The sequence below is a fragment of the Artibeus jamaicensis genome, unplaced genomic scaffold (assembly GCF_021234435.1).
Source record: "Artibeus jamaicensis isolate MK-2021 breed Jamaican fruit bat unplaced genomic scaffold, CSHL_Jam_final contig_1016, whole genome shotgun sequence".
Taxonomy (NCBI): Eukaryota; Metazoa; Chordata; class Mammalia; order Chiroptera; family Phyllostomidae; genus Artibeus; species Artibeus jamaicensis.
This window is the reverse complement of record NW_026521195.1, coordinates 1015341-1137236: the sequence shown is the minus strand read 5'-3', so window position 1 is coordinate 1137236 and position 121896 is coordinate 1015341. Positions and strand designations below refer to the sequence as shown.

The window sequence follows — 121896 nt, the reverse complement described above, 5'->3', positions numbered from 1 at the left end:
TCTCAGCCTCCTCCCCATTTCGTCCGCCTTTGGAGGCCTCTTCATGGCCTCTGGGTGTCTCGTGAAAGCATAATGTCATTTGGGTTGTATGTTGTACCATGAAGACATACCTCCCCTCATTTACCAGATTTGAGCCCCCGTGATGCCTGGCTATTTTTCTAAAAGGGATGGAGGACGTTGTACCCACAGGATGTTGGCAGTCACACACTTGTGTGGTAGAACAGAGACCAGCCCCCTGCACCCCTGGCCCTGCCCGAAGTGTGTGCTTGAATGTGAGGACCCCAGGGTAGGGGGCAGGTGCTGCGTCAGTCCCCATCCTCCCTGCCGCTGGCCGAGGGGGCACTGAGCCGGCACCGCACGGCAGGCTGTGCAGAGCCGGGCGTTTGCTTGCTGTCGCCACCCACGCCCACCCTCCAGTGCACACCTGGAGGCCCCACGCCTAGCACTGAGGGCCCAGGCACCCGCTGTGCTAGAGGCTTTGCACAAGCACAACTGCACGGCTGGCCCCCACCGGTGATGGAGTCCACAGGGGCCACGGCTCTACAGCACCTTCTCTTAGACCAGACTCACGGGAGGGGGAATGGGACCACACGCATGGCTCCCTGCCTACCGCTGCAAAAGCCAGAACTGGGGAGGCAGGTGCTGATGGAAAGGAAAGTGGTTTATTTGCAGGTGCCAGCCACCTGGAAGATGGGGGACTCGTGTCACAAAGCCCGTCTCCCCCTCTTACTGCGGTCGACGTTTTCATAAGGAGGGGGCGGGGAACAGAACAGAGAGATCAGGGGAGGGGATTAAAAAGTTCTCTGTGTGCAGATGAGCACAGTCCATTCCGGTAAGGCAAGTGACGGTGAGGTGCGCATCATCCTGGTTCAGTCACCTGGCTTCACGTCATCCGGCCCCACGGTCAAAGGTCAGCAACTCTCCCGGAGCCGGGAGGCCTGAAGGACCGGGTCTGTCTCTTTTGAAGTTGGTTCCTGGGATTCTTGCACAGACATGGTGCTCGTGCACCAACCACGCACATGTTAGTCAGAGTCAGCGCTCACAGAAACAGCATCAAAAGAATGGTGGAGTGGGTTCCAACCCCCACGGTTCCAATCTTCCTCTGTTATAGGAAGACAGACTATTTTTGCATGTATTTGTTCTATGACTGCAGAAGAAGCATCTCAAAAAGTGTACAGAGAGGGATGGCATTCCTCCAAGTGTTCCTTCTGCTTTACAGCGAACTAGAAATAACTTAACATCATCCTAGAAGCAGGTCAGAAACACCATGGCATTTCCTCATTGACACACCTGTCTGTGTGTCTGGCAGGGCCAGGTGGAGACTTGCGGCTGTGTCAGATACAGGCACATGTGGCCCTGACTGGCAGAGCACACTGACTGCGAAAGGTGTATTAGACCCTGACCATCGAGACACACGGCTGAGAGAGTGGGCGTGGGCGGGGAAACATCTGTCGGTGGCCTCCTGGACGCTCACCAACCAGGGATCGAACCTGCAACCTTTTGGTCTTTGGGGAGATGCTCCAAACTAGTCGCCACAGCCAGGGATGATTTGGGTTCTTTTTAAGGTAAAAAACAAAACAAAAAACACAGACACACACTGAGGTACATGAAAGCGATACAAATTTTAAGGAGAGATGGTGCTTCCGTGTTGCTGGAACCGAAGACGTCACGTGAAGGATAGAGGGTGGCCTTGGCTTCCTGGCTGGTCCGCATCCGTCCACTTTGTCTTGCTTTGGTTTCAGCAAGCGGCTGAGACCGTCAGAGCCACCATGTGATTGAAACAAAACCAGAAAAATGCATGGACAGAGGGAAACAAAACCGACAGCACAAACGACAGGCGCAGGCAGATGGGCAGATGCTTGTCGTCACTGGCGGGTCGGCCTTCTACCTGCAAACACCGCCTCACTCCGACATTTATCTTAAACACAGTGCAGGCGTGGGAGACGCAGGCGCGGCTCCGTCCTCAGTGCGTCAGCCCTGAGCACATGCACCGTTCCACAACAGGACACACCCGAGGACCAAAGGGGAGACGTCACGCCAGGTCCTGCTTTTACCTCTAGAAGAAAATGGGAACAGCTTTTGGCACAGAGAGTGTATGACCTGTCAAACATAACTTAATTACCTGGGGCCCTTAAGGCACCCTCACTTAAATACAACGTTTCAAGGAAAAGCAGCGTGACAATATAAATCTCCAACAGAAGAGACATAAATACAAATGGCCCTGGCTGTGAGAGGCGACGAGAAGAAGGGGGAAGCGGCTGAACAGAGCGCGGAAGCCCTATGTACACAGTCTGTGTTCAGCTCCATCCTGAAGTCTCGAGCACAAGGAAGCTCCGTGAACGGAGTGGCTTTGAGGGCTGGAGGGGAAGAGAGGTGGGGGGAGGGGTGGGCAGGCCAGCAGGTGGGACTCGGAGAGCTCTTGGCAGTGTGTTTGTTTGGCTTGGCATGTCTCTCTCTGTCACTGGACATTGAATTGAAGCTGTCAAGAGTCCAGCTCCTCTCTGTCCCATTGTTCAGGGTCCCTGACCCCTGGTTTCTTTCCAGTTTCAAAATGCCACAGTGTTCTGTAAGCAAAGAAACCCCTGGCTCAAGGGCACTATCTGTGTGGGCTCCTTCCCTTCAACATGACTCAAATGCACTGGAGAAGGTGTGATTATGAAGGGGAGTAATTCCTCTGTGGCGTTTACAGTGACTGCGGAGGGGAACAAGTTGGCCTCCAGACCACTGACCAGCACACACCTCCCGGGCTGCTATCCTGGGAGGGCGTTGCAGATCCTTGGTGGGTCTAGAATCATCTGGAGCAGAAGTCCTTCACTAGGGTATGCTGGACGACGTCTGGAGGGATGCTTTGCTGTTGGTGGGCAGTGTGCTACCGTCATCCTCCGGGAAGCAACTGTAGATGCCGGGGAACGCCCCACAGTGCACGGGAGAACCCGCAGCACAGGCCCTGCTGGATTGGGGGCACCTCCAGGTGCGCTCACCTGCAGCAGCTCACCTGCCCAGCCACACCTCGAAGGCGCAGTTCACTGCTTCTGGGGTCTGGGAAAGTACACCTGGTGTGTGCTTCTGGGGCTTCCCACTGGGACCAGCTCTTTCTGTCCAGGTTTTGGCCTCTTTTCTTTCTTTCCTTTCTCTCTGTCTCTCTCTCTCTCTTTTTTAACAAGATGCTCTGTGAAAATGACCCATTGTTTGAAGGAGGACATTCTAGAAACCACAGGGAAGGGGGCTCCAGTACAGCCGTCTGGGGTGAGTGGCATCGTAACCTTGCATCTAACAATACAAATCTTGTGTTCAAAAGGAAATCAAATTTGCAGCTAATCCACTTTAAAAAACAAAAACAGAAACAGAACAGAAAAGCACACGGTCCCTGTTCTGTGCACATGGTGGGCATTGGAGGCAGCGGAGCCAGTGCTGCTCCTCGAGCCCCCACCACGGCGGGGGCTTAGCTCATGTGGAAACGGTGCTCCCCCCGCGTGATGTGGGACGAGAACTCGTACCTGTCCTGGCTGTGGTAGCCGCACATGTTGCACTCAAAGGGGTCGCGGAAGCCGTGGCAGCCCATGTGGATGGTGTACATGACGTGGTCCAGGAAGAGCACCCTGCAGTGTTCGCACTTGTACACCTTCATGGGCTCCCCGCCTGTGCCGACCACCCGCAGGGCGTCCTGGGAGCCATCGGAGGCGGCCCGCAGCACCTCGTAGGCCGGCAGCCCCTCCTCCTTGATGGGCAGGCCGTTGCGGGCGTGCGTGATGTGGTTGGTCAGGTAGATGAGGCCGCCCCGGTGCTCCTCGGTGTTGCTCTCCGTGTCCGTGGAGTCTTGGCAGCTGTTGCTGGGGGACGCCTCCCTCTCCGAGGACAGGGACTTGGCCTTGGACAGCAGCAGCAGGTTCTCCACGGCGCTGTCCTGGGCGGAGTGATTGGGCCGCGCGGGGCCCTCCCCGTGGGGCTTGTGCAGCTGGTACAGTGGGCTGAGGACTGGGACCACCTCGGAACCCCCCGGGGGTGTCTGCACCAGCGGGCGCAGGGACTCGGCCCCCAGGTAGCTGATGGCGTTGTTGATGGCCTGGTCCATCACGTGGGTCTGCATCATCTCGTTCTCCTTCTCGTAGCCGGCGCCGCCGTCGTAGGGCACTTCCGACAGGCACTTGTCCCCTGTGGGAGGCAGGGGACGTCAGCGAGGCCTGGTTACCTTGGTAGGTGGCAGCAACAGCTAAAATCTGCGCCAAGGGGGGGCCCCAACCTTGGGTGTCTGAACACTCCCAACCTAGGCAGGTGAGGTACTCCTGTCGGCGGCACCTGGCCCTGCAGGTGGCCTGCAGCTGGCATGTAACAAAACTCGGGTGGACAAGTGAGTGTAGGAACCAGCGACAGGGCCGGTGCCTCTCTGTTTAAAAGCACAGACTCAAACGGGCTAAACCGAGGGTTGTGTCCTTTCTCCACATAAGTTCATATATAATTAAACAGGACTATAGTTAACCTTTGCATTTAAATGATGTATGTTCAGTATGGTGTTCTAATTTATAATTTACTATATTTAGTTAATTGAATAAATAATTATGTGATTATTCATAATAATGTACAATGCATTTATTTAAAATAATATTATGTAATGCATTCTAAATTCGGAGCGTTCATATTCTGGAATAAAATTGAATCAAAATATATGACAACTGATAGCATTTTTAGCCAGAGCACAGAGCTGGAGGGACTCCAACTTGGGTTCGAGAGGATGTTCAGACTTGACAGCTGCCCCCACCCCCGACACCCCTCTGCCTGCCCTTCTCAGTAGCACCCAGGCCCTGCCCACAGACACAGGGGGTGGAAAGCTGAGCAAACCGAGCCACAGGGAAGAGGGTGCGTCCTTCATGTGTTCTTTCAAACCATGACCAAGCAGGAGCGAGGTTCACAGTGCCACTGCCCAGCACTGGCCACACACGGCCTGGCCTCACAGTCTGCAGGAGAGCTTGCCTCCCCGTGAAAGCTGAAATCTGAGTCTAGCTCTGGCTTCTTGTTTAGCTCCTGAGTGCACATTTTCCTAAAGAAATTAAATGCATTGCTTTGAAGCCGTGCCTTTCCCTCACTGGCCTGAAGCTCAGCGTGAAAGCCGCCACTCTAAGGGCTGCGGGTTTGTTCCTTTTCTGGGAGGCTCGTCCTGAGCTGAAGCACGGGCTGGGGCGGGGGCGACCATGGAAGTGGGGGACACATTTTCACTTTATCCCTCACTCGGTTTTCCTCCTCCCTCCAACACACACTCCTGAAACACATCTGCTGTGGACCGGACAGTGGGGACAGAGAGGGGGCAGGTGAAAACAGCCCCCGGCCTCAGCGGCACAGAGCGAACAGCAGGACGGACCCTAAAGCCCTAAAGCTCGGTCCCGCAGCCCACCCCATGTCCCGTGAGGACAGAGAAGCCTTGCTGGGACAGTGTCACTGTCTGTAGATGGAGGATAGTCAGCTGGGGGAGGGGCTTCTGTGTCCCACAGTGGCTGCGGCAGGAGGGACCGGGTCCCTGGGATCCTGGAGCTCTGCAGGGTGTGGTGAGGGTGGTGGGGTCAGGGCCAAGGCACAGGGCGGGCGAGGGGGGCAGCGTGGGGGTCAGTGGGCTGCACCCAGCAGGGGCTTTGTCCAGAGGAAATGGGAAGAAGCCCCCGAAGGGTTTGAGGGAAGGGGCCTGGCTTGGGGAGAGACAAAGGAAAGGGGAGCGCTTGCAGGCCGTCTCAAGAGCCCAGGTTGTCACTGGTGGCGGCTGGTGGGGGCAGTGGCAGAGGAGGACACACCTCACGGTGACACTGATGTCAAGGTCCCCTGCTTGGCCTTGGCCACAGAAGGACAGTCTCCTCCGCAGTGTGCAGGCTCGTTAACGATTCTTTTTAAAAAAAATCTGCGACCACTGGTGATGGGCAGGGGCACATCCCGCCACTCTGCCAAGTAGTTTTCCATCTCCCCTCTCGCCTCCTGCTGTACATCCATCGCCTGATGGCCTGGCTGCCCCTGGTTTCAACCTCCCGGTGCTCAGAGGGGCACAGGCCCTGCTCTGATGTTCCATGGGGTCCTCGGGCAACCAGCAGAGCACCTGTCAGTGGCCTGTCCCACTCTCTGCAGGCCCCGACCTGCAGGGACCTTCAGTGCCAGGTGGGCAGCCGGGCCCCCGGGAGGGCTGGTCTCTCCGTCGGGGTCAGAGGAGCAGCCAGACAGCAGGACGGAAACTACAACTTTCTTTTTTGTTTTTGTGTCGAGGGGTTTCCTGACAGCCTGTCACACTAACTCCAGAACAGGATTCAGTGGCTCTGGTCGTGCCCCAGCCTGTCCCTCCAGCAAACCCTGGCTCAGAGAGAAGGCAGAGGGACTCTGTGGACAGTTCTGGTAAACACGAGAGAGCCTCGGCCCCACCGGAAGCCATGCTTTTCCCGCTGACCACCCTGCTCCTCCCCGAAGCCATGCACTGTGGGTTCCCGAGCAACCAATGAAAAGCCGTGGTTTTGAAGCTTCAGTAGCAGCAACACGTGGACACAGGGCAGAAACAGCCTACGGCGCTCCCCGCCCCAGCACTCCTCAAAGTCAGAAAAGAAAACCCCCAAACCCACTTGGCAGTCAGGTGAGGAAAGATGCATGTTCCGACAACATGCACATGTTAAGAAGTCAACGACCAAGGAGAGACAACTTCGGCACAAAGCACATGGCAAAGCTTGGTGGCTACCGATCTCACTCCCCCAATTCTGAAGTCTGAGTCAGGGCAATCCTCGGTGCTTTCCCTGATGCCTGCGTTTCTGTGCAGCCTTAATGAGGGAGATGGTTTTCCATATCTGACCAAACACACAGTGGAAATCCCTGCCGTCAGAACCAGGCGACACTGGACCAAAGAGCTTGAGGTTGGCCCTGTGATGGGAATGACGTCCTTCATGCAGGGCCACAGCCATAAATGTCAGGGTGTCCCCTCGGGGGGTGGAAAATGCTCTGCCACCTGGTACCGCCACAGTGAGTTGAGGACACCAAACCCCATCACAGCCGCAGGGAGACAGAGCTGCCTCTTCACAAAGGTGACGCCCATCTCGCCTCCCTCCCCCACTGCTCCTTGGTCTTCTCTCAAGGTTTAGAAAAGTCGATAGCTCTCACGGGAAAAAAAAAAGTCTCAGATACAGTGGGAAGGATGTTGAGACATCAATCAATCTATGTCGGCCCGAGGAGAATAAGAAGATGAAAAGCAACGTGTTGGTTACGGTGAAAATATTTTCTCACAGCGCAGAGGGAGAAAGGAAGTGACAAACCACTGAGCCATCCTAGGAGAAGAGCTCAATTCAAAGAAGAGAGGAAATGGCTCATCATTGCTTTGTGACATGAGCCCAGTAAAAAAAAAAAAAATACCGAGAGATGGAGCGTGAAAACAACAGGGCGAGAAGGAAAAGCGGACTGCGGGTCTCGGGACCGAGAAGGCCCACGTGGCGCGTCCCACAGAACCGGCGCCGGTTGAGAAGCGGCCCGTAGGAGAGTGAAAATGGCTAGAACTGGAATCACTGACACACAGGAAAAACAACACGGTGACAGGACTACATCTGAAAAAGAAAAAAAACCCCACAAAATGTTAACGGATATGGAAGACAAATTGTTATCCAGTGTAGGGCCACTGGTGTCCCTGAATAGAGAACACCAAAGATGGGACCAAAAAAATGCATTTCTGTAAGAGAGAATTTCCCAGAAGTAAAGAAAAAAAATAGGGAATTCCCATTTTTAAATGGCAGGACATTTTTATTTAGAAAGTAAAACGCCAAGTCACATCCAAATGAGCATAGCTAACTTTAAGGTTAAAAAAAGGACTCTTCAGGCATTGAGGGGGACAGTGAGAATTTCACCGTCATCGTGAATCATGGGGAGATCTGAGGAGTTCTCAGGGGCACGAATGGGGTGACCAACACCACATATCCAGCCAACAGGTCCCCCAAGTATTGACAGAAAGGCAGCCGGCAGCCACCCTCAGACACAAAACAAGTGTGGACGTAGAACATCCCTGGAACCTTCTGGAAGAAGGTTGCATGACTGTGGAGTCCAACCAAGGAAGAGGTTACTGAAACAGACAGAAATGGGGACCCCTGAAACTAAGGGGACAGTGAACGGCAACTGTTACTGAACAACGACAACAAACACTGAAAACAAAACGGCAGGAAGAGGGACCGGGACGGAGCCTTCCTCTAACTCAGAGTCACCGATAACAGCTCGTCCAAGGGAACTCTGATCGCGGAGCGGAGCGGGAAAGAACCAGGTGAGTGACCACGTGGCTGTGCCCGGAAGCGGGACCGCGATGACTGCGCCGATGCAAGTAGATGAAACCTGATGCGAAGGCTCGAAAGTTTTTCCAAATGTGTCTTCTTAGAGAAAAGCTTTAGGCTTATCTTTTGTGTGTGTGTTGGGGGGGGCGGGTAGCTATTTGAGGGCAAACTGGTTTGGCTCTCGCTCACCTCCTGAAGTTGAGACACGTATAAGAAGGACACTTTCATTTGAAATAGCATCTGCCATCTGACAGAATCTTTGCAGTGTGCATTTTATCGGTTCACTGACTCATCGTCCTCTCTGCTCACAGATTTATTTTATTTATCAAAATAAAAAGATATTTAGAATTGATCTCAGCTACTCTTAGTGGTAGTCATTTCTGAATGTTGGGTGTTGTGGCAATTTAAAACTATTCATCTTCACATTACAATTCTTTATATTGACCATATGTCATCTTAAAATACAATAGGACATTTTTATTTAAAAATAATGTAAACTTCAGTTTACTAAGACACTTTCGATGGGGAAGAGGGATATCAATCACTGTTCTTTTCTCCTTCTATTTCGTCTTCTATATTTTAAACGTTCTCTCACCACAGCCACCAAACCAACTAAGAGCAGTGACCGGCACTGCCACGCAACCGTGCCTCATCACCCCTTAGTGGTGAGTGAGGCTCGTCCGCCCCGCCACCCAGTGTCTGACTGTCTCAAAGGATGGGGTCTTCCGTGGCACCAAGCAGTGGGCAGTGTGGCCAGCAAAGTAAAATCTTACACTCACACCAGAGTTTAATTTAAAAATTTAAATCACAGGTCACATATCTACTAGGCAACAACATACGCCATTCGGAGCAACATTCAACACAAAAATGGTGTCAGCTCCTGTGTCTCAGGCGCCTGCTAATGTCAGGGGTGCTGCCGGCCCTGGCTGCTGTACCCTGGGGTCCTCAGAACAGCTGGAGGAGGGGGGCAGGGGGTAGGGGCCTCGGGCCTGTTTCACAGATCGGGGGGAGGGACTCTGAGCCCAGGGATATGCTCAAGGTTAAGCTGGGGAGCTCTGACTACCCCTCCCTGAACCCCCCCCCCCGGGGATAGCTTGTTCCTACACACTCTTTCTGAGTTCACACGGAGGATGCACTTGGCATCCAGAAGTTAATGGGGAACTTAGAGACCTGTCTCCTCCTCAGTTGTACAGAAGATGCTGTGACAGATCAGCAGTGGTCACTGAGCTCCCATCGCTTCAACCTAGCCCTTTGGGGGTTGGGACAGCCCTTGTTTTAGACATAAGTTGCTAGTCACCAGCCTCTGGTGGGGGGGACACCAGGCAGGGTGCACAGTTGCCTGAGAGCTGGCCACCTGCGCAGCTTTGATTGATGTAGGGTCAAGGCTTTTCTTTCTAAACACGGAAGCTTCTGACTCTCAAGACAACATCCAGGGGCGGGCCCACTGGGGTGGCTGCTGCAGAGTCTCACAGTCTCATTGGGGGAGAAGATTCCAAAAGCCCACACTGACAGCCCATGTTCACCAACAAAGCCCTGGGCAGCATCTTGTGTGCCCCCCAGCTCCCCGCGGTCACCTCACTGCCTCTCCCTGGTCGCCACCAGCCATTGTCCCTACTGTACAGGGAGTGAGCCCTGCATCCCCCTCGGCCCCGGGAGACGTGAAGCCCCACTACAGCAGCCTCCTTTGTACTGCAACTTCACCCCCGCTCTGCTTAGGAAGTTCAAGGTCTCCCCCACAGCAGTCTGAAAGCTCACGTGCGTGGGCACCTCCCTCACGGTGTCTCCAGCCAGCGGTTTTCAAAAGTGTCTCTAACTTCCTTCCCCACGCCCCCAGCCCCCAACCTGCGGCAAACCTCTCTTTAAAGCCTGATCAAAGGAAGCCTATTTTCGGTGCAACGGGAAGGCTAGAACCTCTGCCCTGGGCCCCCTTCCTGTTGTCCTGTCTGTCCCGAGGGACAGCAGCATCCTCTGGGGCCACGCGCCCCTCCCTCTCCCCTGCCAACCGTGCAGTCCCCGTCTGCCAGGACAGACCACTGTCCTGTGGGAGCATGTCCGTGCTCTGCCCCGCCTGGTGCGTGAATAAAATCTGTGTCACCCCGGCACTCCAGGCCACAGTCCCCTGGCCGGCACGCACTGTGACTTTATTTTCTTTGCTCCCCTGAGAGACCTAAGTTCCCCAGATCACGCCTGCACCCCGCTCTCCCCCACACCGGCACCAGCTCCTCTCTGTATTTTAGTCTGTCTGAGAATCCCCTTTTCCCACTACCAGCCCTGAGCCCAGCCCTGCCCTTCCATTCAGCTCACTGTCAGCCTCAGCAGCTTCTACTGACCCCCTTTCCTGGGCACGGCCCTCCCCTGTGGCCCTCTGTTTATATCACTCCAGGGATGATAGTTGACCTTAACATTGACAGCTGCTAGATGTTCTCATATTCTCGCTGCTACTTTGTCATAAAACCCTGTGAGAGAACTCAAGAGTGAGACCCAGACTGGGAGAGGTCCCACAGCTTCACCAAGGTGACAGTGTTAGTGTGTGGCTGTGACGGACACCTAGGTGGCTCCAACCAGGGCCACCTGCACTCTCATGCCTGCCTCGGCCCTCCCTTTTGCCCTTCAGGGACCGGCCCAGGTGATGACCCTGGGTGTCCCTGTCACCTACACTGGACAGCGAGTTCCCAGAGACTAGCTGTCTCGCTCCACCGTGTACTTCTCCAAGCACCTGCCCAGGTAGAGAGTTATCTGTGACAGTAGCAGACCTGGCAGTGTCCCTTTTCCCTGGGCACCACTCCGGGGCCAGGTGCTGGGCGATTCTGCCCATTAACCCTTCAAGATTGTCCACATGGGTGGCAGTGTGAGGTTCAAGTGGAAAATGACCATGTCCAGCTCAGGCAGGGGGTGCCTGGGCTGTGCGGGGAGCCCCTGGCCGAGCAGGGCTCACATGCGTGACACTGGACACACTGACTTTTCCCCACCAGTGCCCACCAAGTGTCCGGCCACTGCAACATCACGTCTAGGACAAGCTATTGGCAGAAAATTTGGCATGTTTATGAGGCCTTTGGAAGGAATTTCAAGGTATTCGAGAAATGTTCAGCTTGCCTGATTTTGCTTTTTCTAAAAAAACAGGGTGCTTTTTCTTTCTCCTGCCCTCATGTAATCACCGCCTGAGCCTGGACCCCACCCCCCACCTGGGTGTTTTTAAGAGACAGCAAACGTTGAACTCTTACCAACAAATTTCTGAGGCATAGAGCTCTTACGTTTGGCGACGTTACTCGCGAGTCTGTCCAGCACGAGGGACCGCTCGGCTGCCGTCTTGCACAGGTCTTCTGCCATGTCGCTGTGATTGGCTTCTTCTTTAATGACTAAAGTCAAAGACATTCGGAGAGGCCAGTTTAGAGATGCTGACAGGGAGACAACCCAGCGGCGTCCAGCGTTAATCTGACATTTCTGATGTGCCTACAAAAGCCTGGCTCTCCGCAGCGATTATGTCTAATCTTCCTGGCGACGCTACCAGGCAGATAGAGCCGCGGACGCCCACCTGCTGCCGGCTGCACATCAGCCCCAGGACCTGCGGCCCGAGCCTCCTCACTGTCACTGGAGAGTGGGCTGTGATTAATCGTGTCTGATGAGTGGCCTTAACTACTCACAGACCCCCAAATCCACTCGCTCGGTCAGTCCGCTGAGCACCAAAGAACTGTCAGAGCCAGAGCTGATCTGAGGGTCCGACTCCCACCCTGGGCTCAGCGAACCGTGAAGCAGAAGTTAAACACTGGGGACGCTCCGGCAAACACCAGCCCTGCGGAGAGAGAGCCCAGAGCTCCAGCCCGATGCACGTGCACCCTGGGCACAGCCAAAGGTGCCTGCAGGCTTTGGGGAAGGAGGGCCGGGGGCAGCTGTGGGTGGAGGGAGGCATCCCAGCCCACCTTTGGTTTTCTAGGGCTGTCTCTTTCCTTCTGCAACCGAGGACCCAGCTTTGGATCCCGCACGGCCTTACCTAGTTTTACGGCTGGAGTTTTGGAAATGGAACTAACTCTTCCACCTCCCTGAGATTTGTCCCCATGTATACGGACGGAGCTGAACATGTGGATTGACTGCCCTCTAAATAGACCACGGGTCCCCCCAGCACAGCGCCCGCACAGTCCTCATGAATCCCGCCGCAGATGTGTCTACCTCTGGGGCTTTGCGAAGTGCTTCCATTTCTACCACAGACCAGTCTGTTCCACAGGAGGCCCCTGTGGCAGCTACACTTGAACACAGCACCAGGCAGTACTCTCCCTTCGAACAACTGCCAAGCCCCCTCGACTTTTCCGGACACACTTCACGATATGCGGTTCCCAGATTCCGCTAAGACGCCCAAAGCCATTTGATGTGAAGCCACTGCACACGCGGGCAGTGTCCAGCCCTCTGTCCCCACCTGTCTGCCAGGGTGTCTCCCTGCCTCATCTGCTGTGGTAGCATTCTTCCTCATGTCCTGTGCATCACCCGCTAAGGTGATTTCTAATTATTTTCTGTCTCCAGGGCGTCCTTAATGAATGCCATTGTGAATAAAATATATTTCAAATTGGCCAATATCACCAGTATGTCATTTTGAGCATCAAAAGTAGGTTCCTTACTACATGGGCAAACCCAACACCCTGATTTCTATGAGGAGTGCACATGAAACCTGTGAGGTTCGATGTCACCAGCCACACTTGGACCTGTGGAGGAAAAAGGCTTCTCTTGGTGTCTGCCCTTCCCTGACAGCAGGGTGCTGTGGCCCCGGCGGGGCGCCCTCTCTGCCAGGCTGCGGGCTCCTGTGAGCCTGACCCTCAGAGTTCCCAGTGAGGACAAGTGACCCCCCAGCCCCTGGCCACTCCGTCCTTCACTGGATTTTCTGCTAAGGACTTGTGACACCATATGCTCACCTAAGGCTCAAGTAAAGCTCATATGTTTTGTAGAGACATTAAGAAATTATTATAGATGACCGAAATGCTTTTTACTTAGCGACACTATAGTTAGGAGAGTTAATCTCTTGTATATCCTGTAAGCTAGGTTCTGATTGTACCTAATCCAAAATTTTGAATGGCCCCCAGCTAAGGGGGACGGGGGTCCACCTGAGCACTGGGGTGGGGGGCTGGCGCCTGGGCTTGGGAGGAACAGGAGGGGGCACAGCAAAGCCAAGCGACCAGGAGCCCCCACCGCAGCCCCCCACCTGCTCTCCTGTCCCAGGTGTCCTTCGGGCAGACTTGCATTCCTGTGCCTCTGTGGCTTCCAGTCCCCACAACCTGCACCGACCAGCTGAGAAGCCCCACTGGGAGATCCCAGGCAATGTGAGTGCTGAAGGTCACAATAAACATGTTAGGGCTGAACTGACTCGGGGCCCGGGGGGACCGTGAGCGTATGTGTGGCTGACACAGGAGCTCCATGACATCGCCGAGAGACGGGAGCTGAGTGTTGGGGGCGGCGCTCTGGTGACCGGACCTCGGGTGCCCAGGTGAGTGTGTGGTGCACACCCCTCGCTTACACCCCTTCCTCCTCTCATGCTCTTCCTGGCAGGTGGCCAGGCAGGAATCATCACCCCCACTGAAGGGGGAGCTTGGGGGCACACTGGAGAAAAGGTTCCGAGTGGGAAGCTGTTACCTTCCTTCAGTCACGGGGATGGTGGGGGAAACCAGTGGACTCTGCGCGTGCCTCGTCTGCTCTGTTGACCCCGTGTGCGGAGTGTTTCGGGGAAACATGTGTTGTTGTATTTGATGGGGTTGGTGTTGCAGCTCCTAAGTCCCTGGTAAGTGTTTGTAAGGCTGTTTAAAGGCGAATCAGCAGTACTTATGTCTGAGACCCATTAACTTACTTTTTACAGCAAATACAAAATTTGAGTGTTTATATTTTATTGGAAAGGAGCCTAAACTGTCTTCTCATCCCTTTGTCTCCCACCTTGGGGTCTGGCCACAAATCAGTAACTGTTATGTGATCATTACTGCTTTTAATATCTGGTTTGCTTCCTCCACGGCCCCACGATGGCTTTCCATCCGGGAGATCCACCTTGGACCCTGACGGGAGCTACGTGGTCATTTCACGGAACCTCCCCATTTTACAGGTGAGAAGAGAAAGGCACAGAGGCAGCAGCCACCACATCCCAGCCGGCCATCCAGGTCACCTCTGGTGTCCTGTCACGTGAGGCCTGTCCAGGCCAGGAAGTGTGACTCTCCCCGTCATCTGACACCTTCCCTTCCCTCCTGCTTTCCTCTGCCCCCAGCGACCTGCGTGTCCCCGAGCATTGCTAGTGCTGCTGAGCTGCACACGGAAAGATGGCCAGATTCGAGTTTCACATTTGTTTTAGCACCACAAAAAAAGATACAATAATCAAATAAAATTTAAGTTTAAAAAATATCTGTCCCCTAGTGGGTTTCCTTGACAAGATAGCCACTGACGTCAGAGAGCTGCGCGAGGCTTCCTCAATTCTCAGCCATTAATTTAGCGGCTCCCCCTTGGTCTGGGGATTGTTCTTCCAACGGTCGTGCTAAATCAGTTGTGTTTGGGAAGCAGCACCTACAGGTGATCTACACAATAATTTCTTCTGCCTTAACAAGACGGGAAGGTGCCTTTGTTAGCACCCCCCCCCCCCGGTAGACACAGCTCCTGGGCCGATGTCTCCCCCATCTTTTACTTCAGACCGTCCAAGACGGGAGCCAAGTGTGCTCTCGAGATGCTGCCCAGGGCAAAGCATCGAGCTCACGAGGAAGGGGCACCAGGCCTTGAGTCCAGGGACAGTGGTCCTGCTGTCGACTGTCAGGGTTTGCTCTCTCCCTTCAGGCTGGTGCCACCAGCCAGCACTGAAAATAGCCTGGAAGCTCTTATCAGAAAAACTTCATGAAGATAGTGTTTTCAAACAAGATTTCACATCTTGTCTTGGTTACTGGGCACAAAGAAGCAATCAGTACTCTGGATTGAAAGAAATTACCAAAAACCAAACCAAACAAACAAAGGTCCTTAGCATCTCAGAAGAGGGAGGGGTTTAAGGTCAAGCTCCCTCCGGTGGATGAGGCATTGCTCCAAGTGGGCGTGCGTGTGCGGGGTCACTGGGTCCCGGCAGGTGGGCGGGCGGATGGGCAAGCCTGGGGTGGGGTCTGGCCCCCCTCAAGCTGCTGCGGCGCTTACCTGGGTACAGCGTGCCTGGGAGGCCCATGGTTTGCAAGTAGTTGTGGCAACGCTCTTTATGTTCCTCTAAAGAGCTTCGCTGTTTATAGCTTCGGCCACAATATCCACATTTGTGAGGTTTACCAACTGCAGAAAACAGAATGGAGTTCAAGTCCCCAGTTAGACGCCGGCCTTACGGGTAGGGGGGTTGCAACACAGACATCACCGAAAAGCCAAATGACACTCTGCTCTGGAGAGCTCAAAGCACCGTGCACTTGGTTGAAATCACTAACTGTAAAAAGGGTCACCTAGGCAGAGGCAGGAGGAAGGGTGGTGTCAGCTTGATAACAGTCAGATTCACCTGCGAGGTTAGACTCTTGCCCGTTCTCTGCCGGGGCCAGAGCCTCCTACAACCAAAGTCAGTTCCCCTCCAGGGTGCATACTGGGTAATCTGAGTCTCTAAGACACCCATAAAGATAAATATCTTCCATGAAACAAGCCTTCGTTTTCCCAAATTCATGCTTTTTCTAGAACAGCCCAGTCCAGCGGGGCTTCCTGTGGGCCAACGGACCTACGGCAGCCACCGGCCGCCTGGGGCTGCAGAGCATTCACCGAGTGATCACTTTGTTTCATCAATTCAGATTCAGATCCAAACGCAGGCGTGGCTAGCAGCTGCTGTGTGTAGCAGCTCACTTCTGCACGGCGACCTTGGTTCTTCCTGCAGGTCAGTGTCACGGCACGGGAAGAATGGCACCCCTCCACGGGGTGGCTCGGTCCCCGGACTTCCACGTGTAGCATGGTAATAAGGGGTGAGGTGGGTAAGGAGCTTCAGCTGGTTACGTAAAGAATACAAATTTCCATTCTAAGACCAGAATCATCCTCCTTCTCAGAATGTTGGGTTTTATATACTTGAAATTATTATATAAAAATCAATACCATCCAAATAGGAATGTTGGGTAAAACGGTTTAACCAAAGCTTATATTGGGTAGATTTCCTGCTTAGGTGAATAGAAGCTATTATTTAAGAAGACTAAGATAAAAAATAAAACCCCCAAAATTTAAGTTCTGGAACATTTACCGTAATGAAGGAATAAAAGGATCTTTATCTGTAGAGGGGGCTGCATCCCTGATATCAGGGAGACAACATCAACACATACGATGTTGCTTAAAATGGTGTGTTCTCTTGAGCACTGCCTTGAAAAATTAAAAGAACGTAGACAACCTCTCAATGTCCTTCCTGGAAAAAGCTGGAATGTTGGCAGCTTCCTGTGTGCACGGCCTGGTGTCTGAGTGTCCCTGTCTCTGAGCCTGTGGTCGGTGTTAACTCTGGGACCCGAGAAATACGTCTGTGGGATGAGAGAAGTGCAGCTTGTCTCAGGGCATCACCCCACGTTCTTCAGGGTGAAGGTCTCTGGCTCAGTGCGCTGCGCCCAGAGAAAGCAGTGAAGACCGGAGGCGTCCCTTCCCCGCCTGCCACATGTCCCCCACCTTGCCTCTCTTGTTATCAGCACGGGATGATTCCAGTTACGTCACCACTGACAGCCGGGCCTTTGCAGCTTCCTCGGTCCACCCCAGTTATCGGGAAAGCTGTGAGCCACACTGTGATTTGGGGGGGGACAGGGGCACGGCCCTGCCACAGTGGAATGGCAAGTGGCCACGTTTGAGTTGGCACAGGCTGCAGCCTTCCTCTCATTGTACTGCGGTCTTACAGTAATGCCTGAGTGGTTTCTGCTGAGAGCTGCGCCCATGGCATCTCCAGGCGTCAGAACCACGGGCAGCCCTGGGCCCGAGGCGGCTTCTCCCCAGCAGGATGACCAGCTCGCTCAGCAGTGGGCCCTCGGAGAGGAACACACTGTCCAGGGCCTGCCAGTGCGACAGAGAACTCCCCAGGTCCGAGCGGGACAGCGCCAGGTCCCCCTCGGAGCCAGCAGGCATGCGGCAGCAGTGACCTGACACGCTGAGGCAGACAGTTCTGATGTCACAGTGGGGAAGCAGAGAGAGTGGCTTTGCTGTAAACTCTCAGGTGGACTGGCAGGAGCGGTTTCTGGAGCAAGTCCCTGAGCCCTGGGCATACAGGGGACCATGTGGCTGGTGCTCAGTTGAGGGCCAGCCCACGTGGGCAGCTGTGCTTTCTGCCAGCCCTGCCACCGTCACAGGCGCTGACGTCCACTTGGCACCTTAGAAGTGACATCTGCCAAGTATCTCTGCCGGCAGCCCCTGCTGGGCACGGCACACAGACCGAGTAATCGTCACCCCTGAAGCCTGTGTCCAGTTCCTCACGCACCTTCACCTCTGCATGGGACCATGCGTGCCCCTCATTATTGACACATGGAAATGTTTAAAAATGCTGTCACGTTGTCACTGTCCCGCTCTGGGTGGACACCCCCCTGCTCTCCCTGCCACCTGTAGCAATGGCCTCCCCAGGCTTCAGCGTGTGCCCTGTCCCAGATGGGGGGTGCTGGCCTTGGCCTCCCTGTCACCCCCGCTGGCCTGGCCTGCTCTGCAGGAAGGAGTGACTCCTCAGCTCTGCATGGCCCCTTCCTCAGGTCTGAAGACCCCGACCCCAATCATCATGGCTCACAAAGACCCTGACCCTCATGTCATGGCTCAGCATGGCTTTGGGAGCCCCCTCCACATTGACCACCAGGCAGGGGTCAGGGCAGAGCTGCGATGGCCCAGCCGGACACTGGAGCTCCACCCCCGGCCACTCCCATGCCCTGGCTCCTACAGGAGAATGGCGGTTCCCACACTTGCTAAAATGGGCCCAGTGCCCCTTTCTGGGGTCCCTCACAGAACTGTGCATTCAGCTTGGGTGTCTTACAGGGAGACCTCAGAAATGGCACCTGTCAGCCTGGACCCAACCCCTTTTCTGCAGGAGTCTCTCCTGACGCCTCTCATCCTGAAGACAGACTGTCCCCTCTTAGAGTTCCTGTCACCCCCTCGGATACTGTGTCACAGCCCTGGGGAGACACTGGTGCTTTGCCACTTTGCACTTGTCTCCTCTGCTGGAGAATGAGGTCCCTGAGGGGCTCAGGACACAGGTGACCAAGAAATGAACATAGCAAGTGACCTCTGACACTGGACCCTTGTTATACTCATTGCGCTTGGGAAGGACATCGCCGGAGCCCAGAAAACCCCCATGCACACACGGCGCCCTTGCAAGGGGGAAGCTGGTCCGAAGCCCCTTCCTGTCCCCAGCGCTCTGACTGAGCAGAGTCCCCAACACTGAATGGTTTGGACGGGCAGCTCCATGGGGGCAGGACTGCCACCTCCCACCCAGGGCCCCCGCATGGCCGTGGCCCTCCTGGTCTGGCCCGTGAGGTCGTGGGGCTGCTGGGTAATGAAACACTCCTTTGGGGGCAGACGGTCTGACGCAGTCAGGGGTGGGAGAGGGAGAGCTTAGATTGTTTGGGGTGCGTCTTGCCAAATCTGCCAACTGGCCTCCCGAGGAGGCAAGCCTGGTTCCAGGGGGTAAAGAATTGCACCAGGGCTCAGTTGGGAAGGCAGCGGGCCCTCGGTGACAGTGTCCATCCACTCAGGACAGGGACCCTGGTCACCTCTGCAATGATGGCTCCTGAAATCCTCTGTATAACCCAGTCGTGTGTGTGGCTCCCCTCGCAGCCTAAAGGTGAGGATCTGGGAGCTCTCTTCGAGTTTCCGAGAGCCCGGCAACGGCACCGCAGGGGAGTCCTTTCTGCAGACCACTTACCTGAACAGACGGGATCGGGCCTCTTTTGAAAGCTCTGGCTAAGGTGGGGCTTGGTGCGTGAGGTTCCCGCCCCCCTACCCCAGCCCCTGCCTCTCCAGCCAGTCAGGGACCCTGCTGCTGCCACCGTCCTTGGGGAGGCCAGTGACCGACACAGGGCTGCCCCAGGGACTGGGCCACCCAGTGGGGAGGACTCTTGCACCACACGGGCGACCTCCTGGCCCCCACGCGCCCGCCCACCTGCGCCCCAGGGACCTACCGGAGTGTGTCCGCAGGTGCCCGGTGAGGGCGTCCCGGCGGCGGCAGGCGTAGTTGCAGAGGTGGCACTTGAAGGGCTTCTCCCCCGAGTGCAGCTTGATGTGCCTCAGCAGGTTGCCCTTCTGCGTGAAGGAGGCCCCGCACTGGTTGCACTGGAAGGGCCGCTCTCCTGCGGGGAAACGGGGGGTCGTGAGTGTGGACAGCGGCTGGGGACCCCAGGGGCGCGCGGGCCGCACGGCGCTCTCCCACGAGGCCGGCGACTCCCACCGGCAGCAGCTTTGATCAAACATGAGGCTTTCAGACGAAACCTGCCAGCTTCTTAACGCTTCACTGCCTGGGTCAATTTGATCTGAAAATCTAATTTTTTCCCCTAAATCAGAGCGGCACATCACAATGCAAATTCAAACTCATTTAAATAAAGTGACTGCAACATTTTGTGATGAAGAGCCACTCTTCCTGATCAGCAGTTTTGGAATAAACCAATATCCAATTCTGCGTGTTGTGGCATTTGGTGGAGTTTTTAATGTGGCTTTTTTCAAAGGGTCTTTAAAATATGCCACTGAAGCAGCAAAATAAAAAGGAAACTCATTAAAAATGCATTTCAGGATCACAAGTTCATTTCAGCGTTACATTCTTATATTTAAATGAAAGGCAGTTCATTATAACAGTTATAATAACTTCTTTTCATTTACATCTCCCTGTATTTCCTTTTCAATTTCTTCTCCATTACCTGTCTGCCCCTACACAGGCGAATCTGGAGGGAGACAGACCGAGAGAGTGCGAGGGGAGCGAGAAGAAGAGCGGCCAGTGCAACGAGAAGTGAGGAAGCCGGAGGAAACTCCACGCCGGCCCGAGAGCCCCCGACCTCCCCTCCTCCCTCACAGCTCCTGGGACCTTAGGAGCCTGTCCACGGGACACAAGCAACAGTCTCCCTACAGAGGGTCTAAAACGCGATTTGGCTGTCCCTAGGAGTCCTCTCTCGGGTGGTGCTGGGGGAGCGGCCGCCCAGCCGGTGACCCTCTCGACCGAGGACCACACGGGCCACGTGTGTGAGCAAGGTGCTCCGGAGCAGCCCCGTTTGTGACGGCTCTCACAAACGTCTTATTTTTTGCAGAATTGCTCTATGGGACCACAGCCAACTGCTGCTGAGACACCGTAAGAATACGCTTCCTAGAAACATTTTTTTTCCTTAGGAAACTGGAACATGCGAAAATGCCTATTTCACAGTCTCCCCAGTGGCTTCCCACGACTTTGGCAAATAGAGACGTCACTATCGGGAATGACTCAGTGGCAACCCCTCAGGTCCTCTAAGATCTGCGCCTGCGTGGCATCGTCCTCATCCCCTTTGTTGTTAAGTGGGCAAGAGAGAGACGCACTCTGGACACGGGAGCTGACTGACCACAGCCCTCAGCTGCAGACCCGTCGGAGGGACCCGGCACGAGCGGGGCTGCCCTGCCTGCCTGCCCAGGTCTCCACCCAGCCTGGCCGAGTCCAGGCCAAGGAAGGGTGAGCGTCCTGCCAGTGGGAGCTGATGGTCGTCTGACTGTAGCTGAACCTCAACTCCCGAGTCCTGCACCGGCCATGCCCTGGGGAGCAACCAACAGAGGGGTCGTTTCATCTTCTACCAGAAGCTGCTGGCAGAAGCCCTGCCCACATGCCCGTGCAGGAAGGTGTGCGTCAGACCCTAAGGAGGGGAAAGGGCTCTGTGTGCGGGGACACCGGGCTGGGGGTGTGGAAAGACAGCCAGTTGGGAGGCCTCATGCCACACAGTGCTGTGACGGGGACGTGGGACCTGCCTGTGACGTTTGTGTGTGTGTGTGGGGGACCCAAAGCTAGAGCCCCTCCCCGTGGAGCAGGTGGGGGGGGCTCTGGGGTCTGCAGGCAGGACCCTGCGGGTGAGCTGGGGTCTCAAAGGGACAGCAAGGGCAGGCCCGGGAGCTGTGCCCCACTTCTGCAGAACAGGACAGGAAGGAGAGAAGGAAAGGCAGCCGTTTCATCAAGAGTGAAATCTGGCTTCCAGTTTGAGTCACCGGTTCCAGGAACCCCGCTGTGCCTGGGGCCTCCCTCCCCCCCGAAGCTTTCCTGGGAGTCTCCACGTCCTGGCGGCCTGGGTGGGCGTGAACACCAATGCAGGCATGGGCCTCAGGCAGAGCCATCCCTGAAGGGATGACTCAGGGAGCTGGACTCATGTCCCACCCCTCCCCAGGGGTCAGCAGGGAAGGGGCCAGGCCCTGGAGCCAGCACAGGGCACAGACCATGCATTCACGAGCCCCTCTGTTGGCCAATGTCCGGCACTTGCCCTCCCAAGGGTCTTGCTCATGGTGGCTAAGTAAATTCAGGTTTCTCCGAGGTTGTAGTTCCTTTCATTTAACTGGGATGAGGACTCAATATCCTTCATTCCTAATCTAGTTTTCAGTCCCAGCAACTCTGTGAGAATGTTTGAGCTTTTTGTCATTTAACTGGGGAAGAAAGAAAGTCCCCTTGACTGACCCCTGTTTGGTTGTACCTATGCTCACAGAGGAAGGGCCCCTGAAATGTCACATTCGCTGTCCAGTCCTCAGCTGCTATCTGCAGATGCTCAGGGTCCCTGCCCAGCATGCAGGCACTCTCTGGGGCAAGCCAGACTCTGTCTTTTCACGGGACCCCCTGTGGCTCTCCCACGGTCTTTAAGCTGGAGAAGCGCTATTCTAGCAAGGTTTAAACTTGCAGGATTCAGGGCAGGACTGGTGATGCCTTTTCTAGCACATTCTACTCAGGTCCCAGGAACGCGGACACTCTTTAGCACATCTACGTGGTCACACCAGCTCTGCCCAGGCAACCCCACAGCCACCTGCAGCCCTCTCTGTCCATCACACAAGCAGCAGTGCATTCTGGGCACAGTTGTAAGTTCACTGTTTCAGCCTTAAAAAACCCCAAAAACCCAAGAGGGCAAGGCAGAAACACTAACACTGCTGGCCAGTAACCCCTACTCCTGGGATTTCGGCAGCAGTTTTCCCTACTCCAGAAAACAAGTTTTCACAGAAAAGAAATGCTTATTGAAAGAAAACACACTCCGTTTTTCCCCAGAGGTACGACAAATGGGAGTCCTCCTGTCAGAAACCGCCCCGATCAAGTAGAAACATCGCAATGCCAGAGCAATCTGCCTTTCCCAACAGCCTGGCTTTGCCGCCTCACAACTTTTCCGAATTTCAGCTTCGTTCCTGGTGTCCCTGAGTTTGCTGGACTTGCAGGAGGCTCCCTCCCTCCCAGGAATCCCGTGGGAATCTGCTGCGTCTCTGGTTTGGTTTCCACCTGTGTGACTGTCCCTCCTCCCGCAGATGGTGCTGGCAGATGCTGGCCTCAGGGTGACCACTGATGCCACTCCTCGGCCACAGGGACTCAGGGCTTCTACATGTTACGTCCCAAGGTCCAGTGGCCGCTGCAGTGGGTGAATGCACTGTCTCGCTTGCCTCTGTGGCAGGAGAGCAGTGCCTCTGTTCGGAACACGGGTGTGCACACAGGTGCATGTAGATGCAGCCCTTTAACACCTCTCAGGGCCGTGAGAGTTGACCGGGCAGTTCTTGTGGGAAATCTGTACCTGGCCGATCCCTGGACCTTGTGCTGGGCACACGGGGGGGGGGCGCAGAGTGGGGCCTCTCCTGCCCCTGCCCCCATGTGAGTGTGGGCACAGCGACTGGGCACTGGACTCTCCTCATCCCTCCAGTTTTGGACACGGGGCACCGTACTCTATCCTTCTAACGCCCCTGACAGACGGGGCTCAAGATATTAAAGTCATCACTGGTTCTGGATTTCCAAACCCGTGACTCTGACCTTGCCCGCAGTGCCTGACCCGGACCCGGACTCTCTGAAAGACGCCTTTGGCTGGTGTGTCACCATTCGCTAGTGTTTCCGAGGGCCCGGCCCTTCTCATCTGAATATGAAACAGATTCACAGACTCCAGGTTTCTCAGTGGACAACGTGAGGCATGGGTTTTGCTGTGTTCATTTTTTTTGTTTGGTTTTGAACCATGTGCCCCATGTACCCTGACTGTGCCCATCGCCCCGGCTTAGAGGGAGCGACCCCTTCCACCCCCTCCCCAGCACTGGCATCTGAGGCTGTTAAGTGTTCTGCTTATTGCTCCGATGTCCAGGGTCGAACCGGTCCCATTGGAAGCCCCAGGAGAAGGACGCTCGCCCCACATGCCCCGGAACCCCCGTGGCTCCGCCCGCCTGTCTGTCGCGCCCTTGGGACGGCCGCTCGCCGCATCCGCCTGCCCCTCCGCCAGGCCTTACCCGTGTGGCTCCTCTTGTGGACCATGAGCACATTGGGGCCGATGCACACGATCCCACAGACATCACACTTCAGTTTGCCGTTAGGCAGTCGGATGCCTCCAGCTCCTGACACGGCTCTGCCGCCGGGGCCACCGTGGGAGCCAGCCAGGTCCTCGCCCGCCGCACCGAGCACGCGCAAGTCCTGGGCACAAGCTTCCCCATTCACCTCACAGGCACGCCCATTCTCTTCGTCACTCTGAGTCTCTACTTTAACATTACTGGCTGAAAGACACAATACAGCGGCCACTCAGTGTCAGCACAGAAACAGCACAGCAGCACACAACCCGCGGGAGCCCGGGGCTCCTCAAAAGAGGTTCTCCGTGGGGACAGCAGCCCTGGCCCCTGAGGGACTGTGGCAGGAGACCGCCTGCCTGCCTGCCCCTCTGCAGGTCCGAACGGCAGGGTCCCCAACGTCTCCTGTGCAGTGGGGCCCACTATCTGGGCATGATAGGGTCCCCGACTCCACAGGGACAGCCTGGGGCACCCAGCAGTCACAGGAGGCAGATCCTGCACGCCCTCCCCCAGGTGAGCCCCTCACATGGGGAGGTGAGGATGGACCACAGTGTCAGCTCCTCCGGGGCTGTGACCTTGTCTGGCAGAGTCCCTCGTGAGTGGTTATAGAGCGTGAGAAACTGCTGTCCTTCCCTGTATCACAGGGTGATGAACGTGGGGACCAAGCCTGGCAAACATGGGCATAAACTTCTAACCACAGATTGCTGGAAGACTTTGTTTCTTTGGTACAAGGTTACTCCAACCCCCTTTCATCTCACGAGGGTCATGGAAGCTGAGCCACAGCCACGAGCTCGGCTTTGCTCCTCGGGCTCCGTGGGGGTGGTTGTGAATTTGGGAGACCGAGACTAGTTTTTCAAAGGCAAAGCCATGCACATGGGGTGAGGGGCTGGTGCTGACAAACACAGTGACCACTGTTTGCCCCGCACGCTCCTTCCCTTCACATCATGTTCAGGGTCAAGGTCTACGTCATTCATGTATTTTTCTCGGCAAAGGAAACAAGAGGCATTTTGTTTGCACTCTTCTGAGACAGGGTCTGGTGGTGCGTGAATGAGCCCAGCCCTCTCCTGACGTCACTGTGGAAACCATCACCTGCCTCAGTGGCTACACAGTGGAGCAGGCTAGTAAACCACGGTGGTGACGTGTACCCAGGCTCTGATGGGTGTTTTGAGTCGGTGGGTCTCCAGGTTCGATCCCTGGACTAGCTGCACCCATATCACCTGAGCACTGGTTAGAACAGCAAGGTCTGGGGTCCACCCCAGATGCCCCGAGCCAGCGTCTCCGGGTGGGGCTCAGTGCTCCATGTTGTCACGAGCCCCACAGAGCACTCAGGTGTACGCTCACCCGCTGTCTTAATCAACTTAGTTAACGGTGTTATCCCACTCAGGTTTCCCCACCAGCTCTTTGAAGAGGATACTTAGACGGATGGCTTACAAGAAGAGGGCTTGTAGTGCCCACTTATCCTGGGTCCTTAAGAATGACAAATGTGTCTGTGACCCCTTGGTGTGCCCGGGGCTGTGTTGTCAGTGACATTGTGAGGCCTAGAAGAGCAGAGGGTGACGCTTGGGTTTCTGATGCCAGGAACATGCATTCCCAGAGGGAGGCTGCTGAGGAGCAGGTGACACTGTGTTGGGGGGTGGGGTGGGGACAAGGACAGCATGAAGGAAAGCAAGCCTGCATGTCATCTTCTGACCAAAGAAGTCCTCCAGCCGGGAGGCTAGAGGCTCATAAAGGAGGGACTTTCTGGTGACGATACCATGGGGCGCGGTGTCTGAGAGCTGAGACAGGGTGCGGGTAAACAGCAGGGCTAGCAGGCGTGAGGGCTTGCGGCCAACCGTCCCAAGAGCATCGGGGCCTGCCAGGCACCGTTTCAGGGAGGCCTGTTCTGAGCCACAGGAGGCAAAGCCCGAGGAACAGCATTCAGGATCCTGTCCTGTTCTAGGTCCCTGGAAAAACGCAGGAAACCCCTGATTGTCGTGGTGAAGACAAGGGGCTGCAGATGAGGGACCTGGATGGATGTGGAAAACCCCACACGCATGTCACAGCAGGAGGCTGAGCGTGTGACAGCCGCCAGCTGCTTGCATTCTGGGGACCAATGCTGGGCCTTTTTATGTCAGGAAAGGGCTGGGGGGGCCCAGAGAAGGAGAGGCTGGCTGCTGAGATGAGGGGTGTTGGTGACAGCAAAGTGGGCCACACCGTCCACCGAGGGCGTCACATTCAAGAGCAGGCGAACGCTCCCTGAAATGGGGAAGGCCTCCTCTCATGTGGACGCATGTGGACTGCCGCTGGCCACCAGAGAACAGGACGCTTTCTGTCCACTGAGGGGTCAGCTGTGGAACTGCCTCCCACCCGGCTGGGAGGGGAGCACAGGTGGCATGCCTGTTACTTTTGCAGATGACAGAAACCAGGGCCTGAAGCTACCCGGGTAAGTGGCCACCGTGGGCCAGATCTCTACTAGACAGACATGCGAGGCCCACTTCAGTTCAAATACACCTTTTCAGCACAAGTTCGGGATGGGGGCACCTCAGCTTCCCTTGTGTAAGTCTGAGAAAGGGTTTTGGGGTTCTGGCTGATGGCGAGCTCGATTAGCAGTGTGGCCGGGAGCAAAGAAAACCCAATCCTGGGGCCCCACACTGGGCAGGCCGTCGGCCTCCTTCTGAAGGGCAAGTGCAGCCTGCAGTGGGCACAGGGAGGTTGGTGGGGGTGGGAGCCAATTCCTACGGGGTGCTGCACTTCGGCCCACCCCACGATGCTGTCAGTTTGGAAGGCTGACCAGGGCTCCCACTGACCGGCCAGGCTTCGCTCCAAATCCCCTGACCAGCGCCTCTTCGCCATTTCCCTGGACCCAAAATGCCTGGCTCTGCTGTCAGCTGTGTGAAATGTTAGCCTCCCCCTGAGTACGGGGGTCATACTTCATGGATGTTTGTAACTCCGTTCCCCACCTGGTAGACACAAGTCGGCCTCCGTGAGGTGCTGCGCTGGGCTAATTAACACAGACCACCAGCCGGGACCTGTTTAGTCTCCACCCCGACCCTGGCCCAGCCTGGCCCAGCCTGGGGCCTGATTCCATCACTAAGCAAGCCTGGCTCCCCTGGAGAGAAGAGGTCTTCGCCCCTGAGTCAGTGCCTGCTCTGCTTCCCAGAGGCTATGTGAATTTAGGAAAAGCTGAAATCCTTTCCTTACTATTTGTTTATGTTACTAGCAACACAGCAGTGCCAAGAGCGACCCCGGTCCCCTGAGTGGGAAGGGGACTTCAGAAGTCACGGTCCCGGGTCTGGAGAATCCGCAGGACTCGGGGTCAGCAGGGCCAAGGCCAGACTGGTCTGCTGCCCAGCATCGTAAACCGTCCCAAATGGTCCAAGAATCTTCATGCAGTGACCCCCACCCCGCCCCCCCAAAATGGGTTATGCTCCCTCTTCTCTGTGAGCACATGTCTTTGTATTCACTGGCCAGGTGCATGGTTGGCATTCAGACCACATTTTTCTATCAAGACACTGTTTCAAAATTGTCACTATAATGGGAGTTTAGGCCACAGGAGCTTGAAATGCCCACTATTTTAAATGAGAAAATGGAAGACAGAAATATTCCTGCAACTGCTGTGACTGGGCAGTTAAAATCAAATGGAACGAAAATATTTATGGTTGATCTGGAAGGAGGGCCATTACGTGAAATTTCAGGGTGAGGCGAGAGGTAGGTGTTTTCACGCTGCCTCTGAAAGAGGTTTATCAAATTTTTAAAACATTGTGAAGGTTAATAAAACCAAGTATGAGAACCAACACCATTTTAAATGTAGTTTCCCCCCCTTTTTCTTGTCAAGATGACTGATTAGAAATATTTTAATTCTTATGTAATGTTTTAGGCCTTTAAATGGGATGAAGGGAGAGAGAAAAGAGGAAGTATGTGAGAAGAGAACAAGTCACAAGCATGTTTACATCTCCCCAGGGAACTAGGGACGCACACTGGGACCGAGGAGGGACACAGGGACAAACAGGTCGTATTTTTAATTTTGAAGAAGAAGAAAAAAAAAAAAAAAAAAAAAAAAAGAGGTGGTGAGGGCAATTCTCCACTATGACCATTAGGTGGCGATGTTGGCCTAGAACAGTTTGGTTGCTGTTTGCTGGGAGCCAACAGTCACCAGCCACTGTGCCTGTGACCTTCACAATTTGGGTTCATGGGGGAGGAGAGGAAGAGAGAGAACCACAGACACCTGTGACCCCACTTGTTTGAGTCTACGGACAGTCCGTGCGTGGACACATACAGAATCCACCTTCCAGAAGCTCCCGGGTCACACCTTCTATTTCGGGGCAGGCATTTCTTATGCACTGATGTCCCCACCATAGCACCTGCTCCAACACGGCACCGTGTTGAGCCTCCCTGTGCCAAGGTGTGATGAGACACGTCTGAGGCAGGATCGCCTTACCCCGAAGTGCCTCCACTCCCTGCCGTGTCCAAGGTGGGACGGTTCATCTCCCAAGTAACACCAGTCCTCTGTCCTAGGGCCTTAGTGCTTCATGTAATTGTGCAAGCACATGCACACATGCGTACACATACATGAACACTTACACACATTTCTCATGGCATGAAGGGCAAGCTAGTGTTTAAAGGTTGAAACAAAGGAACCTTGGCAAGGGAAGGGTCTCTCTGTGGGTCTTGTCAACAGGAGAGGAGCTGACGTAGGCTGTGAGCCAAGGTGCCTCACTGGGGCTGATGCAGACAAAGCCTGCAGACACCGAAAAGCCATGGATGGTCAGGGTGTCAGAACCTGTGCCTGGCAGCTTCTCAATCAAAGAAGCCTTTTTTATACTCGTTACGATATTAACAGGCACGCCCTAATTCCTGATGTTGCAAATCGAGGGGACTTACTGACGCAGGTTCTGAAGACCTAAGTCCTCAGAGGGCAACCAACTTGTATCATTTTGAGTATTCAGCTATCTGCACATTTTTTTAAAAAGCACCCTTTCATTCCTTAAAATACACCTTCAAGGATGTGGCTCAAAGCTATGTACCATCTACCACCTCTCCACGCCTAAAAAAGAAAGATGAAATGAACACCTGCTTCGGGTTTCACAGCGCAGCTCGGGAGTGGTGCCCAGCACCGAGCGCCCTGAGCGCCCGCCAGGCCCCGCGCCTTCTCTCAGTTCTGAAATTAACAGCGGCTTTCTCCCACCCTGCGGGGTTGGGAGCGCGGTCTGCAGAACATGCTGGGTTGTCTCATGGTGACGGCAAGTCTGGTCGTTTTGCCCTCTTCTCAATAAAAAGGAGAAAACCACAGGCTCATAACAAAACTGTTCGGGGCACGAGTGCAGCAACGACTCCCTCAGTCCGGTAACTTCTGCTCTGTCACTGCACCGCCAGCACAGAGGGGTGTTCCCTCATGCATTTCTGACATCAAAAAGGGCACATGTGGACTTTATGGTGTGAGCCATGCTCTTGGTGGTGGTTGTTTAATAATCAGAAGGGTCAGAACGGATGCTCCTCATTTTGTCTGGCATGTGGGGCGGGGGTGGTAGTGGGAAGCATGCACGGTGCTCACACAGAGGACACTGAGTATGAAATGAACACACACATTTCCATTCTTTAGAAGCGAAGCATATACTTACGAGAGAAAGAATTGGGAATTATTGCATGAAAATCCCTAAAGCCGTCAGCCCCATATGAAACTGCAATAAAGAAGCACAGAGAAAGCTGGATTGTGATACCGTGTGAAGAATGCAGGAGGCAGCACTTTAAAAGGAGCAAGCACTGTTGCTCAAAGCCACTGTTTAGCCCTCAGACTGGGAAAAGGCACCGGCGGTCCCCCAGAGACCAGACCGCTGTTCCTGGAGGTCGGAGCTCACGGCATGACGTCACAGGGCCTTTGAGAGCAGCCTCTGGTGTGTGACGTCCTGGGGTTTCTGCCCCACACCATCCGGGTTGAGGGGAATGCTGACCTGCACAGACAGGCAGTAAGTACACACCCCTCCGCTGGTGCCCTCGGGAGACCCTGTACCTCCACCGAGGCCGGCTGTTCCCTAGTGGGCTGCCCCCAGGGTGCATGTTTTCCCCTCCCCTTTTTCTTAGAAAAAATTCACAGAAAAAGTAGAAAGTGTTCGCGCAACACACTAAGTGGGGAAAAGTTGGTGTAATGCCTTGTTCATGAAGAGCCACCCCACTAAGTGTTATCACCGCTCACATCTGCAGGTTCCTGTTCTGTTTTATGGGTCAGAGCTTCCCGGGAGAAGGCTGTGTCTTAAGACTGAGTAGCTGTCCGTGTGCACATGCATGCACACACATGTTCTCTTCAGAGTGCCCCCCAGTGGCTGCGGGGCACAAGCAGAGTGGCTGCAGAGTGAGTCTCTCAGGTGGGCTCCCGAGTCAGCAGACCCAGGGCCTCGGTGTGTAGCAGGAAGCAGACCAGCACACGCTGCTAATGCCCACATTTCCCAAGTGCATCTGGCCCTAGGCCCTCCCCTTTCTCCCCATGAAAAACGAGTTAAAATATCGGGATCCTGGGCAAAAACAGTTTGGGAGTCACGTGCAAAGCTGCTGCTTGATCCGACCAGCTGGCGCATTTCCTAACGAATGCTGGCCTCCCTCTCTTGACCCTGCTCCTACTCGTCCAGACCCAGCAAAGGGAGTTGCCGTCACTTGTCGGTCAAGCAGCCGTGGGCAGCTGGTCTGCCCGGACACAGGCAGGCTTGACAGCCCACTGGTGGTCACGGTGTGAGGCTGACCGCCAGTGGCCTCTGCCACCGGCCATCTTCACTGAGCTCTGACCCATTATATCAAGTTTCTGAGTCTACGGTGCTCTGCGGCCTGGAGCTGTGGCCGCCTCAAATCATCTGGGAAAGGCAAGGATATCTCTGGGTAAGTATCACCTTGTAAAATGGGAGCATTCGGACCGATACATGATTGATGTGACAGAAAACTCCCTGCTGGGGTAGCCGCACAGTTCCCTGAGGCACAGCCAAGAAGGGGCTGGACTGCGCCAGGGCGTGGAAGCCAGCTTCTGACACAGGCCGCCCACTCCGAGGCCTGTGCTGGTGTGTGACATGGAGCACAGCGGTCAGGAGTTCACATTCACTGAGAGCAAGCAGGGCTGAGACCTGATACAATGCATCCCACCCCTTCCCGCCGTCAGACGCTGTAGCCGTCCCAGGGTGAGCCTGCAAACATGCTATTCCACGGAACCTTCCAGGCCACCCACGACCATTTAACATGACTGAGGCCAAGCACTTCACTCACCATCACACGCTTAACTGTTTCAAGAGGCCTATTCATTTTCTAGTATAATTCCAACTAACTTTGAAAGTTTTGCCCTTAGTATTTAATTCCCCGAAAATTACAAAAATCTAGGAAACCAAACACAGCTGTCGCTCCGGAGCCCATCCGCTCCCCCAGAAAGCCGGGCCCCCGGGAAGCCACCCTCGCTGCACACAGCACGCACACTCTGGCACGGCAACTCCTGGGTTCCCAGGGATGAGCAGGTACTGTCTCGGCAGGATCACGAGACAGCTGGTCTGGTCCTCTCCTGTCTGACCGTCCAGTCCCTTGGTCTATCTAGCGCCTGTGGAAGGCAGTCCCTGAGAGCTTTATAAATGCTGAGTATGTATGAAGCCCTTTTCATAAGCTGCCTGTCACCTTCGCAGGGGTCCCAGGAGACAGTGACTGTCACCTCTTATCAGGGAGGAGCCTGGGCTCCACTGCAGCTTTGGGATTGGTCCACTTGGTGGTTGGCGCGTCTATATGCAAATCTGAATCTGTATCTACGGAAATCTGTATCTATGGAACACGCGTTCTCCTGTGCAGGGAGGGCGTCCAGAAACTGCCTTTTCTCTCGCTCCACACCAGGAAGTGTGCAAGTTCCTGTAGCAGCACACACGTGGGTGCACACACACGCATACGGGCATCAAGATGCATTCACCCTCAGAGCCCCCCGCACTGCAGACCTCATGCAGCCCCCACCATCGGTCCTGGCAACCGCCCTGTGGCGATGGCGAAGGGCCGGCTCTCAGCCTTGCCTTCCGGTCTCCTGTAGACCCCACCCCGAGTCTCAGGCGGGCGTTTGTAAAAGGCGCAGGGAATGAAAGGCTCAACCTCTCACTCACTAGACTTTGTGCTCCTTTTATGAAGAGTGAACCGAGTCCGCTCGGGGGGAATTTCCACTCCCTAAATGGTCCCTGATGTTTTTATACGGAATGTGCTGCTGACGCCTCGGATTCCGAGTCCTGCTCTGGCTGCCCAACTGAAGAACATTCTGGAGGAAGGACTGCCCATGGCCCACCCCTGCGAGTCTGCCTTTAGTTGCACATGTAAATGCCTGCAGTTGCCGCCTCAGGGAAGTGTGGAAACTGACCTGAGACTTTCAGGTGATTGAAAACCACACAGCCATTTTCTGGCAGTACATGTTTCCCTGTGCATTCGGGAGAATTTGAAAACGTGCCCGCGCCTGCCTTCAGTACATACTCCTTAAATCGCTTCAGCCTTCTGGGGCCTCAGACCACTTGTGTCTCATTAACTTGTGTGAAGTGACCTTTGCATGTCACAGCCGTCTGCCACTGCTCGGGAGGGAGCAAGGGTGCCTCGCTGTAGCAGGGGAGGAAGGCAGAGGGAAGGGCCAGGGCCCTGCATGGAGCCGGACACCAGGCCAGGCCCCCAGCTGTGTCCTGGGGCCCTTCCGCCCTGGCGTTTCTGCTGCAGCTGCGTGTTCTCACAGCATGTCCTCAGTGAGGGCCCAGGGTCTGACCCAGGGACGGGATGGCCAGCAGGTCCTGACCACTCGCTCCAGGGGCTCCGTGCTTCTGGACAGATGTCAGAGGAAGCTGCAGCACAGGCAAGGGGACGGTCACACACAGCACCGGGCTGTCCTGTGAGCGTCGCCCCCAAACAGAGCCGCTGCTGAGATGCTCCAGAGTGCCTTGGCCAGCTACAGTCCAGCCTGGCCCGACAGAATGCCACATGCCAGGCATTTATGGAAGGCAGGGAGCGACTCGCCAGGGCGTCCTGGCTGGGATGTCCTTTGCCTGGCCTCGGTGTCGCTGAGCTGTCCATCCCCCTGCCCACCACACAGACAAGCACCCCAAATCCAAATGGGGTCCCTCCTCCCCTCCCACGCGTGCCGGCGGCACTGCCCACAGGTCCCATGTGTCCTGACCCATGTGGGCTCAGCTCTGCGGTAGCCTCCATGGCCAACTTCTCTCACAGCAGCTCCATGACTGTTGCCTGCTCACAGGGCACCCCAGCAAGTCCCCTCCCACAGTGCTGCTGCCCAGTGCCCAGCATGGGGTAGGTGGGCAGCACTGGGGCCCCAGGCTGTGCCCACCGTCCTTCAATCATCGCCCTCAAGACGGTCCTCATGGGGCCGCACGTGCTTCCAAAGTCCCCGTGGGCCGAACTGTGGCAAGGAGACTCAGCTCCAAGTCCTTCCCAGGCCCTCTGGGCCAGTCCCAGTGACCACAACTCTCTCAGCAGGCACTGCCACTCAGGAATCAAAGGGACTGGCCCTAGGAAGAGAACCTAAGAACCCAGACAGCCCCACACGTGGCACCTGTGAGCACCCCGCAGCTTCCACTCAGGGCGCGCCCCATCATTCCGTCACACGGCCTCCACCACAGGACGATGTGTGCTTCAGGTCCCTTCCCAGGGAGTCCCCTCCTACAGCCGGGTCTCCGCCTGCTCAGCTAGCCATGCCCACCCCCCTCCACAGGGCTGTGCACTGTCAGATTGGGTGGTCTTTGTCCCGTGAAGCCCACTCTCCCAGCGGTGACGGCCCTTGCCATCTCCTTCCCAGGATCCTTGGGCACAGGCCACGTTCTAGACTTGATGTGGCCACGAGCCCACTGTGGGCTCAGATAAAGGGGCTCCCGGGGCCTGTCTCCCTTCCCCTGCCCAGCGGGGGCAGGCGGGGCACACACCACGGGGCCTCCCTCAGCAGCGCCTGGCAAACGGGGTTTCTCTGTGGGAAGCAGCAGCCCCGTGACGCCGACCCTGTGTAGGGGTGACCGTCCATTGGCCACCATTTTCCGCTCACCCACCCTCTGCGATGCAGGTTGCCCCAGTTCTGGGGTGGACGGTTCAAAGTTTAAAGAACAGGCTTAGAAATTCTTTTGGAATATTATGTTCTTCTTACTTTTTCTATTTTTTTGGAAGAAAAATGACCTTTTTTTTTTGATAAAAATAATAGTTGCCCATTCTACAGGCAGCAAGTGCACCAGAAGAATCAAGATGAAATTTGTAAAACTTGCCTCTAGCCCCTAAAATCTAAAAAAGATCATGAAGAGGAGAAAATGGGAAAATGATGATAAAAACAGTGAGGGGGCTTAACTCAAGCTTTGAAGAGCAGGAAGGAGAACGACGCTCCGCTCCGGGAGGTGAGTCAGGGCTGGAGAGCCCAGGACGGGAGGGCGAGGTCCGGTCCCCGGCCCGACTCGGGAGCGGGGAGCTGGTGCCGGGGTGGGAGACCCTGCCGTACAGACAACTAAATCTCATTTGGTTTTCTGCTCCCAATCCAACTCCAACCAGGGGAAGCTACACTGGTCACAGAGGGAAGAGGGGACACCAGCCAACAAGCTGGGGCCCGGGTGTGTGGACGCCACCTGCCCTGGGTGCGCCCTGTGGGCTCAGGGGGCACCGGGTGTGGCCCTGTGACGGCGCCCTGTTCACCTGCAGCACCGGAGGGAGGGCGAGAAGGGCTGTGAAGGGACGCCGGCGACTCTCCGCCCGTCCTCTGGGTGTCAGCCGCATGGGCCCCCGAGTGGGCGAGGGTCGCCTGTGGGGCGTGTGCCCGGCTGCCGAGCCTGCACCTGGGATCAGGTGTGGTTTTCCTGGTGGCACGTTCTCCCCGGAGCAGCAGGGCAGCTGCCAGTGCCCCCGAGAAGGGAGTTGGGCAAAGGAGGCGCTGAAGATGAAAGAAAGCCCCTGACTGGGAACTTGCCCCGGCCCTACCCCCTAGTGGGGCTGCACAGAGGGGCTGGACCCCCACCCTGTCCCCTCCCTGGGGATGCCAGTGCTCTAGGCCTTCTCCAGGCTCTGCTGACGCGCCGGCCTTTCCCTCCGGTCCCTGCAGCTGGCACTGGATCAAGGCCCGGAGATTCCAGGAGCCCAAGCGCTGCTTCAGGGAGGCCGGAGATAAAGTAATCTTCCCCAGGACACGCGGAGGGTGGGTCCCCGCTGTCCCTCCCTTCCAGAGACTCGTGGGGGTGTCCCTGCCAGAATTCCAAGCAAATGGTGACTCAGCAAAGGAAGAGACATAGTCTATGTCCCCAGCCCCGAGTCCCCTGCTCATTCTGTCACATCCCTGAGCCCACACAGCCCCTGTCCCTGGCCCCTGCCTTCAGCCAGCCTTTAAGGGACATGTTCATGGGACCCTCATGCTGGAGTCTCGGGGATGGTCAGCAGCCCCGGTGATACTGCCGTGGTCTGTGGAGGTGAAGCCTTCATCCCCGTCATTCCCATTTCTTCCTCTTTTCCTCCCCAAAAGCACATTTCTCAGGTGGCCAGCTGGGGGTCAGGGGTAGGAAGGAGCAGAGTGTCCAAGAAGACACTGGGTCTGTCTGCAGCGAGTAGGCTGTGCCCTGGGGCACACACTTATGCACAGGTGTGTGCATGTGTAAAGGGCACACAGAGGTCACTCTTCCCGCTCATGTATTTACAAAGGCAGCTCAGTACTGGACTTGAAGGCTGGGAGCCTGGCACTGGTGGGGACTGGAGCACTCAGAGGACAGCAGTGCAGACGGACGGACGGACGGACAGCAGCCCCCGGGGCCCTGAGCAGTCACCCGCAACCTCATCCCCACCTTTCTCCTCTGCGAGCGCTCTCGCAGAGGCTCCTGGGAAAGGATCCTGCCAGAACATTCCATCTTGATAATGAGGCACCCAGTGACAGGGTCAGCGTGCTGCTAACCTGGGGTCAGACTTGAAGCGCTTTGCACTTTCCAGGTCCACCGTTACTGAGCTCCTTCAGGCTCCTCGTCCCGTCCCGTCTCGCCTCCCACCCCCATCTCATTATTTCCCCACTTATCTCATGGGCAGCTGGAGGTGGGGCACCCCGTTCTGAGCACCTCACAGGGGCTCTGGGCTGTCATGCTGGGCGCCAGTTCTGGGGTAGGGCTCCGACCGCCAGCAGGTGGACGTGGGAGAGGAAAGTACCCCCAACGCTGTGCCTCGCCAGGGCCCCCTCTCCTCAGGGGGAGCCCAGGAGGCTGTCTGGTCTGGCTCATGCCTCCTTATGCCTGGGAGAGGAAGGGGGCAGTCCTGGAGTGAGGTCACCGGGCCACTCCCACTGCCTCCCCAGGGTCGCCCACTGCTCAGACCCCGCAGTCCCCACACTCGTCAACAGCTCATGCTTGTTGGGGAGAACCTCTGCATCTCAGAGTGCTTTGCCTGTGGCTGCCGTCTGCCCCTCCGTCTGTGCTTTCGGAGAGTCGGAACATCTCAAAAGTCCCACCCTTTGCTGGAGCCACTTTTCTTTGAAATCAGGGTGGGGCCTGCTCCTCTTCCCAACCCCCCTGGAGTTTTATGATTCAACACCATTTCCTGGGAACACATGTGAAAAGAACCATTTTAGGGCATGGCGGGTCCCCTTTCAAATCCCATCAAGGTCAGCTGTCCCTGCATCTGTGCACTGGGGCCGGGTGTGATCTGCTTCTGTGCACCAGCTCCCTTCACTCTGGAAGCGGCCCTGGAGGCGCAGGTGACCCCGCTTTACTTGGGAGGCCCCGAGCCTGCCCAAGGTCACTGGCTTATGCCAAGTGTAGGTGTGAGGCCCGAGCTTGTCGACAGGACACGGTACCAGGGAAATCCTATCTCTGAGTGCAAGAATTCTGAGCAGACGCTGGGGAAAAGGCCTGGCCAACCCCGCCCCTCCGAGGCGAGGCCTGCGTCCTAGGGGGTCCTTGTCCTTGGGAGACAGGAATCCGGGGCGGGGGACCTTGGCAGGAGAAGTGACCCCAGAGCCTGCGCTCCTCGAAGGGCAACAGCCAAATGGGAAGCGGGAGGAGGGGGGGCGGGTGGTTGGGGAGGGGACTCAGGGAGGAAACTGAGATGGTGGCCCTGCCCTGGAGGCCTCGTGGGCGGGGGCAGGGCCAGGTGTCAGGATGGCGAGGGCCGGAGGAGGGAGGAAATGGAGGAGGCGACCCTGAACCCCACAGACAGAAAGAGGGAAGCTGGGGCCCGCCTGGGTCTGGGACGGGCTGAGGTGCTGGGCTCCCCAGGCACAAACCACCCACCACCTCCCGGCTGGAGTGGCCGCTCCCGAAAAGGCTGGGCTTCAGAGGGGTGCCGTCCCAGCTCGCACCAGGCCTGGCTTCCAGAAGCCCCAACTTCTGCATTCTGTCCTCTTCCCTCTCCAGCCATTCACCCCCACCCCCGCCGAGCCCCTCCAGAGGCCTCCCGGAGGCAGGCCCACGAGCGAGATTGTGACACGGCAGCCCCCTGTCATATTGTAACCCGGTTTCCACATCCTCCTGGCCCAGAAGAGGAACAAGGCGAGCAGTGAAATGCAGGGATGCAGGGAAAGGGGAAGCTGCCCGGCCCAACCGAAAGGCGAGAGCCATGGAGAAGTGGCAGAAAGGGAAGCAGGAGCAAGGAATGGCTTCAGGTGGCCCGGCCAGCGCGAGGAGGGTCCCTCCCAACACCGGGCTCCTATGGACACACCCACACTTACAGGCACACCCGCTCTCAAGCGTACAGACTCACACTCACACTGACACACACACTCCCACAGCCCTTCTTACATCTGAATCCATCACCTCCCGGGCCCGAGGCCCAGCTCTGTGCCACTGAGAAACAGCGGCCGGGGCTTTGCCATCAGCTGGTGCAGGGCCCGTGGCCCGGTGTCCCAGGCCTGTCTGCCCCCTGCAGCACGAGACGCAAAAACTCCCGACAATGCCAGGAGGCCGCTTCGTCATTTTCCTCTCGTGTTGGAAAAGTCAGAGTGAAAACAGGCCACATTTTGTTGCACCATCATCGAGGACTTCACTTTGGGGCCAAGACCAAAAAGTGGAAGAACGAACGGGGCAGAAAGCTGATGCAGGCAGACCGCTCTGAGGCCGCTGCACACTGAGTTTTACAAGGAGACCAGGCAAAGCGGGACAGGCCTGGGGTCCCCTGGAGGGGACCGGGAGACAGGCCCTGGGGGTCACCCCACCTGCCCCGTTTCTGCTTGTGGAGATAGCCCGAGAGGGACGCGGAGCCGGGCATTCCCTTCGGAGCAGTTGGGAGGCTGGTAGAGAAGCCCTTATCTTGCATCTCCACAGGCCGGGCAGGAGGGGGCCCACCCAGGAGGCCCTCCCCACAGCCTCCAAGGCCTCCCGATTCAGAGGGCAAGTTGCCCCAGGTGCACCTGTTTCTCTCTTCCTTACATCCCAAGAGACACCTTGCCCACCCCAGGGGTGCTACTGATTGTCCCCTGAAATGACACCACAAAGGCCCCTTCACAGAGTCCTTTCTTTCCATTGTTCTCTGCAAGCTGACATTTTTGAACCCTCTTGGGAGGGGCTGGGGGCCTGCCGAGCACTGTCCTACCCTCTGCCCGTTCATCCTGCTGTCTGGCCTCCCCGGTGGCAGTGACACGGTGCTCTGACCCCTCCCGGCACCTCCAGCCCTTTGCCCGGTGACGGTGCAGATGCCAGCGCGTGTCTGTCTCTGGGGAGGGGCAGCCCTCCGTGTCCCCACTGCCCTGAGAGCTCCCAGGGTGGCCAGGTGTCTCTGGATGGAGGCCCACCCTTCTCCAGACCCCGGCAGCCTCCTCCACCCTGGCGAGCCCCCCTGCCAGCTTCCTGAGACGGCGTTCCGGATGGGACAGTGGGATGGCCGCGTCCCTCCTGCTCCCGCCTCACTGGGCCATGTGGGGCGCCGCAGGGTCACCCTCAGCTGTCTGAACCAGGATTCTTGACGGTTCCTCTACAGACAAACTTCGGGCTACTGGACACGCTTGCATCAAGCCTCTGGGTGGTGGCAGGGGTGAGGGAAACCACTGTGTTGCTCAGAATGTCACATCCACCCTGTGGCCACAGGCCCGGAACCGAGGGTGCCAGGGCTTTACTTCTGAAATGCTCTCCCATCTGAGGAAAAGAGCAGAAACTCGGGAGGGGCGGCAGGCCTGTGACTCCCAAACCTCCGAGTGCTTTTCATCCCTTTGGTTTTGGCACTTTGGTTTCTCATCTCTGAGCCTTGTTCTCCCCTGGTTGTTGTTTTTCTTTCTCAGCGTCTAAAAAGAGCATGTGGCAGCAAAGCCCTCCTCCCCGCCCCCAGTGCCTAGTGCCCTGTGGCTGCCTGGGTCCTCTCAGTGCGCCTCTGGAACTGCCCCCACACCCCCACGGGTGGGGGAACCCAGAACCCCTCCCTGCTCTCCACGTGTTTTCCGTCCTCAGTCCTGGGCGCTCGGGCTGCAGGAGAGGCTGTGCTCACTCGAGGTGAGTACCCTTGGCACCCTCGCTGGGACAGCTGCGGCCGAAGGGGGGCCCTGTTCAGGCCCCTCCAGCAGCCTGGCAGGCAGGCAGCTCAGCTGTGAGATGGAAGCCCAGGCCCCACCTCCGTCTGAGTTCTGGCCCCCCAGGGTCACCGTTTAGGGAAATGATGGACCACACCCCTCCCAGGCTGCTGTGCAGGCGGCAGAACCATTGGCTTCTGAGTGAGGGGACCAAGTAACAGACAACTCGGGGTGCGTCGGGGTGAGGTGGGGGATTCTGCGTTCCCCGGATCCTTTGCCACTGTTAATTTTTTTAAATTAAATTTATTGGGCGACACTGGTTAATATGACTGCTGTGATTTCAAGTGGACATTTCTGAGACACATCATCTGTATATCACACTGTGCACCCACCACCCAAAGTCAAATCTTCTTCTGTCCCCATGTATTTGACCCCCTTACCCAAAAGGCCACCAACCGAATGGGAGAAGATATTTGCAAACAGCAGCACCAACAAGGAGTTAATATCCACAATATTTAAAGAACTCATGCAACTCAATACCAAACAAACAATCCAACTGAAAAAATGGGCGGTGCTCCTGAACATCTCTCCCAAGGAAACATACGCGGGCCACTGAGTTTTAATACAATCCCCGCACCCTGGCCCCCAGCCCCAGGCCCCAGGCCATCTCCCACCTTGAAACAGAGGTACCAGGAGAAATTCGGAAAAGGGTTGTTGTGCTTTTCAATAAATGAAGGATTTAGTAACTTGCTGGTAGATGGAGACATTCCCTAACAAGTTGAAGACCCCCAGGGACCCTGGCCATCTGGCTTCCCACAGCCTTGGGGGCCAGAAGGCCTGGCCTCACGTCAAAGCTCCCACTTCATTGTCCCCACGGGAGGACTGTCCCACAGCTGGGCGCTCCACTCGGTGACGTCAGAGAAGCTCTGGCCTTGTGGCTGGGAGTGAGAAGAAAGGGAGGGGGCTACCTTCTATCCCATTCCCCTCACAAGCATCAGCACAGACACCATAGATGTTAGGTCTCAAGTTCAAATGCAAGGGGAGTGGAAAGGCCAGTGGACGTACGCTGGTGGATGGCCAGACACCAGGCTCATCCTGGTGGAGTGGTGGGACTCAGAGAGGGTGCAGAGGCCACCCCTCTGTCTTACTCTGAACCGCTACGCTTAAACATGCAAACTTGGGGAAAAAAAGGTTCTCCCAAGTTGCATGACACAGACTCTGAAGTGACGAAGTGACGCTCCCTCTGCAGCCAGTGGTGGCAATAGGTCAAGAATGAGAAAGTAAAACTGACCTCTGAGGCCTCCAAGTAAAAGAGAAGTAAAAAGTCTCTGAACTACAGCATATTTACTCATGGGCGAGTCCCTCCTCTCCCTTGGAGCTCCAGGCCCTCATCTTCCCGCGGCTGCAAAGATGATTCAAGGGCTCTTTCTTGTCTAAGACCCAGCAGACTCGAAGCAGCAAAGGAGAAAGGAGAGAAGGAGAGAAGGAGAGAGAGACTGAAAACACTATCCCAACAGACAGGCAACTTCAAACCCAGGGCCCTTCAGAGACAGGGAGGTGCTCTCCCTGTGTAGTGACTTTTTCTGAAGGGAAGTGACATGTCTCCATCTGGTCAGACAAGTGCACGTGGTAGTTTCTAGCTGCACGGTTCCACTCTACGCTGTTATGGAAAATCTGGAACCAAAACCCAGCCCCCCCGGCCCCCAAGGGGCACGACACATCTCTGCAAAGGAGTGAGTGGATGAGCAAGGGAAGGAAGCAATGACGAGGCCCCTGCCCGCGGGGTTTACGGCCTGTCAGATGTGTGGTCTCTTCTTAAGGCCAGAGGCGTGTTCCCAAGAGTGCACTTGAGTTTAGAAGAAAAGGTTAAGGTCTTTTCAAGCTGTTCTTCAAAGAATCCCAGGGGGTCCAGGAGGTGCTAAAAAGATTCCTTCCCCAGAAGGGTTAAAATACACCCCAGACAGAACGAGGTAGGCTTGAGCAGTTTAGAAAGTGCCACTGTGAGGAAATATGGCCCTCAGACCCCATGCCCGTGAGGAGTGGCTGAGTGGGCGGTGACTGTGACCAAGAGCTTTAGACCCGGTGCTGGGCCCACACAGCATGGGGCGCGCTGACCAGCCAGCTGAATGATTCTGCACCCAGCGGGGACGACAGGCATGTCCCCCACACGCCCATTTCTGCGCAGAGACCCTGCCGGTTTGATCGCGACTACATGCAAAGCGCACAAGCCTCGGGTCGAGTCTACAGTGCTGGGTGTCGGCGGCTTCCCGGGTCCTGCTGCCGGGAACGTGAACATGGAGGAAACGCAGAACATTCTGAGATTAAAAACAGGAAATGGGTGGATTCGGTGCCCCTTCTGGGAAATGATGAAATGAAATGTGTTTCAACCCGAAGGTGTAATCATGCAAAGCCGAGTTTATCAAGCTTCTTGAGACATATGATTTCTCCTCACGATAAATGACTTTTTAAAGTGAAAAAAAACCAAACCCCCAGCAACTAGTAAAATGGTTGAATCCACTCCCCTCCTGTGCCACAAAACTGCAAGGCGCTGGATGTTGGGGAATTTTCCATGGACAGGCAGTAAAACAAGGAGGAAGCACCCTGTGGATACTGGTAAGGTGGCGAGCGTTTCAGGGGTCTCACATCAGAACTTCCAAGGTTTGTCATTATTGGCTGGTTTTGTCCGGAGAGCTAACGCATGCAGGAATCGCACAGCTAGAACCATGTGTGTTACATACCAGCCCCCCAGGCTGGAAAGTGAGTGCCTGTAGAGCAGGTTTCACCCCTAAGTGTGCAAACCAGGGGCCCACGCTGTTCTCTGTTCACTGATGCTCAGCGGCTCAGCCAGGGATCTGAGTGGCACCCCCGCGGAGGTTACGGCTGACCCCCAGCACACAAGGACAGAGCTATAGTGGTAGCTCCGCCTGACTGCAGATTTCTGTTCACAGACGGACACACTCAGCGGTGTGCAAATCACACCCAAACCTGCACCACTTATCAACCGATGCAAACAGAGGGGAGAAGGCACAGAACATGAGGGAACCGTCCCTGCACTGGTATTTCCCCACGACAGCCACTCATGTCTAATGGTTCGGGAGGAGGCGGTTTCAGCGTGTGAGGTGAGCAAGGCACCTGGCCTGCTGCTGCCACACACTGTCGCAGCCCGGTGTGTCTCCCACCCACCCGCCCACCGGCCTCCAAACCTGGCCCAGGAGCTCCGGCCCGCTGCAGAGGTGCCGGCCGGCCCACACGCTCACTGTTGGGGGAAAAGGTGCTGATGGACTCAGAAACTTTACCTGTCTCACGTGTTCAGCACGCTCACTTTCCAGAAGGGCCTGAAACTCACACTTGGCACACACACTGTTAGCACCAACGCAGCTAGCGATAACACAAGGGAGGAGGGGGTTTGGTGCTCCCCGCTTGAGAAGCAGGCCCCGGCGTGGATCCCAGCCTTCCCCGACCTGCTCCTGGGGGTTTGGGGACATCAGCACAGCATGTGGCTGCTTGGGAGGAAGGACAGTTGGCTCCCAGCGTGCAGTCACCCATGGTGACCCAAACCTAGGCCTGCTGAGCGCCACCCCCCACATCTCTGCTCAGACATGCCAGCTGACTTGGGGAGCATTTCCTTCATTTCTCACATGGCTCCTGGGTGCTCAGACCCGAGAGAACACACACGAAACGAGCTCTCTTCTTCCTGGAGCTTTCACTCAGACCTTGCTGGGAGGGGTCCTCTGCCCCGGACTTACTTCTCATAGGTCCTATAACATTACTTAAAATGCAGGAATTACCCCTGTGTTTTCGAGGTTTCGGTTCAGGTCACACACCTACCAAACCTCCTGGTAGAAGTCAACAGAACAAATGGTTCCAAAGAGCAGTCGCTCTGGGGGCTGGACCCTGTGATGGCTCCCGGCAGGGGCCCCTCACGCCCACATGTGGCTGCCTGGGGGACCCGCTTACAGGAGGGCTTCTCCGAGGTCAGGCGGGCCTTCCCCACAGCCCACGCAGAAACCAGAGCTGCCACGGGGCTCCCTGAGCCCACGATCTTGTCCCCGAAACCTGACCCTTTCCCCCGTCAATTCTTGACGTCCTACTCATTCTTGAGGGGACGGAATATATGTCACATCTGCTGACCAACCTACACTGTCTTCATCAGCCCCTCCTCTGCTCTGGGGGCTCCACACTCCACCTTCGGGGAGGGGCATCTGCGTGTCCCGTCCCCTTCGGGTGGCCTGCGTGCAGCTTGCTTGCCCTCTCGGCTCACTTTGTGCCCAATGACACGGCCCGAGGGGGGCCAGAGTGCACAGCAGAGGCCTCCAGCCAGGTCCCAGTAGCTCCCAGCGCCACCCAGCAGTCACTGAGCCCTGCCTGCTCTCTGGGTGGTGCCAGGGAGCATAGGCCAGGCCTCACACAGAACAAGGGAACAGCGAAGAGCCCAAAGAACCGAAGATTTAGAATCGGAAAAGTTGGGTTCACCGGTGGGGGCATGATTTGAAGACCAGTTCGTTAACCTCATTTATGCTGTCACCAACCACAGAGCCCAGTAGGAGGCCTGGACACCCTGAGTCCCAGCTGCTGTCTCTTTGAAGTGGGATGCTGTGGATCTGGGCCGGGGCATCCTCCTCCCTGACAGGGACAGAGAGCATCGCTCTGGTGATGATAATGTCACCCACAAATACTGGACCGGCACCCACTGTCCCCTGCCCATCAGTGGTGGTCCCTGCAGGGTGGAGTCTCAGCGCACTGGCCCCCCAGGCCAGTGCACCTTACCGAGTGGGCGGGCCCCCGCTGCCTGCAGCACAACCCACGTATGGCGCTCGGGCCTGCTGACCTTTCTCCAGGCTGGGCTCCAGAAACCGCACCTGCCTGCTCCCTCCCGACTCCAAACGAGCCTGGGCCCCAGGGGCAGAGCCTCCAAAGGAGCAATGGTGAGGTCCATCGTTTCGGAGCCTCCGAGCTCCGGTTCTGCTCCTGGTGCCATCGTCACCAGGAAGTGGCGCCCGACAGAGGTGCTTTACCTCAGAGAACCTGCCAAAAATAGCTGCTTCTCAAGGTGCAGACCCTCCGCTTTTCTCTTGTGCTGGGGAGGGGACTGTGCTCACAGCCACCGCAGGAGATCACATCCTGGTGATGTTTTTCTCTCTGGCTGGGACGCACGGGCCCTTCCCACGGCTTCTGAAAGCCCAGGCATGTCATTGGTGGCAGCTGGAGGACTGACTTCTCGGACAGACTCGGAATAAATTTCCTTCCCGGGTTCTGAATTAACAACTCGGAAAGCACAGCCCGTGGAGGGGGTCAGCAGATCCGTCTCTCTGAAGCCGGAATTCTCTGGGAGGTGCCCCTCGCACAGCTGAGGAGGGGTCTTGTGATTTTCTTTCTTCGTCCGAAGTAATGGGAGGAACATGCTTCACATGTCAGTTAAGAGTAAAACACCTCTCCCTCCACGCCAGGCACGCCCGTCACTCTGTGCCTCCTGGCAGGGGTGGGGACGAAGGACTTGGGAACATTGCAGATGCAGCCCCTGTGGTCCAAACGGCCACCTGTGTGACCGTGTGTGCAGACAGTTGCACGGGGGCCACCACACACCTCTGGCTGGGTGGCACACTGTCTCCCGAGACTCTGTCCCCCTAAAGTTTCTTGGGTGTGCCACCGGGCCTTGAAGGAGCCATGACATGAGGTGACACAACACTGAGCATTCGAAGTGAGCTCCAGACACTCTGGATCTAAGGAAGGACCCGTTTGTTCAGGGGAGACATTGTCACTCATGGAAGGAAACAGCAAGCTCTGCTGAGAGTGGAGAACGTGGCAGATGCAGCTGCCTGCCCGCCCGGCGCCCCTTGGAACTCGGTGGCCAGAAGAAATGCTGCCATAGGAGCATGAACAATGGCACCGTTTTTGGGCTTTTGCTTTGATGCGTGGGGTGAGCTTCGCTAGGTTGAAGGAACTTGCAGAACAGTTTTCAAGGGTTTCCAAAGCCTGGCTTTGACCTCAAGCCCGGTTTGCTGGCACACTTGGGTCAGACCAGCAACTTGTGGAGGTGCTGCTGGGACAGCACCTCCAGCGGGGGAAGGTCTCTCCTTTGCCTGCGAGCCTGCGCCTGGCTGCACGGTTGTCCCAAACATGTCTTAAACAAGCTACCAGGAAACTCAGCCCCCAGCAAGTGTAACAGACCGGGCTCCTCTGAGACCCAGACAGCAGGTGCTGACACAAGATGAGGGGACCCACCCCCAGGGCCGTGTCTGACCCACTGACCCTTGTGTTCTCCAGGACAGTGGGCACCATCCCAGCTGCACAGGCCTCGGGGCGTGTTAGGGAGGCTGTGCTTCCAAGCCCTTGCAGCTCGGGGCCCAAGAGGCTCTCTGCCCTTCAGAACTGGAATTGCACGTTAAGTTCAAAAGCACAAAACATGCATTTGATGACCATGCCCTGTGAGTGACAGGTGAGTCGGGCGGGATTACAGAATGGAAGGCCCCCAGCACCCTGAACGCAGCCCAGGGAGAGTGAGCACGGAGAGGAGGAGCAAGCCAACATAGGGCCGTGTTTATTCCACTGTGCTGGGGCAGGGGGTGGTGGGGTGGGTGGTGGGCACTGGCCCAGAGAAGGGCTGTCCCGAGGACCTGGCGCAGCCGAGTCCATGACAGGAAGAGCCCTCACTCTCGGGAGAAAGCGCCAATGCGCAGGCGGCTGCAGGGCTGGCTCTAGAAAGAGCACACTTTGTCCAAGGCTTTCCTAATGATCCGTGTCTCTTGCAAACTGGCACAGGCTGTCTCCTGAGGGGTCCGCACAGGCTGCCCACCCCCTGACCCGGAGGCTCAAGGGCAAATGCCCAGCTTGCCTCTGGAATGTTTTACAGGAGCAGGAATTCTCTGCCTGGTAACCCAGCGTTGAGTGAATAAGCCTTGCACACAGCTGCCTCCGAGGGCACTGGGGGTGGAAGGAGTATGGGCACTAGACGCTCGCTTGCGCACACACACATTCACTGCTTCATTCCCCTGCAGACACAAGCTGCGCTTCACCTTTCCACCAGTGGGGTGGTCATGCTGCCGTCCACATTCAGGAAAAGCAGCCGTGAACGTCAATGCACCAAGTTACAAATTCAGTTAAAACCAACCAGCAGAAGTTCAGAACCAGGCAGAACTGTCGGTGGTATACAGGAAGAGGGTTTGTTCTGTAGTTTACTTCTGTTTTCTCTCTTTTCCCAGTTTTTATCTCTCTGCTCAGCTCCCACACCAGAAGGTACAGTCTTGGAGCCCCTGAATCTTATCGTTCTTGGTCACCCTGGGCCTGTCCTTCACTAGCATCTGCCTCATTGACTGACCCTCCAGAGTCACCTCAGGGCCCCTGCGAGGTGCTCCCTGCCTTCTGGGCCACAGACACCCCTCAGACCCACCCAGAGAGTCGGAGAGGCCCCCTGTCCAGAACTGCAGCTCATTTAACTCCTGGAGGGAAGCAGCTCTGTCAGCTGTGACCCCCAGGACACCTGGTCCAGCACCTGGCCACGGACTCAGCGATCACACTTAAAAAACAACATGGTTTGAATTCCACGTCCATAAGCATTCACATTTTTCTTATTTTCCAGGCCAAATGGGATAAAACAAATTAAAAGTGCACGCCTGTGAACATTTTAATACAAAGGTCATTTGATGGAAGGCACAAGAATCATTTCTGAGGCCCCCGGCAGTGGTTCATCCAGATCCATTGCCCCCTTAAGGGCTGAGGGAAGACCAGAGGGGGCGACCCTCACGGGCTTAAGACTGCAAAGCCGATTCTACTCCTGGGACAAGACTGAAAATGCTGGTTTCCCTTCTCTCCCATCTGCATCTGGTTTAATGTTTAGATGACACATTTTGTTCTCCCTCAGTTGGGTCTGGGTGGCTCCCCACGCTCCTGCTTTAGTTACTTTCTTCTGATGGGTGAAGCGCTGCTTCTGGGCTCTCACTCCCTCTGGGGGCCGCTAGCCCCATGTTAAGACACAGGAAAGAGAAGGGGCCCCGCCTGCTGGGACACCGCCATCCGGCTGCAGGGACAGGTGCGAGATGCCGGCACAGCCCAGCAGAGGCTGCATCCAAAAGCTGGCCTGTGCATCCCAGTGGAAACTGGCTGGTTCCACTCGGTCACTGCTGGCTCCCAGGAGGGACAGCAGGCCAGGTGTGTGCAGGTGCACTCAGGTAAATAGTTTGGAAGTTGTACAATACCTTTCCTAGGTCACCAAGAGTGCCCAGGTGACGTGCGGACGACTGGCCCTCATGGGCTGCCAATGAGAAGAGAGGAAAAACTCATGAACAGTCCGAATGACTTCACCCAGGGTTAACGGGATAAAGGAAAGGACACAGAAGTCAGCAAGGGACGTGGCCTGCCATCCATCCATCCCTCCGTCCGTCCCGACAGAAGGAAGTGTGTGCAGTGAACACGGGATAAGGTACTCCTCTTTCCAGTGGACTCGAGCGAATGAGTGAACTTTGGTAATAAAAGAGCACTTCACTGGTGTGCGTTCCTGAAAAATGCAGGGTCCCTGCACAGTGCACGCTGGTCAGGCAGCAGGGCTCTGAGGCGTCCCCACCCCTCTGGTCTGATGAGGCCCGGAGCCAGGCTGCACACCCAGGACAGCTTCTACCCTTCCCACCAGCTGCCTGCCTCTGCAGGGGTGGTTTTCCAGGGTGCATTTGTAAGTTGGCCCAGAAGATAATTCTCACTACCTTACAATTAAAACTCCTTTGTGAACAAAAGGACAGCATTTCCCGGGTTAATTCAATAATGTGTTCAAAGGTCTGGGTTCCCAATGGACTTTTCTGAAAGAAAAAGAAAACCTAGCGTCGGCGTTCTAGAGCTTGTGCTTGGGGCTCTGCAGGGAACAGCACGGGGTGAGTGCAGAGATAGGCGGGTGACCGGACCAGTCTGCACCCGTGGGACAGTCCAGCACAGGTGCTCAGGTGCACGGACCCTGCGGCCAGGCCCTGCAGACATTGTCACCTGCCATGGACAATCGCCGGAGGGACCTGTGTGTTGCTCGGCCACAGGGGGTTTTTCCTGGTACCGCCTTTCCTGCAAAGAAGTAGCTTCAGTCCACAACTCTTGCCCCAGGCCATCCCTGCCTGATTTTGTCACCTCTTTTCATCATGGCCTCCTGTCCTGCCCCTTTGGTTACCTGTCACAAGGTGTGCAGGACCTCAGGGGGCTGGGCAGCTCCTCTGTTAGCCTTCTGGCTGGGTTCATTCTTGGGCTATGTAATAGTAATAGAGTCTTGATGAAGCTGTATCTGAGATCAGTTGTAAAAGAAAGGAAGGAAGAAACACAGGCACAGAGGGGAGGAGGGAAGGAAGGAAGGTGAAAGGAAGGAAGGAAGGAAGGAAGGAAAGGAGAGAGGGAGGAGGAAGGAAGGGAGAAAGAGAGAAAGGAAACAAAAAAGGAAAGTAGGAAGGAAATAAAGTAAAGGAAGAAGAGGGGGACAGGGAGGGAGGGAGAGAGAGAAGGGAGACAGGAAGAAGAGAGAAGACTGTAAGGCAGCAACAGAACCATCAAAGCCACAGGGCAGCCTGTGTGACGGGATCACAGTGTGCTCAGGAAACCCAGCCACCACACGGGTGAGCACGTGCTGTCTCCTAAGACGCCAGGGCACAGTCAGTGGGTGAGGCATCTCGCCCAGGAAGCCTGGGGTGCGGCTGCACACGGCTCAGCCTGGTGGGGCCAGGGGGCCCTGCCAGACTGGGCTCTGCTCCCTGGCTCGCTTCCTTTTCCCCCTAAAAGATGAAAACAGCCCGTCCTGGCCACCTGCTGCGTGGCTCCAGCAGCCTGCCGCAGGGCTCGCGGGAAGGATCAAGAAGCTCCTTTCTCCACATTGTGCAAATAACTTCACACAGGTAGTGGGCTCACTGAGGACCTGTCCCCAATGCATCCTGCTGCAATGAGTCTAGAAAACAATCGCCTTGTTCCTAGGAACTCCCCACCCCCCAACATCACCCCGGGTAGTGCGTGGGCATCCAGTGAGTGGCTGAAAACAGACGCACAATATCTTTCTGCATTTACTTCGGCTGCTGCAGTTTGGAAAACTGGTTTGTGGTGTTTATGTCTTGCTTGTTCTCACTGCTTTGTACTTAATCAAATGCCTACCAGACCTACTGTTAAGACAGCTGCCGAAAACAAACCCCAAGGATGTACAAGTGGGGCCGGGCCTAGACTTTCTCTAAATCAAGTGTGACCCCCAAAATGGAAGAACTAAAAGCAAATTTTCACATTCATTTGTGGTGACAACAGAGAAAATGTTTTGAAGGGGAAACCGTTTAAAAACTACTTGAGGGAGTTGGTAAATGACTAGCCCTGGGCTACATTTCAACTAGGGTGAAGGTAGAGCGCTTCCTGTATCATAATGACACACTCTTCTACACAAGCCCCGTGCGCCCCTGCCCCAGGTGGCTCTGGGCATGGGGAGAGCAGCCAGTCCCAGCTGGGGTGTTCTGTGAGCATCAAGTACCTGCTGGGTCTCAAAGCTCAGGGCAGAAAAAGACTAAAATACTCAATGACTGTTGACTGTGAATGCATACTAAAATGAGTTAAACAAAATCTATTAAAATTCACCCCTCTTGTGCCATTTTTTAAATGTGGCTCCTTGAAGACTGAGACTTACCTAGGCGGGGTGGGGGAGCATTCGATTGTCACAGGACTGAGCCACCCTGGAACATTTGGTTCCAGTATTTCACAAATACGTCCCAGGAATGCTGGCCGTCATTCATCTGTGAAGCCTCTGTCCCACACAAGGACTGGCTGTGGTGGCGTGTCTCTCGAAGGCTGCCTGCCGGGGGCTGTGGGGCCAGCCCCCCACCCCACCCCGAGCCAGCACTGGGAAGGCACGCATGTGCCCCGCTGAGCAGGGGGTCTGTTAGCTAAGTTTCAGAGTCGCCCCGTCAGTAAGAAAAAGTAGTTGTTAAAGGGGGAAAATCCGACCAATGAACAAGCACACTCCAAACACAGAATCTGTGACACCCTCAGCTACCAAGTCAAATCGATGTCAGCACTGAGGCCGTATTAGTAGTGGCAGCCCTCCTTTAAAGTCGGGGGTCTATGCAACGTTTAGAATGACAAAGGAACCCCTGGGACTAAACCATTTCCGCACTGAGCAGAACTCCCGATGAAGACTGCTGGGGCTGCAAGGCCAAGGTGCAGTAAGCAGTAGCTACACTAGATAATAACTAATTGTCATTACGCACCATTTGGGATGGGGAGGGGGGCTCATATAGTGCTCTGGGGTGCTGCCAGAGCCCCATTTTATTGCTCTCCTGTGCAATAGGAGAGTGTGGAGATATTGCAAAAGCAAAAAATTCTGCCAGGTTCCAGGAATGATAATAAAAATAATCACATAGGTGCCTGCAGGGCTCTAATAAAAGTCCTTTTCTCATTTTAGCAGGGTTTCACTCTTAATGTGACAGTCCTTCATTCTGAAAAAGAGAACAGTGGCCTCTGCCAGCCCCCAAAACTGCAGCCTGGACTGGGTTTGAGGCCCCTCCTGCACTGCACCCAGTGGGGAAAGCCATTGGATGGTCAAGGCCACATGGAGCTCACACCCTGGTGACTCTGGGGGACATCGGCAGCTGCAGCCACGGCCCCTGTGGGGGACGGCGTCTCCTCAAAGCAGGCCACCTTGCACAGACACACCGAGAGGGGCCCCCTGAAGGTCCCTGCAGCTGAGCTGGGTCCTGAAAGTAGGGCAGAAACGGCAGTTGGGTTACTCCAGTTGCCCCAAGTGTCAGGTGCCTGCAGCAGGCCGGGGAGAGGAACGCCGCCTTTCAGCTGTCACTAGCTGTGACAGTGCCCTGGCCGCGTGCAGGTGGCTCAGCCCCTGCAGATACTGTGCCCTCACGAAGCCACCGCAGGCATGGGGGCGACTGAAGAGGCCGCCCCCAGATCTAAACATGCATCCCCGGGCTTTGTGTAGTCTGAGGGTCCCAAACTGGCCTGAGGACACTCAGTGCAACCCCAAGTTTGGCAGGAGACCCTGAGCCTAATGCTTTTCCGGGGAAGTTGTCCTAATTCAGTCACATGTGAGTAGAACATGGACAAGTCTAGATTTGCATCTGCAAGTTCTTCAAACCCGAGGAACAGCGGTGGTCACGTCAGGACACAGACCCTGCGGCTGCCACTGTCTCCCAGCGGTGAGACTAGCTCACTGCAGAAGCGCTTCTGCACACACACACAGGCTGGCTGGTCTCTGTGACGTTGGCAGCCCAGGGGCATTAGTTATCCGCTCTGGCTGGACAGAATGCATTCCGCCCTTACTTCCCACAGGTGTCCCACCAGGCTCCCTCCCCCAGGACAGTGTCCCCACCCCCCCAGTCACCCCTGCTCTCCACACCAGGTGTCCAGACACCGCGACCCCCAGGAAGCCAGCACTGGTCAGGGAAACCAGTATTCACGAAGCAAAAGGAAAAGCCCTAATTTGTAGCATTTGCTGATTTGTGTGGTGTGAATTCTTCGAGCCACAGGTGCCCTGAAGCTGCTGACAGCTGAACCAGAGCCTCACGGCCTTCCTGGATCAGTCGTGAGCCCCGTGCTGCCCTGGCTCCTGCACGCCACCATGGATGTCCTCATGGAGCCCACTGCAAGCTCCCGTTATCCCCCAAATCCTACAGTTTGGGTCAGAGCTGTGGTAACATGTGAGCAGCAGTTCCTGCAGGGCTTATCTGGAGGACACAGTCCCAGCCCCAGGCACTCGGGGCGCAGGGTGCGGGGCCAGCAGGCTGCTCCCTGGGTGGGGGGTGGCTCCCTGGGACCACAGCCCCACCCCACAGAGCTGGGTCGGTAGGAGCTGCAGGCCCTGCTGGGGTTCTGCCCGGCCTCCACCTTTCTGCTTTTGCATAAAAGGAGGGGAAGCTTTTTTTTTCTGGGTTATATTTACACTTCCCAAATCAGAAAATGTCCTAACCAGATAGGACAGGTGGCAACTGGCAACCACAGCTCAGAACTTTTTTTTTCCATTCCTTTCTGAAACCCCATGTAGAAGGAAAGTTAACGAAATGTCGGTTGGTTGTTCTATACATGCAGCCGCGGGACAGTCTTTCAACACCAAGGCAACAAAGAGAATCGGGGCCAGACCACCTCTCTGCCTCCTCCGGGGGGTGGGAATCTGGGCTTCCCTTTGTAAATCAGTGGGGGGCAAGGTGGGCCTGCGTGGAAGTCGTCAGCACAGAATGCGGATAGGATGAACATTGGTTTCTGTTTGTAAAAATAAACAGCTTTTCAGTTAACAGCAGAGACAGGAAGTTAAGACTGGAAGTACGGTTAGAAATGCCAGGACTCAAGTTTTCACAAACTTGGTCCATTGTTTCTACAGAACCTCTCGTTTTTGGAAAATTCATAGGCCAGGTGTTAGAACGCATTGTCTGTGCTAAGACATCTTGCACGGGCAGCTCCAGGTTTCCCTCGCATGTGCAGAGTGCTCATGCGTGAGGCCCGTGTGACCGACGGCACTGCTGGGGTTGAATGGTGGGGCCTTCGTCCGGTGTTCACTGCGAAACATGGGGGCACTTGGGGTGCAGGATGACCAGGGCAAGGTGGGATGTGGTGGCTAGATATCTTGCCAAAGGAGGGCTAGGCACTGCCCCAAACCCACCTGTGCCCTCTGAGAAGCAGTGACCTGAAGTATCTGCATGTTGGGCCCTAAGTCCCTGTCCCTGAACTTGAGGTTGTCCCCACTGTCCTACAGCTCTCCACCCAAGAAAGGAGGCTGCCCCTGCCTTCGCTGGTGACTCACTCATTCATCCATTCACTCCTTCACACATTCATTCACTCATTGACTCAGTAATGCACTCATTCACTCTCTTACTCATTCTCATTCACTCATTCATTTACTCACTCATTGTCTCATCATTCATTCACTTATTCATTATTCACTCATTCACTGACATTCCATCACTCATGCACTCCTTCATTTGTGCACTCACTCACTCATTTGCTCATTCATTCACTCACTCATTCATTTGCTCATTCACTCATTTACTCACTCGCACATTCACTCACTTACTCATGAACTCACTCACGTGGCCTGCACACCTTGGGCATCTCTGGATGCTGGGACGCCACCCCAGAGGAGTGCTCCCCAGGTTCATGGTGACAGGCGCTGCAGTGAGGAGAGACACGGGGTGAGGAACCAGGCCACAGGGCTCAAGGACCACTGCTGCCTGTGGGACTTCTCAGTGGACACTGAGTGCAGGGAGGGACAGGGCCATGAGGACACCAGAGGGACATGTTCTGGGGCAGGACGTGGCCAGGCAGAGCCCCAGCCTGGCTCCTGGAGGACAGGTCCTGCCTCCCCTGGGACTCCACTTGGGATGTTATATTTGAACCCGCTGTCTGTGCCAGCAGCCTTCTGTTGGCTTTCAGACACACTTAAACAACGTCCTCTTACGAAGATAAACTGGGCGTTCTCCCTGACAACAGCCCCTGCTGCTTCCTTGTCCCCTTCCTCCACCCGACGTCCCCAGCAAGCCCCAGCGCTCGCTGCCGCCTTCTGCGATCCGTGCCATCACCTCGACCTCCGACCTGGGCCTCCGCCCCAGGGAGCTGCTTCAGGGAACCCCCGCTGAGCTCCGAGGGCCAGTCTCCAGCACCAGCCAGCTCATCATCCGCACTTGCCTCCCCCTCGTACCCAGTGGCTTCCCTGCCGGGTCCCTCTCCAGACGTCCCCCCGAGTCTGACACCTCCTCCCTTACTTTCTCTTCTGCAGCATTCCTACACTCATCCTGCAAGGTCCCTGACGTACACACAACCACCTGTGTGATGTTAGCAGGCCAACAAGTCACCACGTTCTGTGAAGGTCGTGACTTCCGAATGTCCTGCACGGACCGACAAAGGAGAGGCAACAAAAAACTCAGTGCGTCCTACTGCATGGAAGCGATGACCCCGTTACACCACAGCCTCTGTTTTCAAGCACTGAATGCCATGTCTCCGGTGTTTAGAAACTCAGAAAAATGAGTCTCTCCAGCCCACGTGAGCTGGTTTGACGGCGTCTGCTGTCCTCACCAGGCTCTCCTGGGACAGACTGCTCACTGCAAGGGGACGAGCGAAGACTTTTTAGGTCGTGCCCAACCTCAGCCATCACAGCATCCGTCCGCCACAGGGAGGATGGGGCTGCAGCAGAGAGGCGGGCAAGCCAGTGGCCACTCCTCCCAGGGAAGCAAGGTGGCGGGACTCTCGCCCCAGGGTCCAGCAGACCGCTCTGTGCCCAGGCGCCTTTCGGCTGTCCCATCTGCACGCCTAGCTGGCTGCAGCTCCAGCTCAGATGTTGCTAGATAATGTGCTCCCGAGCTCGCAGGGTTATCGTTCAGAAGTGATGCACGGCACAGATAAAAGCAACTTCCTCTAACTGCTGATGAGATAAGCAGGTTACTGCCCCGTCTCCCAGCCGACCAGAGCCCGGTAGTTTCTCCTTCCACCAGGAAACGTGTGCCCCCGCCCCTCCCAGCCCGGGGAGGGGCCCACAGCCCTGCCTCCACCCGCTGCTGTGAGGTGAACGTATCCTGTCGGAAACTTTACAACCAAGGTGAGATTTGACACCGAAAAGAAAAAACCACAGAGCAATTAAAGGTACAAGAATCCTCTTAAAATTCCCATGTCAGTCCTTGAACTCAGACTGAGTGAAGGAATGTTTACTTCTAGGGAATGGACCAAAAAGAAAATTTGTTTTTCCACACTTAATCATTTTTCTGAATTCCAAGGAGGGGGAAAACGTTTTTGGTTTTTTTCTCTTCCTTTTTCCATCTATGCCACTCAAACCCTGGTCAAACTACTCAAAGGGGAGGACCCCGGAGAGCTAATTCAGCTGTGGGCTGCAGCTGCGGTGACACAGTCCTCACAGGAACTGCAGCGACCAACCCTGGAAGGAGGCCGCCTGAGCGAGCAGAGGCTGAGAAGCATATTCTAGAATGACCGGGTGTGTACAAATACGTCATCGCCCCCATCTACACCCACACCCACTTGCACACTGGCCTGTGCATAAGAACAAGCACCGCGCCGTGTCCTGGCCGCCTGCTCAGGTAACCACGCCGTTCGGTGAGCCTCGGTCAAGCCCGCCTGGGTCTCAGGTCTTTGCTCAGGTGCATCCTCCCAGTTCAATCCTGAAGCCTCACTGGGCTTCAGCCCTGGGTCCTCCCTTCGAGTCTACTCTAAGTGCCCATGGTTCGCTCACTGTTCTCAGGGCGGCCAGCTTGGCGTCCTGCTTCTCTTCCTCCTTGTCTCTGCTGTACCTGCGCCCTCCTCAGCTCCAGCCCTCGGGACCCACGGGCAGGGGCCACCTCCAGCTACAGCCGTAGCCCCTCCTCTCGGAGTGGGACACGCTCCCCCAGGCCTGGGTGCCCCCCATAGTATTCAGGAGCTCCAGGGTCCTCACTCAGTGTCAGGACTCGGAACCCTCACAGCCAAGGGCTGGCAAGGCAGGGACCGGCAAACTTCACATTACCCAGAAGGAGAGTGCATGGCTTAGTGAATAAAGGCAGAACATCACGCTCATCAGTTCTTTATACCCCCATCCCGACATCATCCCTCCACAGGCCGCTGGTCACTGCCCAAGAGTGGCCTGGACAGATCCTGGCTGCGTCCCCTCCGCGCACACGTGGGCAGGGCTGCGTCGGCGCGGGGTTGCCTGTCTGAGAGGTCACCGAGTACACCCCCGGCTCCAGGCAGTTTCGTACACAACCACTTCTGAGAGGTGAGATTCTCTCATTTTTAAAGAGACCACTTCAGAAGAGCAAGCTTCCATCTCCAACCCAGACCGGCCCAAAGGCTGGCCCCGGGGGCGGCGCCGGGAATGGCTGCCCTGCAGGGCTTCGCTTCCTCCCGTTCAGACCTGGGAGGAAAGGGAGACAGAGAAGGGCTGCAGGTGGGACTGGGCCCTATGTCCCTGACACCAGTGTCCCCATGTGGTTTTCTTTTTGTCCCCTTAATACAGGTGACCCTAGTTTGCAGTCCTATTGGTGGGCCTTCAACACTGGTTGAAGCGAGGCAGCGAGAAACCAGCATTTCCCCCTCCTGCGGGTAGGTGGCCCACCCTCCAGTGTGACTGCCACCTTCCCCTTCTTAGTGGGCTGATTTCCACCCTTTCCCACCGATTTGTTCCTAACCACAGGCTGTTCTGGTGCAGATTAGCTTCGTCTCTAGCCTGGAGCCTTCCAAAAGCACCCCGGTCTCTCTCTCAAACAGATGCCCGGTGGTCGATTCTATCCTTTCCCCACCTGCTGGCCCCGCGCCATTTCTCCTGGTGTTTCAGCAGAACAGGGGGGCGCCCTGGACTTCCACTTGGGTCTGTGGGGCCAGCTCCTCGGCTTTCTCTCAGTCTGGCCTTCTTCTAAGGAACTCCTTCCTTGTGTTTTCAGTTTGCTGATTCTATGGATCGCTCTTACAAAATTCGTGCAATCCTCTTCCATCCTGGAAGCTGCCCACACGGCCTGGCCTCTCGCCTCTGTCCCTCCAGGCCACTTGGTTCCTCACCCTTTACCTGCACGGTCTGCTGTGCAAGAGCTTCTCCCTCTCCTGCCCTGTCTCTGCCCTTCTTGCTCTCATCAGAGCTGGTTTCTGTGTTATTCTGCCCTGGTCAGAGCTGGTTTTCTCTTCTCTTTAACCCCGAAGCCATGCTGCAGGGCATGTTTTGTGGCTTTTGCCACTTTAAAGTGAGAAACAGAGGCTCAGAGTAGAACTGCCAGAGAAGGGCTGGGGCTTGGCCCCCAGTCTGAGGGGCCCGTGCCTGGGCTCTGCCAGGCCCTGTGCAAACCTCTCCAAGCCCCACTGCTCCTGAGAGTGTGAGATGGGGCACCCTCACTTCCTGTGGCCTGTGCCCTGATGCTCCTGGGCTGTCCACCTTCTTCCCAGGAGCCGATGAAAGGCGGCTTCCAACTCGAAGCTTCCTCCTGTAGCGTGCCGACAGCCCCCATCGTTTCACACTGTCTCGAACGCTCCTTACACACCCAGTTTGCTCCTCACTCCACAGCACACACTGAATGCACAGTGAACAGCCGCACACCCAGGCTGACTCCCATCCAAAGTCCTGAGTGATGGTCTCCAAAACTCAGTCGTTGGAAAGTCTCGATCTGATTGACGGGTCCTCGTACTCACTGACTCCTGTCCTGAAACCTGTCTCTTTGCAAGTGGCCCAGTGCTGCCTGTGCTTCTGTGTGTGGTGGGCCCCCGCCCCCCTTCGGGCCTCTGCCCTGGAGCAGTGCTCCAGAGTCTATGTCGACGGGCGCAGAAGCCAACAGAGGTTTTCTAGGTGTTTTGAGTTTTACACTCTGAGGTTCCCTTTTTTCAAACTTTATCGTGAAAGGAGGAGAACAAACAGTATCATATTGCCCGTGGCCTGGGTGCCCAGGAGGAGACCATGGGCCATCACAGACCAGCCCCCACCCCACAGCCATACCCACTCGGGGGTGTGGGCACCTGCCGCTCAAACCCCCACCCAGAGGACGCAGTCTGGGAGCCAGCAAGAGCACCCACCAGGGGCTTGGTGGCCTCCTGCCAGGGGCAAGTCACCTGCCCTTGGACGCCCACACAGGCGAGGCATTCAGAGTACCATGGAGGCACTTCTAATAGGCTTGGTCACCTTCGTCAGGACAGCTGGGCGCTGTCCTCCACTCCCGGGAGTCAGCCTGGCCTTCAGCTCCCTTGGGGGTATCACAGCAACTCTGACTTCCTGGCTGCAGGGGACTTCAGGGACAGCTCCCTGGTTTCTCTGTACAGACCCCCGGAGTCCTAACTCTGACGTCTGGGTGCGCAGCTCCTTGTGATGGTTAGTGGACTCGTATCTGCACGGTTCCCCTGGCCCTCGGCCCCGGCATCCCCCTCTCCACGCCCCGGGTGGGTTGTGAGCACGTTACATTTACCGATGTGAAGAGGGCAGAGAGCAGGACCCGCCGCCTGACTCGCTCCAGACACCCAACAGACGAGAGACAAGGGTGGGCCGCCCCAACACCAGCTACTCACACGTCACCTGTGCAAACCTGCGCCATATCTACAGCATATCGTTACTTAAATTTGTGTCTTGAAAGGAACCTTCACAAAAATACTGTGTATGATCAACCAGCATCAGACTGGAATTCACGGAAGATGCTCTTAAAAATAAATGTGTCCCTTATAACAGCGCGCCCCTCAGCCTCCCCACTGCGAACACCCTGACATGGGGCGTGTGGCACTGAGTGGAAGGCCCCCAAACACTGCTTCTCTCGCACCCCAGGCAGGCCTTACTAACAGGGACAGGGGTGCACAGAAAAACTGCTCAGCGCATCTTCGCCCAGTGACTTCGCTCACTGCCCTTATTAGTTGTTCAACAGGGTAAAGAAAGGACGACTGTGCCCCAAGTGCTCCCGGTTTCTACGACACAGGAAGATGTGTGCCCTGTTGCTAGCTGTTCGGTCAGGACCCCCCACAAGAAGACTGCTGTGCTGTCTCTATAAATCAGACCACAGACGGAGGTCACTGCCCTGGCCTTTGTGGGGCTCACACCTCAGACCCGCCCGCCTGCCCGCAGGTCCACGCTGCCTCGGCGCTCCCTGGGGACCCCTTCATGACATGCTTTTGTGCAAACGAGTGGCCCCCCCCATATCACAGTTTTTTCCTTAAAAAAAGGGAAACACAGGCATTCCAAGGACTGTGGACTCATGCGCTTGTGAAAACGCAACTTGTGAGTAAAAAACAGACTTCGAGTCAGAAACCGAACCCAATTTGAGGCCGCTACCCAGGACTCAGGGTCAGTGAATCACTGGACTGCTGGGATGCTTTTCCTGTAATTGAGAGGGTTGGCAGGGTTTTTTGGACCTGAGCTGCAGTGCGTGCCAGCTCACCAGGGAGAGACCGGGGGTCCGGCCGTGTAGGGGGGCTAGGTGAAACCATGCCACCTGCGATCGGCTAGGTTTATTTTTATCATTCAAGGATCTCTATGCACCAGGTTTTCTTCTTTCAGTCAAACTGAACCTCAAAGAAACAGAGATGAGAGGGACAGCATGAAAATGGCCTGTTTGGTTTTTGAACCCAGAGTTCCGAAAATAAATAGCCCTGGTGCCATGGCACAGGGGACGCGTCACCTGCACTGCACACAAGCCAGGAAACTGGACATTTGCACAGTGCACGGGGGGCAGAAGACACTGCTGGTGACGTGCCCCCCACCATGTGGGCTGCTCCCAACTCTCATGGTCACGGTGACTATGAGCTTCTCTCCTCCCTCGGACAAGAGGGCCCACCCAGCTCCAGTCCATTTCCTTAGGGTGGTGGCCGAGGGCACACAGCCGAGAGAACCCCTCCTGTCCCCACTTCACTGCCTTCCAAAGGTCGGAGAGACACAGGGGTCTTGGGAACCACGGAGCGCCGGCTGGCCAGCGGACGGCCTACTCACCCACTCCTCTCTCAGTCCGAGTGCTCTGCTGGCCTCCGGACGTGGTCGACAGGTCTTCGGGGACAGGCATGGGCTCATCGCCATCATCTGGAGTGTCACTTACGGGAGGGCTTTCCTTCCCTGGGGAGAAAGGCAGGACCCTGAGTGTCTGGGGGCATGGTCCCCACTGGGGCGTGGACCCCAGGACAAACCAGCAGGGAGGCCCAGGGAGCCTGGGCCTCACCCTGTCTTCAGAGGAGGATGCAGAGCAAAAATACGTAAATCGGTGCCAGAGACAGCCACTGTCGTAGCCGTGCAGTGTGTGTGCATGTGCGTGTGTGCGTGTGCACACAGCCACCTGTGTATATATTACAGATGACATGGGGTGACACGTTTTCCAGACGCTGCCTGAGAGTTTGGGTGCCAGCCCCACGCGCCCACAACTCGAGCATGAGATCTGCACCACACGGGTGCAGAAGGGCTGACTGATGTACATCCTTCTCCTGCTTAGTTTTTGATTTTTTTATAACACGACACCAGAGCGAACATCCTCTTCACACGACCCCAATAATCGGAGCCTGACCCTGCCCGGTCCAGTGGCAGCAGCCTGTGGGGCCCTTCAGGCCTCAGGCTGTTCTGACGGACCCGCCTGCAAGCTGGCGTCACCACCGCTCACCTGGGTTTGGTTCCAAGGTAGCCAGATGGAGCTCCCGGCTCAGAGCTACAGACCCTGGGTCTGTTCGCTTTCTGGTCAGGGAATGTTTCAGGGGCTCCCTGGTCTCACTCAACCTGGTGGGGGAGGGAAGTCAGGGAAGAGAAAGGGGAGTGGCCCCACTTGGCAGCTTGGAGTCCCTGCTGGTGGTGTGCATGGGACTCTGCCGGTGGAGTCCTCACCTTTGAAACGCAAGTGCTCAGGGTGGTCCACACACAGCAGGGTGCACCAGAGGAGGAGGGCTTGGCTAGGTGCCCACATGGGCGCCGCATTAGAGTGAGGTTCTGCCAGAGGCTCCGGCCTGGGGCTCACCCACTCCCAGGCCCAGCCCAGGGAGACCCTGGCTCACAGAAAACACTCTTGCTCTTTCTCCTGTGAAACGCAAACCCCGGGGTCCTCTTGCTGTCCAGAAATCACTGAACACTGAGTCAGGAGACGAACACCACAGGCCAGTGCCAGCGGCGAGGCCCTGAGCTGATGCGGAATGACCTCCCGGGAGAAGGCCAGGGGAGAGCGGGGTTGCCCTTCACCCTGAAGGTGTGTGGAAAAGCGGCAGATTGGAGTGGTGTGTGAGCAGTGGACAGGCGCCGTGGCTCCCCGGGCAGGGCAGGAGGGACGTGCCAATGTGCCCAGGACACTCAGCTACTGAAAGTGTGCAGTTTTCTTGTTTGTCCAACACTTTAGAGGTCAGGCAAGACCAGAGCAAGCGCCCGCAGTGAGACGGCCGCCCGGCACCGAGTGGTGGGCTCTCCAAGAAGCGGGCACAGCGTTTCGTGCCCAGTTTGGCTGGGTTTCTGGGACGGGCCTGTTTTCCGATGGGGCGTCATGGGTACATCTGGAGACCCAGGATGAGTGGAATGGGTAAAGTGGGCACAGTTACCAGGATTTCCCCAGGAGAGACAGAGGGCCAGGGACAGTGACCCAGAGGGCTGGCAGAACACTCTGCCCACGTGAATATGCGTCGCCGCAGGGACATCTTCCCTGCCCTGAACAGCAGACATGAAGACTATCAAGTGCTAAATGCCTGGGCTGTTTTCAGTCACTTCACAACGGGGACCAGCTCCGCATATGAGAGCACAGGTGGTGGACGACCATCCAACCACTTTTTCATACAACCGTCCAGAGTCATGGTTTTCAAACGCTGAGGGCTTTGTTGAGCCGCTCAGAAAAATATCGTATTGTACTTATTTGGTAAGAATAATCTTATGCATGTGAACTTTCTCTGATAATTTGTAAAAAATAAAGAGTAATCTTTCACAGAACGGCAGGAGGTAAAGCCAGTCTTTCACAGCAAGTGGGGACCCTGGAGGGCGGGGAGGCTGGAAGACCATGGTAACTGGGGAGCAACTCATGAAGCCCCAGGACCCATTCCATCCCAGGGCCGGGGTCAGGGGAAGACTGCAAGGAATCAGGACTTACCCAGGGAAGGCACTTTGCCTCTGCTCAACTCACGCTGACTAATATATGTCCAAGTAACTCCTGATCGCTTTTAAAAAACTTAGCCGACGGGTTTATTAGGGAACAAGGCCAACCCCTACTCACTGAGGACGCCGGGTCAGCTCTGGCGGGAAGACCTGGCCAGCGCCACTTGCACGGGATCTGCGTCGGGGAGGAAAGGATGGACGAACAAAGACAGTGGCGATGGCGACTCTAAAACACCGTGGGCCGGGTGGGTCTATAGGAGACCTCAGACCATGGGAGCACCCACCCAGAGCAGAAAACCTGAGCCTCCGGCAGGACCAAGGGGAGGGAGCAATGCTGGAGAGCTTCCCGCACAGGCTGACCTCTGTTCAGCCTGGCCTTGCCTTCACTCCTCAACCGCTGTTAAGGGCTCAGCTGATCTGCCTTCAGGCCCCCAGAGTTTGAGTGGCAGCTGCTGAGACCTGGGTCACACCCTGCAGCTGGGCCCTGGGGCCCCATCCTGTAAACCTTTGTGATGGGCGCATGGTGGGTTCCCAACAAACATGCCCAGTTTACCACATAAAATCAGAAACCAGGAAAACAGTATAAAAGACAGAGATGAAGTCATTGAATCGAGTCCACACATCCCAGGTATTGGCACACTGCGGCGGGACCTGACTTGACCCGGATAGAGTTTGTTCGGGTCTGACGAGTTCTGAGACTGATGGGAACCTGGAATAAGCCATGTCTCTAACACTCTACCAAGAGTGACATGGGGCAGAAAAAAGAAGCCCCCACAATTTTGGCTAAGCTCAGAGGATTGTTGTGGGGATAAAATAACAATCATGTCAGTGAATGTTAAGGTGCCAACTAAGCATGAGGGGTTGTTTCATAAACTGTAACCATGGAAACATGTGTGTGGCACCAAGCCCCACACACGCCCTGAGTGATGTGTGACACACACACACACACACCCCTGTGGGCAGCGGGAATCAAGCCTTGAAGGGGCGTGATGGTGGCGGTGCCATGTAATTTTACTTATTTAGAAAAATGAGAAACACTCCTTATCAGTTTATATTTCATTTACCTGCTGCCAGGTTTCAGATGAAGCATTACCTGTAAGAAGTGTGTGGGGGCAAATTAAACGAGAACATTGTATAATTAGTGCAGCAGCAGCAAGCAGATAATTTCTCAAGTAGACCATGCTTCACCCCAGAGTTTTATGACTCCTGGTCTCCCAAATGCCTGAGTTTTTATTGTGTGTCATTGCCCTGCTGCACAGAGTTCCTGGGGGTCAGAGAAACTCAGAACAGGGACTCTCGGCTCTGCGGGAGCGGGGAGAACTCTGCTCACACGCGGCGTGGGGCTGGCTGCTGGTGGGGCGTCCTTCCGGTTCACCCCGAGATCTTCAAGCCTCTGCTCCCGCATGCTGACCATGGAGCCCGGCCCCCTCGCTGGGCTCTTTTGGGGGTGAAACAGGAACAACTTCAGGCCGAGTCTGGTCAACACCCAGTTGGCGTGACTCCCTGCGACTGTCATTCCTGTTGACCCCTCAGGAGAGCCGAGCCTTGTTTCCCAGCGCAGGTTGTCTGTGCACAGAGCCGACTTGCTGCCTCCGCATCTGGGCAAACGTTACAAATGCCACCGAGAAGCCCTCCGGTGCACCTCCCTGCAGGGCCGCAGGAGCCAGCGGGGGCAGGACAGAGGGCCTGGCTTGTGTCTCATGGTTTGTGAGGACAGGACGGTGTCAACGGAGGCAGGGACGACTGTCTCAGGTCCCGCAGTTGGGGGCAGAGAGGAGAGGCTTAGAGAGCCTCTCTGTCGATGCCCACGCCCCTCTCCCTCCCACAGCCAGCCTGCCCCCCGAAAGCAAAACAAAATGACGCGCCTCAAACAGTCCAGCGGTAGGGCGGCTGCAGAGGAGAAGGGAGACGAGCCTTCCAGAGGGAGCGCACCAGGTGCTCCCCACAGAAGGGAGGCTGTGCATCCGGTGGGCTTTCCTCCCGGTGTGTTCAACAGCCTTGCCTCAAACTTGGGGGCGAGGCGGGGATGCAAACTGAGCGTGCGCTGGCCGCAGCCGGGGTGCACCCCAGGGAAGGAAGAGCCAGGTGCTTTGAAAAGACTCAGATACTAAGTCTTTCTCTGTTTTTCATGTGAGTATTTTACAAATACTAGTTTGCCACCTAAGAAACTGCTGATATCAGAATATTGTGTCACCTATGAAAGTGGAAGTTTTATAGGGTGCAACTTAGAAAAATCTGTATTTTTTTTCTCCTGTGGACAGAACATAACAAGGAATAATTTTATGGGAAGAGATGATAGTCCTGTAACATATTCCTCAGATTTCATGTCAAGATGTCTACTCCTTTTGGCCAAATGTGCGTCCTTGTTCCCTAACTACCTTCCACTTCCCTCGACTTCACAAATTAAGAAAAAGGGATGTTGTCAGGTTTAATTGGAGAAGCAGCAAGAAGTAGAAAAATCACCCTTCAGATCTTTAGTAAAAAGGCCACCACTTGGCAAGTGCCATGCACAATGCTCCAAACAAAAGCCAAAAGTGCTGCGAGTGTTTGGTGAGAAGTGTTTCCTCTGCTGAGTGTACACCAGCTAGATTTCAGAACGCAACTTTAACTCTTCCCCCCAAGAAACCCTTTCTTCCATTTTGGGGGCAGTCTCGTGTCCGAAGGCCCCCCCTCCTGGAGACCATCCCCTTTAAGCAGTGAGAGCATGGGACAAATCGAGTATAAGCATAACATTCAGGGCGAGGAGAAAACGAGGCATTTGCTGTGTTTGTTGCCAAGATGAGATCGGAATGCATGGTGGCAGAGCTGCCACCGAGGCTGGGGCTCCAGCCTGCGCTCGCAGGAAGTGGGGGTCTCCTGCTCTTCAGAAGCATCTGCTGTGCAGAGGCAGTGGGAGGGGAGGGGAGGGCTGGAAGCAGGGGAGCGGCGCAAAGGAAGCGTCTCTCTACCTGGGATTTCTTTTTTTAACACGCTGTTTCTTGTTTCTTTGGCATTCTCATCGCCCTGTGCCCCAGGCCGTGCTGAAGGAGGGACCCTGCTGGGGGAAGGGTCCCCAGACCTTTCCTGAGGCTTCCCAGCCAAAGCTTTGGTCTTCATTGAGGAGTGCTGCCTGTAGCGGTTCTGGTTCTGTTCCTGAAACTAAGTTCAAGCTCGAGGGAAATACGTTTGAATGGCGCCGAATGGGGGGAAGACGAGAAGCAAAGCACCCCCCATGTTTCCTCCACGACCCAGTCCTGCCTTCTGTCGCCAGGCTTCCAAGAGGAAGCCAGGAACCAATGAACAGCCTCAGCATTTTCTTAAGTGTGTGCATGACTTGTTTTCCTGTCGAAGAGCGGGGTCAGGCAGGCACGCTCTTCCAGGTCCGCAGGTGCCCGGCAGCCTTTCCCTGGGGACACTTTCTGGTCACCCTCACACCATGGTGTCTGAACGCCAGTCTCACAGTCACAGTGATGTGCGTCTGTGCAAACACTCTGTGCCCTTGGGGGAGTGTACCTCTCCGGTGAAGCCCTTCACCAGCTCTCGTTTGCCACGATCGGGCCACACGTGCTAACCAGTTTTCACTACCACCAGCCGCACTTTCGGGGCCTAAAGGCCACGGTGGCACAGGCAGCTTTTGGCTCGTGCTTTGCAGCACGGAGAGTTGACACCCAAACACTGTGTGTGGCAGGAGAAGCCATGTGGAGGAGGGGCCCTCTGTGGTCGGTGGCAGGTGGGCGGGACCTGAGTCTCCTGGCCTGCATGTCTGACAGCAGCCACCAGGCAGCAGCCACCCCCTTTGGGCCTGGGCTCCATCATGAGGCTGACTAAGACCAAGAGGCAGAATTCCATGGAAACTTGGAAACCAGTGGGGGCAGGCCAGCGAAGCCCAGAGGACAATGACAGGCCGCTGTCCTGTAGAGCCCGACCCGGGCGGACCATGAGTCTGAGGGGCTCTAACACATGAAATACTGAAAACTGCAGAGGCTACCTTGCTGCGGCCCCCTGTTCCAGTGCAGATAGAGGGTGGGTTTCCTTACCTAGGAATGCAGGGCTGGGCGGGCTGGGCTAGTGTCACCCAGTGGGTGGCACAGTCTGCGACCCACCCCCAGGTCTCACTTCCCAGGGCTTACTGCCCTGCTTCCTGGGCCCCTTTGATGGAAGGACTAGGTCCACTATGGCTTGAAACATGCACACGGGGAAGGGAGGGGGCCAGGCTGCATCCACACTCAAAAAAGACGCCGGGTTGTGCCCTCAAACTGGTTTCCAAGCTACTCGCTCCTCCTCCTCCCTCTCTCTCTCTCCTCCCCTCCCTCCCCCATCTCCCATTTCCCCTCTCCTAAACAAGGTCATTGGCATGTGTTTAGGGTCTAGAGAAGATTGATCAGCAACCACCCTGCCCCCAGAATACAGTAAGTCCTTCCCAAGCTGCCTCAGACGTCATAGTAAAACTAAGTGTGACTCTATCATGTTCCTGCTTCTCCAGCCAGGGTGGCCTCTAAGGGTTGACATTAAACATCGACATGAATGCCACCTGGGCTTTTCCTTTTGCATAGTGGCCCCTCTCCTTCCCCCCAGAACATGACCATGACCTGTGGCACCCAGTTCGGGGTTGCAGGGGGGGCGGTCCTCATGGAGCCGTGGACAGGATCTCAAGAGGGTCTCACCTGAGACTTGGGACATGTCTTGGCTCTCATCGCCGTCCATGGTCCTCAGGTTATCTGAGAAAGAGAGGAAGGCACTTTAGTTCAGAGCCCAGTTCTAGTGAGATACAAGAGTGCGCACTCGAGATAAAGGAGCGCCGTGTATTTAACAACAAGATTATCTACCCAGAAGAATGCGTTTTCTCCCTCACGCACGAGCTGGGGTATCTGACTGGCACAGACCCCGATCCCCGCGAAAACGGCATTACAAAGATTTATAAAAATATCATTACTGGCTCAGGAAGACCAAATTTGTTATTTATTGTTAATTTCCTACTGCATAATAACCCAAAATGCAAACTGACTGCAACAAAATTAAGCAGAAAATTAAATGGCCCTGGGTCATTGTAGGCACAGAACTCATTCTCTCGGCTGATCCGTAGTTATGTTCTTTCTGATTTACTGAGCACGCATCGATGAACCTTGAGTCAGCTTGGTGACACGCGCACAATCAGCAATCAGAAAAAACGAAGCAATTTGCTGAAGAATGTCTCATTTGCCCAGGCATATCTGAGCAGCCGGCACACTCCGCCCGTCAATAATGAATGCACCTCCCGCCTGGCAGATGGGCCATGCGGACACTTCCGTCTCTGTCCCCACACTCGCTGGGCCCTCGCCTCAGACCCCGCCACGCTCTGACGCAGGGAGAAGTGAAGCCAGCACAGCAGCAAAACAAGGCCGGGAGAGGGCCCGAGCCTTCCTGTTTTGCTGACAGCTGGCTGGTTTAAAAAGAGAAAAGTGACTAGGAAGAGCTGCCGTTGCCCTGCCGGCCACCCTGGCACTGGGGCGCACCAGGCAGGGGCCGGCGTCTGTGGGAGAAGGGCAGGGCATGCTATGTTCCACACTCAGGGTCCCGGCCTGCCCCTGGCAGGTCTCAGGTGGCCCTCCCTGGTCGACCTCGGCTAAAGGGAACCTCAGCAATGCAGTTCCTTTCTGCTCCACTGGACAACTGATGGGAGAGGCGTCTTTCTACCCAGCCCGCCAGGGCTGTCTGTTGAATCTACATCACGTCACCGTTTTCTGGGGGTGTGGTGGGGCTCTGTCTCTTTGGTCTGAATCTGTGGTCTGCACTGGGTGGCCTTTCCCAGGAGATACCTGGACACGGGTGGAGGGTTCAGGGCGCCTCACCCTCTCCAGCTGGGCTGACATCAGACTGGCAGGCCGAGGCCACGTACATGTATTTACGGAGCACATGGAATACATGTTCCGGCTGCTGACATGCCAACACCAGTCACATAGCCTAGAATGCCCATCACTTTTCCAGGATGGGGGAATTTCACCTAATTATGAGCACCCCCAAGGGTGTCTGAGGTACTGCACCAGTTTCCAAGGCTGCTGCCTGGCTGGGGGCACAGCTGGGGACCACGAAGTGCAAAGGCCCCATGGCTCCCAAGTGCTGCAGCCCAGGGCGGAGGGGCCAGGAGCAACCACGGGCAGACCCACCAGCCCCAGGAGCAAACAGGAAGCAGCCCCGGAGCTACCAGGGCAGCCTTCCAAAGTCACACACACTGGCTGTGAAAGAGCAAAACTCGGTGCTTCTTTCGAAACTGCCAAAACAATTATAAAGAAACCAGACAGACTTGAAGGAGGAAAAAGCTTGGTTGTTACTGTGCGGCAGAGACACAGGGCTTGGCTTTCTGGGACCAGTGCAGCGCGTCACAGCCCAGCTCTGAATGTCCCTGAGCCGTGGGTGGGACACACAGCAGGCCCAGTCTTGGTACAACAGACACCACTGGCACACAGCCTGGCTACGACACTGGCACCCAAACTGTCCACCCTGCTTGAGAATGCGCATCAGCACCTTTGCCTTCCTGGCCCTGCGCTGCTCAGGTGTCGGAAGTGATGTGACCAGTACCCGCTGTAGGCTCCTTATTTCCAATTAAGAGGAAAAAGATTTCCTAAGGCCCGGCAGGCAGCTCTCTGCCTACGCCTGTGGCCAGAGCACTCGCCCGGCCTGCCTGCCTTTGGGGGCCCCTCCGCATTTGCTGGCAGGGGCGGAACCCACCCACACCCAGTTCCACACTGAGGCCCCCTCGTGCGCCCGTCCCTCCAAGCGGATGGACAGAAGAGTGCACCATGAGAGAGAAAACCGAAGCCCTGTGCCCGTGGCCGATGACTGGCTGGGCTCGGCTCTGCAGGAGCCCTCCCACCAGGCTGTCCTCTGCTCTGGTGTCCCGAGTGGACCACACACAGCAGGCGGTTCCCATGTTCACTAAACGTGCACACGCACGCACACGGAACTCGCATGCATGTCTGCCTGCTCTCTGCCAGCCCTGCTCTGGTACCTCGTGGCCCCCGGGTGAGCGGCCAGGTGGGCCTGGGTCCTCACGGAGACAACCTCCTTGCTTGGACTCTTGCTGGCTGCCCCCATGGTCCAGATGTCTGGAGTGACCAGAGGACAGTGCACAGGGTCCCGTCTGCACTGGGCCCTGCCGGGCCCAGGGCCCATCCTGTCTGATGTCACATGGTGGGCGAATGGACAGACTCCCTCAGACTTCCCCAGACTCCTGATTTGCATCTCTTGGGATGAGACAAAGAGTGGCTTTTGGTGACATTGACTTTACTTATAGGCAAAGACCAAAGGGCTGATCCCAGATGGGGAGCTGTTTGAGGGAGAGGGCATTCACCCTCTCTGTGACCGAGGGGAGTCCCTGTGCTCTCAGAGGGGGAGCAGTGAGACTCCAGCACCCCCGGGAGCTCAGGCACCACCCTGCTCTGCACTTCCCGAGCCCCTGCTCTGCATGGAGGCAGGGCCGGCCTCACAGAGACATCAGAGCCCCAGCTCCTTACGCTCTCAGCTGTGAAGGAGGGCACACTCCGAAAGGGGAGCCCACCCCCAAAACGAGTTGCTGCCTTATGTTCACCAACTGTCCCCTGCACGAGAACCAGGACGAGCAGGCCTGTGAAGGGGGGGCCAGAGGGAATCACGCTGCAGTTTTGTCCTCTGCACAGAAACCTGAACCATGGCAGGCCAGAGAGCCAGCCCCGCACAGCAGGTGACCTGCCAAGCCACACTAGTGCCACGCCTGCTGTCATCGCTTCTGTGGGGCAAGCGGCCGCCGAGGGGCAGAGGTGAGTGGGCGGAGGCCGTGAGTGGCCGTCCCCAAGGAGGGGCCGCCTGCTGCCACTGCCCACCCCTCTCCTCCACACCCAGGGTGGTCGCTTATCTGGAAGTCTCTCTCTGCGTCTGCCCATCTCTCTCCCTCTCTGTCTCCCTATCTCAGCGTCTCTGTCTGGTCCTTCTGCCCAAAGGGGACCCAGTGGGACTTCCCTAGCTTCTGTCCCACAGAGTTGGCACCTGGGTGACTCCAGGGAACAGGGAACATGAAGGCCCCCAGCCCCTCTGGCCCCCCAGTGGCCAGACAAGGCACACTTGGACCTGGGCCCAGGTTCACCCTTCTGAGGAGCTTCCTTTGGGGAAGCTTTTGCAACTTTTTGCAAACACCCTCCCTGACCTTGCCTGTCATGAAAGTCTCTAGGAGGAGCATCTTCCTTGCTGCCTACAAGCAACCAGGTGGCCCCAGGGACAGTCCAAGAGCCAGGGAGCCGGGAGGCCACAGTCAGGGGCAGGGCTGGGGGTGCCCCTCAGACACCCCGAGTGCCCTCTGCACCCCTGTAGTCTCCATGACAAACAGCTCTGACATATGGACCCTTCCATGACTCTGAAACAGCGAGTCCAGAGCCGTGAAGCCGAAGTAAAAGACGTCTGCCAAAAGCTACAACCCGAGTCCTTTCCGAGCCGTCCTGATCCACGCCACTCGAGCACCGGGCTCAGGGCGTGGACGGCGCTGTGACCTCGGTTCCCTGAGGTTCGAACAACTACACTTTTTCCCCCCAAAACAAATGTCACGTACAGCATGGTGACCACGGCCAACAGCCACGTACAGCTCGTGGAGAGGTCCCTGCAAGAGTGGACCGAACAGTCTCGTCACAGGAAAAATGGTTTTTGTTCATTTGCGGGATGGCAGGTGTTAAGTAGACTGATGCCAGCGATCACCTTGCAGCACGTAAAAAATATGCAAATATCAAATGATTACGTCGTAGCCCTGACACTAGTACAATGCTGCATGTCAACTATACCCCATAAAAAGACAAAAAAGGCCTGTGTGCACATATACAAACATACACACATGTACACACACGTATGTGCACACACACTTACAGATGCTTCCCCTCCCCGGCACTGTCTAGGTAACCGTCTGCCCAGTGATGTCTGACAACATTTCTTGGGTACCCTCTCTATGCCAGAAAACCTGGTAAAGGAAAGGATACTGGTCGTAGGTAGTTTAATTTAAACTACCTACTACGTGCCTGGCATCTCACAGGGAAACTGCTGAGGCCCCAGGGCCAGAACGTCGTGCTCCTCGCCCACCGTTTTCTCTGAGCGTCTGGCACGGTGTCCAACGGAGGTCCAGTATCTACCACCCATCCGCTCAGTGCGTGTGTTTAATCTAAGACCGTGTTATTATTGTTATTGCACATGGCCCACCTTATCATTTCCACTTTTCGGACAAGAAAACTGAGGCTCAGACACAAGTAGCTAGCCCAAGGGACTAGTACACATCCAGTAGACAACAGAGGTGAGATTTGAACTCACAACCACACGAAGGTGACACCTTTTCACTGTCCTGCTCCTGAGAATCAGACCTTCTGAGCCCGGCACACACATCCCAGAGCCCAAATGTACACCCCAAATGTCTGGCCCTTAACAGAAAACAGACATATACTTCACAATGTTCTGCAATTAACACAAACTCCCCCCACAAACCTCTGCAATTGGTTTAAATCCTGGTTACTCGGTCCCTTGTAACCTACTGACTTTCCTCCGTGACAAGTGACGTTGCACTAGCATTTGGGGTGACTTCCTGATGCTCACATGACTCGGGTTTGGAAGGGGGCGGGTTTGTGGGGGGGAGGAATGAGGGCCAAGCCTGTAATCCATTTCAAATGCCTTGGGTCACGGCGCCCTTTAAGAAAAGCCATTACTCCAGCCCGGAGAACGGCCTTTCATTTCCCACTAGCGGATTTTATTTTCGCCCGTCTATCATATCACTGCGAATTACACTGTAGCGGAGAAAAGGAGCATTTCCAAGAGAAAGCTGAGGCAATCCCCGGGCCTTTGTGCCGCGTCCCGGGGACCTGATAGGCTGCGCTGACAACCCGACAAAACAGGTCGGGGACACAAAAACTTCTCCGCACTCACTTCATTCCGGATTCTTTTCATTTTTCAAAAATTAGCTGCCAATCACACACGTTCATGATTATTCCCCAGAGCATGGCTGGCTCAAATGACAATGGAAAACAAGATTCAAACAGGACAGCAGGGGATCCAATTGGGTGTCCCCGCCCCCATGTTTGACTGAGCCACAGAAAGTGCCGGGACAGGGGACCTGCGGTCAGAGGCCTGTGAGCCCAGGCCAGCCACGCTGCGCCCCTGTTTTCCCGAAGGCAGCGTCTGCTACACAGAACAGGAAGGGTCTGAGTGGGGGAGCGGGGACCAGGGAGTCTTTTCAAACCTGCTACCAGCTGTTTGGAAACGCTCTTAGCTAGAGGTGCTTCAGACAGAAGAAAAGGAACCACAAGGATATTTTTAAATGCTGCCATGGAGCTGCCTGTCTCCAAGGGCCGTTGGAGAAAAGCTGTGAGCTATGGTGTCAGAATTTCAGAAAGAGAAAGTGCAGTTGCAGCCGCCAGGAGCTGGGAGCCGCTGGCCCAGGGGTGCCCTGGCTGGGCCCGGCACAGCTCCGTTGTCTGTTCCCTGTCCCGGCTGTGCCCCTTCTGTGGGGGGAAGCCGTTCTTGGTGAGGACCTGCATGTCCTGGGCTCTCACACTGCTCCCAGACCCTGCTGTTTACTCAGCAACCATGCTCCAAATTTACATAAGCTACTGTTACAGGGCCTTGCCTGAGTCTGACCCCCCATAGTAAGGCCACTTCCTAAGTAGCTTCCTCAAATATAAATGGCATTTACACTTCATCACTGAAGTAAAAAAAAAAATATCTAAGTTTAGACTCATTTTCTTCTAGCCTCTTCCTGATTTTAGAGGACCTACATGCATGGCCAGCACCAGCGAACGAAAGGAGACCTACATCCTAAAAACATACAAACGCTGCCCCAAATAACGACTGACGCAGCACACCCCGAGGGGCTGCCGCCTTGTCACTCATGGATTGTTACAAAGTGAACAGGCAGAGCGGCCCCGGAGCAACTTTCTGTTCTATTATGTTCCAAGTGTTTTTTTCCCTCCCACTTTAGAAAGGGATCAACACCGAGTCTCCCTATTTAACCACGTTCCTTCCTCAGGAGGCAATGGGCTGTCATGGAGGGCACAGCACCTCACGGGTCCTCTTCGCCGTGAAGTTACCTCACCCACCAGTGGACCAGCTCACGTGGGCGAGTTAAAGCGAGGAATGGAGACCGAAGGTGGCGGGAGCCCTGCTAGACCGGCCGTGAGGTTCCCAAGATGCACCACTTGTTTGCTCGAGCGCCCCCAGACCGTCTGACTGCTGTTCAGAGGCGTGTGCGCAGAAGTTTCTTTGGCGAAAGCGCCGTTTTATTTAGACCCGAGGAAGTAAAATTATGCAAATCCTCCCGGGAATGTTCGGTTGCTTACAAATCCATAACCGTGTGTTTATTGACAGCAACTGGGAAGCCAGTATGGTTTGTGTGCCCAGGACGCTGCCTGAGGAACTGAGAGCTTGTCCTCGCTGCGTTGTGATAAGTCCCTACTGCCAGGCGGGTGGTGGCACAAGACCTATGCGTCTAGAGACAAACTTGGCAAGAAAGTGTGCCCCAGAGCTAACACATCTCAGTGTTCACTGTCACCCCTTGCTGTGGGAAAGCCTGCCTGGCCCAGCCTCTGATGTGGGGCAGCTCCAGAGAGGAGTGGGTGCAGCCTCCCCAAGGCCCTCTCCAAACTGCTAAGGCCGTATGGTGTCCAAACCAACGGAAAATTCTTCTTAAAGAACTTTCTTTTGGGGCTCAGTTCTTAGACAGCACCCACCCACAAAATTATCACCTGTAATCAATTAAAATGCAGTGCATTTTCATAAAAGTTATTTAAGGAAGGGTCTGTGTCCACACTTTAAATTATGCTCACAGCAGATAGAATGAAGATCCAAATATTAGATTCCTTAAGTCTAGCTCAGCCTTTCGGTAGCTTTCGCAGTGTGGGCCTTCACCTCCTTCTCCCAGTTTCAAACAGGTTTAGCAAAAGTCACATCGCTCTGTTTCCAAGAGGGTAATGGGAAGAATCAATGTTACCTCAGTTGATACAATGTATTGACAATTGATACATTGATCAATTATTTGGCAACAAGAGTTGCTATGGGCAAGAAACCAAATAATTACAGAAGAGAATACCCGTTCATGTTCTGATTGGTCCTTTGTTGTATCAAATCAGTGAGAGAAGTTCTTGAGTCCCATCTTACTCTGAGAGGACAACTCAGCTCGAGGCCAAACTTTCAAGCCTCAAAAGACCATGGGCCTCAGGGGGTCCCAGCCCTCACCAGGGCTGCGGACAGCCCATTCCATAACCCCACAGCCTTTAGCCTACAGTGTTCCCATGCAAACCCAGGGCAGGGGGGCGGGGGGCATCAGCAGAACCTCACAGCAGCTACAACTTCCTCATTCGTCAGCTACAAATATCGGAAGGTCTTTATTTATAATCTGGCAGAAAATGCTCATGTCCTTCAGAGAGCAAAATATAGGAAAGCTTAGATTAGATATTATAGTCTGATTTTCCCGCAGCCCTTAGATATGTTTAAATTATTTGTTTTCAATGTTTTACTTTAATATTTCTTTTTTTTCAAGCAAATTACATTCCTTTTATAAAAGCCTTGTCTGCTCTGAATTAATCTGAAAATTCTTTAAATGCAGGGAAACATATACCACCCCAGGCAGGAGCAGGAAAACACTCACAAAGAAGCGCTAGACATGCCCTAATCTTTTTAAAATGGTAATTAGTTGCCTTATCTCTAACAACCTGAGATAATTAGCCGAATGATTTTAATTTAATGGAGTGGGATACACAGTGTATCACTGTTTCACTGTGGATCTCTCTGAGTTTTGCTCGCACAGAACTCCATGAGAGGGGAGTGAAGGAGGTCGCCTTCTCGGGCTGGCCCCGGGTCGCGGGCTCTCTCTGGTCCCATGGGGCACTCTGGAGCTCGGTTTAGAAGGCTCCCAAAGTAAGCGCAGGAAAGATCAATCCCTCATTTTCATTTCTCCTAAACATTCTAAATTAAACATTTTCCCATCAGTTCCAGGGAGGCACCTTATGTGCTGTTTTATTTGCTCCAAGGTTGCCAGTAAAAATCTGATTTAACCACACAAATTTACCCAAAACTGACGAATCAATACTCAGTGTGGAGCTCCTGGCTTCAGGCACAGGCTCTCGCCCGTGCTATGCTGGTCATTTTTAAGCAGTTTCAGACTAACAGAGAGTGTTCTAGAGTGTCGAGTTTAGTATGCGATCTCAGAAATGAAGCATAAAAATCTATTTCAATATGTATAAGGCCATTTAGAAATACTTTGTGCCCTTTTCAGTTTTTTTTTCATAGTTTCTGTAAAACATCACACGTGAAAGGAAGCAGGGTGGGAGGAAGAAGAAAAGGAAAGAACTGAGGGGTGGCGTGGCCCCCCTGCTGCCCCCATTGCCCCCCCAGAACCTCGGCGCCCACTGCCTGTCCGTCACAGCACACTTTTGGCGGGAACATGGCAGGAAGAAAGTCAGATTTCCTTCAGCACTGAGTGATTGCCGCGGGGAAAGGGGTCCTGGCCCACGTGAGTAAGAGAGGTCAGAGAAGGCACTTTCCCACTAATTAGAGCCCTTTTTAAACCACCTGTTAAGTGGTGGCCCCACTCAGAACGCAGTCAGGAGGTGGCATGTGGGGCCACCCAGAAGCAGAGAGAGTGGTGGGCCTTCCTGACTCTCTCCATCCCCTCCCGGCGGCCTATGCAACAGATGCAGGGTGCAGGGCCCCCTGTCCAGGGGGGCGCAGCACAGAACCCAGGGCGGGGGGCACTCACCAGTGAGCCTGTGCCTCCCACACAAGTCCCGACGTGGACAATTTGGGTCCTTGGACCACGCAGGCCCCTCAACCTGGCCTCCTGGGAGGGACCCTGCTGTCCTGGCAGCCGCCTGCTCCTCTCTGCCACCCTCACACTCCACTGGGGCGGAGAGAAAGGTGGAACCATTCGCCAAATATGCAAAAAAGGAGGGAAGAAAGTTTTTTGTCAGGAAAACAGAGGCAGGAAGGGAGCCTGAGCTTCCTGCTCTGACCAAAGTGGGTTCAGAGGTTACTGGCTGCTCCGACGTGACAGGTTGCGGTGGAGCACGGGCCTCTTTCAGGCAACAGGACTCCCGAGCTCCCCAAAGACAGAAATGGCCCCAGGAGAAGGGACATGGGGCCAGGCCTTTAGCGGGAAGACAAGTGGCCCCCACACCTGGGACTCGGGGTTTTCACTGGGTTTAACAGCTTTCCACCAGGCGGCTCACTGAGGGCACAGCCATTCGTCACGGTCAAGTGTGAGAAGGGCAGGAGGCAGCTGAAGCCCTCGGCTGTGCTGGCAGACCAGGCCTCGGCTGCTCCCTTCGGGCTGGGGGACAGGGGCAGGGGCAGGGGCAGGGGCAGGGACTCCACCCCCACAGGGAGGGCCAGCCCAGCTCTCCACTCAGAAATGTCTGTAGAGCTTCTTCTGCTTGCTGCTTCCCTTCACTCTCAAAGATTCATAATATCTTAAAAATATTTGTCAGGATATCATCAAACATTTAAAAACTACGTCAAACGTAAGCCATTAAAGGCACAGCATGGGAACGTGAAGGACGTGAACCCACGTTACAGGAGACTAAGCTCAGGCGGGAAGTCATTTATTAAGCTGCAAGGAGCGGCAGTCACACCACCGGTCCCCAGGAAGGAGCCGTGGGCGCGGCGAGCTGACACCATGATAAAAACCGCTGGTGTGGGCAGCCCAGAGTCCCCAGCCAGCGCCGGCGCTATCTCCCTCCTCGCCTGAGCTTTGGAAGTGTGCACAGAGCTGATACCTGGGACTCGGCCCCATGGAGGCCGGCATCCCATGGGTCCGGGCACCTGTTTGCAGCAAAGCAGGACGTGCTGCCTCCAGGTGGGACCCGGACCAGTGGCTCTGGGCCTGTAAGCATGGCTCACTTGTGGCTTTTACATTTTGTGTTTCCTCCCAAAGAATGGACCACGGCACACATGTCTGGGGGCTCTGGGAACAGAAGTGGAGGGACAGCAGACAGGGGACGATGCTAAGGGCCAGGGCAGGGGGGCAGGAAGCAGGAGTCACAGCCCCCCGAATTCCCGTCAGCCTGAGAAACAGCACAGGGCTTGTGCTCTGTGAGCTGCACCCACGGCCATGACCCTGCCTTAGAAAGAGGCTGCAAAGCCATGCTTGTCTCATCATTGCAAGACTACAGGAGAGGAGAACCGAAGAGGCCACTGACCGGTGCCAGCACGACAGACCCTGGGCTGGCCACACCGGCCTGCGTGAGCGCATCCAAGGTGTGCACGTAGGCAGACACCCAAGGTGCTCACCTCGTTCACGCCTAAACTCACCACCACACACGCAAAAACCCACCCTATCCTAAAAACAGGTAAAAAACTACCAACCAAACAAAAACTGAAGAGAAAGGGCTGCATTGCTCAGGCCAGGTGGTCTGGTGCCTCTCTCCGCATGCTGTGTGTGTGCTGCACATGTGTGTCTATTTCTTGCACCCATTCACGCACGCACAGCCTCAAAGGACACACACAACACACGTGCGTGGGGGTTGGGGGGGTTCTGGTACTCGGTAGACGGCATATACATAGTGCTCTCTTGAATCTCAAAAGTCTCTCGTTTGGATTGACAACAGGCTACTACACTAGCCAAACATGAAATACACAAATCCAAGTCGGGTGTGGAAAGGAAAGAGAGAAAAAAAAAGCAAAACAAAACAACTCTGACCAGAGAGCCACTGTTTTGAAATTCTCTGTCTCCAGTGAAGTGAGGACAAGGCGCAGGCCCCACAGGTGTGGGCATTGGGTCTCTGGCTGGGCAACTCACTGTGATCTTGATTTTTCAACCAGAGAAGTGGCTGCAAGGATGGCTCCAGTTTGCCTTCTCAGAGACGGCGGGGGGGTGGGGGGTGGGGAGCACCTTCACAAAGAACCAGACGTGCCCCATGCACGCTTACCTACAGACCCTGCGGGCTCAGCCCCAGCGGGGGCTGGGATTGCTAGGGGCTCCGGCGTTCTGGAGGGTGTGTAGTTCTTCAGCGTGCAGTGCTTTCATTGAAACGCAGATGAACCTCACCACACACAGAACCACGGTGGAGTTGCTAAAACTCCTGCCTCCCACTGCGTCCCCAGAAAACAGAAATGGGAGAAAACGCGACCACTTGAACTCAATAAGGCATCTTAGGCACCAGCACTGGTAAACTTTTAGACCAGGAAGCACCCCCCACCATGTAAAAAGGGCATAAACTTGTATGTTTGAGAGATTTTGAAATCAGATACATTATATCAAACCAGAATAGCACAGGATTTTAAACTGTGACATCATTATTTCTATTTGTGTCTACAAGTTATTTTCTAACACATTCTGCATATTCTACAAGGTAGGCAGGTAATCCTGTCATGGATGTTTGTCACTGTCTAAATTTTAAGCCACAAACCAAATAATCTGATGTGTCACGGAAACAATTCTGACACATTCAATATAAATAATAGTTAAATTGTCACTTTCAAAATCCCAGGTAAAAGATGAGTCCCATTAACCTCATCACACAAAACGTTTTGAAACAAAGACATAAATTCAAGAGGCTCCAACCATTCCCGGCAGGTCCCTCTCTCCTCCCGGCTCCTTACAACCACTTCCATTTCCACCTACGTTCAATATCATGCTCAGGATATAAAATATTAAATATTTTCAACTTTCACACTTTTTTCCTCTTTGAAAGGAGATATTTCTTCAACAGCAGTTTTCTCTCTTCAAGTCCAAAACAAGGCACCTCGAAGCCGAGACACCCCGTGGGGAGCGAGCTGGGGGACTGAGCGGCCAGCCGTCCAGGGAGAGCCGGCTGCGCCTGGAGAGGATGGGGCTTGTGCTGGAAAGCTGTGCCTGTCAGACCCCAAGAGACCCCAGCATGGGTCCCCCTCTGCAGGCCATGCTCTGATCCTCCAAGTGACAACATCGAACAAATCACACCTTTGGGAAATTCCTTAAGAAACACCGGGGTCCCTGACGAGGTTTTAGAATTCTTCAGATTTAGTCCCAAGTAACCTGACGCCTGATGTTTTCTAACCTGACAGCCAACATCCCCTCAGCCAAAGCACCATGAACTTTTCAAGCCGGGAGAACCCTATTTTGCAGAAAGCCAGTTCCGAGTCTGGTATGATTTACTGTGCAGTAAAAGCAAACTCCCTCACCCCAAAATAAGAAAAAGGGCCTTTATGAGTGACTTCATCAAGGCTGGCCTCCTGATCTCGCTGTGTGAGTAAATATCAATTCAGACGTGACCGGCTCCAGGCATTCCTCCTGGCGACAGCGGCGATTCAGAGCTGCCCCACCGCGGGCCAGGCCCTGCACCTGCGCTCTGGCTGTGCCCAGAAAGGCGAGGAGGACTAGGGGCTGGGGGTCCCACTGCGCAGTCTCTCCCTCCCTCTCTGTCTCTCAAACCCACCGGCTACCCCCGGGTTTCCTTCTGAAATGCAACCGAAAACACTCACGTGGATCTGCGCGTCGCACTTTGGGGGCCAAGACTGATCCTCGGGCTCGAAGAGCGACCTCGGAGCCAGGGCGCCGTCCGCCCCGCCGGGCTCTCCTGGGTCAGCCGCCTCGGAGCGGCCGAGCGGCCGAGCGTCCCTCCGGCTCGGCTGCGCTCCGCCGAGACCCAGGGACCGTCAGGCAGTCGCTGCCCGGCGCGGGGCCCCGAAGGCACTTGTTAGAGCGCCCGGCCAACTCGGCCGCCTCGCTCTTCCCGGCTTTCTTTCACAACGACTTCCTGGAGTTGCTCACTCGCACTGTTCCCCATTTCTCTGCCGCACTCCCCACCCCCTGCTGGGCCCAACCTGGCTCTCGCCTTGCCGGCCAGCAGCTGCCCCGCGCTCACAGCGCCGCCCACGGGCGGCGCCCTTGTGGACAGCGCTTCGCCACCTGCGGCCCAAGGCCTGCACCCCACAAACTTCGGGGCTGCGCGCACCGGGGTCCAGGCCGGACCTGCCCGGCAGCCGCCCCCATCCGCCCCGTGCGTACTCCCCGGCGCTCTCCTGGCTCGCCGCTCGGGAGCCCGGAGCGGACCTCGCGGGAGGCACAAAGGGGTACGCGGAGCTGGACGAGGAGCGGAACAAGGGACGGGACGAGCAGCGGGACATGGCTTCGGGTGCGGTGTGTGGTACGGACCCGGACTCGCAGCGCGGCACAGAGCCCAGCGCACTGCTCCCACCCTGCCGCCGGGTCGCGGGCGGGCGGGCGCGGCACCGTCCCGACCGCAACTCCCGGGCCGCGCGCAGAAACTTTGTCGCGGCGCGGGGCTGGCCACAGCCGCACAGGGCCCCGGGCGGCGGCGGCGCGGGCCGTACCTGCTAGCGCCGCCGCCGGCTGCAGCCCGCTCGCCCTTCTTGCCCGCCTCGCTCCGCGCGCCTCCGCCACCCCCGCGCGCCGCGCGCCCCGGCCCGCCCCTCGCCGCGGCGCTTCCTCGTTCCAGCGCCGCATCGTCCCGCGCGGCTGGCGGTGGCCGGTGCTCTGAGCCCGGGACCAGGCGGCGGGATCGGCCGCAGCGCGACAGGACCTGCGCTTAACCCTTGGGAACCCGGCTCGGCCGATGCTGGCGGGCCTTCGGGAGGAGGGAACCCACGCCTTCGGGCCTCGCCACTTCTTCCCCAGCGCCGCTTGTCTCGAGCCCCGCATGCTTGCCAAGCTCAGGGTACTCTCGGGACTCGGGACCCCAGGAAGCACTTTCCCCAGTGTCTGGGGCGTCCCCGCCCGCCCAGATCCACTTCCCTGGGAATAAGGGCGCTTGGCTCCCAGGTTCTGGTTGCGACCCTAAGTTATGAGTGCCCACCCGAGGGGGAGGGAAAAGTTGATCCTTCGCAAGCGAGGGAAGGTGCAGTTCATTTTCCCAGACAACCAATGGAATACCTCTTGGCTCTCTTCCCTCCCACCTGCTCGCGGCAGAAGTTAGGATCGCGCCTTCCATCTTGGCCCGTGTGCACACGCAGGTGTGAAAAGGGCGGTAGCGGAGGCGGTGGCAGCGAAGGCGATCCCGCCGCGCGGCTCGGTGCCCCGCAGACTCCCCTCCCTGAGCCGAGCCGCAGCGCGCGCGCAGGGCGCGGCGGGTCTCAGAGCAGGGATGCGCTCTGACAACGCACCTCCTCACACTGCGAGGAGCCCATCAGTCTGAGGAGCCAGTGCCGCCTGGGCAGGAGCAGAAGAGGAATAATCCTGAGATGAATGTCCTTCAGGACATGGAGCTATCAAGAGGGAGCTGGAGAGCACCTGTAGCCAGGAGAGACCTGGTCCTCTGGGTAGATGTAGCAAGGCAGACAGACTTCCTGCCAGAGAGTGAGGCAGGGCACCAGGGACCTCCAGGGGCGCAGGCCAGCCCTGCAGATCTTCCAGGTGGAGAGAACAGCAGTCGAGGGTACTGTGCCAAAAAGGTCCCTTCTGGGCAGCTGAGTGTGGCAGAACGCCTGTGGTCAGGGAAGGCTGCGCCTGGCCCAGCAGGCTGCTGGTGGCAGGGCCCAGGCACCCCAGCTTTGCCTGGGGCCACCTAGAAGTCTCTTCCACCCTCCATAACTGTGAACAGTGTCTGGCCCAATGGTTCCTGGACCACTTGCCCAACACCACTGCTTATTCCCCCTGACAGACGTGTTGCTGGGCCTGGTGCAGCTAGTCAGCACCCTGCCCAGGGACCAGAGAAGGCAGGGATAGAGACAGGCCCAAGGCTCTCATTCCCGGGCCTCCCTGCTCCTGGACGACCTTGGGCAAGTTATTGAACACGCTGAGCCTCACTACTCTTATCTGTAAAATAAATAAATGCCACCTCATCGTAAGAGTTCTTGTCAGGATTAAATGAGGCAGGCCCTAAGGGGTTTGGGGCTCCTCTGGTCTTGGATGTTGCAGCACCTTCCACCTGGGGTGTGTCTTTAAACCTGTGTGTGTCCCCAGGCCAGGAGTGGGAATCCAGGACTCAGGCCTGGTGGTCCGGCCAAGGCAAACCCCCCTGAAGCAGACAAGCATGAGAAGAGAGCCCAGCTTGGGCTGTGTGGTCCTCAGCGAGACCCTTCACCTCTCTGAGCCTCAGTGTCCCATCTTCAAAGTGGTGGCACTGGTATGAGCTGCCTCACAGCACTGTGCGTGGGTCAGGGAGGCCACACATGGAGGACTCTGTGAGTAGTAACTACTATTGGTTACCAACCTGCCAGTGGCCAGTGTCCTGCTGAGATGGGCAGCCTGCTGCCTCCACCTGCAACAGGTGCAGCAGAAGGAACTCAGGTTGCAACCTGGGGTTTGTGGGTGGACACAAAGGGACCAGAGAGGGCCCACAGTAAAAGACAACAGTGAAGGCACATTGCAGGGGAAACAGAAATTGAAACATAAGCACTACTTGAAAAAGATTATTCGTCTAAAGTAATTTTGTTCCCTTAGGAACATGTATATATTATATGTTGCTGCTCTCACACTATTAGAGAGTTGAAGAAGTGTAGCTAAATTTATCGATGCAATAATTGTTAAACTTCCCATCTTACTTCTTTTGAGATGATGTGACCAAAAGAATAAAGATTGGTCACATCATCACCTCGGAGCTTTCTGGATGAGCTGCTGGCACTTCTGTTCTGGTAGAGACTGGGGCAGGCGGGGCAGTGGCGTCTCAGGAAAAGGGAGTTTTGTAGTGGAAAACGAGGGTTAAGCAGATAGGGTGTGATATGGTCGCTAGTTTCATTTGTTACTCGCTGTGTGAGTCTGGGCAGGTGACTTAACTTCTCTGAGCTTTGGTTCACCGCCTGTGGGGCCTCCCTGCTCCACAGTGGTGAAGACAGGACTGGGGAAAGTAAATGAGGTGATGTGTGTAAGTAGTTATTGTCATTATCATTGTATTTTTTCCAATTAAAAAATCTGTAAAACAGCAAGAAAATGAGCATCCCTTTTCTTCCCCAGGAGTTGGGAAACAGCAAATATATTTTTAAATAACAAGAAATGTGGGAGTTTTTGGTAAAAAGAAAATGCTATTTTCTTCCTCCAGTGTTAAACTAATGCAGAGCTCATTAGTTTCGTCTGAAAAGGAACAGGGCCCTTGGGAAAAAGCCCAGGACTTGGAGAAAACTTTCGCAACAAGTATTCTGCTTCTTTGGTTTCTTTTCCCAGTTTTCACCGTTCCCAGCTTCTTCTGCTTTCAAAACCTAATAGTTTCCAGCCCAGGCAGGGTTGGTAACTCTTTTCCTGGGAGTTCACGCCGGGGGTTTGGCTCTGAGCACGGACCATGAGCTCCCGCCTGCTCTGGAAATAAAGGAGCAGGACACAGGAGGCAGGCGTGAACCCTGACGGAGACCCTCCCCGCCTCCCGGAGCCTCCCTGGCTCTGGCTCGGGAACCAGCGGAACACCCGTCGCTCACTGCTCTGCCTCTGGATGTTGAATCAGGAATGTGTGGCAGCTGACCACCAAACCCTTCCGCCTCTCTGACAATTCCGTCACTTTCTTCCCTTTGGTGTGTGTGAGAGGAATACACTTAGATTCTCAGAGCAGTGATGTGTTGTCAGTACCATGGTGGGGGAAGGGGCTGATAAACAGAGTTGGAAACGGGGACTTGGCAAGGGGAGGTCGCTGATGCCAAGGTCTTGAGCGGGTTTGGGGCGAGTGAAGGACCGGCAGATACTGATCCAACATGAAAGGACCAGAGTCAGAAGAGCGGGGGCCAGCTGTCCCCACCTGTCCAGCTGAGCACACTGTGTGGGGACGAGGTCGGAGCACTACTTCTGGAGGCGTGACACCCCCTGCGGGCCCGCGTCCCTTCATCTTGTCAGGGAGCATCCACCAGGGCAGGGGTGTGTGGCAGACAGGCTGCCCCGAGGCGGGGACTTACCCCTAGAGGGGCGTGCAGTCTGCTGAAGTGGGAACGATTGCATCTCGATGTGACAGGTGTGCGTCTCGGCGTGGTGAGTTCGGACACGCAGACTGTGGGGTGCGGAGCAGGAAGCACGGGGATGGGGCGCTGGGGGTGGGGGGAGGGCTTTGGGAACACTCAGAGGGAAGGGAAAGAAGGAAATGGTTTTCTTCTCCACATGGGGCGGGGTGGCGGCCAAAACTCTTTCTCAAGGGAGAGTGCTGACCGAAGACCACCAGCATGTTCTCGTAGCCACTGCTGGGGGGCCGGCTCTGTGAGGGGTATTTCCAGACACAGCCAGTGTCTGGGGAATCCACCAGGCCAGCGCTGCGGCCTGACTTCATGCAGGGACACTAGCTCAGGGGTGGCCTGCCTGGGGCAAAGGTCAAGCGCCGTGCTGGAGACCAAGGATTCAGGTTTGGTGACGTGGCCAGTTCCCGAGATTCTCTGCACCTGGGTTCTCACTGCTGGAAAGCGAGAGCCAACACATTGGCACTGGCACTGCAGTCACAATGATAACAGCGGTGATGTCCCCCCATCCCCTGGCCCGGTCTGTCTGAAGGAGTGGGCGCAGGGGGTTGGCTTGGGTGCACCCCGGGCAGGCACTTGCTGTGACTAGGTGTCGGATAGTTGGAGACACTCAGTTGCCAGGTGAATGGGATGTCCGCTGCCTATTCCCTATCTCCTGCAGAGAACTAAGCCCTGCCCCCGGGGGTCCCTTCCCAAACACGTCTTTCTCCAGCTGGTGGCCAGTGCCTGGCAGCACGCTCCGATCTCCACGGAGGGAGGGTCCTCACATGGGCAGGTCCCAGGAGGATCGGGGTGGGGGAGGGGCTCACTGTGGGGGAAGCACAGAGACCACCAGCCAAGGCAGTTTTGTGTAGTCACAACTCTCCCACTGGTCCAGGCTGGAAGGGAGTGGGCGGCTCTGAGGCGCAACTGAGCCCTGGGACTCTGCAGTGGGAAGTGTCCTGACTGGCTGGGCATCTGTCCCAGCCCCACACAGGCTCCCTGAAGGAACTCAGCTGAGTCACTTCCCCCCTCCGAGCCTCACATTCTCCTCTGCACCTACTACTGCAGGTGGAGGGGAAGTGGATCTTGCTGCGTGTCCAGCTGCGTGGTGCCGGTGGAAAGATTACATGGGAGCGTGGATGCCCACCCTCGCTGGGAATACCTGGTGATCAGGGTTGGTTCCTTCCTTCCCCACGGAGATTATTAGAAGGCAACACCCAGCAGCAGGCAGGTGAGGAAGATGGCAGAGTGCCTGCCAGGTGTTCACAGGTGTGCAGCTGGGGCGAACCTAGACCTAGTTGCAAATACAGCTGACCCTTGAACTGTGCAGGGGTCAGAGGCAATGACTCACTCACAGTTGAAAACTTGCATGTAAACCTTTGACTCCCCACAACTTAACCACAAACAGGCTGCAGTTGATGAGGAGCATCACCAAGGACATCACAGTGAATGACCATGTGTTTCATGTCATAAGTATCATAGGCTGTACTTGTATAATAAAGTAAGCCAGAGAGGAGAAAGTGTTATTTGGAAGATTGTAAAGAAGAGAGCAATATACAGTACTGTCGAATATCTATGCCATTTGTTTAGAAGATGAAAAAAATCAGTGTGAAAAGGAACCCTTGCAGTTCAAACCCATACCGTGCAAGGGTCCTATGCAGATTGTTTCTGTGCCTGTGGACAGCTGGGAAGAATCACCTCCGGGTGGTGGGTGCAAAGGCCCTGTGGTCACAGGAACATTTCTCTAGGGCTTTCAAGTTTACAAAAACGTCCACAAACATGCGTTCAAATCAGAGGATGTCAGTAGGCAGATGTTCCGGAGACCTCCGCAGCCTGGTTTTTCCCTCGGTGGCCCTGGCTGCCCCTTCTCAGTGTCCTTCCCAAAATGCTGGGTGTGCCCCGACAAGGCCCTGGACAGCTTTCCATGTCCTCCCTATGTCCTGACGAGGCGGTTCAGACCTCTGTCTGAAGTCAAGACTTGTGTATCTCACGGCCCCCCCAATGCCTCTCCCTGCAGGTCTAGCTGGCACCTCCTGTTTGCTGCACCCCCAAACTGAAGCCCAGAGCTTTCCCTCTGTCCTGCTTCACCATGGCCTCCCCGGTCTCCTGCCCAAGCAAGTGGGGGTGGGTCTCTGAGACCAAGGCCCCTGGGGGTGGTCTTTATGCCCCTCTGTGCTTACTGTCCAGTCCGCCCAGACCTCCTCCCATGGCTCCACCTCCTCCGGTCCCAATAACGGGAGGTGGAGCCATGCCACCTGCCAAACTTCTGCTGCCATTCAAAGTACTGGGGAGCCTGAGAAAAAGTTGGGAGGGAGCAGGCACCTCTTCGCTGGAGAGCAGGCCAGCTCAGCCGGCAGCAGCCCAAGTCCCCAGAGGATTGCTGCCTTCCCACCTGTCTCCCCCAGGACCCTGCCCACCGCCCGTGCCCTTGCTCAGGGTGTCCAGCCAGGGTGCTCTCCAAGCACCCGAGACAACTCATAGTGCACTGTCACCTGCCTGCCCCCCACCTGCTTCCAGTCCGCTCAGCTGTCCTCTGGGCTCCGAGTCGGTCTCTGCCCGTCCTCTGTAAAGGGCAAGAAGCCTTCCCCCTACCCCAGCATCCTCTCCACTCCCGGCTTCTTTAGCATTTCCCCACAGTGCTCACTGTCTCTTGGCTGTGTAATGGGCATTATTCTGTTAGCCTCTGGGAAGATGCAGGGTGTGTGTGTCTGTGTGTGTGTGTGTGTGTGCGCTCTGTCCTTGGTGCCCAGAGCACAGGCATTTTCCTGTGTTGGTCCATGTCTGACCTTTCTAACACTGCAGCTGGACCACAAGGTTTTCCAGGGCTCTGCATTCCTGGCCTTCGAGTCGGAAGGAGCCCCCTTCTTCTCCATCCTTCCATCTCCCGGCACCTGTGAGACCGTGGGGGTCGCTATGTTCCCCCCTCCCCTGTTACTGCTCTCTCGGCAAGGAGGGCTTCAGTCCAGAATGTTCCGCATTTCCCTCCTTCTTGGGGACACAGAGAAGCTGGCAGTTGAGTTCACCCTACCTTTACACAGTCATTATTCCCATTTTCAAACTATTTTCCAAGAAGGAAAGCAGAGAAGGATTTACAAATGCAGCACTTCAGAATCATAAGGAACCTGCTAACCCTGCTCTGGTTGTTCGGGGCAATTATGCTAAATGAGCTGATCCCTCTCGATTTCTGTAGGATGAGAAACAGCTTATGATTTAGTGAGGCCAGGAGTCAGTTCTTCTCTGAATTGGTGAGTTAGAGACTATTTAAAGATATAACGTATTCCGTAACTGCTCACAGGCCAGTAACTATGCATTCTTTTAATATTTACTCATAATATTCTTCGTCCTTGCAGATATCTTTTTCTAAGGAAGAAAAAGAACTAATTTTCTATGCTATGCATCTCAGGAAATAGCAACTTTATTTCCACTTCAGAGCTCAAATACACAATTTCCTTTAACTTCAACAGTGTTCTGCAATTAAACTGAAGGGTTGTCTTCTCATTATAATGTCCCTTTATTTTCTATGATTATGTCTCATCAACATTTTCTGCTGGACGCCATGTTTCCAGGGCACTGCATGGAATGGCCCTGCTTTTTTGGGGGAAGGGATAATGCCATTGTGATGCATAGCCGAGAGCAAAGGAGGGTATGCAGGACGTATTTCCCACCCTTCGGAGGGAGTGGATGTGGGGGGTTTGCATGTACTTTGGCTACAGCCGGGCCCTGCCCCACAGCCATCAAAAGACCACAGGCCAAGGTGCTAACCTGGGGGCAGAACTGAGGGGTGGGCTTGGTGAGCGGAGCTGTAGAGTGTGGGTGTGTTTGGAGGGTACCTCATCAGTGTTATGTGTAGGTCACCAAACCTGGCTGCGGGTTTAATGACCCCTCAGGATTGGGTCATTACCTGTGAAGCGACAGTCAGTGCCCTGCACTCCTCCAGCCCGAGAAGAGCCCCGCGTGCACTTCCCCGGACAGCATTTGGCTGTGGGGAGGCCAAGGCCATTAAGCCGGTGAGACAGCGAGCACGCAGGCAGTGATGGATGCCCTGGGAGCTGGACTCTGGGCCCAGCAGAGCTCTCAGCGCCAGTCGGGACTCGGCAGTCGATAGCCAGCCACTCAGCAGGGCGCCGGCCAGCAGCCCAAGACCTGCTGGCCTGGCTCCCCAGCACGCCTTTCTTGGACATTCCTGAGCCAGCTGCCATGGACCTCGGTGGAGCTCCAGGCACCTGGCGGAGGGGTGCAGCGGAGCTCAGGCCTTCGGGACTGATGTTTGTGGGGCAGTTGAGCTCATCAGCAAAAAGCACTGATTGGTCTCCTCCTCCCCAGGAAGTTGGATCACACTATGGGTTTTTTTTTTTTTTGGATGAGGAAACTGAGGGAAATGTGAGCAAGTGGAACAGAAAGAAAGCAAGCTGCTTCTTGATGACCCTCAAGTTTTGTTTGCCATCTGGCCTTCTAACTGCTGGTATTCAGTGTCTGTTCACTCAGCTGCGAGGGTTTCCATGGAGACCCTGCCACCATGGGCAACGGTGCCACTCAGCCACTGGGAGTCTACTCTACTCTTCGAATATGTCCTTTTACTTGTTTGTTTGTTTGTTTAGCTAAGGCTTGGCAAGCTGATGGTTATCGACAGGCCACAGGACCCACTCCTTACTCTGACCCCCTGGTTGGGTCAGACAGAGACTTGTTCACAGGGAGCCGCCAAGACTCAGCCTTGTGGCCTTGGAGGAACCATGGAAGACGCACGCGGAAGACCACCCCACCGCGCTCCCTGGCTTCTTCCAGGACAGGTTTGCTCGGGAATCGTTTCCAAGGTATCATAAATTTAGGAGCCTCCCACAGTGCAACTGTCAGCGCCAGCAGCACCTGTCAGCCCCCCGCCCCCCTCCGTGATGGAAAACTTCTCAAGGTTTTCCCAGCAGTGCATTAGGAGCTCAGTGCGAACCCGCCGTGATGCGCGATTTGAGACTTCACGTCTTCCATTAACCAATTCTGAGACAGAGGGCCAGTGTCTCATTCCCCTTGCTGTTGAAGCACTTTACATAGACTTTAACTGAGTTGCTAAATTGCTCGAATTCGTTAAGTGTAGAAAAGGGTCTACTCCCCGTTGGGGGGTGAAGGGAGGTGTCTGATGGAGCGGGGAGCTGGATGAGGTTTCTCTCCCCGTCTGCATGTGTTAAGGGTGCGTTTGAAACTTAGCACTCAGTTCCTGCCTTTCATACGGGGAGGGAAGAGGGTATTTAACAAGGTTAATAATGACAGAAAGAGGAATTGACACCACAAAAGAAAAATAATTATTCCAGCATTTCATGACAGTTCAAAGACAGATGTCGTGGGCTAAGTGAGACTCCAGTACGCATGGGGGTAACACACACCTTCTATGCATATGGATTAGTGACAGCAGGCTGTCAGATCGGCGGGCTCGGGGTTGTCAAAGGCGAGACACAGCTGCACACAACCTGGAGAGCGCCTGACTGTTTATTTCGTCTCTGAAAGACCCAATCTGTTGCCATTGCAAAGACAAAAGGCCAAGTACTTTAAGGATGGAGGTAGCTGAAGTGTAGGGTGGGACCCAGCTTGGGACTGGGGCCTCCTGAAGACACTGGGGTCAATAATGTCTTCTCTTTTGAGGTGTATTTTTCATGTCAATCACATGCACACTGTTCTCTTTTGCTTCAGTAGACACTAGTTGACCCAATGGGGCCGTATCTGATCCCATCTTCTTGAGGTCCACGATGAGGGATTCTAGACTTGAATCTGTGAGACCCCAGATTGACCAAGTTCTATTTGGGGTCCCTTGGAATTAGTCTGATGATGGTGGCCAACCCTACCAATGTGGCTTTAAGCTGTGTCATAACACGAGATGTTTCAGGGAGACACCAATGGCCTTCTGGGCTTTGGTTGAGGTTGGGTAGATGGAGAGAGCCAGTAGCCAGAGATGGCAAGGTGTGGTTGGGTTGGGTTGGGTAGGTGGGGATGGTCTCTGGTGAGAATCAGGGGACCTGGCTTTACTCAGGCTTCTGTTTCCAACCTTGGACAAGACGTTCAATGGACCTTCCCAAGCTCTGATTTCTTCTGTCACAAGATGACAGTGGTTGACAAGATGGTCTCTATGGTATCTCCAAGCTTACCCTGCACGACTAGACTGCAGCTCTGGCCATGTGCTTCTGCAGGCTGGCCTGGAGCTGAGTGTAGCCCTGCAGCTTCTAAGTCCACCTCCCGCTGTCTTTCAAGAGCACATCACCCCAGAAGACCCCCAGCCCTGAGGGTTGACTCTGCCGGAAGCAGCCCAAGCTTCCTATACCCTCAAAGACGTACAAGCACAACCTCTAACTTCACCACCTACTAACTGTGGTGACTGAACCCCTCTGTCCAAACCGGGAGGGTCTGACTTCAAGATCAGGTGAGTAAGCGTGAGGAACTAGGTTTTGCTGACCTGAAGCATAAACAAAACAGACACATGCTGAAGATGAAGAGCCACCTGCCTGTCTGCCTGGTGCCCTCACAGAGTTGTCTTTGTTTGGCTGGTGGCAGGGTTTTCCTGGGAAAGTCCACCTGAGTAAGAGAAGAGACACCTGGGGAAGAGCAGGGCTCTTGGGAAAGGCTGGCTGCTGTGTGAAGCAAGGGAGGTTTACGGAAGATGATTTAACATGGCTCTAAAGTCAGTGTATCGATCTGGGGAAGTCCTGCACACGGCTGTGAGTTAGGCAGTGTGGTAAGTGGGAAATGCTTTGGGGAAAACCCATGACTTCCCCAAATGCCTATGCAAATGCCTACAACATGGAAAATTCACAGGAAGACCTTGAGACCTGGGCGTGTACTCATGGAATTGGAAACACTGAGCAGCGAAGGAGGGCAGGTGGTGGAAATGAGAATGACAGCTGCCCCGAGCTTCAAAGGCTTAGCACCATCCAGTGCTGAATGGCGAGGGCGTGATGAAAGGGCAGAAAACACCTGAGAGAAGCAAGAGTCCTTTGTAGGAAAACAGAATCTGATAAGAATTAGAGATATTTATTCAAGAAACTATGCAAAGTCAATGGAATTGTCTCTGGTTTAATAGGCAAAACAGGCTAAAGACAATAATCTGGTAGGGCGCATCCTTCAAATGGATAAATGTCATACAAAAGGGTTTTACAGGGTCGGTAGAATTTTGTTCGTATGACAGGTGGAAGAGTTGAGAAAACTGCATGTGCTTTTGTGCCAAAATGTCCTTATTAATTAGAAGTATGTGCTGATGCATTTGTGGGTAAAATGAGCTTGGCTTTTAAGTTCTTCAACAAAAGAACAACAATGATAATAATAATGACAGTCATATTGGAAAGACCAGCTGGGAGATGGGGCCAGGTTGGCGCCATATTTGCTATTACACCAAGTGTTGATCAGATGAGAGTTCATGACGTGCTTGTCTGCTTGAGTGTGTATTTACACATATCTGTTCTGGTGGGTTTTTTAAAACAGGGAAAAGAAGACCAGAAGATCATTATGTATACACAAGAGATATTTTGAGATAATATTTGCCATAGATATAAAAGAGGGTTACATTTGCTCATATATAAAGAGCTCTTATATATTAATAAAAATAAAAAGAAATAACTCAATACACAATGGGCAAAGGATTAATTACACAATTTACAAAAGAACTACAAGAGGCCACTGAATGCAAAAAAAAATTCCACTTAGTAGAGGTTGGAATGGAATGTTAAAATAAATTACTTCGCATACACATTTTTATTTATTGCACCTTCAAGATGCTTGTGAAGGGGGTGGAGAAGTTGGAGGGTGGCTGAGAGGACAGTTGACAGTTCCACGTTCACCAGGAATCAAAATGTAAGATGTGTAGCATTCACCTTGTAACTGGAAGGGATGCATGCTCAGAAAAACACAGGCATGCCTGCTCGATGGCGGCCATTAGAAGGAGGTTTTCAGACGGAAACGGAAAAGGAGCTAAATGTTTGTCACGGGATGAAATTATGTTTCATGCGCCCCCACCCCCGAGCGTGTCGGGGCTGTGGAAGTGCACAGTCACGTTCGTCTGTTTTCCAAGGTTTCCACACGCAGAGTCGAGTGAGGATGCAAGTTGCAAGACAGCGTTCGTAGGCACTTTGTGTGTTGTATGTCTAGATGGCTATTTTCTAAAACGCTAGCATTGCCTGGGGGTGAGAAGTTCTTGACTCATTCCTGATAATTTTCTATATTCTTTGATTATACTATATTATTATTTGTTAGTAATACTTAACATTATTTGTAAAGCATTGTACGAGTCTGCTTAAGAAGGTAGTTGAGATAGCTCACTGTATTTGTTTCAAAAATTGAAAGTGTTAGTAAGGAGCTGAGTCAAAATTATGTTGGAAACTATCATGTGATAATTGATGACTTCATAAGGGGAAGGAAAATATGTAATGAGCAAAGACTGCTTGGAAAATGAATTTCCATCTAAGAGATGAATGAGTCCGAGAGTGCTGGATGCAGGTATCTTGATAGCCTAATTATTAACTTCATTGGGAAGGTGAAAGACCGAGGTAACTGCACACTGGTAGACAAAACCCAGGCTGACAAAGTTGAGAAAGACACACGCACCTCCCCAAAAGCATCTATGACGAATCCGTTGCATGCTGGAACCCCAAGAATGAGCACACACTTGTGGAGACCAAGTTAACTGGGAAAAGGTAGATGCACCATTGAGCCACATCACAAACAAAACACTCTTTTCAGAACCTGAGATGCAGGTGAGAAGCCAGACGACTCCTTGCTCCCATAGAGAAGAGGCTTCAAACACAGAAAAGTTCCAATATTACACGACGGAAACACTAACTGGTTTCTGAAATACAATCAACCAGTGAAAACATTTAAATTATTCTTTTGAAGCAGTTCTGACTATTTTTGCATTGTGGTAAAGGGCACATACCGTAAAATTCACATCGTGGCCACTTTTAAGTGTGCAGCTCAGGGGCATTAAGGGCACTCACTCGCAGTGCTGTGCAACCCTCACCGCCGTCCGCCCCCAGCCCTTCCTGTGGCCCTGCGGAAACCCCATGCCCGGGGAGCAGGTGCTCCTGCCCACCCACCCCCCCCAACCCCCGCTCTCCATGCCGTGCACGTGCCTGCTCTGGATATTTCCTGTAACCAGAATCAGACAATGTGGGGCTCTCCACCTAGCACAGTGGCTGTGAGCGTGACGTTCACCCGTATTGTGCCATGTGCCCGTATGTCACACCTTTTCACAGCTGGGTGACACCCCCCCCCCCCTGAAGCTTTGTCGATCACCATGTGTCTGTGTCCACCTCTTGGCTAGCATGAAGGGAGCCGCTGTAGTGAACATTCGTGTCCCAGGTCTGATGTGAGCGCCTGGTTCGAATGACTCTGGGCGCCCACTAGGGTTGGGAGTGCCGAGTTCTACGGCCTTTCGGGGCTGAGTGTGTTGAGGAAATTCGGAGTTGTTTTTCCGCAGCAGTTGTGCCATCGAAGTTCCCACCAGCAGCGCGTGAGGGTTCCATTCCCTTCTCATCCTCATCCTCATGCTCATTATTTTCCCTTTTTTTTTTTGTATTAGAGCTATTCCAGTGGTTGTGCAGTGGCATCTCACTGTGGTTTTAACTCGTGTTTCCACAACAGCTGTGATGCCGAGCATCTTCTGGTTTTTGATGGCCATTTGGGTATCGTGTCTAGAAAATGGTCTATTTTAGTGCTTTGACAATTTTCAAATTGGGTGGTCCTTCTTGTTGTCAGCAAATGTTCTCTAAATAGTCTGGATACACCTTTTCCTCTGGATATACTAGACTTTATATGCTCTGGAATCCCCAGTCATATCAGTACATGATTTGAAAATATTTAGGTTCATCTGTGAGCTGTCTATTCACTCTCTGGGTCATGAATACTATTTCACATGGACAAAAGTTTTTAATTTCTATGAAGTTTAATTTATCTTTTTTGTTGCCTGTGCTCTTTTGGTCTTAAATATTAATGTCATTTTATTGTATTTCTGACATTGAAATTTATCTGTAAGTTGAGAAACCTTGGTGTGTTTTATAATCCCTGATTACTTATTTAAATATATTTTCTTTACCGCAAATATTTTCCTATGGAAATGCTGGTTTCTATCTTGTATTGTTGTTTTAAAAATGCATGCTCTTCATCTATTTGGTCAAAATGGAACTTTGGTGTAAAATTAAGAAGTTGGGAACTTTGAAATTGTTGTGTTTGAAAAACAATTTGGGAACTTGTTTATTTTTTCCAAGTAAAACAACTTTTTCTTGTTTTCTTTTAAAAAGTGTAACCTAAAAAATATTGAGAAGGTAAAAGATATGCTAGAAGTGTAAAGAAACTACTAAAAGTACTAATTAAAAAGCACTTGCGAGAGCAGAAGGGGATTTCATTCAGGGCAGTGGGGTTGATGTCTTGTGATCTCCGGCACTTCAGGAATTGGAAGGCCTGACCACGACTCAGTCGCTGGGGAAAGGGTCTCCAACCGCGGTCTCCAGCTTTAAAAAGAGATTCGGGATGATCCTAAAAATGAGAATGTGGTTAACAAACACCACTTCATAGGCTACAAGAATAGTTTGTTTTTAGTTTAATAAAATGGGGATGCAATTTTAGTTTTGGAGGAAATTGCTCCAAAATAAAAACTAACAAAGAAGTGCTGCAATGCTCCTGTGAAGTAATGCTTTTCCAGAAGCTGCTGTGAGCAACTTGGTTCTCAGGAGAACGAAAAGCGCAGAAGTGCACACTCCTCACCAGAGAAGAGAGGCAGGGGCAAACGAGCCTGTGAAAAGATGCTCAACGTCGTGTGTCATGAGGGAAATGCAAATTGAAACAACAATGAGATGCCACTACGCACCCCTTTGAGTGACCAAACCCAGACACCGGCAACACCCAACAGCGTCAAGGACACGTGGCAACAGGGACCCGTGCCCATCGCTGTGGGGATGAAGCTCGGGGCAGCCCCTGTCGGAGACGGTGGGGCAGCTGCTTGCAGAACTGAACACAGTCTCCCTGTACGATCCAGCAGTCATGCTCCTTGGTATTTCTTCTAAGAAGTTGAAAACCCATGTCCACACAAGAGCCTGCATAAGGCTGTTTACAGTGGCTTTGTTCATAGACTCCCAATCTGGAAGCAACCAAGACATCCTTCAGTAGGTGGTGGGTGAATAAACTCTGGTGCATGCAGACAGTGGAATGTTCTTCATCAACAAGAATAAATAAGCTTTCGAAGCATGAAACAACATGGAGGAAACGTAAAGGTTTCTACTGAGTGAGGATGGCTAGTCTGGGAAGCCTGCTTCCTTGGTGAGTGTGCCACTGGGCTCTTACTCTGGAGTAGTGGGCAGGGGCACAGGGGGCAGAGAAGTGCCCAAACCAACTTGACAGGTGGAACTTTCCGCCCTGGCTCAAGCTTGCTGGCTTCTTGGGTGAAGCCAGATAGCAGCTCTGCGTTGATCCTTTGTCCGATGCAGAAGGTTGTGCCTACCAGCTCCCAGAGGTGATCAGCAGGGTGCATGCCCTGCCCCCTGCCCCCACCTGAGCTCCCCGTACTGTTCTATTTTGATTGAACTCCCTGCCCCCCTCCCTCCCCCTTCACTCCTTGCAGCTTCTTCCTTCCTTTCTTTCCAACCTTCAATTTCTAATCGTTTCCCTCCCTCCTTCACTTAGTTGTCCATCTAATGCCAACTGTTCATTGCCACGTGCCAGGTACTGGACGAGGCCATAAGCCCATGACATAGCAAGGTAACTGAGATACGACATCTTTACTCAAGAACCCCCAGAATTAATGTGGGAGACACATTTGAAGCCAGGTGCCAGTCAGGAAAGTTAGTGCTACGTGGAAGAGGAGATCAATGTGTTGGAAGCCCAAGGAAGCCAGGGTTTTCTTTATAAATGCGTGTTTGTGTCCCCCCTAAAATGCATATGTGAAATCCTAACTCCTGGCATTAGGAGGTGGGGTCAACGGGAGACGCTTCAGCCATGAGGGCACGGCCCTCGTGAATGGGATCAGTGCCCCCCTGGAAGAGTCCCCAGACAGCTCCCTCGCCCCTTCCACCCGGCGAGGGCACAGGGCAAAGTCCGGACCACTGGCCTCACTGGTACCCTGCTCTCGGTCTTCTAGTCCCCAAATCTGTGAGACATAAACCTCTGTTATCTAGAGCAGCCTGAGGGGACTAGTCCAGGTGTTGGGCGTGCACCGCCCTTCCCACCAGGGCCCCTTCTCCTTTGAGCACAGTGTACTGCACCAGGATCTATCTCCTAATCCAGGAATTTTGCTCCGTTACCTCACACGCTGGGTGGTGTCCAGGGGGAGCTGTGAGGCTGAGTCACACCAGTCATGTCATGCTGGTCACGGGTTGGCCTCGACAGGGAAGTGCATTTGGCCGAGTTGTAGGGAGAAGAGACAGTCGGGGATGAGATAAGACCCTGGGTGCCCTGCTGGAGATGAAGGAACCAAGGTCCCTGGCGGGTCCACTGCACTCGCCTGATTCTGGTTCCAGGTTCTGATAGGGGCTGGGGGACCTTCTGCCCTTGGGCACCACAAGATACCCCTCACTTCTTATTAGGAAATAAATAAGAAAAAGAACACAAACGTGCAATGTAAAAAGCATGGCTTTCTGTCCTTCAAGAGCATCTTCAGTTACTCTCACCACTAGGAGCCCTAGGCAGTCCAATTTCTTTGGAGAGTTCCTTAGTACAAGATGGTTACGACCCTAACGGCAGGTGAAATGGATCCTTCAGGCCCCCGGCGTGGTGCCCTGGCCCCGGAATAGAACGGGGCCATCTGCAGAGAATGAGGAACTGGGCGAGAGCAGGCTGGATGGCCCCAAGGAAAACCAGCTTGAGTGTCCAGGGAGAGAGGAACCAGCTGGTAGGGGGAGCAGGAGTGTCCCCATCTTGAAGATTTTCAGCTATAAGGAAAGCAATCACTGGCCTGGAATAGCTGGAAGCGTTGGATGATTAAGTGAAGTCCAGTTTTTCCTCTTCTTTTTGGCTCCTGGAGACCGAGCTAAGGGCTCTCCGGCCATGCTTTGTGATAAGGGGGTTCTGAGGGCTTCGTTGGGCTGGTTCTGTGGGCAAACAACCTACCTCTGGGACCTCTCTTTGGGTGAGTTTTGGCCCGTGGACCTTGGTAAACCCCGCTATGCCCTGCCTGGCGTTCTGGCACTCTGGAGGAGGCCAGAGAAAGGGATGATTCAGAGCCAGACAGTGAAACCAACTAGGAAGTTGGAAAAAGTGAAATTTTAGAAACCCTTGTCCTGCCTGTGCCTTGTCTCTGTTTTCCTGGCTAGGAATTGTCCTGAGAGACTATTTTTACCCTGGTCCTGACCCAGCGAAACCTTGAGGTTCTGCAAATTTCACCAGTGTTAGATTCCAATTGTGTTTTCTCTGTAAGCCCTGATTTCTGGGAAGGCATGGGCTCTGGGAGGGGAACAGCCCTGGTGGGACTTGCTTCCCTCCCCTCACTTGCTGAGCCTGGGTCTCCTCTAGGAAGTGTGGGCTGGGCCCCAGGAAGTCCCCTGGCCCCCAGGGAAGAAGGGCTCACACACTGAGGGAGACAAGCACCATCGCTCCCCCTCTTTCTCCTAAGGGCCCCGAGAGGAGAGCGCGCCATGCTTTCTCTGCTCTTCCAGGCCCTGACCTTGTGTGCTGGAGCCGGATGAGAAGGACAGCACAGGGAATAGAGTGAATGATACTGTGATGCTTATGTGTGGGGCCAGGTGGGGCCTGGAAATATTGGGGGATCACATATAAAATACATGGATGTCCAACTGACACTAATACAAGATAATATCAAAGGTCAACTGTAATTGGAAAGAAGAAGGTGTATCTCCCACTGTGATTTCCCAAAGTCATCTGAATCCCAGGTCCAAGCTGCCCTCCATGCTGGGACCCTCGGGAGCCACGGGCAAACCCCCCAAGTGCTGGGGACAGAGTCTCCCACGCAGCGCTTCCCCACATCAGCACCCCGGGAGAGCAGGAGCCCGGGTGCCGTCTGAGTGCTGCGGAAATCACAAGACACGGTCTGCAGCTGGGGCGGCAGCTGGGGCTCTGGCTGCTTGGGGTTTCGTCTGGCGGGAATTGCCCTCATCCTACAAGCAGTTGGCGGAGGGCTTTCACACGGGCTTCGCTGGCAGGGGAGGAAAAGGAGCTGTCCTTGGGTAAATCATTCTCTTGTACTTACTCCACACACACAGTATCTGTTGAATTTTATTCCGTCTCCCCTCTCTCTCCTCTCTCCTAGATCAAAGCAGAACATGCTGCCTTGTCTGAACTGAGAGTGAGACCTGAAGTCTAAAGTCTATTTCTGGTTCTGCCAACTGACTCCTGGGTGACCTCAGCCACTTCCTCTCTTAGAGTCTCAGAGTTCCCCTCTCTGAAGACGACTTTAGAGCAGTCTCACAACTAGGCAGAGCCCCCCAGCCTGCAGAGGGGATGCTGGCAGGCCCCCCTCCAAGCCCACGTGGATGTGCCTCAGCCACGGGCAGGGGACGCGCCTGGAGAGCATCCCTTGGTCATCTTATCCTGGCAGAGACGCATCCTACAGGGGCGGTTTCCTCCTCTCGCTGTGGGCGGACTCTCTCTTATTCCGTCCAAAGCTGGGGATGGAAGATCCTGGGATAGCAGGCGTGGAGCTGAGGGTAGCATTGGAAATGAACTTCGGCTTCAGGAAAAATACCACCCGGGTGAATTCTAAGGCCTTGGCCCCAGTCGTGGTTGGGCTGTGGCCACAACAGTGGTGTGGGCGTCAGGAGGGAGAGCACTGGGCTGAGGTGCTGTCAGGTCCCACCGTAGCGGTGTTCAGGTAAAAAGTACCGTTTCGCTTTATGCGTTAAGTGTGAGTATCAAAACATCTATGTGGCCACTGAAAGCAGAGGAAAACCTTCCAAACTAGGAGGAAAGGAAAAACACTGAATTCCAAAGGAGACAAAAAAAAAGTGAAAAGTAAAAAGCAGAACAAACAGAAAAGGCAAAGCGATATAAATAGATCAGAATATGTCACTACTTAATATAAATTTCCAAAGGCTAAGTTCTCTAGTTTAGACAGAATTGGATTTTGAAGGTGGGCTTCACAAACACACTGAGCCACATGCCTTTTACAACAGACACGTGACACGGAAGATTGCAGAAGGATCAAACACGCATCGTGGGAAAGGCTGCGGCAGTCGAACAGAGACCCCAAACAAACAAGCAAACAGACAAACAAGAGTTGCTTTGTACCTGTAAAACAAAAGAGAAGTGTGAAGTTACTACGTCTCTAGTAAAAACTATAAAGTAAGGAAGAGCCTCATAATATAGAAACAAACATGCACACAGAGGACTAGAAAGAAAAATACGCACGTCTTTGGTCACAGTCTTCAGTGAACGTGATACCATGTTCATGAGTCAAATAACTTGATACTTTAAAGATGTCGACTCTCCAGATTGACTGAGGAGTTCCAAGACTCCTCCTCTCTAACAAACTCAACAAGATGATTCGAATGTTTATGTGGAGGAGCCTCCAGAGTCAAGAGTTGCCGAAGGCGTCCCGAGCCAGTATGGGACCGCGGGCTTCGCCAGCTAACGGGGGGCGTTAGGGACAACCTGGGGGCTCAGGTGGCCTGGGCCGGTGCAGGAGGAGATGGATCGACCACGGAACAGACTGGAGCCCAGAGATGGGCTCGGACATGTGCGCCAACTTAATAACAGAGCCAGGATTGCAAATAATGGAGGGGAAAAGATTGTTCAATGTCATATTTAGAGAATAATTTCTTATCCGCATAAGGAAAAAAAAAAGAAAATTAACCCCTTCTTCAACCCATCCTTCTAACATCAAATCATGAGAGACTCTATTGTGGAGTACTAAAATTCTTCTTAGGAGAAAAGATAGCAAAATCCCTTCATGATATCAAGGTGAGGAAAATGCTAACATGATAAAAACACATCTTAAAAAGGAAAAGATTACAAACTTCTATAAAGAGAGTAAAAAGACAAACTCCAAAGTGGAACGTTATTTCACAGAGACATAGAACAGTCATTTCCAGAACGCCTAAAGGACATCTATTACTCATTCCCAGAATACGTGAAGCGCCCCTACAAATCAGATTTTAAAAAACGATAGTAAAGCAATGGCGAATGGCAGAAGGGTTGAATACAATTACAAAAGAGAACATGAATGACTTATGAATGCGTGAAAAATGTTTAACTCATTAGTGATTAGGTAAATACAAATTAAAGCCATATTATCATATTGCCAGATTGGAAGGAATTACAATATTCAAGAATATAATGAACAGTAGCACTATTTATAATAACAGAAAATGTCTAAGAGACCCGAAGTCCCACTGGTGAGTCCTGTGGACATTTTTGAAGCCTGTGGCAGGTGCTAGTAAAGGGACAAGACGCAGCATTAAAACAAGCCAATGCTGCCTGACCCGTCCGCAGGGACAAGTGCCATGAGCTTAGTTTCAGGTGGAAAAAGCAAGTCATGAAAGAAAATAAAAGTCCAAAGATAAAAAATTAAATAATACACTGTTTGTCAATGTTAGAAAATAAAAATAATTGTCTAGAGAACATGGGGAAGTAAACTCAAAAGCCAGAATAGTGTTTCACTCGGAGCAGAAACAGAAAGAGACCAAATTAGAATGTGGGGGGGACCCTCAGCACCTCCAAGTAATGTCAATCCTTGGTTTCCTAAAATGAGTTCATGGCGGTGGGGTTATTATTCTTTATACTTGACATATATTTATAACATTGTATCTACTTAATACTTAAAAATGAAAAATGTCATGAAGAAACTTTCAACTTCAAGCACACTTCATTCATTTAAGAAATTCTTAATATTCTGTACTATGGATACATCCTTTTCGACTTAATCATTACCCTATTGATGTAAATTAAAAATTTTTATTTCCCCATTTTTGCCTTTTCTCATGTAATAACATCTGACAAAAGACTTTAAAAATTGTTGATTTCTTTTTAAGGCAAGGGAGAAACTTTGTTTAGCAAACAAACCCACCCAGGCTGTCCAACTCCCCCTCCTAGAAGGTTTGACGCCAGGACCTTGGCGGGGGGTGGTGGCGGGGCAGGGGGGGAGCCAGTGGCTGCATCCCAGGCGGAACCCTGGCCTGTCCAGGACACCAAAGAATTTCTGTCTTTCACTCCATTGTGGTGGGCGGGGCCCTCATTTCACTGAAACTTCTACCCATTTGCAACCCAGACGCCTGTTCCCCTTTTTGTGGAACTGCTACAGGCAGTTCCAGTAGGTTTGCCTTTTCCCCGTGAACTTCAGGACTTGCTTTTCCAGTGTGGTTATTGGGGGTGATCAGTAGGTGCTGGAAGTGGGGGTTTCAGGTGACAAGAAGGCACTGGACGCGTGGAGCCCTTCCCAACCAGTCTTTGGGAGGAAGGGGTGGGAGGTAGCCTGGGCCGTGAGGGCCTGCTGCCTCCATCGCGCTTCGCGATGGTTCACAGGTCGTTCACCTTGTTGACCCTCTGAAAGAGAGAGAAGTGTTTATTCAATTGAGAACAGTTAATGAATCTTTCGGTATAGACAGCTCCGTTATTTTTTAACAGGTTATTAGAAAGATGTTCCAAGGTGCCATTTGGAGAAAGATGCCACTGTGTGTAATGGGTCACAGAAACCAAGAACACAATGTCCACGTAATTTAATAACAGGAATAAGGCTTCCATTAGCAGCACTACCTCACTGCTTTATTCTATCAGGAAGACCGCTAAATTCCCAATTTAGAACCGATGTGTTTCCAGCTCGTGAATTCAAGCGGGCTTCCGAGTGAGAGGATGAGATGGGCCAGGGGCTTCGCCATCATGCGGCTGCGGAAACCTGGTTGCTCCAGCAGAGTGATTAAGAATACTGGGCTAATGTTCTGGAAAAAATGAATTTGCTGTGGTAGCCGTCTCCCCGCATCAGGGCCTCTGCAGAAGGAGCACCGTCTCTATAGGTAGCATATGCTCTAGAAAGGAGATGAATTAAATTAAGAATTATTTATTAGAGGGGGGAAAACATAGCTCGTGCCAATTAATGAGCTCAACCAGCCCAACCATGAAGGAGGGGGAAGGGAGTTTAGACAGGGGTGGGGGAAGCTTTCAGATACTGAGCCTGGGAGGCAACATGCCAGGGGCCCCGGAGTCTGTCCTTTCGTGCACTGTGGACAGTTAGAGGGGCAAAGTCAATGGGGTGCGAGAGGTGGCCCAGGCCGGTGCTCAGCCAGGTTTGATAGCAGGTCCCCTTCTGCTCCTTCCCCTTCCTTCCTTCGTCCCCCACAGCCCCCACTTGTATAACCCTCTGCATTGAGTGTCAGAGCTCTTTCTGTGAGATGACAAGTACCTGCTTGCTGAGATCATCTGATACTGTTGGTCGCTATGTGGACATCAGCAAGGTAGGGATGGTTATTATTCTAATTTTTAGCTTGCGAAAGGAAACATATTGCACTCAGTCCGAAAGTGTATCAAAGTCTCTACTTAATTTTATGGAAATTTTAATTAAACAAAGAGGATGTCCCTTCTACTCCAATGGCACTGTAATTTTCTCCCCAAAATGTTACTTCTAAACTTATTAGAACCGAGAAACAATTGGTTTGTACTTGTCTTTACACAAATATGTAAGATCTCTCCAGAAGGTATCCAGCCATGTAATATGAAAAACAGAGACATTTATTGAAGAAGATATAAGGAACACTGTACATAGGACGATGATGCCTCAGTCCCCGTCAAAGGAGGCACCTTGGGACCTCACACAGTTCTCCCAATCACCATCAGCTGTCCTGCATATATTTCTGAATCTCATCAATGGTCTGAAATCTCCCTTTCAAAGGTGATTTGAGTTTTGGGAAAAACCAGAAGTCACAGGATGCCCAGTCTGGGCTGTAGAGGGGCTGAGTCCCCTGGATGATTTGATGTTTTGCAGCTCTGCATGAAACATAGTATGTGAGTGGGTGCACTGTAGTGATGAAGTTGCCTGTTAGCAGTTGCCCATCGCTGCGGCCTTCTGAATCATCCCAATAGTTTCCACGAAGGAATGTTCCAGCTTAACGTGAAATTTGATGCAAATTTGTTACTCTACTTGCCCATTGTGAATGTGATGGCCACACAGTACACATGCTCACTCAATGGCATCTACAGCCCCCAGTGACTAGTACAGTGAAGTCGTCATTGTTCATGCGTGCGAATTCTAGTCCACTCTCCTTGGCTGTCAGGTCATGTCAGTGTCGTGCAAACCATTCTCGTTATCTTCACAATGGCTGGGCTTTTTCTAGACAGACCTTGTATATTGCATCCAATATATTTCCCACTAACATGTTTTCTTAGGGCACAGAAAGTCTGCCCACAGATGGTCTTCATTTAACTTCCCAGTGCTAATGTGTTTCATCCCACTCGTATTCAAGAGCTTGTGGCAATGATCATCAGAATGAAAATCTGGACTCCTGGAACACAGACGAAAGAAGAAAGGACCCAGGCATTACCCAGTCACTGTTGTCCAGGTGGCCTCACACTTGCGTCCTTATCTGAGCTGTTGGCAGCATCTGTGGGCACTGCAAATGAGCTGGGAGCCCTCAGGGAGGACCATGGCTTGGTCCTGCCCTTGGCAAATATCTGTTCGTGAAGGAAGGGCCTGGAGCATTTTCTAATCATCAGCTGGATGCAGGCACTGTGCACACAGTATTTCTGCATCATGGAATTCCCATAACACCCCAGGAGGCACACATGGCTACCCCCATTTTGCAGAGGAGTAAACTGAGGCTCGCCTCTGCTGGTCAAGTGTGAAGTTCGGACTTGAACTCATGTATGTTTGGTTTAGATAAATTTACCTTTCCTCTTTCCACTCCCTGCTCTCTGCTTGCCCCCACAGCCCAGCTACTGCAGTTTGCTCACCTCCCTGTTTTTGTCTCTGGTCATGGGGACACGCTTTCACAGAAGTAGGGTTTCCTCCCGCATCTGGGCCCCATGCCTCCTGCTTATCTGCCTGGGACAAGGCACCGAGGTCAAGAGCAGGGAATCCACAGTGGGACTGCCTGGGTTCAAATCCCGGCTCTGCCTCTGACATGCTGTGTGTCCCTGGACAAATGACCTAGCCTCTCTGTGTCTCAGTTTCCTCATCTGCACAATGGGGATCAAAGTCCTGCTCTGTAGCACTGACTAGAGGACAATCAAATACCGACAGTCAATACTTGTAAAGCACTTCAAGGCAGGCCTGGTGTACAGCCTGGCCTAAGTCGGTGCATCTGTGATGATTAAACAGGCAGGTACAGGGATTGGAAGGGTGCCTGGCACATGGCAAGTGCTTCATTGAACACGCTATTCTCCAAGAACCTCCTGTGTTCACTTCCACACATAGGTTCTGGCGTCTTCTCCCACATGACAGAAAGAATAAGTGTCAGGAAGCCCCTTTTGTGACCCAGGGTCCCTCCAGGATGCAGACCTTTGGGTCCCCCCACTCCTGCCCCAGCCTTAGTTTAGTCAAGTCAGTTTTGATCACTGCTGTGTCGTCAGTTTTCAAGGGCTGTATCCCAAAGCTTCTGTTACAGGCACTCAGGGGCTCCAGAAACGGTCCCAGAGAAACAGGTGAGGGCAGAGCCCTATCTGGCCATGGTAGCCCTCCAGTTCCAGGAGCTCCAGAGGCTGCTGCATGGGCCTCCTGGGTGGCAGGCAGGAGGGCCCAGGTGCTCAGAGGGTGGGCAGCCATTTATGATGTGCAGCAGGGTGTGCTGCTGCTGGGGACCCCATGCTTGCTCCAGAGGGGGTGGCCAGAGGGAAACGGGTTGAGCTTGGCTCCCACTTCCTCCTGAACACACCACACACCTTGAAACAGTCTTGGGAAGGAACAAGGCATTCTTGAGCTGAGCCAGGTGCAGAGGGACGCCCCGCCCAGGCCCCGCCCCCGGAGAGGATGTGTATGCCGGACAATGCAGACACTCCACCCTAATGCAAATTCTTTTGCTTTACTTCTTTTTAAATTTGAGAACCCTGGAATAGATGTATCTGGGAAGGAACACAGAGAGAGGCACTCAGGCAAAATTCCGCAGAGAATGCTGCTTTCCTGCCCCCACTTCTGTTAAAATAACAGCGAAGCATACATGCCTTAAAAGTTATCATGCGGTACTTCTAGGGACCATTCCGTGGGCGGTGAAACCTGGCGTGGCCCACACAGCCAACGTGGGCAGCTACGGGGCACCGTTACTGCAGGGCTGAGGCTCTGCTGCAGGAAGCTCCTGGTTCCAGCTCATTCCTTGTTTCTTAGAGGGTCAGCTGGGCTCCCAGTTGGGGGTAGTCGGGGCTGCTAGTAGGTCCTGCTTGGGGTCAGCATCTTGATTCATCAGGTCCACATCCCTTGTGGGTGCCCCTCGGACTGCCCCCAGCTCCTGTCCCCTCCAGTTCACCACGAGGTGGGGCCTTCCTGGTGCAGAGCATTGGCCTGCCTGGGGAGACCCCTCCATCCCTCTGCCTGCGATGATCTACACTGACACCGCAAGGGCAGTCCCCCACTCCTGGGTTTCAGTGGCTCTGGTGGTGGCTGAATCCAAGGGAGAGACTTGCTTTCTGTCTCTTGTCTCTAGAATGTTCTAGCAGCTTCAGGTGATGTGGATACGAGTCTTCCTACTTCTCTCTTCAATGGACTGTCTGCAGACCCAGAGACTTCTCGGGTGGGGGGAAGGAATCCCCATCCCTGACTGGGCTCACTCTCCCACGTGACTGTCCAGCTGGTGAACCCCACCCCCACCCCCGCAGCTGCAGGCCTCTGAGGTTTTGCTGCTTAACCACGCACTCGCACCGGCTGCACTGGGACGACCATGGAGTGAAATGAGAAGAACTTGAGAAAGGAGCAGCAGGCCCTGCGCCATGGTGCAGGGTGGGGAACACGGTGAAGGACCCCCTGACCTGTCACCTCACTTAGAAGCAGAGCCTCTGAAATCACTCGGGATCTGCAGGTGCCGGGGCTGGCTGTCGCTCACACACTGCACTGGCCCTGAGCTGCGGTGGTGTGCAGGGAGCTCGCCCCAGGCCCTCCCATTTTGGAGGGCAGAGGCAGCTAGGCGGATGCTCTCTCTCCAAGTCCATTCTCAGCACCCGCCCAGGTGCTGGCCGTTATCCGTCTATTCCTCAGCGGTGCAGCTGGCAGCTCCCCCAGGAGGCCCCTCGCTGCCCAGGACTGGGAGCTCTCACATTTTGAATCCACGTTCCCCTGTCCCCTCGACAGCCCCATGAAGTCAGAGGTGCATTATTGACAGAGCTGACTAACACCAGAACCCGCATGATGCAAATGAAGTTCACCAACATGCACCAGAGAGGCAGAAGGATTCAAGGCAGCAGAGAAAACTTCTCCAAAATCTGTCTGCAAGGTACCAGGTGGCGTTCCAGACTGGCACCTATGCAAGGGGCTGACTTATTTACTGAGACGGGCACCCCAGGAACTCAAATAATCAACACAGTAATTAGTGCAAACAGGGTAATGCTCAGGCGAAGTTCCGTGAAGAATTGTTTTCCAGGTCTTCCTACTCTGGTTAAAATAATAGAGAAAAGCTCGATCCAAAAGCCTTTTAATTTGGTCACAAGCAACTGAGCCCATTTACGGAGGATTCTAGACTTAGAAACCAAAATCCCTTTCCACAAATAAATGCAGATGTGGAACTTCTTGAGTGGCCCTGACACCCCCAACGTCCCAGCTCTCCAAGCAGCAGATGACCGGGGTCACTGCTGGGAGGAGGCGGGGTGTGGCACAGGTCGTCAGCAAGCCCCCCAGCACTGCCCAGGGTGGAAGAAGCCTAGGCCAGCCTATCACCCATTCACATTCCTAGGAGGCTCTGGGTCACACAGGGCTCAGATTTAAAGGGTGAGTTTTACAGTCATCTCACAACTGACAGTTAAGAATTTTCTTCTTGAGGAAATACCAGGCATTATTTTCTTCGCTGCGTTGGGCCAGCAGATGACTCAGGCTTGGCAGTCAGGCCTCCCTGGACACCCCTGGTGGTGGCTGAGAACGGGTCACTCCATGGCTTGGGTGACAGAACTACCCAATGTCAGACCAGAGCACCTGGTTGTCTGGCTCACGCTAGCTTGTCCTTCATGTCTGTGACCTACGCAGCGTGCTCTCACTGAGTTGCCCAGCTGGCACTGCACGTGACACTCTGAACTGAGTTTCTCTAACTGGGAACTGGCAGATCCCGGAGAAATGTAATAAAAGAAGAAGGGTACAATGGAAAACACACAAAAACAAAATAGATAAATAACTCTAAGGCATGAATCTTGGAAGAACTAATGCCATGGACAAATCTCATAAATAAATAACAAGGTAAAGTATGTATCAGAAAGTTTCCATATAACAAATTATGAAGAAAGAGAGTAAAAGATATGCAACACAAACATAGGACACTTCTACTAAACAAGTACTTAAAAAAATAAAATTAAAAGGGAAATAAACTGAGAGATATTTTCAATAAATGAGATGGAGATTTAATATGGTTTCTCATAAAATTGATGTGTCGTGTGCTCAAGAAGAGGTAAAAGTAACAGCATCCGTCCTGACTTAACCAAAATGCAATTCGAACAATAACTTAATACCTAATAAGTCAGTGAAATTTTAAAATAAAAAAGCAATGGAAACTCATCTAAACAGTATAGGAAATGCATCAGCTCAAATAAAAACTCCACAGAAGGTGCAGAAACAGCTGGAGCCAGTGGGCCAGCAAGGACACCGGTGACTGTCCGTCTCTGTGATCTGCCTTCCACAGCCTCAGTCTCAGCCTCAGACCCCAAGCGGGTCTGGGATCTCGCTCCGAGAAGTTCCCCCCTCACGTCCAGACCTCGAGTTCCAAGTCCTGCTGTCCAGAGGAAGGGTGAACGTTTGCCCATGCAGCTCATGCGTGAGAGAAAAATGCCTCCTTCCCTGAGACCCAGGAATGTCTCTGGCTCTGATTGGACCATGTCCCTGACTTGTCAAGGAGGTCAGGTGGTGTGACACACCGCCCATTTCAGGTGTTTGGGGCCCATACTCCTAGGGCTGGCTGTTGAATCTGTGCCTCTCAGGTATCAGCTCAGGGGAGGGTGTGAAAGCCATTCAAAGCCCCGCGAGACGTGCCAGTGAGACATGCCCAGTGCAGGAAACCAGCAGGTACATGACAGAGAGGCATGCCCTGGCATAACCTAGAGGCCAGCAGAGGTCCAGGACACACACAGAAGGTCCCTAAGCATCGTGACAAGTCTAGAGGCCCATTGGACGCACACAGGCCACGCTGGCTGTCCCTGCTTGGGCACCTGTCTCCTCCCGGGGGCTGGCCCTGCTGGCTGCTGCCCAGTCTCATCTAGCACTTCCCCTCCCCTGTGAAGTCTGTGCTCTTTCCTGCCTCTCCGAGGAGGAAACCCAGGGGGTCCCTTTCTGCCCTGAGTGAGAGCACCGGTGGCAGCTGCCTGTGGCCAGCCCTGGGTCTGCGTGTGTGAGCCACGCTGAGCCGCTCTTAGCCCCACGCCTCACGGAGCAGCCCCGTAACTGCCTTTCCAGTAGGCGGGAATTTCACTTCCTTATTTCCAGGCATAAATAATTGCAGATGCAAACTTTCAGGCTTAATTTAGACACCAGGGTTCAGAATGCAGCTCTGAAACCCCCGACAATCCCTTTTATCTGTGAGGGGGGGCCACCTGACCCCAATCGCCAAAGCCCTGGGCTGGTGTGGAGTACCAGCTGCAGGAGAGGAGGCAGGTGGCCTCTCCGCGTCCCCTCCCTGCTCCTGAAGAAGAGCTGTAATCTAACACGGCAGTTTCCCACCTTCTTCACCTCATTGCACACATAAACTAATTACTAAAATTCTGCAGTACACCAAAAGATGTTTTTTATTTTTGCTGATATGACCAAAAAATAGGGTATACTTTTGATTGACTTACAAAGAAATAATAATAGTAATAACCTACCCTTTTTGCTCCAGAGTGACTTTTAGAAACATCGGCAGCCTACACTTGTACATAAGGACTTCTAGTACCACGAATTAACCAGTCAGATGCAAGCCTATTGTGCTGTGTAACCAGGAGAGTGTGTCTCAGTTGCATGACCTATGTATTCATGGTCCAAGGCAGGGCACCACACCAGATAGCTTTTGTTGTGTTGGCCATTGTCATTGCTTTATTTGGCAATTTAAGGGGGAAAAGGGTAGTGCCCCTGCCTCAATGTCAGGTACTGCATGTACAATGTTAGTTGGACACTACTGGCCCCCAGTTCCAGGGGCACGGGGACTCTGAGGGTCAGCCCTGCAGTGTAACCTGCGTCCTGGGTCCTAGGCTACTCGACACATGTCTGCCAGGCAGGGCGCTGTGTAAACTAAAACACTTTCTCCTTCTTGCATGTGTCTGTCAGTAGGTAATCGTTTTTTGTTTGCTGTTTGATGTCATCTCCTTTGGGGTAGAGACACTCGAGGGGCAATTGCAAATCCTTACAGCCCCCAGGCCCATGACTGTGCACCTGAGCGTCCCCATGTCCCTACTCCCAGGTCCCAGCTCGGGTGGCAGGAAGCAGCGGTTTCTCGGGGGAGTGGAGGCACAGGCGGCCCTGAGCCCATCCTGCCCCAGTAGGGGAGGCCCCTGAATGGGGGCCTGTGTAGGAACTGAGGCGTGCTCCCTGCTTCCTCTGACCCCACGTACAACACACAGATTTAAGGTACAACTGGCAGTTTGAGACCACAGCCATGGAGTGTTCATTGTGGGGCCAAGTGGGCGGCCTCAGCAGGACTTGAGTTTCCAACAGCTGAACAAAGTCAGCAAGGGACCCCAGCTCTGGGACGAGCCTCAGGAAGTGGCTGTCAGGTCCACTCTGGCCCCACAGCTGCCCTGATTTGAAGAACCAGGTGACTTTGTGCTGCCAGGCGGCTGAGGCAAATGGGGCCCAGGGTTCCCCATGGCCCACCCTCTGCTGGGGCCTGTCCTGTGGGAACTCAGAGCCATGGGCGGCAGCTCCATGTTCTGGAAGCCAGAGGAGAGCAGGAGGAGGCCTGAGGAGCTGGGGCCGGGGCTGGGTATGATTCAGGCCCTGGTTGGGTAGGAGACAGGCAGGTGGGAGGGATGAGGGTGCTCTGGGCAGAGGAGAGAGGGCACAGAAGTACAGAAGGGGGTATGCAACTCTCATCCATGGCCCAGGGTGGGGTGCCTGCCCTGCCATCACCCAGAGGGGCCTTGTCCCTCTGTGACTAGGTGCTGACAGCTGGGAGCCCTGAACAAGACACAGGCCCTCCTTTCTGCACAAGAAGCAAGGGAGGCTTCCAAGGAAATGCGGTGGGTGTCCCTCTGGGAACAGGAGCACCAAAGTCCCAACTACATGGCTCAGAGTGAACAGTACCCTTTCCTGGTTCCAGCCGAGAAACGGTGCTCCTGTTTAAAAGCGCACACACGGCGTGTCGAGCCAACCCACAGGAGCCTGTGGTTTCTGCAGTTAGGGTGGGTGGCTTCCTGCAGCTGCAAGGCCTGCTGGGAAGAGACGTGAGGGCGCCACCTTGCCTCGTGGGGGCCACCTTCCCCCCCAGCCACCCCACGTCGTCAGCCACCACACCTCCCTGGGCTGAGGCTGGGCACCTGCCTGCTCCTGGCCCTGCACTCACCAGGAAAGCCAAGAACAGGCAGATCAGATAAACCACCAATAATCCAAAAGGGAAGGCCAGGCAGGAACCTGTCTGAGGCCAGCCCTGTGGAAGGAGCAGGGAGAGAGCCAGCAAGCTGGCACCTGGAGACAGTGATGTGACCGTTAGGAAAACTCAGCCATGCCTGCTCTCTAATCCGTCCTGAAGGGCCTGTGTGGGGCCCCTGCTGCCACACCAGCTCTCTGCAGGGGTGGTTGGGGTCACTTGCTCCTGAGGCTTTTTAGAATTACCATTACAAGGCACAAACAGGGCAGGCTGAGGCAGTGGGGACACGGGGCTTGAGTGCGTGAGCATCCAGGGAAGAGCAGCGCCACAGCTCCCAGCCGGAGAGCCCGGGCAGAAGCACCGGGGCCTAAGAAAGCAGGGTGAGAGGCAGGACAGTCCGCCTCCCCCGGAGGCTGGCTCGCCTGGTCTCCCTGTGACAAGGGACAAGGCGGGTGGGAAGGGAGAGACGCCACCCCTACAGTAGGAGGAGCGCAGGTTGACGGGACACTCACAGTGCTGGGGGTGCAGCAGGAAGAGGGGGAGGCACTGCAGATGGGGTGGCACTGGAGAGGGGGTGCAGGAGCGGAGGAAGGCACTGCAGTCCCCACCCCGCTAGGTAAGCAGGGTGCATGGGCCACCAGGTGGAACACGTGTGCGCTCAGTGAGGCCCACAAGCACAGAGACTGCATTTGTCCGGGAAAGTGGAGGCTGTAGGGGCTGATTCTTCAAGGTCATCTGGTCTTTAACCCAGTGTTCACCCCAGTCTCCAGACAAACCTGCCTGGGCCCCATTCTCTGCCTCCAAAGACGCTGAGATGCCTGTCAGACTGCGGCTGGGCGGGGTGACTTCTCCCACAAGGAGTGTTGAAAGAAACAGCCACTGGGAGTGATTGTCTTCTTGGCCGATTCATAATTGGAGAGATTATTAACAACTGTGCTCCTGATAAAAGTACCCCCCTTTGAAGTTCAGAGCCGAGGGTGTTCTGCGGGAGCACTGCCATGAGCCCTGCGCCCGCCCCTGCCCCGACTGTAGACAAGGGAGCTCAGAGCACCACCCGTTCGTGAATCAATTTCTAAGTTTCCTCCCAGGGTTCTCACTGGCGGCTCCTTCTGGAGCCCTCCGGTCTGCATTCCTCTCCGTGGCACGCCCAGCCCTTTTGTTCTTCACCTCTCTGCTCGTCACACTTGCTCATGGGTTTCCTCCTGAGCCACCTGTGAAGCGACTTTATAGGTAGGGGTGCTGGCTCTGCGTGGCCGAACTTGAAGATGAGCGATGTGTGTCCTGACACAAAGTGTCCCCATTGTGTCCCCTCGTCTCTTTTGCCAACCTCACACCCTGCTGGGCAAACAAGGCGGGACCCCCTTTCCCGAGGCTTACAGCTCTGAGAGTGAGTTCTCGTCAGCCATTCCCACTTTGGAAATTCCATGGCTGCATGAAAGAAAATAGAGCCACCCTGAAAAGAAAGAGGCCTCAAGCCACAGATGAGTCATGGGCTACCTCTGTCTCCTACTCTGCTTCTTCATAAAACCTGAAACTTCCCCTTTCCCCAGAGCCTGGCGCTCACCTCCCCTGCCAGTGGTCTCCGGCCCTAGGAGGCCTGAGGCGCAGCACCTCTCCCTCACCCTGACCTTCAGAGCCAGCACGGGACCCGCTGCAACTCCCTGCACGGGCTCCTGCATGCCCACCTTCCATTCCACATCCGGTCCCAGGCCTGAGTGCTCAGACCTCCATCCCCTGCCCAGACTCCAGGGGCCTGCTGCCCTCTGGACACTGGCTCTTCAGGTCCCCAGCCTTGACCTCTTTGCCCTCATCTAATGCTGTCCCACAGGCTGTCCCATGGCCTTTGTGTGTCGTCCACTCAGAGACAGTGTCTCTCAGAGAAGCCTCCCTGTTTCCACTTATTACCAGCCCCCCATCTGATGCTGGTATCCTGTTTACTCTTCCCCAAAGTTATTTCTCTTCTACCCTCTGCCAATCACCCCCTATAGCGCAGGTACCAGGAAGAGAAACACTGCTGTCTTGTTCCTTTGCTATAGTCCAAGCCTAAGACGGCATCTTAAGAGAGGGAGGGAGTGAGTGAGTGAATGGCTCAGTCCAGCCAGGCTCTCAGCTTCACTTATTGGGACCCTTGCTGCCCTCCTCATTCTCTGCCTCCGGGGTGTCCCCTTGTTGTTTGTCACTCACAGGAGCCTGACTAATTTTCCTAGAATACTGATTGCCCTTTTAGCATCTTCCCAGTTCCCTATTCTAACCCCAGGGCAAGGTCCGAACTGTGACCTGTGCTTCTGAAGGCCCCGTTCACCTGTCCAGTGCCAGGGCCTGGAGCAGCACCTCCCTCTGTCCTGGACCTCACATGGGTCTCCACCTTCTGCCACACACCCCTCCTCATGTCACTTCCTGTGCTCCCGGGGAGGGCATCCCCACTGGAATAGAAATTTCCTCTGGGGAGTGAGATAGGTTTGGAGGAAGATCCTGCCTCCACCTTGACCACACACAGCCTCGTTTTCCTTCTTTGTGTTGGAATGTTATTGAAGCAGGTGGAATAAGAAAACGTCCGTCCATCAAACCTGTGGCAACATGTCAGTCTCCCTACTGACGCTTTTCTCCAGCCCTTTCTCCAAGGGTGGTCCAGTCTCCGCATCCCCCAAACACCTCCCAGGCTCTGCATCTTTCCTCAGAAGGGCAGTGGGCGTGTCTCACATTTACTTTCTCTTTGGCTCGCTCTCCAAAAGGTACCTGATAAGTGGGGAGCACGTGCGTCAACTCGCGGGTACTTCCTGAACACCAGCAACGTAGGGAGTGCGTAGGCGGGCGAGGACAGAGCTCCGTCCTTCGGGCTCCTAAATCCATAGAACTTCCCTCCACAGTCAGATCAGCCCGGGATGGTGACCCTGCACCACCTCTGTGCGGGGAAAACACTCCGCTGCTGCTGAAGAAACAGCGAACAGAGACAGGTACTGTCCACACCCGACACACCCACGGTGCGAGAAACCCCGCAACCGGGGGTCAGCTCCTGCAACGTGGGCATCCAGAAGGAGGAGAAATGGGGAGGGTGAAGGTGATGGCCCCTGAGGCAGAGTAAGAAAACGCTTCTTACTGAGTTTTCAGATGGGACAGAACAGATCAGGCGCATTCTCCTGCACTGCCCTGGGCTGGCGCTCAGCTGGTGGGTTCGTGCGGAGTGCGCACCCCCTTCGCCCTGGTGCCTGCAGACTTCCCACAGGCCGCTCCCTGCTCATCCTACGGGGGAGGGGCCTCTGGGCCGCAGAGTGAAATGGAGCCGTGGCTGACTGATTGTCTCACTCCTCGTAACAGGGACAGCAAGGGCAGAAGAAGAACCCTCTTTACCACCTCTTTCCCATTCTGCTTTTCACACTTTCTTTCACGTTGAAACCTGGAATAATCCCAACAACTGGAAATGTTCAGAAGGTAATTAAATCGACTGGAAGGCAAAGTTGATCAAGCTGGTTCTGGAGGCTCCTGTGAAGCATGGAAATCTATTCCACAGAGAGACCACCTGACGCACACCCCCTGCCTTCACCCTAAACCAGCCATACCATCGTGGGGTGCAGACTGAACCCAGGCTTAGAGCAGAATTCCCCAATCCATTCCATCCTTCACCACACGGGGCGCTAATGCGCCCAGGGATTCCAGGACCCACCCCATTGCAGGCACTCCTCTGGTTAGAGCAGACCCCCAGGGGGACAGCGATGGGCGTTTTCAGAGCCTGTGCTGCACCAGGAACTGCTCCTTGGCTTATCGATCCCCGTGAGAATCTCGTGAAGTGAATTTCTCTGTGCATATGTTCCAGATGAGGAATCTGAGAGTCAGAGAGTATAGAAACCCTGCGTGGCCTGAGGTGTGACCATCCCTCCAAAAAGAGAGGTAACCACTGGGTGTGAGGAGCGCCAGAAATCCCCGAGGGCAGGTGATTCACACTGCCTGTCAGCACGTGGCCGGTGCCCGGGTGTCCCGGGGGGCAGGCTCTGGGAGGGTGGGAAAAGAGGTGGGCCCCACACTTCCGCCTGGGTCTCACTGCCCCACCCTCCGTCACAGCAGCTGGACACCTCCGTGGCTCTTCTTTTTTTCTGTTTTCAAAGAATTTCTGGCCCCTTCAGAAATCAGGAAGTTCTGGAAATCAGGCAACCAAACATAACCTCATGATATTTCCTACCCAAATAGGCACAGAAAGTTCAAAGTTTCCAGATAAGTGATCGACCTGCCGATGCTTATCTGCCCTCAGAGTTCAAGCACATAGAGGGGAGGGGAGGTGGACCCCACACTGGGGGAGGCACGGCATCTCCTCCCCATGGGCACTTTTGTCCACCTGGGCTGCTTCAGGAGCAGCACGGTGAGAAGTCGCTTCTCATACTCAGTTTCCCAGGAACAAACATTGTCCAGAAGGGGCCAGTGAAACCCCAGCGGTCAAAGATTGACCTATCGACAGAACAGGGTGTCCTAGATACCCGAGCACCCGCAGATAGGGATCTGTCCCACACGCCCCGGGGGTGGCCACTCCACACCGAGGGGAGGACGGGCTCACCCGGGCTGGAGGCACAGAGGCTGACTCACGGAGGTGTGTCCGGTTCTGGGACAGAGGAAATAAGGCCAAAGGCAATAAAGAGCCACCAGGGCAGCTCCAGGCTCCCGCTGCCACCGGGGGTCTGGGGTCTCCCCCGTTAACGCTGCGAGGGAAGGTCTAAGAATCGCAGTGAGGGGAGAGCAAGCAGGAGATGGTGGCCGGCAGGGCCAGGGAGCCCGGCTTCATGAGAGAGACTTGTGCTCTGAACTGCAGACGGTCCCTGGATTGTCCTCTTACTCTGTAGGGGCCCTGGGTAGGTCACCTAACTTCTCAACTCCTGTATCTGTATCCTGAAGGTCTTGGTGTGTCTGTGAGGCACTAACTGTGCGTTCAATTCCATCTTTCATTCTTTCCCTCCAGGATTTTCCAAAACTAGAGGAGCTGTGACTACCGGTAAGCCTGCGGCTGCTCCCTTCTCATCCTGGAGCGTCTCCACAGTGCCCTCCCTTCTGAACTCTGCCATCTCCTGCGTTCACTGGTGGGAGACACAGCACTGAGAAGCTACTGTCCCTTCCTCTGTGGGACTCGATGCTCACAGTGTGTTTGTCTTCTTGACTCTATTGACTGTTCACAGAGAGTGTGGGCAAACTGGGGCCCGCAGACCGTTTGGTCCACAACAACGTTACACCCCATCTCCAAGCTTCAAAGGGTTTTTACGTTTTTTAAATCATTGTCAATGTCTGCTTTCATGCTATATCCACAGAGTCGAGGAGTTGCTCCAAAGAACCCAGGGCTAAAAACGCCTAAACTGCATACTCCAGGGCCCTTGGAAGCAGTAGCATCCTGACCCCTGACCTGAGTGTGTCCCAGATGGTGCTCGGAGGGAGCCAGGTGCCCAGGACAGCGTCAGCAGGTGTAGGCACTGATCACCTTGCCTGAGGCTCAGGTTGCTCTCCTCTTTCTCATTTATGAGCTGGAAGCTTAAGTTATTGATCTGAGACATTCATCCGTGCTCACACCGGCGTTAAAGATGTTAATTTCCCAGTAAGCACCGTTGGAACAGCTTCCCATGAATTTTGATATGTGTTTCAATTGCATTCAATTTAAAATATTTTCCAAAATTCCCTTATGATTTTTAATTTGACCCACTGGTTATTCAGAAATGGGTTTTCCCCAGATTTATTTTTGTTCTGGACTTCTTATTTGATTTCATCATGGTCAAAGAACATACTTCACATGACTTCCATCTTTTAAATTTATGGAGGCTGCTTTGTGGCCCGGGGTATGGTTTGTCTTGGAGAATATTTCATGTGTGCTGTGAAGTAATATGTACTCTCTAGTCTGTGTGTGGAGTGCCCCCCACCTGTCAGGTCAAGTTGGGGGAGAATGCTGTTTAAGTCTCTTATAATTCTTGCCGCTTTTCTGATTCACTGTTCTATCAACTCTTGAAAGAGTTATTAAAATTTCCAACTATCATCAATGAATTGTATACTTCTCCTTTTATTTCTGTCCTCTTTTGATTCATATTTCTGACTCTGTTATTAAGTACACATATATTTATAATTATTTTATCTTCCTGATACATGGCTGTTTTTCTCATTATGAAATGTCTCTAACAATACTTTTTTCATACAGTGGATTTTTATCTGCTATGAGTATAGACAGTTCGTCTCTTTAATGCATATTGTCTACATGTTATCCTTTATCATCTTTCTGATTCCAACCTATTTATGTGTTTGAATCTAAGCTGTATTTTCTGTGGACAGCATGTAGTTGAGACTTGTGTTTTTCATCCTGTATAACAATTGGCACCTTTTGTGTGGGGTGTTTTCATTCATCTGCATTTAGTGTAATTACTGATATGGAAAAATGAATGGCTGCCAATTTTTAAAATCTGCATTCCAATTGTCTTACATATTTTTTCTTTTGAGTTAGATAATATTTTAGTGCACTATTTTAATTTCTCTGATTTTTATATTTTCTTTTCTTTTTAAAAAATATTTTATTTATTTATGTTTCAAGAGAGGGGAAGGGAAGGAGAAAGAGAGGGAGAGAAACATCAATGTGTGGTTGCCTCTCATGTGTCCCCTGCCGGGAACTGGCCTGCAACCCAGGCATGTGTCCTGACTGGGAATCGAACCTCAATACTCTGGTTCACAGGCCTGCGCTCAATCCACTGAGCTATGCCAGGCAGGGCTGATTTTTATATTTTATTTTCTTAATAGTTATACTAGGGACTATAACACTGAACTTAACTTCACAACACACTTCAGATGGAAACTTTGCTCCAGTGCCCCTTTTCCTCATCCCTCCTTTGAGTGACTATTGTTTTTTATTATTATTTTAATTAATTTTATTAATTATGCCATTACAGTTGTTCTATTCCCCCCTTCATTCCCCTCCACCCTGCACCCCCCCTCCCCCACCATTCCCCCCCTTTAGTTTATGACCACGTGTCTCAAGTTCTTTAGATTCTATATTTCCCATACTATTCTTGCCCTCTTCCTACCTATTTTCTCCCCATTGTCTATGCTACTTATTTTCTGTACCTTCTCCCCCCTTATCCTCCTCCCACTCCCCTGTTGCTAACCTTCCATGAGATCTCCATTTCTATGGTTCTGCTCCTGATCTAGCTGTCCTCTTAGTTTGCTTTTGTTTTAAGTGTGGTTCTTAATAACTGTGAGTTTGCTGTCCTTTCACTCTTCATAATTTTTATCTTCTTTTTCTTAGATAAGTCCCTTTGGGTGGTGGTTAGCAGAGCCCAGGTGTGGGGTTGTGACGGGCAGACCCAGTGAGGGTGCAAGGCGGCTGGCTGACCACGGTCACACATTCGTGCACAGATAAACCAGGCAAAGGAATGAGCAGTGAGACAGACAGCTGAGACAGACTGCGCAGGCCCCAGCGGCGGGAAGCAGCAGAGGGGACGGCTATTGCCCCTCTCTGACCCCACCCCCACATACAGTGTCACAACCCAATGACTATTGTTATCTAGGTGATTTCTACGTAGAGACTATGAACTTAAGAGTGTAGTAGTATAAATTATTGCTTTACACTATCTGATACCCTTTAAAGAAGTTGAGAAAAGTAGTAAGGACAGTGTTTCCAGAGTGTTTTGTACTTATCCACGTTGCATCCTGGGATTTGAGTTACTTTTTGGTCTGGTTCTTTTTGTGGCTTCTTTTCGTAGCTCTCGTCCTCCTATCTACTCCTCCACACAGCAGGTGTGCGGCCAGCATACCCTCTCGGTCTTTGTTTCGCTGGTGTTGCCCTCACCTTTGATGGATAGTTTCATCAGATATATAATTCTTGATTGACACTTTCTCTTAGCGCATTGAATATGTCATTCCATTGCTTTGTAGCTGTGTTGTTTCTAATGAGAAAAGAGCATTAATTGAATTGTTTTTCTCTTCTAAATGATAAATCTATTTTCTCTTGATATATTCAAGATTTTCTCTTCATGTTTTTCTTTTTAAAAAATTAACTAAGATGTGTCTAGATGTGCATCTCTTAGTGTTTGTCCCATTGGAAGTTATTGAGCTTTTGAATCCATAGATCAATATTTTTGATCAATTTGCTAAGTTTTCAGTGACTATTTTTTTCAGATAATTATTATACCCCTTTCTCTCTCACCTACACATCTGGGATGCTCATTACGTGTGTACTGATAACCCTGATGTTCTACGCAGGTCTCTGAGACTCTGTTCATTTTTGTTCAATCTTTCATCTTTGTTCTTCATACTGAACACTTTTTCACTCTGTCTGAAGGTTACTGAATTTTCCGATGCCACCTCAAGTTTTCTATAAAGCCCTCTAGGGAAATTTTTAATTTCAATTATTATTATTTTCAACTCCAGAATTTTCATTTATTTTTAATAGTAATTTATATCTTATTGTTGACATTCTGTATTTTCTAACTTTGTTGAGTTTATATATATTTATACCAATGTCTTAAAGGCAGAGTTTAGGTATTACTTGATTTTTTTACCTAATAAATGTGATATTATATACATCTACAATATCAGACACAGACCATAATATATCATAAATTTTCAAGGTGGGAATCTCATTTGCTAATGGTTAAAAACAGGACTGTAAATCATTTTAATAAGAAATCTGTTGAAGTATTTTCTGAATAATGTCAGCAGAACACAAGTTCCATGAGGTAATAATCTTATTTGTTATGTTAAAAATAAAGGTTTTCCAGACCAAATGACCTTGGAAATATTCCACATTATATTAACCTCATGGATAATGACAGTATATATTAGAATATTAATGTCTCTAAAAAATTCACTCTGAAAACAATCCATAACAAGTAATTACAATCCTTAACCAAACTCACCAAATATGAAGTGGTGTAGATACCAGCAGGAATAAGTTTAAATAATTAGTAATAAAATTTGACTCATAGAAATACAATACAAATAAAGTATCTATTAACAATTCTGATAAAATGTGCAGACTGTATAACAGAAACTTCACTGAAAGGTATAACAGAAAATTTAATAGAAATGTTGCCAAAAATCTGGGATTCAATGAAATTGAGAGCTGAAAACCCCTGGATTTTGGGAAACAGAAAAATCTACAGAATCAAGAATCCAGGTGAATCTCCAATAGGATACACTCAGAGAAATCCATGCTAAGGCTCATCCTCATTAAACATCTGAAAACAAAACACTGAGAAAATGTCTTGAAAGTGGCCAGAAAGAAGCAGCCCTTCCCCTGCCTGGGATGATTTGAATGACAATGGACGTCTCAGGGAAGCAGACCATGGGGGACAGGCAAGGGCCCTTTGTTCAAATGTGGGAAGAGAGAACTGCCCACTCTGAGTTTTGGATTTAGGAAAATGACCTTTCAGAAATTACAGGGAAATAAGGGCATTCATAACATTAAAAAAAAACAACTAAAAGAATGTGTCCCCAAAAGACCAACCCTTAAAAATGACTGAAACATGTTCTCTGAATAGAAAAAAAAAGAAATACAAGAAATCTTAGAGTATCAGGGATGATGAAGGAACAAGAGAAAGCACCAATGTATTTGCAAGAGAACTTCCTTCTCATGAGTTTTGTAAATGATATTTGGTGGCTGAAATCACGTGGGGAAGGGAAAGGGACTGAAGGGTACATGGGGTGTCTGCACGTCCCTCCACCCAGTAGAAGGTTGGTGGCAGTGGGCTGGCTGTGCTGTGAATTGCAATACTCAGAGCCATCATTAAGGACACCGCACAAAGAAACACACGGACCACAGAATCAAAAAGTCAGGATGACAAAATTATACGGATGGAGAACAGATGAGTGTTGCGGAGCGAGGCACAGGGCTGGGTGGGTGGAAGGCTCCGCAAGGGCACCGAGGCCTCTTGTGGCGGAGCTCTGCTGTGTCCCCACTGAGGTAGCGGGTGCCTGGACCTGCACATACGATGACACTGAGAGAGCGGAACATGCACAAATTCAGGTAGAATGAGGTGAGGCGCCTGGCTGAGATCGGAGGGCTGCATCACTGCCAAGACCCTGTTCCTGAGGATGCCACTGCTTTTAAAAGATTATCTTAGAGAGAGGAAGGGAGAGAGGGAGAGAAACATTGATTTGGCCCTTCCACTTTTGATGCACTCACTGGGGCTTCTTGTATGTGCCTGGACTGGGGATCAAACCTGCAGCCTTAGCGTGTAGGGATGACACTCCAACCGAGCTACCTGGCCAGGCCCCATGCTGGGGTTTTGCCAGGTGGTGTCACAAGATGAAAAGAGGGCTGGGGGACACAGGGTCTCTCTGTATTACTTCTTGCACCTGCCTGTGACCCTAGAACTTCGTGAAATTTTAAGTTTCATTACCTCCACCCCCAAACGTGAAAACAGCAGGCCAAGAGGCTGGAAGGGAACTCTAACATTGCTTAGGAAGTGGTGAAATGCTGACAGATAAGCCTGAGATACCGCATTTTGAGATATCTGGAGCAACTGCCAGGACAACAATGAGAGACTGAGGAGCTGTCAAGCAAATAGGGGAGAAGAGCAATGAGTTTTATAAATAGTTTTATTGGGTAAAAATAAAGAAATAAAAAGGGAGGAGAATGCAGTATGGAACCAAGTGCAAGCTATTGAAAGTAAATTGTAAAATGGTTGATTTAAACCTAAATGTAAAATTAGTTATAATAATGGAAACTGAAATGTCCCAAAGAAAAAGACTATAATTGTCAGACTGAATTAAAAATAATGAAAAAAGAAAACCTAAGATTTTACAAAGAATGATTTAAAAAAAGAAAACATTTGATATAAGGAAACAGAGAGCTTAAAGTTACTTTTCTTAAAGTTACTTTTTTTTTTTTTTAAAAAAAAGCTAATCCAATTGACAAATTCCTGGCCAGACAGATAAAGGAATAACAACAACAACAAAAACAGCAAACATTACTAATATTAGGGATTAAAAAGGGGCATTACTACAGAAACCACACATATTTAAAAGGTAATCTTAGGATTTTATTGAAAGCTTTATGCCAATAAGTTTGACAATTCAGATAAAAGAATAAAATCCCTAGAAAAACACAGCTTTTAAAAACATATAAGAAACAGAATATTTGAATGAAACTGTAAGTAATGAAGAAAAAGCATATGATAAAACTGAATATTCGCTTGTGATTTTAAAAAGTCTTAGGGAACTAGGACTAGAAGATCCTTTGTTAATCTTACAAAAATATCCACATGTATAAAACAGAACAAAACAAGACAAACAGACACCTCTGGCAGCTTCCATAAGGGCCGAGTAAGCTCCTACTGGACCGCCCCCCTCCCACCCCCAGAAACCAACAACAAACTCCAGACCAAATGGAATACAAGCTTCAGGCCCTGGGAGTGAAGGCCAGCAGGTGGACCTCAATGGAGCTGATATCTGGAAAGAGAAAACCATAGGGGCTGAGCTTCCTTTTTTAAACTTTTGGGTTTTAGCTTGTGCTAAGGCCCCGGTCCATGCCAGGACACCTGAGTGGGAGTGTCCGAACCCAGCTGGGGTTGCAGAGGCATCGAGGCAGGGGGGGCAGCCATGATGGGCGGTGGGTGCCTTCCAGGGAGAGGCAAGCATACCTAACCTAGTGGGAAACAGGGTTGCTGATGTGGAAGGGGGCACGCTGAAAACCTGGTTATGGGTGGTACTGGGGATCCTCTGTGTGAGTTCCTGGCTTTACAGAGAATGATGTCCTAGGTAAGAAAATATACACAGGGGCGCTGTGCCCCAAAGGGTCGGGAACAGCAGGCCTCCACAGCCACGAGCTCCCCTGGACCGGTTCTGGGTTCTTGAGTACCTTCTCCAAACCGTCTCCTCACCAAGGTGCGACTTCCTCATTGATCTTACTCAGTCTCATGCTTCTCCCTTTATTGCCTCTTGGGGTGCCCAGTGCTCATCTCAGAAATCAAATTCACATTGGAGGTGCTCGCCAGCAGGAAAAGACCCAGTCATCACACTTCAATCGGTCACATGGACTGG

At 53.8% G+C, this 121896-nt stretch overlaps 1 protein-coding gene across 14 annotated transcripts; it reads right to left on the bottom strand.

Annotated features, from left to right (window-relative positions):
- Nucleotides 1-643: 643 nt before the first annotated feature.
- IKZF1 (IKAROS family zinc finger 1) lies at nt 644-80747 on the bottom strand. 14 transcript variants are annotated; one of them, XM_037156002.2, is made up of 9 exons: nt 80588-80747; nt 66181-66234; nt 59423-59542; nt 29255-29314; nt 23607-23867; nt 19337-19504; nt 15393-15518; nt 11483-11617; nt 644-4152 (listed from the first exon to the last, which is right to left on the bottom strand). In XM_037156002.2, the coding sequence occupies exons 2-9, from the start codon at nt 66218-66220 to the stop codon at nt 3443-3445; spliced, it is 1620 nt and encodes a 539-aa protein (XP_037011897.2). In that variant the 5' UTR covers nt 66221-66234; nt 80588-80747; the 3' UTR covers nt 644-3442. The 14 variants fall into 14 exon arrangements, with proteins under 14 accessions (XP_037011897.2, XP_037011893.2, XP_037011887.2 ...); XM_037155998.2 differs by lacking the exon at nt 80588-80747 and adding an exon at nt 80358-80450; XM_037155992.2 differs by lacking the exon at nt 80588-80747 and adding an exon at nt 79799-79889 and having other exon boundaries at nt 11513-11617.
- Between the last annotated feature and the right edge of the window lie 41149 nt (nt 80748-121896).

What these genes read in the sequence shown, in the direction of transcription:
- IKZF1 (XM_037155998.2), bottom strand. Translation starts at nt 80,415, where the DNA reads ATGGAAGGCGCGATCCTAACTTCTGCCGCGAGCAGGTGGGAGGGAAGA. An exon ending in GGAGGGAAGAGAGCCAAGAG is followed by an intron (nt 66,235 to 80,357) that starts GTATTCCATTGG and finishes TCTCTTTCTCAG; the next exon opens with ATAACCTGAGGACCATGGAC. An exon ending in TCGGACTGAGAGAGGAGTGG is followed by an intron (nt 29,315 to 59,422) that starts GTGAGTAGGCCG and finishes TCTTTATTGCAG; the next exon opens with TTTCATATGGGGCTGACGGC.